We start from the raw sequence: 109340 nt of genomic DNA on the forward strand, positions 1-109340 counted from the left end.
CCTCCAGGGATGGGGCAGTCACCACTGCTCTGGGCAACCTGGGCCAGGGTCTCCCCACTCTCATAGTGAAGAAATTCCTCCTTGTGTCCAGTCTAAATCCACTCCTCTCCAGTTTATACCTATTGCCTCTCATCCTATCACTCCAAGCCTTTGTAAACAGTCCCTCCCCAGCTTTCTTGGAGCCCCTTCAGGTACTGGGAAGCTGCTCTAAGGTCTCCTTGAAGCCTTCTCTTCTCCAGACTGAACAAGCCCAACTCTGTCCTCGGGTGGGAGGTGCTCCAGCCCTCTGATCATCCTTGTCTAAGTTTAGGAAGGGACAATAAGGTAACCTGATGAAGTAAAATTGACTAGATCCAGCTCCCTGCTGCCTCTGTCTCTCTAAACATGAGCAACCCTGTCTCCTATGGTGAGGAGGGGTGGTGGTGTTCATACTGCTAGGAATGGGGGTCAAGGTGACAGATCACCAATGCTCTTTTCCCTGGAGCACCTTCCTCTTCTGTTGTGCTGGCCCCTCCAAACAGTTTCTGCTTCCAGTATTCACAACATCAGGTTGTAAGGTGCTCCAGAGGTTTCCCTGAAGTCAGCAGATTCCACCATTATGTGGACTTGGAGTAAAGGACCATCACAACTGATGCGTTATGTGGTTGTTTGCTCTGGGTTTTGCTCTTGTGAGCTACTCCTTACCCAGCTGCAGACAGAGCTGTGTGATACCAGAGACTTGGGGTGACTCTACAGCAGTGCCACTGGAGTGGCATGCAGTCACACAGCAGTAATTGGACAAACCCAGCCCTGCAACAGCCGATGTGTTACTGAAAGAGTCATAGAATTATAAAATAGTTAGGGTTGGAAGGGACCTTAAAGATCATCTAGTTCCAACCCTAAACTTTTTAACGAAACCAACCCCTTTTGGCTTCACCAGGGGCAAATCCTTTATCATCAACCTAGTGGCTTTCCACGATGGAGTAACCACGGCAGTGGACACAGGAAAACCAGTGGATGTGATCTATCTGGACTTCTGTAAAGTCTTTGACACGGTCCCCCACAACATCCTTCTCTCTAAATTGGAGAGAGATGGATTTGATGGGTGGACTGTTCGGTGGATAAGAAACTGGATGGTTGTATTCAGAGAGTAGTGGTCAATGGCTCAAAGTCCAGATGGAGATCCATGATGAGTGGTGTCCCTTGGGACCGTACTGGGACCGGTGCTGTTTAATATCTTCATCAATGATAGGTTGGCTTCGTTAAAAACCACTGAGTGCCACTTTGGCTGTGTGCTGGGATGCACCCAAGCCCTGTTCTGCCTGGTGGTGCAGAACCGCCAGCACCTCTTTTAGAGCAGGGTTTTCAACTTCGGAGGGGGTTCCTTTCTGTCAAGTTGCCACCTGGGCTTCTTCCCAAACTAGAACAAAAGCTTCTCAGAGCAACCGGCTTCCTCACAAGCACTGACAGTTGCTGCTGTTTTCCCCAAGACAGGAACGCTGTAGCAGCATGTTTTTGCCATTTACTTGTAATTGCCTCAGTAACAAAACGTCTCCGTGTCATCAGCCTGATGTGTGAGTGCCCGTGCATCACAGAGCTCTTCCCAATGCCTGGAAGTGGGAGACCTCTGGCTTCCACCAAGTGTAATGTTCACAGAAACGTGGAATCGCAGAACGGTTTGGGTTGGAAGGGACCTCAAAGCCCATCCAGTTCCACCCCCTGCCACGGGCAGGGACACCTCCCACTGGATCAGGGGCTCCAAGCCCCATCCAACCTGGCCTGGAACCCCTCCAGGGATGGGGCAGCCACCACTGCTCTGGGCAACCTGGGCCAGGGCCTCCCCACCCTCACAGCAGAACATTTCTCCTTAAGATCTCATCTCAATCTCCCCTCTTTCAGCTCAAAACCACTAGACCTCGTCCTCTCCCTGCCCTCCCTGATCCAGAGCCCCTCCCCAGCTTTCCTGGAGCCCCTTTCAGGACTAGAAGTTGCTCTAAGGTCTCCCCACAGACTTCTCTTCCCCAGGCTGAACAACCCCAACTCTTTCAGCCTGTTGTTGTACAGGAGGTGCTCCAGCCCTCGGATCATCTCCGTGGCCTCCTCTGGACTCGCTCCAACAGCTCCATGTCCTTCCTGTGCTGAGGACTCCAGAACTGGAAGCAGGGCTTCAGGTTTGGTCTCAACAGAGCAGAGCCGAGCAGAACAGAGGGGCAGAATCGTCTCCCTTCCTGCTGATCCCACTGCTTGGGATGCAGCCCAGGACACAGTTGGTTTCCGGGCCGGGATTGCATGTTGCTGGTTCACATTGAGCTTCTCACCCCCAGCACCCCAAGTCCTTTTCCTCAGAGCTGCTCCTAATCCATTCTCTGCCCAATATTGGGGGTAGCAAGGAGGGATGTGTGTGGAATAGGTGAGATGTGGGGCTGTGAGGGGGAGGGATAGGTGATGTTTGTGGCTCTGAGGAGGGGCAGGTGAGGTGCTGAGGCTGTAGGAGGTTATGTGAAGTGTGGGACTGTGGCCATGGCAGCAGCAGCTCGGGTGGGTTCAGGGGTGAAGCCCTACAGGTGGTAGCACTGTTCCCACCCTGCGTGTCAGGGGACAGACACGGTAATGACCAACATGTTGGACACACCTGGCTGTCCTGAGGAGTTTCCCTTCATAAATGATTAAAATGCTGTAGGACCTTCTTACAGCGACCTTCTTACCTGCCTTAGAAAAGAATGCAGCAACAACCCCCATGCCACTCAGGAGCTCTGTTGTCTCATTCACTCAAAATGATACCGAAAACACCAGCAAATCAACTCTCTAAGACTCATTTTGGAGTTTTAGAAAGCGAGGACTCTTTTATCAGCCTGAGGAACATGAGGAGCGAGCTCCATCGATCCTGTTCAGCCAGACAAGAGCTGGGACAGAGTGGATTTCCCACTCACATGTATATGGATACGTTTTCCCAGAAATCTTATGCATATTCTGTTACTTTCCAAGGATTAATATTAATATTCCAAGTTTAATATTATTCTGAATTATGCAACAGTTAAATCTGTGCTCATTTGGAGCTTTAGCTCCAGCTCTGCCCGACCTTGCGTTTGAGATGGGGAAAGGCTGCAAACAGAGGGGATTGCAGAAAAAAACTCATTTGTTCAGTGCAGATCACACTGGACACAAGATCCGTGACAAGCAGTGTCTCTCAGGGGTTCATACTGGGACCAGTGCTGTGTCTTCGTCACTGACACAGACTGCAAGATCGAGTGCACCCTCAGCAAGTTTGCAGATGACACCAAGCTGAGTGGTACAGTTGCCACACTGGAAGGATGGGATGTCATCCAGAGTGACCTGGAAAAGTGGGAGAAGTGGGGTTGTGCGAACCTCATGAGGTTCAACAAGGCCAAGCGTAAGGTCCTGCACCTGGGCTGGGGGAATAATCGGTTTCAATAAAGGATGGGGGATAATGCGATGGAGAGCAGCCCCGAAGAGAAGGACTTGGGGTGCTGATAGATGAGAAGCTCGATATGAGCCGGCAATGTGCACTCACAGCCCAGAAACCAAACGTGTTCTGGGCTGCATCGAAAGCAGCGTGGCCAGCAGGGAGAGGGAGGGGATTCTGCCCCTCTATTCCTTTCTTGTGAGACCTCACCTGGAGTGTTGTGTTGAGTCCTCAACATCAGAAGGAGATGGATCTGTTGAAACGGGTCCAGAGGAGGCTATAAAGATGATGTGAGGGCTGGAGCACCTTCCACGGGAGGACAAGCTGAGAGAGTTGGGTTTGTTCAGTCTGGAGAAGAGAAGGCTCTGAGGAGACCTTAGAGCAGCTTCCAGTACGTGAAGGGGCTCCAAGAAAGCTGGAGAGGGACTGTTTGCAAAGGCTTGGAGTGGTAGGATGAGAGGCAATGGGTATAAACTGGAGAGGGATATATTTAGACTGGACATAAGGAGGAATTTCTTCACTGTGAGGGTGGGGAGGCCCTGGCCCAGGTTGCCCAGAGCAGGGGTGGCTGCCCCATCCCTGGAGATGTTCAAGGCCAGGTTGGATGGGGCTTGGAGCCCCTGATCCAGTGGGAGGTGTCCCTGCCCATGGCAGGGGGTGGGACTGGATAGACTTCGAGGTCCGTTCCAACTCGAACTATTATATGATTCTATGAAACAGTGTCTGGAAAAACACTATGAAAGGAAATAAAAAAAAAACTTAAAACCCCCCATGCTGTCAGAGGGACGTTCTGTCTAACTTCAAAAAAATGCAGTTACTTAGAAGAAACCGAGCTCTACTTTAAATTAAATAAATTCCCCTTTTGGTAGCAACAACTCCTGTCTGTATCGGAAGAGCGAGGTGGAAGGCAGGCTGGGCAGAGGCACAGCTCCGGCAGGCTCCTGCCCTCGGGAAATTTGGCAGAATAATGTGTGAAAATACGATCCGAACCCTGAGAAGGTCGAAGCCGGGCAGGAAAAACCAAAACTTCCCATACCGGGAGTCGAACCCGGGCCGCCTGGGTGAAAACCAGGAATCCTAACCGCTAGACCATATGGGAGGCGCCGACGACTGCTCTATCCACAGCCTCCATAGTGCTGTCCAGCGCCCACCACTGGGCGGGGTGAGGCTGCGCGCTGCCCGACCCCGTAAAGCCCATCCTACCCTGATGCGCTGCCCACACTTAAGATGGCGTTCGCCGCTTCGCCTCCGCCCCTTCCCTTGGGGCCCCGCCCACTTCGCCGTTGTCGGCGCGCACCACGTGACCGGAGGGGCGGGCGCTCACGTGACCAGTGGCAGCGGCGGGTGCTGGGAGTCGTGAGGCGGGTCGGGCGGGGGTCCCGGCGGCGGCGGCGCGGCCTTCCCCGGCCCTGCGGGGCGCTGTGGGGCTGCAGGTACCGGGGAGGGCCGGGGGGGCGGCTGTGGGGCTGCAGGTACCGGGGGGAAACGGAGAGCAGGGCAGGGATCGGCCCCTGGACTCGGCGCTGGGGAGGCCGCACCTCGAATCCTGGGTTCAGCTTTGGGCCCCTCAGTACAGGAAAGACATTGAGAGGCTGGAGCGCGTCCAGAGAAGGGAATGGAGCTGGAGAACGAGGGTTCTGGGAGCAAGGAGGGGCCCTGGGGGTGTTTAGCCTGGAGGAGAGGAGGCTGAGGGGAGACCTTGTCGCTCTCTGCAGCTCCTGAAAAGCTCCTGTTGTAGTGAGGTGGGTGCTGGGCTCTTCTCCCAAGTAACAAGCGAGGGGATGAGGGAATATGGCCTCAAGTTGTACCAGGGGAGGGTTACATTGGATGTCAGGGAAAATTTCTTTACCAAAAGGGTTCTCAGGTCCTGAGCAGCTGCCCAGGGCAGTGGTGGCCTCCCTGTCCTGGAGGGGTTTAAAAGCCGGGCAGACAAACGTCCTCAGGGATCTGGATTAGTAGTGGACAGGTACGGTTGGACTCGATGATCTCAAAGGTCTTTTCCAATTTAACGATTCTGTGATTCTGTTTGCGCATCCTGGGGCTCAGAGGCAGCAGCCGGGCAGTGCTCAAGGCTGGAGTTGGGGTTGTGCAAGGAGCCCAGGGCGCCATGGCTGGGGGCAGCAGCCACGCCGTGCTCAGGGCTGCGAGTGGGGTGAGGGGAGGCCGCATTCCTGGGCTGTTGGGTGTGGGCACTGCCGAAGGGGTTGTGGTGCAGGGAAGGCCAGGCCCGGGTGCCAGGGAGCCCCGAGTGGTGTAGCAGCTGGGTGGGTTCTCCCACTGCCTCCCAGTGCTGTCTGCGTTCATCCTGCTCAGGCCTGCTTGGGCCCTGTGACTGTGGGATTGTTACTCATCGTGGGCATGCTGAGGGCATGTTGGCAGTGAGAGGCTTCTGCTCCGGTTCCCCCACGCCATCTGGAGCAGAAGCTGTCAAGCGCCTGGTGTGGTGGAGGCTGGGGTGCTGTGTCAGTTGTGGGAGCACTTCCCCTTTTGCAGGGGTGAGATTGAGATGCAAGTGAGGGAAGCAGAGCAGTGTAAGAAGATGGTCTTCTCTCCCTAGGTGGGTGATGCCAAGCACAGCCATGAAGAAAAAGGTAAGAACTGAAAAGAGAATGCTTTGTGGTTGGGTTTTCCTTCCCCTTCTGCCTTTTCTAATGCCATTCTGCATTTGCATCTGTACCTCAACGTGTTCTTTGCTGTCATGTGCCCAAGACCCTCAGAGACAGCAGATTCATCCTTTGCTAGGGATCACTTTAAAGTGCTAGGAATCAAAATCTTGTTTGAGTTCTTTGGCTGGTGGGAGCACGGGACAGCCTTGCTGCCGAGCTGTCCACACAACTACGGTAGGAGTGTTGCTGACGTGTGTTGCAAAACCTCCACTGGCTGCGTACCTCTCACAGTGTAAAGGAAGAGGATCTGCTCTACTCGGCTTTGGATTCTGGTGGCTGTTGGCATGCCGTTGCAACGTGAGACTGGGAACTGAGTGAGTGCCCTCCCAGCTCGTGTTTGGCCCTGGTGTGGACTGCGCAGGCGGCCTCGGGCCAGTTGCACTCATTAAACCTGTCCTTGATAGAATTCCAGAACTTTTGCCGAAAGCTGCCTTTGACTTTGTAACTGGAACTTGTTTAGCAGCTGGTTTTGTGAGCCAGTCTGTTGTCTGTCACTGCTGGGGGTTTTAACTTTCACTTTTAGATCACAGTGTAGAGCCTTGCTTGTGTGGCTGCCTCCCCTCTGCCCCCCCCCCCAGTCACCCCTGGGTTTTGTCCACAGAAGTGCTCCCTGATGATCTGTGAGCAAGACTCTGGAGTTGAGTATCTGCCCTATGCAGCATCCTGGTGCACTTGAACTGGGCTGTCCTGTTTGCTTCTAGCTTTTTGCTGGTTCTAGCACCTGCAACTTGCAATGTAACTTTGTTTTCACTTCTGATGGGGAAGAGAAAGCGAATCACAAGGAAAAGAGCGTGATTAGCAGAAGGAACGGGTGCAGGATGCCAGTGCTGAGTGGGCAAGGGATTGTTTCCAGCCTGGTTTCAAAGGCTGAAGCTAAAGCTATTCTGTTGTCTTGGCAAAGTCCTTTGCTGTCATCAAAACCATCAAGCCCTCGCCTGGGTGCCAGTGCATGGGCAAGCAGGGAGGTGCGAGGGGTTGGGGGAGGCTGCAGCAGCTTCAGGAGCAGCCCTTGCTGTTCCTTTAGGTTATGAACTCCATGAATCCTCTGCCAACATGTGTTAGGAAGAAGAGGTTTGGGGGACAGTAGCAGCCTAAGAGGGTGGAGTACATGGTTCAAGACTTTGAACAAGATGTACTTTGAACAGGTTTTCAGTCTGACCACAGTTTGGTAACTGTGGATGGCAGGGAGGCGTGCACGTCTAGTTCTTGCCTTCCCAGGCACAGTTCTCTTTTTTTGCCTTCCTTCTCACGCTTTCATATCTGGAATATGTCAGTCCTGTGTTTTGGTGCCTTCAGTAGTGAGACATTAACCCTGAGGGAACCATGGGGGACTTGGTGCTCTGCGGTAGCTCATTCTTCCTTCTTTTTCCTTTCCAGGTGCTGCTGATGGGTAAAAGCGGGTCTGGGAAGACCAGCATGAGGTCCATTATCTTTGCAAACTACATCGCCAGGGACACGCGGCGCCTGGGTGCCACAAGTAAGACTTCTCTTGTTTGAACTGCAAGTTCTCAGGGTGCAAACCCCCTTCATTAAAGGGGTGAGGCAGTTCCTTCCAGCAATCCCTGCCTCTCCGCTGCTCTGGAGCAGGAGGATGGCTGCCGGCCCTCTTGGCTGCCACACCTCACAGGGAGCCTCACTCCCGAGTTCAGCTGAGGGCAGGTAGGAAACTGGAGTGGAAGAGACAGCAGCAGTAGGCTCAGTTTTGCCACTTTGTGATTGGACTCCTATCTTTAACCTTTTTTTATTGCTGTTGATACGGAGCCGCATTTGCTGCTGCTATGACTGTCAGTGTTCAGAGCCTCCTCCCAGTCCTTCTTGCTGGTGAAGCTTTCCCATTGCTAGTCAATCACTTGCTGGCGCAGCTGGAAATGCAGTGATGTGCCTGTGGTGTCAGCGAGATAATGCACTCGGCTTAATTAGCGTCTCCTGCGTTTATTTTCTCTCCAAAGTCACTGATCTGGAAAAAGCAATAAGAGGTTCCTCTGAAACGGGGGTGTGGATTATCAGGATCTAACATGCCTTGCTGGGAATCATCCATGAGGATCTAATGTCACAGATTGGTGTACGTTTACTCTTTGCCATGAGTTTAACTTGTTCATAAAGTTTGTTCCTTGTGTCACTGAATTTTTTTTTTTTTAGGCTTGCTTAAGGGCTTGCGGAGCATGCTAGAATGGATGTCATTCTTAAAATATCCCAAATATTGTAGAATGTTTTTAATGGGAACCACCTGCTGTGCTTCCACAAAGAATAGTGTCCTGAGGAGAGAGCAGAAATACTTGAATTACTCTGAGAACTCTCCCTAGTTCCTTCAGCTGCAGATTTACTTACAACAGCTGTGTTGGTGGTTTTGGCTGCCCGAGGAGGTAGGGCGGGTGTGGGGTGCAATCAGTAAACTTCTGTTGTCTCTTTCCAGTTGATGTGGAGCACTCCCATGTTAGATTCCTAGGAAACCTGGTATTAAACCTGTGGGACTGCGGAGGGTAGGTGCTGTTTGTTCTTTTGCTTTTGAAAGCACTGGGGCTTAGCTCTGGGAATGAGGCTGGGGATGTGACAAAACTGAGGTCCTCCTGTCCTGAGGGGGATGAGGACACTGCTGGTGTCTGATGGGAACAGAACAAGCATTCTGCATGCGCTGTAAGACAGGTGAGATCGCTCTGGCAAGAACAGATGCCACATCTTGGGCTTGTGGGTGGAGGTGGATAGAAGAAGTTGGCATGATTGCGCTGTCTCTTGACTTACCCATACAGAGAAGAAGTGGTGTGTAGGTCCACCCTTCCCTTACTGGCTGCTTGATTCTGTGAGCTCAAAGCCTTGGCCCTTCACCTGGTCTGAGGTGGCAGGAGGGGATGTTGGCTTCAGAGATGCTTCTCGCCAGCTTGATCCAGACAAGGAGCATGCTGAGGAGCAATGCTGAAGCTGACAGTGATCCTGTGGCTCCTGGAAGCAGCTATTCAAAGACTATTCTCCCACTGTCCAGCTTTGCTGAGCTCCATCAGCTCTCATGTCCTCGTGCATTGTTTGAGCCATATTCAGCAGCGCTTCAAGGAGATTTAAGCTCTGTAGTGAGAGGCTACACCGATGGTTTTGGTTATATTTAGCACCAGCTGCTGTGGCTTTTTTATATCCAACTATATAAAAGCCAGTCTGGGTCTAGCAGCAGCGTAGCTCTGTTTGCACAGGACAACAAGCAGCCAGCTGTGATGTGAGGGAACCTTCTGCTTCCTGGGAGACTGGTGAGCAGTTGCTCTTCAGGAGCATCCAGCTTTGCTTGGTGGGAAGTGCCTTTTGTCACAGGGAATACAGCCACCTGGGGGGGCTCCTGCCCAGAGGCTGCGATGGGGTCTCTGCCTTGCCTTTCCAGCAGGAGGTGTTTGACATGTAGCACCTTTCCAACAATGCTAAGCAAGACCTGGCTGCTTTAATGGGAGTCTCCTTGCTTTGTTGCTCTGCTCCTTCTCAGACAGGACACCTTCATGGAGAACTACTTCACCAGTCAGCGGGACAACATCTTCCGCAATGTAGAAGTCCTCATCTATGTCTTTGACGTGGAGAGCCGAGAACTGGAGAAGGATATGCACTACTACCAGTCATGCTTGGAAGCAATTCTTCAGAACTCTCCCGATGCAAAGATCTTTTGTCTGGTGCACAAGATGGACTTGGTGCAGGAGGACCAGCGGGATTTGGTGAGAAGCTGATAGGTGCCTTAGAAATGCTTTCAAACCAAGCATCTGTGCTAACGCTTTGCAACTTCGTACTTCAAGTACAAGTTCCGTCAGCACTGTTCCTAGAAGGGTTCCTTGGATGTTAGGAATTGTCAAAGCCCTCTGAGCTTTTTCTGCCTTTCCTCTGTCGCAGAGTCACAGAATCACAGAATGATTTGTGTTGGAAGATACCTCAAAGCCCATCCAGTTTCACCCTGTGCCTCACCTCCCACTGCGTTAGGTTGCTCAAAGCCCCATCCAACCTGTCCTTGAAGACTTCCAGAGGTGAGGCAGCCACCACTGCTCTGGGCAACCTGAGCCAGGGCCTCCTGACCCTCTTTGTGAAGAATTTCTTCCTAATGTCCAACCTAAACCTTCCCCTTCCAGTTTAAAGCCATTCGCCTTGTCCTGTTGCTCCGTGCCCTTGAAAAAATGCCCCTCCGCAGCTTTCCTGGAGCCCCTTTCAGCACTGGAAGCTGCTTTAAGGTCTCTCTGGAGCCTTCTCTTCTCCAGGCTGAACAATCCCAACTCTCTCAGACTGTCCTTGTATGGGAGGTGCTGCAGCCCTCAGATCATCTTCACAACCTTCTCTGGACCTTTTCCAACAGTCCCGTATCCCTCTTATGTTGGGGATTCCGGAACGGGACACAGGACTCTAGGTGGGGTCTCAAGAGAGAGGAGGAGAATCACCTCCCTTGGCCTGCCAGCCATGCTACTTTTGATGTCATAGCTCTCTTGTTTTATAACCTAGTGGAGAACAGGACTAATGACTTATTACTGACAACTACTCTAAGCCTCTTCATTCATAGTGCTGATTCTAGTCCTTCCACCAGACCTTTGCTCCAGCAGGGAGGTATAAGTGGAGAAATCCAGACACCTTAAGTATGCTGCTCATCACTGCATGGCTTTGCAGATAGTGATGGTGACAGTGGAGGTTGGTTTCTTTTCAGCTGTGGCTTTCAGTCCTAAAGCATAACCAAAAAAAGAGAGTTGACACTTTCTAGGGTAACTGGAAGGTGGTTTCTATCAGTCAATTCTGTTCTCTGTCAGTTTGGCTTTCCTGCCCAGAGTCCACTTCTTAAGCACTTGCCCACCCCAAGAGGCGTCCTGCAAAGGCTAGGATCAGCCCTTCAGAGATGTTTGGTGTTTTCTATTCTTTTCAGAGCTCTTGGAAGCTTGCAGGGAGATCGGAAGTTGTTGAGTTTCTGCCAACATTGATCTTTCAGCTTGAACTGGAAAGCAGCCAACTCCTGATAGCAAAAGCCAGTGAGCTTTGTGGGTTTGACGAGTAGAGCCCTAGCTGTGTGGCCATTCCCTGGCTTGCAGCAAGTTTGGAGGTTCTCGTAGGCCGTCAGCTTTTGACTGAAGTGAGAAGTCTTAAACTTTCTTCTGACTCCTGGCGTGTGTGTGCTTGCGCAGCTGCAAAGGAGCAATGTGGCTGAAAACAAGCCTTGCCCTCTCTGCACAGGCAGACTTCTTCCACGCAGCAGGCTGGCCTCGGGTCACTCTTGCTGCCCGAGAGTGGTGTCCTCCTCATCCAGTTCTAGTTCTGCCCTTCAGCTCAGTGCAGAAGTAGCTCAGAGCTTGTTCGTAGAGTTGATTCAAGTAACTCTTCCTCACTTCCATCTGCCTTCCTTCCAAACTGAAGGATGAGTCTGAAATCCTCTTGATGCTTCCCTGTCTCGGTTTGTTGTGAGGCTGGTGGACAAATGCTGTTTTGGCCCAGTTGTGCAGACTTGTTGAGGTCCTGAAGTGAGTGGCACGCAGATGAGGGGCCGTACATCAGACATGCTTTCAGTGTGTGTCGTTGCACACCCATCCAGATCTGGTTTAAGTTATCTGCTGCTAGGAAGAACATGGAAATACCAGGCCAAATCAATCTGTAAATTGTAAGGAGGCCATTGGTCGCCCAGGACCCGCATGGCGAGTACTGACCTGACAGCATTTCACAGCACAACACAGCATTAATGAGCTGCTGTGTTTCATATAATCATAGAAACATTTGGAAAAGACCTTTGAGACTGAGTCCAGTTGTACCTGTGCACTACTGAAACAGATCCCTGAGCATCTTGTTTTAAATCCCTCCAAGGATGGTGACTCCACCACTGCCCTGGGCCCAAGAACCCTTTCAATGGAGAAATTTTCCCTACTATCCAATCTAGCCCTCCTCTGGTGCTACTTGTGGCAATTTCCTCTCAATCTTGTCCCTTGTCACTTGTGACAAGAGCCCAGCACCTACCTCACCAGAACCTCCTTTCTGTAAGCTGCAGAGAGCCATGAGGTCCCCTCAGCCTCCTCTTTTCCAGGTAAACACCCCCAGGTCCCTCAGCTACTCCTCATAAGATGTGTTCTCCAGCCCCTTCCCCAGCTTTGTTGCCCTCTACATGTGCCTCAGCTCCTTCCTAAACCAGCACACTGAGGTGAATGTACTTATTGAGTCTGCCCTGTGGAGGTGCATTGCTGGCTGTCCAGCTGCTATTTTAGCCATTCTGAGGAACCTGGCACAAGGCTGTCCGGTCCTTGCAGGTCCCCCTCTCCCCTTTTTCTAACTATAACTTCTAAGGGCAGAGAATGGTGCAAAATGAGAAGGCTGTGTATGCACATGCGTAAGAGTTGCTCATAAGAACGCACTAAAGGTTCATCATCACTGAGAAGAGGATGGGATTGGACCCTGTAGCCAGGGTCTTGTCAAAACTTAGGACCCTGGAGACACTCATGTGTGTCCGCTTCCATTCCCAATCCACACTACCAGTAGTTGTGTCAGTCTGAAACCCAGACAGATCTATTGTGAGACAGCTGTGCTTTGCTTGTCCCTGCTGCTCCAGTGGAGGAGGCTTCTGCCAGCCCATCCTGGCCAACATGTTCCACTGTTCTCTCTTCGCCAGCACTGTGGGGGCTTGAGATTTGTTTAAACGCACACTGTAAATGCAATGCAGCAACTGCACCGCAGGCAGAAACATTTACACTCAACTGCCAATCTTTTTCGTTTCCCAGATTTTTAAGGAGCGTGAGGAAGACTTGAAGCGCCTTTCCCGTCCCTTGGAATGTGTTTGTTTTAGGACTTCCATCTGGGATGAAACACTTTACAAGGTTTGTGCAGCTTCCTGTCAGTATCTGGCTTCCCACTTGAAAACAAGACCGTGAGACAGGCAAGTGGGGAGTTGCGGCTGGTTTATCAGTGACTGGTGCTTTTCAGATCTGCAGCAGCTCCTCCTGGAGGGCACCTGTTGGGTAGACGTTTGAGCATCCTGGTCGTGATTAGGAAAAGTAAAACCCCTCCCCGTGCTGGGATCGGAGTGTCAGGATGTTAACGCTGCTTAAATGCTTTGCCTGGCTGCTTCAGAAAGAGCTTCTGCATCTTTTAGTCATTTTTATCCAGTGTGGATTTTTTTCCTGTGTTTCTCTGCAGCTCTGTTAAAACATGAACTTTTTCCATCCTGGAATTTGCTTTGCTTTCAGAAGTGGGTGGGTTTTTTTCTCTGTCAGTCTCAACTGCAGCATCAGAGGCCTTCCAGGCGTGGGAGTGGTGGGTGCTCCTGGGCTGCACAGGTAAAAAACGATGGTCATAATTGCCAGCTCATGCTAATAGGAAGTGGTGGCAGCTGGGTTACTTGTCTGAAGGTGAGGACTGTTTGACCCTTTCTTGGGACTTTGAATGGCAAATTCCATTGCCCTGGCAAACCCATCCAAAGGCATAGCAATTTTGCCTGCTCTCAGCATTTGATGTGTTTAGCTGAGGCTGATATAGGATTGTATGCTAGACATCCCTGCACCAAGCACCAACTCCCTCTAGGAATTGCCCTTGCTGAGCAGCGGCATGCCCTGTCTTCCCATGGGCATTGGTTACGCTGGTTTCTCTTTGGGCAGCTCGTGCAGAGGCAGACCTGAGCTGTTCTGGGCACAGCCCCTGCTGATGCTCCACAGAGCTCCTGAGCTTGGGTTGAGCCTTTAACTTCCCGTTTGGCAAGGGGGAGGGAGGGAGCGTTTAGGAAATACTGGGTACTTGGTGAACAGGACACGCGGATATCCAGCCTCCTGGGGGAAGCGTGGCACTGGGCACTGACACAGACCTGGGTCAGTAGGTGGGCAGTGAGGTGAAGCTGAGGTTAGAGGACTGGATACTGAACGAGGAATGCCTGTTACTGCATCCCCAGTCCCTTCTGGGCTTATTCCTGACTCACTGCATTAGATTAGAGCTTCCTGTTTGCACCAGTGACAAGCTGCCGGATACCCATCTGCAAGTTGACCTGGGTCAAGATTAAAAAGACTGAAAACTTGAGTGGGTTTGTCTGGGAGCAGTAGATATAAGCAACGCCAGCTTAAAATCAGGATGATTTAAGCCTGTTTAATAGAATTCAAGTTCCTCTTTGACTGATGTGGAGAAGAACTTGACATAGCAAAGAGTTTACTTGGATCTGGGGTACCACTGGTAGCCTCCACTGGACATGAGATGGGAGAAGCTTCTTGGTCTTACTTAGGCTGTCAGCACCTGGAACTGAGAATAATCACTTTTTTAAGCACATTACACAGCAGGGCCGGGGCAGAGAAGCACCAATGCAACCTGTGTGTTCTCTTTCTTCACTGACAGGCTTGGTCCAGTATAGTCTATCAGCTGATCCCCAACGTCCAGCAGCTGGAAATGAACCTGAGGAACTTTGCTCAGATCATCGAGGCAGACGAAGTGCTTCTGTTTGAGAGAGCTACTTTCCTGGTGAATACAGCACTTCCAATCTTCACATTCCTCTGCCCAGCCTAGGAGAGAGTTCCCTGCATGGAAAGCGCTGTTGTGCAGTAGCCCCAGGAGAGGCGCCAGCGCCAGAGGGCTGAATGCCTTCATTCAGGCCTTGTGATATTGAAAGTAGCTGATGTGCCTCCACGGCTCACGGGACATTCCCAAAATGCCCACCTCTAGCAGCTGAGCTGAGGGCTCGATCAATTTTTCCCTCTGCCAAGTTATGAGGGGATTTCATATCCCCATCTTGTTGGTGGCTGTGGAACTCTTTCGAGAATTGCTTTCTACCAAGAGCAAGAACCTTCCTTAGCTTGAAAGAAGACTTTTCAGTTCCTCCTGGCCTGGCTCTTTAGCTGGTCTTGATTTCCATGTTTTGTATGATGCGCTGCAAACACCGGAGTATGGATAGAGGATCGCGCGTGATTGGATTGCAGTGGCTTTCAGAGTTACTGGCTGCGTGGTGACTCGTGCTTCCAGTTTGTCTCAGCAAGGTAAAATGTGTTGGTTAAACCCACCCTGGCAGCATCTCTGTCCATACTCTCGGTTTAGGGATTGCTCTCTCCAGCCTTTGCACCAAAAGTGCCCTGGTGGGATGGTGCTGAATTGTTTGAGTGCTTTCCGTGGTGGCCAAATGTCTGATTTTGGAAATGACAGAGGGGAATGTGGGAAAGAAGCCATGGCTTTTCTCACTCCTCAAACTACAAGAAGTAAAACCCTGCATTTCTGGCCAGTTCTGCTTTTTGATCGTCTGTAGATAGCAAATAGTTCCACCTTGATAGTATGGAACGGTGCTTGGTTTTAAGGACATTTTTAATTGAAAAAGAGTAATCTTTGCTACAAAAATTCTGTGGTTTTTTTTTTTTTTTCAATGTAATGATGACCTTTTAAAAGACGCTTTCTTCTCCTTTTTTCCATATATTTAACCGTCCCCCATGACTCCTTTCTCCTGGAGTGAAATCTTAATCTGAAATTGGATTTGAATCTCAGTAACAGAAAAACCCATCTGGAACATTTAGGAATGAACTTGCATACAGTGAAAGCTTTGGAATGAAAGCAGCCCTTGAATCTGGCTGAACCTGTACTGGTGTGAATAACTGGGCAGGTTTAGAAAGCACAGAGTGTGGGATGATCTGTTAAAAGTGCTCGAGGAAAAGCACCCGAAACTTGGTTCTTGTGAGCCTGTGACTCCATAGGCAGAAAAGTAACAGTTCAACATCTGCACCCAAGAGCGTCTGGCACTTCTAGGAGCAGTTGGTTTCATGATTCTTAAGAGCTTAAAGCATGCAGCATAAGGGGTTTAAAATACTCCTGTTTGCTTTACTGTGTGAACAGGGATGATGTAACTGATTGCACACCATTCCCCTTAGGCAGTAAGTGCAGTTCTTGGCCCACTAGCTGCTACAGCTGAAGAATGAAGGTCTGTGGGCCACTGGCCTTGCAAAAGAGTGAGCTGTGGAGCACGCCCCAAGGGATCCTGAAAGCTTCTGATCCTCTGAACCTTTGCAGCCAGGTCTGCATGTCTCTGCTGGACTGTAGTGTGGGAGGGAGAGGAGCGGAACCATGTGAGTGTAGGCAGCTCAGCAGAGACTTGGACTGACTCAGTTCACTAATGGAGAGGGAGCTTCCTAGGAAACCAGCTGCCTTGGTTCCTCATTTCTTAGGGAGGAACAGCTTGCTTTGGCTTTCAGAGCAGCGCATGTGCGTCCTGTGTGTTGCAGAATGCAAAATCTCAGGTTCAGCCCTTGAGAATCTGCAGTGCAATAGACTTGGGAAGCAAAAGCTATCCCAGAACTTGTCAAGGGTATGTTTGCCCTACCTAAGTGGACGGTCTTGCAGTTTTTTTACCTCTCCTTGCACTTCCTTTTTCTTTTGACTCAAGATTTAAATTGCTGCTGAGGTTGGAGTATTCAGACCGCAAGTGGTGTCTCTTGCATCTGTGCTTGTGAAAAGCTCCCTGGTGACTGTGCCACCAGGTCTTGTTTTACCACGAAAGCGCCACAAGCTGTGCTGCAAAGTTTCCAAGATCCCATCAGCAAAAGGCAAAGGAAATCCCTGTCCTGGTCACCACCCATTTCTTATAATTGGTGTTGAGCCTCAGAAACCTGTGACTAACTCTGTGCTCTCTCCACTCCTGCCATCCAGGTCATTTCTCACTATCAATGCAAAGAACAGCGGGACGTCCACAGATTTGAGAAAATCAGCAACATTATTAAACAATTCAAGCTCAGCTGCAGGTGAGCTGGCTTACATGTTGGGTGGGGGAGAGACCTCAGTGGGTGTTTCGGCTTCATCCAGAAGCACGGAGGCACTCCAAATGAATCCCAGTTCTGTGACTCCTCAGCAGGCTGAGATGCTGTAGTTAAATTGCACCATGCTTACACACAGCTGAATTAACTGTTATCTTCTGTAACTTCTTGCTTTGCTGATGGTTGACTTTGGTTTGAAACAAGCATTTTCTTCGAGGCCTCATTCTCATGGGAAAGGTAGGGAAGTTCCAGGACTGAGCCCATACCTTACTTACGGTCAGCAGTGCTACAGAAGGTCAGGTGGAGTTTGCTTCAGCCCCTGAGCTGCAGCGCTGCTGTGGGAGGAGGAGGCTCACACGCACTGTTTATCAGTATTGCTAATGCAAAACTGGAAAGCTGGCTGGGAGTAGCTTGACTTTTAACAGCCTCCAGCTGCCCCGGTCAGGAATATCTACAAGTGTTTGGAGCCTGAAGAGGACAGAGAACTGGCTGCGTGGTTTACAGAGCTGTCTCCAGATATGTCAGTTCTGTACTTGCTTCTGGTTATCCACGTGCGGAAGTATCCCGACTGGCTGAGCATTACCTCCACAGGGCAGAGGACGCCGGCTGCCGGGGCTGGCTCTGACAGCCAGTGAGGTCATGAGCCTTGGGTCACCATTCCAGACACGGATCAGTTTGTATTGTTCTCATTTAGCCTAAAGCTAAGGAGTTTTGTCTTTTAAAAAAATGAAAACGGCCAAACCTGTGGTGGCACCTGGGGTTCCTGGCCGAGCGAGGACCCCGACACTGTTTTGTAACCAACAACTCATGAGTTTGCAGATGACACCAAGCTGAGTGGTGCAGTTGTCCCACCAGGAGGATGGGATGTCATCCAGAGGGACCTGAACAAGCTGGAGAGGTGGGCCTGTGTGAATCTCATGAGGTTCAACAAGGCCAAGTGCAAGGTCCTACACCTGGAGTTGGGTGGTCCACAGTTTCAATACAGGCTGAGGGATAATGTGAGTGAAAGCAGCCCTGAGGAGGAGGTGCTGGGGCATGAGAAGCTCAACATGAGCTGGCAATATGCACTGGTAATCCAGAATGCCAACCACATCCTGTGGACCACATCAAAAGAAATGTGGCCAGCCGGGCGAGGGAGGAAATTTCCTCTCTACTAAACCCCTCCACTCCTGTTTCGTGAGACCCCACCTGGAGTCTTGTGTCCAGTTCTGGAATCCCCAACATAAGAAGGATATGGGACTGTTGGAATGGTTCCAGAGGAGGGCTGGAGAAGAGAAGGCTGCAGGGAGAACTTAGAGCAGCTTCCAGTACTGAAAAAGGCTCCAAGAAAGTTGTGGAGGGACTTTTTACAAGGGCCTGTAGTGACAGGACGAAGTGAAATGGCTTTGAATTGGAAGGGGGAAGGTTTAGATTAGACGTGAGGAAATTCTCATGATCAGACGCTGGTCCAAGTTGCCCAGAGAAGCCGTGGCTGCCCCATCCCTGGAGATGTTCAAGGCCAGGTTGGATGGGGCTTTGAGCAATCTGATCCAGTGGGAGGTGTCTCTGCCCATGGCAGGGGGTAGAACAGGATGGGCTTTAAGGTCTGTCCACTATATGATCTCCACCCATGGGGTGTTGGCTGTGCAGGCGGAAGCAGTTTGAGCAATGTTCTGGTATCACAGGAAAAGTTCAGTTATCTTTTTCTTTTCTTTCTTTTTCTCTCCCCTCTCAGTAAGCTGGCAGCTTCTTTCCAGAGCATGGAGGTCAGGAACTCTAACTTTGCTGCTTTCATTGACATCTTTACATCAAATACCTACGTGATGGTGGTTATGTCAGACCCTTCAATACGTAAGTCAAAGCAAAGAGAAGCCGGTTTCTGTTTACAGGGACAAAAAGCTGAAAGAGGCTAAACTTTGTTCCTCCTGAAAAAGGACAGACACCAGGCAAAGGATCTGCTGTCCTGCTGCTCTGCCCTGCGAGCAGAGGGTGGGGGAAGTGGTTCAGAGGTGGCTTACTTTGCAGAACACGAGGCGCGTGCCTGTGGCCACTGAGCTGCCTGTCACTGTTGAGCGCAGCATCGCAGCAGCAGTGGGGAATCGCCGGAACAGATGTGACCCCATTCCATAGGTCGTATCTCATCACCTATTTTGGGCTCTTCTGATCCGGCATTCCTAGTGATTTTTTTGAGAGGAAGCAGAGGTGGATCGTGTTTGAGTTTTTGCTCTTGCTGCCTGAGCTGTCTGGGTGGGCAAGGACTCTAATTATAGCAGCGTCTATTTGTGTTGAAGGAGCGGTGTAGCCAGCGGTACCCGCCCTTGCAGGCACAGGGTGACAGTTTAACTGTTTATGCGGCTCTGGTGGAGGCTGCGCCTGTTGGGGTTAGTGGTGCTGAAGAGACACTGTCCAGGATAGCTTTGTGGCTCACAGTGTTGGTGCTTCCTTCCAGTACCTGAAGGGGCTCCAGGAAAGCTGGGGAGGGACATTTTACAAGGGCATGGAGTGATAGGACAAGGGGGAATGGCTTTAAATTGGAAGGGGGAAGATATAGATTAGACATTAGGAAGCATTTCTTCATGCTGAGGGTGGGGAGGCCCTGGCCCAGGTTGCCCAGAGCAGTGGTGGCTGCCCCATCCCTGGAGGTGTTCAAAGCCAGGCTGGATGGGGCTTGGAGGGGATGGAACTGGGTGGACTTTGAGGTCCATTCCAACCCAAACCATTCTGTGAGTCTGATTCCTGCCCTCCCATTTTGGAATGGTTTACTGGATTAGGGGAAGACCTGTGTGAACCCCGTGACTCCTTTATGGGCTTTGACATTATTGTTCTTGAGGAGCAGCAGATGAACTGCGGTGGTGACTTGGGCAGCTGTCCCTGTGAGCATACTGTGTGAGTGTAGTTCCCTGGCTCTTCCTCAGTGCCTCACTGGGATCAGCAAACATCCCAGACCTTCCAGTGCCAACTTAGAACCATAGAATGTTGGAAGGGACCCACAGGATCATGAGTCCAACTTCTGTGTAGCTGGGAGTGGTGGGAATGAAGAGCTCACTTATGGGAATGTTACTTTTAGGCAGCACTTAACTTCTAGGGACTTGGTTACTTGCATCCCTTTTAACTTCTTTTATCTCCCTTGTCCCTTTACCGTCCTAGCTTCTGCAGCCACGCTGATCAACATCCGCAATGCCAGGAAACACTTTGAGAAGCTGGAGAGAGTGGATGGACCAAAGCACAGCCTGCTCATGCGCTGAACATTGGCCAAGGCACATGGTCTTTGGGGGGAGAAAAAATGAACTGGGACTACCTATTTTTAGGAGAATCTAACAACGCTGGTGTCTTTGTTGGGCTTTGAAATGAGTGTGCTGCTTTATTTTTTCTCCTTTTAACGTTGGACACTAGTCACTCGGACACTGCGGACCTTCCAAAGAGACTGCCCTGGTGTGTGTGAGGTTGGGAAGGAGCAGGGATGGGTGATGTGTGTGTGGTCTCGCGCTCCTGGTTGTCACAGTGGCGCATGGCAGAGCCAGTGTGGATGTTTTGCTCCCAGGTGATCGTATAAATCACAGGAATGGAATATTTACTGATTTATTGGTTGGTTGCTAGAATACATTTATAAATTTCTCCTTGTCTTCAGTCATGGGAATAAATTTTTGCTACCAGGGATTTTGGATCCTAGAGCTTTGGGAGTGGGTTATCTTTCTTCTGCCACTGACGGCAGCTTTGGCAAGTGGGTGTGCGATAGCTGCATTTCTCCTTTCACCTCATTGAGGGACGTTGACTGAAGGCTGCGATGGAGTTTCATTTAAGATCATAGAATTGTGGGTTGAAAGGGACCTTAAAGATCACCTAATTCCAACCCTGCCATGGACAGGGGCACCTCCCACTGGACCAGGCTGCTCCCAGCCCCATCCAACCTGGGCTTGAACATCTCCAGGGATGGGGCAGCCACCACTGCTCTGGGCAACCTGGGCCAGTGCTCAGGACCATCATTGTTAAGAATGTCTTCCTAATGTGTAATCTAAATCTTCCCCTTTCGAATTGAAAGTTGTTCCCCCTCATCCTATCACTCCATACCCTTTCAAAATGTTCCTCCTCAGCTTTCCTGGAGCCCCTTCAGGTACTGGAAGGCTGCTAAGATAATTTCCCCACGTGAAGTCACAATTCACTCAGCAGCAGGAGCAGCCAGGCTGGTATTGGCTTCTCTACACTTGCCAAAGTGGTGGAAAGACTACGGTGAATAAAAGGGGCCAAAGTCCTTGACTGAGCAAGCAGCAAGATAGTCCTGGTGTGCCTGATCTTCATCCCGGTGAGCCAGGAGGGGCTGGTGCAGGCACGGAGGAGCTGTGGGCCAAGCTGGGGCTGGTATGTCCATGGGGTGTGCGATGAGCCATCTGGGCAGGGTTCGGCCCCAATGGTACCTGACATCGCTGGTTATTATTTAATGACTGTGTGTTTCCATTAAATGCAGGACCCACAGAAGTGCTGCAAGTAGGGGGTTGCCAGGTGGAAGCTGATGTTTACCAATGTCTCTTCTTTCTTTTCGCTGCATCAAATTATGATATAAAAAAGGGGGGCAGTGGCTCTGAGCTTGGCTCTGTGCTTTGTGTTCATTCCCTGCGTGTCTGCTCACACCACGGGGGCAGGAATCGGGCAGGATGAATCAACAGAGGGTGAGGATGGGCAGTCACATCGTGGCTGGAGAGCCGAGGGGCTCTGCACAAACCTTCCATCACTTCTCAGTCTTTATGGCATCAAACTCTACCTGCTCAGCAGGTGCGTTGGTGCTCTGTCAGGCCAGGGGAGTGTTCAGTGACAATCAAATCGGCATCCCGTGGGAGAGGAACTTCCTGTGGTTTCTATTGCCAGTTCAGGTGCCTGAGTTTCTGGAGAACTTGTGGATGGGCTGGAGGTGCAGCAGAAAGTTTCTGTTTGTCTTCAGTGCTTGCAGGTGTGGAATCCTATGCCTGTCCTGGAGAGAGACCAGCAGATCTCAACCTTGGTTGATTTTATCTGACGTGGGGCTGGAGCAAGCTGAACCGTGACCGCAGTTTCCTCTTGCAGATGCTGCCCCATGGCTTGGACAAGGTCAGTCCCTGCCTTTGCTTTGGTCGTTGGAGAAACTTCATGGCTCTCTGCACCCAAAACCTGCCCTCAGTGCAGTTTGGAGCGAGAGGATGAGTTGCTATTGTCGGATTCTTTGGAGCACCACCTCCAAGGGATTATTAGGAAGGGCTCTGCTGGCAGGAGGTGGGCAGCTCTCGTGACTTCAGGAGAGCAGAAGATGCCTCACAGCCATGATTCCACCACAGACTTAAGCACCTTCCTTCTGCTGAGAGCACGTTTTTGTAGCTGGCAGCTGTTCCTGCCGGGGATGAGGGAAGGATGGTGTCTAATATGTAGACTAGACATTAGGAAGAATTTCTTCAGCATGAGAGTGGTGAGACACTGGCACAGGTTGCCCAGAGCAGTGGTGGCTGCCCCATTCCTTGTGGGGTTCAAGGCCAGGTTGGATGGGCCTTGGGCAGCCTGGTCCAGTGGGAGTTGTCCCTGCCTATGGCAGGGGGTTGGAACTGGATGATCTTCAAGGTCCCTTTCATCCCAAACTATTCTATGATTCTATGGTTGGAAACGCTCCCCTATTCCCATGGTTACAAGGAATTGCCATTGAGTTTCTATAAGGGATAAACTGCTTCGCATAGGGAAGTGGGATAATGGTAAGGAGAGGACATGCGGGGTGAGGGAGCAGGTCACCGCTGTGACAGAAGAGCACTGATGGCACATGGGGAGCCAAACCCCACTGCAGGTACCCTGACTGCTGCTGCCTCTCCAGGGCTGGCAACATCCTGATGGCAGCTAAAGCTCTGTTGTTCTCTCTTTTCTGAAAGTACACTTATTTGTGGGGCTCTTTGGAAATGAGCTTTTCTACTCCCTGGCAGAGATGGGGCTAGTGCTGCTTTGTGCGCTCTGCCCAGAGACCATCGCATGGGGGATGAAACCACAGCAGCGCCTTTATTTCAAAACAGCCACCTCACCTTTCTTGACGGTGCCGTGGTGGTTTTTGTGCGTCTCTCCCAAAAGCAAACCTCGCGGCCTTGTGGAGCCTGGGGTGGGTCCCTGCCAGCAAGGTTCTTCCAGGGGCCAGATGTGCTCTCCTGGCATCACTGAGCTGCAGAGGGGGTGGATGAGGCACTGGCATGCTCATCCTCTTCCCCCTTATTCTGGCACATCTTGCTATCAAAAAAAGGTTGCTGCCTGCTCCAGATGTTGCTCTTAAAAACTCACTGGCACATGGGTCTGGCCCCAAAGAGCCGAAATCATAGAATCACCAGGTTGGAGAGGACCCACTGGATCAAATCCAACCATTCCTAATACTCCCTTAAACCATGTCCCTCAGCACTTCATCCACCCATTCCTTAAACACCTCCAGGGAAGGTGACTCGACCACCTCCCTGGGCAGCTGTTCCAGTGCCCAATGACTCTTACTGTGAAGATTTTTTTTCTGATATCCAACCTGACCCTCCCCTGGCGGAGCTTCAGGCCATTCCCCCTTGTCCTGTCCCCTGTCACTCGGGAGAAGAGCCCAGCTCCCTCCTCTCCACAACCTCCTTTCAGGTAGTTGTAGAGAGCAATAAGGTCTCCCCTCAGCCTCCTCTTCTCCAGGCTAAACAACCCCAGCTCTCTCAGCCGCTCCTCGTAAGACTTGTTCTCCAGCCCCTTCACCAGCTTCGTTGCTCTTCTCTGGACACGCTCCAGAGCCTCAACATCCTTCTTGTGGTGAGGGGCCCAGAACTGAACACAGTACTCAGTGTGCGGTCTCACCAGTGCCGAGTACAGAGGGAGAATAACCTCCCTGGACCTGCTGGTCACACTGTTTCTGATCCAAGCCAAGATGCCGTTGGCCTTCTTGGCCACCTGGGCACACTGCTGGCTCATGTTCAGTCGCTGTCAACCATTACCCCCAGGTCCTTCTCTTCCGTGCAGCTCTCCAGCCATTCTTCCCCCAGTCTGTAGCGCTGCATAGGGTTGTTGTGCCCCAAGTGCAGGACCCGGCATTTGGCCTTGTTGAACCTCATGCCATTGGCCTAGGCCCAGTGGTCCAGCCTGTTCAGATCCCTTTGGAGCCTCCCTGCCCTCCAGCAGATCCACACTTCCACCCAGCTTAGTGTCATCTGCAAACTTCCTAAGGGCACACTCAATGCCTTCATCCAGGTCATTGATAAAGAAACGTACAGTCTCTGTGAAATTGCAGAGGTCCATCCTTTTTCTTCAGGATTCAACTTTGAAACCAGTAGAAACTTCATGCCAGCTGTCATCACGGTACAAAATCAATCCCCCTGCTTGGCCCGGTTCCTTTCCACAGGCTGCCTCTCCTGTTAGAGCTGCTGGGGAGGCAGGTGGGTGCCGTATGCTCCCTTTGTCTCTCTTCACAGCAATCTGGTCACATTCTTGCTGTCTACGTCTTGGTCTGTGCCTCTGCTCATGGGCTTTCCAGGCATTTCCTGCCTGTTGCCTGCATTGCACCAGGCATGGATGACTTGAGTAGGGTCGACTTGGGAGTGGACACCCTTGTGACAGGCTGTGTTTGGATCAGCTTAGCTTCTGAGTTCTCCCAGAGTCTGTAGCACTTCATTTTACCTCGTTAGCAGCATGTAGTAGTGGTAGTGGGGTGGGATCAGGCTCCAAAACCATCACCCTTCCTTCTGGAGGACCTTTCCCCCTTACTCTGGCTCCTTTTGCTATGAAAAAACCCAACGTTGACGTCTGCTCCAGATATTGCTCTTATGAACTATACTGGCACATGAGTCTGGCCCGAAAGAGCTGAACTCTGCAGTCTCCATCAGATTGTAGAGGTCTATCCTTGTTCTCAAGGAGATAAGAAGTGGTTGGGTGGGATGGGCACAGGTCTGTGGTGCCCATCAACAGGCAGGGGCTGCTGTATAGCCGGGAGTGAGCTCCTCAAACACAGTGAGCAGGTGGCAAGGGTTCTGCAGGGTGTGTTCATGTTCCCTGACAACAGCCTTGCTCTGCTTAATGGTGGCTATGAGGTGTTTCATGAGTAGCATCTGCACCATCCCCAACCGCCTGGTGTCCGGAAGATCTCAAGTCTGAATCCCATATGGCCTCTAAACCCTTCTGGGGAAGAGCTTATGGCTGGATGAGTGATCCTCCCCTATATAAGGTGGTGGGTTTAGGTGGTTAAGATTGTAAGGTGCTGTGTCTCAAACGGTTGTGGCTTAGCATAGAAGTATGCAGGTAAGGCCCTATCTCCGTGTACTGCTCCGGGCAGGTCTGGATCAGCCTAGAGTCTGATCTACCTGAGACCTGAGCATCTCCAAGGACAGGGTTTCCTATCCAAGAGCCCTGTTCCGATGTCTGATCACCCTCATGGTTTTAAAATTCATGAAAATCCATGTGTCAGAACGCCCCACGCCTCTTGTCCTGTCACCACCCATCTCCATGAAGGGCTTGTCTCTTCCTGGTGTCCTCCTGGTGTGCACTTCCAGGCAGAGGGACTCCACTGCCTTGGTAGAGCGGTGGGAACAGACCTGGACCTGCTCGTGGCAGAGCCAAAGCAATTTGCATGAACTGCTGGATCAGAAGTGTGACGAGCACGACAAGGGAGGCGATTCTGCCCCTCTGCTCTGCTCTGGTGAGACCCCACCTGGAGCCCTGTGTCCAGCTCTGGAGTCCTCAGCACAGGAAGGCCATGGAGCTGTTGGAGCGAGTCCAGAGAAGGCCATGGAGATGATCCGAGAGTTGGGGTTGTTCAGTCTGGAGAAGAGAAAGCTATGGGGAGACCTTAGAGCAGCTTCCAGTGCTGAAAAGGGGTCCAGGAAAGCTGGGGAGGGGCTCTGGATCAGGGAGTGCAGGGACAGGATGGGGGGGCAGTTTTCAGCTGCAAGAGGGGAGACTGAGATGAGATCTTAGGGAGAAATGTTTTGCTGTGAGGGTGGGGAGGCCCTGGCCCAGGCTGCCCAGAGCAGTGGTGGCTGCCCCATCCCTGGAGGGGTTCAAGGCCAGGTTGGATGGGGCTTGGAGCCCCTGATCCAGTGGGAGATGTCCTTGCCCATGGCAGGGGTTGGAGCTGGATGGACTTTGAGGTCCCTTCCAACCCAAACCATTCTGTGATTCCTGCCTTTGTCTCCAGGTGCCTATGGAGACTCGGCAGGAGCTTGAGGGATGAGCCAGCTCAGTATAAATATTGGGGTCCCCCCCAGCCCTTCCAGCCAGGGGACAGAGCTGCCAGAGTGGCACCGGTTCCAGAACCCCCAGGTGCTGCAGAGCCCCCCCAGCACTCTGGGGATCCTTCTCTGGTTTCTCCTCTGCCAGAGGAGCAGAAGGATTTGACGAGGGCAGCCAGGAGCTCTGTGGGTGGAAAGGGAACCCGCTGCCCATTTCCTACCATTTTCACATCTTTTTTGGAGGGTTACTTGGCATTTCAGGGCTTTAGGGTCCTCCTTCAGCTCTGTGCTGTTGGGATGGGGTCTCTCTGGGAACTTTGCTGGCTCTCACTCTCCAGCTCCATCCCCAAAAGATTCTCTGATCCCTAAAAAGCTTCTCTGGTCCCCCAGAGTTTCTCTGGTCCTCAAAAAGCCCATCTGGTTCCCAAAAGCTTCACAGCTCTGCAAAAGGTGGAGGTTGGTCAAGGAGTGCCTACACCTATGGAGGTGGGGAGGGGTCCCCACCTGAGCTCAGCCCGCGATTAGGGGGACAGGTTGGACCCTACTGCCCCGGGGCAGTGTCCCCAGGGCTCCCTGTCCTCGTCTCCTGGCCACTACGTCACAGCTCTGTGCTGGCATTGAGCAGCTGCAGCTTCTCCTCCTTGGCCGAGGTCACCCTGAGGTGGCCCTGATGGGATGAGGGGGCACCTGGCCCTGTGCCTGCTGTCCCCAGCCCAGCAGCAGAAGGGATGACACCCCAAACTGGGGTGATGGGACCTCTGCACCCACAAAAGGGACCCCCCGTGGTGGTGGTGAACCGTGGCCTCAGGAGAAGCAGCAGTGAGAAGGGGGAGATATCTCCTTGGGGGAGATAAACCCCAGCCAAGGGTTGGACACCCAACACCGTGTCCTCGGGCTGAGCCTCAGCACAGGGATGGGGACCTGTGGGGACAGCACGAGGCTGGGGCTACATCGGAGCCGTAGGGACAGTGGAGTAGAGGCCCTGGGAACAAAGATGGTGCTGAGGGCAGCGAGGGCTCTGCTAGGGGTGACACGAGTTGCCCAGTTCTCAGTAGCCAGAAATGGAGGGCGGTGGGGGGGGTGGTGTTCTGCCACCACTGACACGAGTTGCCCAGTTCTCAGACCCTCCGGATTTGTGCCTCCCCCCCGCAGTGTGTGGGGGTGGGTGGGGTCCCCCCCTCCCCATCCCCTCTCTCCGTTGCCCCGGCAACGCGGGATGCAGGGGGAGCCGCCCATTGGCTGCCAGTGATGTCACCGCAGGGCGGGGCTCTTTTTTTTGGGTGGAAAAAAGGGCGGGAGGGGTGTCCAACACCTCCGCCCCCCCCAAACCTAGGTGGGGGAGGGGAGCTCCTCCCCTCGTGGCCCCTCCCCTCCCCGCCCGTGGGGGCCCCACCCGCCCCACCCGGCCCCGCCCCGAGGGCAACGGCGGCGGCGGAGATGGGTTCGGAGGAGGCGAGGGGCAAAGTGAGTTTGGGAGGGGGGGGATTTAAAGGGAGGGGTGTCAAGGATGGCTGGGGGCGGCGGGCAGGGTGGTTTCAAGATGTGTGGGGTCTTCAAGCGGCGGGGTGGGGTATTTTGGCAGCGCGGGGGCCGGCGGGGGGGGGGGAAGGGGGTGGGAAGGGCGGGGGGGGGCGGGGTCCCCCCCCCGCCCTTCCCATCCCCTTTCCCCCTCCCTTCGCCGGCCCCCGCGCTGCAGCCGCTTCCGGGGCGGGGGGGAAAAGGGGGGTCCCCGCCCTCCTCCCTTTCTCCTCCCACGCCCTTTGGTCTTAAAGCGCCAACCCCCCCTCTTTGCACAAGTTCTAACACCCCCTCCCTTCCAACCCTGAATCTATAGGATGCTCAGCACACCCCCCCCCCCCCATCTTTTCCCACTCCCAGCATCCCGAGGAGGAAATTCCAGGGGGAGGTGTGACTCGCAGGGGTGTGACCCCCCCCCCCCCCCCCCCGTCTTCCCCACGCCCAAAGCGGGGGGACACACACGGCGGGGGGGTTGGAGAGCGTTTTCCCACGCTTATCCCCTGTCCCCCCCAAGGTCACCCACAGCCTGCCCTGAGCTCGGTTAGTGTGAAAAGGGGGGCAGAGTAGCCCCCCCGACCCCCCAGATACAGGGGGTTTGGAGGGGTCAGTATGGGCATGGGGGCGTATAACTGCTCCCCCCATATAGGGATTTGGGGAGTATGGGCGTGGGGACGGGGTGCAGAGTAGCCCCCCCCCCAAAATATAGGGGATTGGGGAGGCAATATGGGTTTGGGGTGTATCACAGCCCCCTCATAGAGGAGTTTGAGGGGGGCAATATAGGGGTGGGGAAGGGGTGTATGGCAGACCGCCAATATTTGGGTTTGGGGGCAATATAGGGGTGGGGAAGGGGTGTATGGCAGACCCCCAATATTTGGGTTTGGGGGCAATATAGGGGTGGGGAAGGGGTGTATGGCAGACCCCCAATATTTGGGTTTGTGGCCAATATAGGTGTGGGGAGGGGGCATATAGCAGCTCTGCCCCCCCCGGTAGATGGGTTTAGGGGGGCGATATGAGTGTGGGGGTGTATAACTGCCCCCCCATATAGGGGTTTGGGGGGCCAATATGAGGGTGGGGAAGGGGTGTATAGCTGCGCCCACCGCTGATATTGGGGTTTGGGGGACAATATGGGGTTGGGGAAGGGGTGTACGGCAGACCCCCTCCAAAGTATGGGTTTTCCGGGGGTGATATTGGTGTAGGGGGTGTGTATAGCAACCCCCCCCCCCCCGCCTCTCCCCCACCTCGGGCTGAGGACGGAGGAATTCAGCTCAGTGATGAAAGCTGGAAGGGGGGGGTGTCGGGGAGCAATTTGGGGATCAAAAAATGAGGTTGGGGGGGTCACAGTGTTGTCGTGTTCCTGCCCCTCCATTGCTCCAGTTGGGGTCTGGTTGTGGGGACTCCCCCGGGTGGGGGAATCTTGGGGGGGAGGGAGGTTGGGGGTCCTGGTAGTTCATGAGTGGGGTGAGTGGGTTTTGGGGGGTCCCTGGTTTCATGGGGGAATAGTGGGGGCCCTTCTTGGTTGGGAGTGGGGGTGTTTGGGGGGGGTGTCCCTGGCTCTGAAGGTGTTTTTGGGGTTCGTGATGATTTGTGGAGCGAGGTCTGTGGGTTTAGGGGGTCTCTGGCTTTGGGGGGGGGGTATTGGGGGGCTTCTTGGCTGGGAGTGGGGGTGTTTTTGGGGGTCCCTGGATGAGTGTGTGTGTTTGGGGGGGGGTCCCAGCTGAATATGTGGATGCTGGGGGGGGATCCTTGCTCGGTGGGTGTGTTTGGGGGCATCCCTGGCTGAGTGGGGGGGGCCCCGTGGAGGGGTGTGTGTGCGCGTTTTGGGGTGTCCTAGAGATTGGGGGGGGGTGTCCCTGGCTTTGTGTAGTGGTATTGGGGGGGGTTGGCCGAGTGTGGGGTGGTTTGGGGGGGGTCCCTGGCTGAGTGTGTGTGTTGGGGGGTCTTGTGGCTGGGAGGGGTACTTGGGGGTCCGATGATGCTTGAGGGTGGGGCGGGGGGTGCTTGTGGGGCCCGGTGGCTTTTGGCCCCCCGCCATCAGGGCTGGCTCCGCCCTGGGTGTGTGCAGGGTGTGGGTGAGGGGTGTGCCCGGCCCGGGGGGCTCTGGGGAGCGGGGGGGGGGGGGGCTCTGTGCCTCTTTGAGGGGGCGTCTGGGTGACCGAGAGGGGGCTCTGTGCCTCTGTGGGGGCGGGGGGGCTGTTTGTGACTGGGAAGGGGGTGTGCGACTTGGGGGAGTCTGTGTGCCTTGCGGGGGGGCTACTTGTGACTGGAGGGGGCTCTTTGTGCCCAAGGGGGGGGCTCTTTGTGGTTGTGTGGGGGCTCTTTGTGACTGGAGGGGGGCTCTGTGCAACTTGGGGGGGTCTGTGTGCCTTGAGGGGGGTTCTTTGTGCCCAAGGGGGGCTCTTAGTGACTTGGGGGGGACTCTGTGCCTCTATGGGAGCTCTGTGTGACTGTGAAGAGCTCTGTGTGACTGGGGGGGCGTCTCTTTGTTACTGGTGGGGGGCTCTGTGTGCCTGGGGGGGCTCTTTGTGGCTGGAGGGGGCTCTTGGTGACTGGGACAGGGAGGCTCTGTGCAGCCTAGGGGGGCTTTCTGTGATTGGGGGGGCTCTTTGTGCTCGGGGGGGGCTCTGTGCGACTCGGGGAGCTGTGTGCCCAGGGGAGGCTCTGTGTGACTTGGGGGGGTTCTGCACGTATTTGCGGGGGTCCCAGAGGTGTGCAGAGGTCAGCCCTGGGGTGATCAGTGCTGCTTTAGGGGTCCCCTCAGGATCTGTGTGCCTGAGGGTCACAGCAAGGGGGTGTGGGGGTGCTGGGAGAGTCCCTGTCGCCGTGTCTGTGGTTTTGGGGGTCCCCTCGGTCAGGGGTGCTGGGGGGGTGTCCCTGTTGCTGTGTCTCTGTTTCGGGCTCCCCTTGTTTGGGGGTGCAGAGGGGTCTCTGTTGCGGGGTGCCCCTGTTTGAGGGTGCCGGGGGGGATCCCTGTCGCCGTGCCCGTGTTTTGGGGTCCCCTTCTTCAGGGGTGCTGGGGTTGATCCCTGTCGCTGTGTTTATGTTTCGGGGTCCCTTGTTTGGGGGTGCTAGGGGGTCTGTGTTTCAGGGTGCCCGTGTTTTGGGGATGCCGGGGGGGGTCCCTGTTTCGGGGTCCCCTTTTCAGGGGTTCCTGGCTCGGCGTCCCCTTGTTTAGGGGTGCCAGTGGGTCCCTGTTTTGGGGTCCCTGTTCCGGGGTTCCCGTGTTCAGGTTTGCTGGGGGGTCTATGTTTCGAGGTCCCCTTGTTCGGGGGTGCCGAGGTATCCCCGTTCTGAGGTGCCCGTATTCGGGGGTGCCCGGTGGCGGCCGTTGCCCCGGGGGCGGGGCGGCGCGGGCGGGGCCGTTGCCGGTCCCTTTAAGGAGCCCCACCCGGGCCGAGCCAGGGTGGAGCCGCAGCGCCGTTCACACCTCCCGCCCGGCCCCGGCACGGCGGGAGCGCGGCTGCGGAGCATGATCCTGCCCGCCGAGGGGATGAGCGCCGGGTCGGTGAGTGACACCCCCCCTTCCAATCCCCGCGCCCCCCAAAACCGGTGCAGGGGAAAAGGGGGCGAGGCCCCTTTAAGGCGCGGGGGAGGGGAGCGTGGCGGGGCCGGCACCGCCCGGGGCGCGCGCGGGGCGGGGTCGAGGGGGCGGGGCCGCGCGGTTTGTGGAGCCACGGAGGGGCGTGGCCAAAGTGAGGGGGCGTGGCCAGAGGAAAGGGCGTGTGTGCGCGATTGGTGGAATCGCGGAAGGGGCGTGGCCAAGGGGAAGGGCAGGGCTGCGCTGTTTGGCGTCACCTCGGCGAGGGGCGTGGCTGACAGCTTGGTGGAGTCGCGGAGGGGGCGTGGCTTCGGGGAGGAGTTGCGAGTTTGGCGGACCCTCAGGGAGGGGCGTGGCTGAGGGAGGGCGTCGCCAGGGGAAGGGAGGGGCTGTCCGATTGGTCGCGGCGCGGGGGGTATGTGGCGAAGGGAAGGGCGGGGCTGCCCGATTGGCAGAGCCGCTTAGGGGGCGTGGCCTCAAAAAGGTGTGCTCTGCGCGATTGGTGGGGCCGCGGGGGAGCGTAGCCATGAGAAAAGGCGGGGCTGCGCGATTGGCGTGGCGCTGGGGAAGGGCGGGGCTGTCCGGCTGGCGGGGTGGTGGAGGAGGCGGGGCCTCGGGAAGAGAAGGGCTGTCCGACTGGGGGGGCCGCAATTGCGCGCGGTCTCGAGGAACGGTGGGACTGCCGGACTGGGGGGCAGCGGGGGGGCGTGGCCAGGGGAAGGGCAGGGGCGTTGCCGCGCCGGGAGGGGCGTGGCTCGCGGGGCGTGGCTGTGCAGGTTGCTGTGACCTCGGGGAGGGCCGCGCCCCGCTGGAAGGGGCGGTGCTTGCAGGATTGGCGCGGCCTCGGGGAAGGGCGTGGCTGCGCGGGGGCGTAGCCGAGTGCGTGGTCTCTGGTTGGTGGAGCCGCTCTGGGGGCGGGGCCTGAGGGGCGGGGCCTGAGGGTCGGGCGGGGCATCCGATTGGCAGTGCCCTGCGGGGGGGCGTGGTTTGTGGGGCGTGGTCTCTGGGGCGCTGCACAAGGGGCGTGGTCTGCGATTGCGGAGCTGCCCCATGCCTCAGTTTCCCCATTTTCTTGATGTGGAAAACACCGGCAAATAAAGTCCTTAAGGCTCGTTTTGGAGTGTTAGGAAGCACGCACACTTCCTCAGCCTGGGGAACACAAGGAGTGAGCTCCATCGATCCTGTGCAGCTGGGCAGGAGCTGGGAAGGGGTGGGTTTCCCACTTACATGCACGTGTATAAATTTTCCTGGCGATTTTATGCACATGTTGTTACTTTCCACTCATTTTGATGTGATTCTGAACTTCAGAACAGTAAAATCTCAGCTAATTTGGAGCTTTGGCTCCAGCTCTGCCTGACCTTGCCTTGGAGATGGGGAGAAACCCCAGCCAGAGGGTCACAGGAGCAGAGACGCCGGTTCAGCGCAGATCACACTGAACATGAGACGTTATCATCTCCAAAGAATGAACAATGCCTGGAAACACACTGCCTGAAAGAAAACCTGCCAAAAAAATCACGCTAACAGAAGCACGTTCTGTCTAACTTTCAAAAACCACAATTACTGAGATGAAACTGAGCTCTACTTTGACTTAAATAAAAAACATTCTGCTTTTTATAACAGGAACTCCTTCCTGTACCTCTCAGCTCTTCTCAGTGGGGAGCAACCGCTCTGTCCTCACCTCTATAAGACAAAGGGACTCAAATTCAGCCTGGAGAAGAGAAGGGTCCGAGGAGACCTTAATAGTGACCTTCCAGTACCTGAAGGGGCTACAGGAAAGCTGGAGAGGGGCTATTTGTGAAGGCCTGTGGGGATAGGATGAGGGGGAATGGGTATAAACTGGAGAAGGGCAGATTTAGACTGAACATTAGGAAGAATTTCTTCACCGTGAGAGTGGTGAGACACTGGCCCAGGTTGCCCAGGGAAGTTGTGTCTGCCCCATCCCTGGAGGTGTTGAAGGCCAGGTTGGATGAGGCCTTGGGCAGCCTGATCTAGTGGGATGTCCCTCCCTATGTCAGGGAGGGTGGAACTAGATGATCTCTAAGGTTCCTTCCAACCATAGCGATTCTATGATTCTAAGTTCAAGCAGTCCGTGGCCATTCAGACCCTCACTGATGCGCTGGGTTTGCTCTCTGCCATCTGGGTCAGATAGATGTTTCCTCAGCCTGGTGAGGAACAAAAGCTGTAGGACAGCAGATGCAACTATAAAGTGTCTAAATCAAGAATATTCCACTTCTTGTCATAGTAATTCCTTGTCTCACCCCCTTTGATCTCTCGCAGGGCCAGGGGAAGGCAACGCCTGCCATGAGCTCGTCGGCGCTGCTGGCTGAGGGCCCCCTTGACCCACCCGTGCTGCTTGCCGACATCAAGACCGAGCCCCCCGAGGAGCTCCTGGCCAGTGATTGTGGCCAGCCCCAAGCCGAGCCCGTCGATCTCTCCCTCAACAAGTCCAAGACGGCCGCAGCCCCGGCCCCTCCGCCACCGCCCCCCACCTCGGTCCAGTCCTCTCCATTGCTGGTGGCTCCCCCGCTCCCCACACCTGCTGCCGTCTCCATCGCGCCCTCTGGCCTCAGCTCCACCTCGGCCATCCCGGCTGTCCTCTCGCCCGGCTCCATCCTGGCCTCCACGCAGGGCAGTGGTGGGCAGCAGATCCTCCACGTCATCCACACCATCCCCTCCGTCAACCTGCCCAGCAAGATGGGCAACCTCCAGACCATCCCTGTGGTGGTCCAGTCCCTCCCTGTTGTCTACACCACCATGCCCACCGACGGCGTCACCGCCATCACTGTACCCCTCATCGGCGGGGACGGCAAGAATGCCGGGTCTGGTAAGGGCATGCAGGGGGGGAGCCTTGAAATTTGGGGGGGAATAGTGAGGGTGTCCCACCTCGTGGAGTGGTGTCGCTGAAGGGGATGTGATTTTTCCACCTGGGGTGCCATCTCTGCCACCCACTCACCCACCATCTGCCTCCCCATATCTGCCACCTTCACCCAAAGGATGGGTCCCCAAAAATCCCTCACAGGGGTCTGATTTTCCACTCTGGGTGTCACGTCTACTACCTATCATCTGTCGCCCCATATCTGCCACCTTCAACCAAAGGATGGTCCCAAAACTTCCTAAAGGGGATTTGAATTTTCTACCTTGGGGTGTCATCTCCTCCACCCACCGTTTGCCTCCCTGTGTCTGTCACCTTCACCCAAAGGATGGGTCCCCAAAAACTCCTCTGAGCCCCACCAGGGCCTTCAGCCCCCAGCCTGTGCCGCCGAGGGGACATGGGGAGGGCAGGGAACACATGGGATGTGATGCTACCTCCTCAACCAGCTCTGTCTTAATGCCTATTCCTTTTTCTCAGGACACTTCCCACCTTATTCAGGGTGGGGGCCTGGTTCTCCTCACCTCTGGGCAGGAGCAGGCAGCCCAAAGGGGTGCCCCCCAGGTTATGCCCCCCCTCCTGTATCTCCGCACATTACAGTGCGGGGAGCTTCTCCATCTCCCTGACTTGACATTTTTGGGTGTGGTGGGAGCAAGGGGAAGGTTGTCCCCCTGGCATAAGGGGTAGTATTTCTCTGGGGGTTGTTGGTGTTTTCTGCTCATGAGCCAAACGCCCTTCTTCCTTGTTTCTCGATAGCTTTTCTTTCCCGCCCCCCACCAGTGAAGATTGACCCGGGCTCCATGTACCCCATGGCCATGAGCAGTGACAGTGAGGACAGTGCCTCCGAGAGTGGCCCAGCCCCTTTCCAGGACCTTCAGAGAGAGTGAGTCTCTTCTTATGTCATGGAATCATAGAGTGGTTTGGATTGGAAGGGACCTCAAAGCCCATCCAGTTCCAACTCCTTGCTATGGGCAGGGACACCTCCCACTGGATCAGGGGCTCCAAGCCCCATCCAACCTGGCCTTGAACCCCTCCAGGGATGGGGCAGCCACCACAACTTCCCTGGGCAACCTATTCCAGTGTCTCACTACCTTCATTGTGAAGAATGCCTTCCTAATGTTCACTCTAAATCTTCTCCCCTCCAATTTAAAGCCATTCCCCCTCGTCCTCTCCCTGCCCTCACTGATCAAGAGCCCCTCCCCAGCTTTCCTGGAGCCCCTTTCAGCACTGGAAACTGCTCTAAGGTCTCCCCTCAGCCTTCTCTTCTCCAGGCTGAACAACCCCAACTTTCTCAGCCTGTCCTTATACAGGATGTCCTCCAGCCCTCGGATCATCTCTGTGGCCTCCTTTGGTCTTGTTCCAACAGTTCCATATCCTTATGTTGAGGACTTCAGCACTGAACTCAGGACTCCAGGTGGGGTCTCACCAGAGCGGAGCAGAGGGGCAGGATCTGCTCCCTCCCTGCTGGTCCCACTGCTTGGGATGCAGCCCAGGACACGTTTGGTTTCTGGGCTGTGAGTGCACGTTGCCGGCTCATGTTGAGCTTCTTACCCCCAGCACCCCAAGTCCTTCTCCTCAGAGGCTGCTCCCAGTCAAATCATCCCTCTTTCTGTACTGAAACCACGGATTTCCCTGACCCAGGTGTAAGACCTTGCACTTGGCCTGCCCCCCAACCCTGGTCCCCGGGTGCCCTGCAGTGTTTGTGGGTCCATGTCCTCCATCCCTCCCTCCTCCTAGCAGGCCAGCGGCACGGGGACAGCGAGCCGAATCCCCCGACCTGAAGAAGCGTCGCATCCACCAGTGCGACTTTGAAGGCTGCAATAAGGTCTACACCAAAAGCTCCCACCTCAAAGCTCACCGGCGGATACACACGGGTAGGGGCAAGCGCTGCGCACCCTGTGCGGCAACGAGTCAGGATCAGTGCCTCTGGCTCCTGAGGGCTTGGGGGGGGTCAGAGGGGTCTTTCAGGGTGGTGGCACCCTGTGCAAAAAGTAAGGGGGCCCTTGAGGGGCTGAGGGATGGCTTTAGGAGTTCTGTTACCCTCTGCCAGAGACTGAGGTGTGCCTCTGGGGGCTCGGGATGCTGGCACCCAGTGTCAGGGCTGGGGGTGCCCTGTGGGGGCGCAGGGTGCTGGCATCCAATGTCAGGGCGTGGAAGTGCCCTTTGGGGGTCAGGGTGCTTGGAGGTGGGGGTAAGGGTGGTGGCGTCCAGTGTGAGGGCTTTCAGGTGCCCTTCTAGGGGTCAGGGTGCCAGCACCCAGTGTCAGGGCTGGGGGTGCCCTCGGGAGGCTTGGGGTGTCAGCACCTGGTGTCAGGGCTGGGGTTGCAAATATCTCCTTTTAAAGTCTCAGGAAGCTCTTTGGGGGTGCAGCCACCCTCTGCTGGGTGGCCCCAGTTGAGGAGCACTTGGGCTCTGTGCTGGCCCTTTGTGGGTGCTGGTGACCAAGGCTGTGATGCTGGGACCCTCCTCCCCCCACCTCTAGGTCTGGTTATGGGGTGCTCCCTTGGGTGGCCCTGCTGGGGCACGCCTCTCCTCCCCACCCCTCAGGCATGGCTTCCCCTGCCAGGAATGGCTCCCGGTTCCCCCACTGTGTCCTCTGGGTTGGCACCCTGGGGCCCTGCAGGCACACGGGCTCTGCCATGGGCACTGCTGCCGCACGGGAAGGATGTTTGGGTGCTGCCGCTGGGGTTGCATGCTGCCAGTGGGAGGGCACCCTGCTGCCATCCATGCCCATCGTGCTGCGGTGAGCCCTGTGGCCTGCCCTTTGCTGGTCCTGGGGGGGCGGTGAGTGGGCAGTGCTGGAACGGAGAGGTGTGCTCCCCAAAACACCGTCACCAGTCTCACTCGCAGCGCGGGTGGGGAGCTGTGCTGCACCTCAAAGCAACACTCGTGCACCTGGTGGCGCCAATGGACTGCGCTGGGCGAGTGAGGGCTGGCGTAGAGCTGTGGAAGGGTTTCTGTGCTGTGGTGATCCCACTGCAGCCAAGAAACCTCTGCTCCGTGGGGGTCATTTTTTGCAGTGCTGATCACTCTCTGCTCTCCTTGTGCAGGTGAGAAGCCCTACAAATGCACCTGGGAAGGCTGCACCTGGAAGTTCGCCCGCTCGGATGAGCTGACCCGGCATTTCCGCAAGCACACGGGCATCAAGCCCTTCCGCTGCTCAGACTGCGACCGCAGCTTCTCCCGCTCCGACCACCTGGCCCTTCACCGCCGGCGGCACATCATGATGTGAGGAGCTGAGGTGTCCAGCTGGGATGGGGGGGACAGTGGAAAACAGAGGTGCATCCCTCCCTGCTCCTCCCTGCGTGGTGGAAGGACAGTGGGAGCGGAGAGGCTGAGCTTTGCCTGGCAGCGAGTGACCTGAGCCCCACCGGTGCAAGATGTAAAAAAGATGGTTTCTGGACTGGTCCTCCTTCTCCCTTGCTCCTATTTCTTGTTTTTTTCCTGGGCTTCTCCTCCCCACTCGCAACATCCAGAGGCTTCTCCTTCACTCCTCACCCAGGATCCATCCAGCAGCGGCCTCCAGACCTGCACATCTGCCTCTTCAGCCTCCATCTCCTGTGCTCGCTGTCCCCTGCCCCATCCCAGTTGGCAAAATGTGGGGCTGTGGCAAGGCCAGAGACGGGGGGGGCTCTGCCACCACCCCCTGCAGTAGCTGCCAGCCTCTTCCCTCTCCGGAGAGCCTCTGTGCCTCATCCCCAGCCTGTCCTGTCTCTGCAGGAGAAGGGACCCTGGCACATCACCTGCCTCGGTGTGGGAGGTGCTGGGGGCATGCAGGAAGGCCAAGAAGAGATGAAAAAGACAGGAGGAGGAGGGGGAAAACCCAGCAACCCAACAGCATCCCCCGAACAAGACCACCACCACCCAGAAAAGGGAAACTTTGCGGAACGTGGAACTGTGATTTTATGAAATTTTAAGGGAGAGGGGAGACCTGGGGGGGTTGGGGAGGGCAGGGCCACCAGTTCTTGTGGTTTTTTGAAGACTGGGGGCAGTTGAATCGTTTTTAAGTTAAAAAGGCAACTTTGGCCACATGCTTTTCTTCCTAATTGTAATTATTGTTTTGGTGAGGTGCCCCCTGATGCTTCTCCAGTTGCTGTGAGGGTAGCCCCACACTCGTGGTTGGAAGGTGGCAGGATTTGAGGTTGGAACCTTGGGGCTGTTGGGTGCTGGGAAGGGAGATAGAGGGCTGTGACATCCCCTCTGCCCACACCGAAGCAGTACCTGTGGGGCTGGTTGGGTGGGGGCATCTTCCTGAAAGGTTTCTGAGCTGTGCCTTGTGCTTGGGGGATGTTGGGCTGCCTGGGGAGGGGTCATCCAGTGGTGGGAGGGCCTGGGGTTGAGGTGGCAGAGACCCTCAGCTCCTGAAAATGACTCTGACAGATGGTTGGGAAACTACTGTTCCTCTCAGCTTTCCATCCACTAGCCAAAGTGTTTCATGGGGCAGAGCTTTGTCCTGGTTGCCGACCCTCTTGGGCTGGGCACAGCCAGAAGGCGAGTCTGGTTGGTGGCTGGTCACAAGCGGTGTTCCCACGGCTCTGTGTGGGGACCCATTCTATTTGATATCTTTGTCCGTGATTTGGATGAGGGGATCGAGTGCTCTGTCAGTCATCTTGCAGATGACACCAAATTGGATGTGAGTGTTGATCTGCTTGAGGGTGGGAAGGTTTTGCAGAGGGACCTGGACAGGCTGGATCCACAGGCCAAGGCTCTGCAGAGGGACCTGGACAGGCTGCATCCATGGCCCAGCTCTGCAGAGGGACCTGGACAGGCTGCATCCATGGCCCAGCTCTGCAGAGGGACCTGGACAGGCTGGATCCACGGGCCAAGGCTCTGCAGAGGGACCTGGACAGGCTGGATCCATGGGCCAAGGCTCTGCAGAGGGACCTGGACAGGCTGGATCCATGGGCCAAGGCTCTGCAGAGGGACCTGGACAGGCTGCATCCATGGCCCAGCTCTGCAGAGGGACCTGGACAGGCTTGATCCATAGGCTGTGATGGCCAAGTACTGGGTCCTGCACTTGGGCCACAACAATCCTGTGCAGCTCCAGGCTTGGGGAAGAGTGGCTGGCAAGCTGCTCAGTGGAGAAAGTCCTGAGGGTGTTGGTCAACAGTGACTGAACATGAGCCAGCAGCGGCCCAGGTGGCCAGAAGGCCACCAGCATCCTGGCTTGGCTCAGCCGTGCGGTGGCCAGCAGGAGCAGGGAAGAGATCGTTCCCCTGGACTCAGCGCTGCTGAAGCCGCACCTCGAATCCTGGGTTCGGTTTTGGGCCCCTCAGTGCAGGGAAGACATTGAGGGGCTGGAGTGCATCCAGGGAAGGGAACGGACCTGGGGAAGGGGCTGGAGCTCGGGGTCAGCACTATACGTTGTTCTGCCTTTGGAGCCAGCAGTGACCCATGCGATGAAGGTGGTTCCCCTTGAGGTGAGCCCCTCATCTGCTGCTGTGGCAACCCCCAACCTGCCTCCTCGCACCCCTGAGGCAGAGAAGGGGAATTGAGAAACCCCTCCGAGGTGACAAGGAAGGGGGTTGATGGTGCCCACCGCAGTCTGGGCAGGGAGAGCATCCTCCCCTGCTGCTGTGGCTCCTGCTGCATCCCTTGTTAAAAATGACTTTTTAAAGGCAAGAATGACTTTTTAAAAGCCAAAATTTGACTTTTTAAAGGTAAAAAAATAACTTTTTAAAGGCAAAAATCACTTTTAAAGCAGCTTGGTCAAATACCCCCAAATGCTTTGGAGCAGGCAACACGTTGCTCCAGAGCTGCCATGGAAGCATCTGGAGCAGATGAGCTGTTTTCTGGCTCCTTAAGTTTACCAGTCATGAAGCAAATTGTAAATGGCAACAAGAAGATGCATTTTCTTGGTGAAGAGAAAAACCCAAGATGATGTAGTTGCATGAGGTTTTGCTTTTGGAATTTCAAACCCTGAGATCTGAACCGGACCTCAGGAGGAGGCTGTGCTGGTGCACTGTGGTGCAAGGCTTTGAGGGGAGATGGAGAAACCATTGCACACAGGTGGCAAAGCATTTGGTGGCTCTGAGGTGGTGGTTCTCCACACAAGAAAAGTATCTTGGTGTGCATGAAAACCCTCTGCCATGAAGGCAACCTGGAAGTGCTCAGCTTTGACTCCAGCATCTGGCACGGGGAGCAGCCACCAGGCTGAGAACACACCCAGCCCAGCGGGGCTCAGCCTCACCACCCCAAACCCACAGAATCATAGAATGGTTTGAGTTGGAAGGGACCTTCCAGCCCATTCAGTTCACCTCTGCCATGGGCAGGGACACCTCCCACTGGGTCAGGGGCTCCAAGCCCCATCCAACCTGGCCTTGAACACCTCCAGGAATGGGGCAGCCACCACTGCTCTGGGCAACCTGGGCCAGGGCCTCCCCACCCTCACAGCAAAACATTTCTCCCTAAGATCTCATCTCAATCTCCCCTCTTTCAGCTGAAAACCGTTCCCTGCACTCCCTGACCAAGAACACCTCCTCAGCTTTCCTGGAGTACTGAAAGCATACTGGAAGATGCTGTAAGGTCTCCCCACAGCCTTCTCTTCTCCAGGCTGAACAACCCCAACTCTCTCAGCCTATCCTTGTACGGGAGGTGCTCCAGCCCTCGCATCACCTCCGTGGCCTCCTCTGGACCTGCTCCAAGAGTTCCATGTCCTTCTGATGTTGGGGACTCCAGAACTGGACACAGGGCTCCAGGTGGGGTCAAGTTTTCTCTCCCAAATTAACAAAGAACTCTAGGAGAAAGCCCTGTGTCCTTGTGCAGGGATGCTGGTGCTAGTGGTGGCTGGTGCTGCACCCAGAAGGGTGCTGAGACGTGATGGGGGAGAAACTCGCTGCACTGATGACGGAGACACCTCCAGCAGCACCTAGGTGGTGTGTGGCACCCATGTGTCCCTATGTCACCCCTCCCAGCTGCCGACCATGGCTTTGTTATACCCCAGGACAACTGTTGAGTGCTTTGCTCAGGTGCCAGCAGTGGCTTGAGCCCGTGACGGCAGGAATGTGGTTGTGGGGCAAAGTGCCTTTTTCTCTGTTTTTCCCCTATACAGCTCCGTTCCTCCTCTTTTCTTGGCAGTGGCTGCAAAGCTGGGGGCCCCGTGGGGTGACGGATGCTTGCTGGGGGCTGGGAGGAGGAAGAGGCTGACGAGGGGGGCCCAGACCTGCTACAGCTCTGCTCGAATGTGTTCTGGGTTTTGCAATATCCCTGTGCTGAGAAGCCAGGCCCTGGCAGCCGTAAATATTTGCCCTGGTGATGGGATGAGAGAGGACGGGATGGAGGTGCCTGGTGTGTCTCTGCAGGCAGTGCCCTCTGCTGCTCCCTGGTTCATACGGAGCTGCTTCCCTCAGCCCATTGTGACCTGGAGTCGTCCCATGATAGGTGAGGCAAAGCTCTTGGACCCCACCAAGCCAGCCCTGCTGTACCCTTGCAGCACCACCCAACAAACTGGCTGTCCCTCTCTCCGCATCTATCTGCTCTGCTTTCCCTCTCTCCCACGGGAAGCTGGCTGGAGTGTGATGGCTGAAGTGTCATTGGGGCGAGGCAAACGCTCCAGCCCCTGAGCAAACAGCATAGAATCACAGAACGGGTTGGGTTGGAAGGGACCTCAAAGCCCACCCAGTTCCAACCCCTGCCGTGGGCAGGGACACCTCCCACTGGATCAGGGGCTCCAAGCCCCATCCAACCTGGACTCCAGAACTGGACACAGGGCTCCAGGTGGGGTGTCCCCAGAATGGAGCAGAGGGCAGAATCCCATCACTCAGCCTGCTGGCTACCCTGCTTTGGATGCAGGCCGGGACATTGTTGGCCGCCTGCGCTGCGAGCCCAGTCCTGCTCACCTTGCTGCCACTGATAGATGAGATTTGGAATCCCCCTCGGGGCCTCCACCGACTACTCTGTGGGACCACCACGCTCCGTTTGACTGTGATTTCACCCCCTTTACCCTTTCTCCCGCCTCTAGGAGACCTTTTTATGGTGCTGGGCCTCAGGATCCCTTGGATGAGTTCTTGGAATATGTCGTGGGAAGGTGGGATGAAGCCCCTGCATGTCTTGGGAGGAGGCATAGAGTTGTGAGGTTGTACATGTGTGTGGGGGTGTCATCTCTGTGAACCTGGTCCCTGACCTGGGCCTGCTGGCTGGTTTGTCACCCCAGGGGAGCTGCTGGCCCTCACAAAGCTGGGGAATGGCCTGGAGGATAAGTCTTATGAGGAGCGGCTGAGGGACCCTGGGGCTGTTTAGCCTGCAGAAGAGGAGGCTGAGGGGAGACCTCATCGCTCTCTGCAGCTCCCAGAAAGGAGGTAGGAGCAAGGTGGGTGCTGGGCTCTTCTCCCAGGTAGCAAGGGATAGGACAAGAGGAAATGGCCTCAAGTTGTGCTAGGGGAGGTTTAGATTGGATATTGGGAAAACTTTATTCACCGATAGAGTGGTGAAGTCCTGGCAGAGGCTGCCCAGGGCAGTGGTGGAGTCTCCTTCCCTGCAGGGGTTAAAACCCATGTAGATGTGGCACTTCAGGACATGGTTTAGCAGGCAATGTGGCGTTGGGCTGATGGTTGGACTGTATGAGGTCTTTTCCAGCCCCAATGATTCTATAGTTCTCATTGTGACCCACACATGGGACGATACATCTTGTGACCTCCATAGTGAGGCTGCAGGCAAGAGCTGCAAAGCTTCTTGACCCTGAAGGTGTCCAGGACCTGTTTTGGAGACAGCAGGGCTGAATCTTGACACTCCAAGGTGGCTTGTCCACATGTCCAAGAGCCTCCAGTACCTTCTTGATGTCCAACCAATACCACCGAGAAACCCCTTTCAGCTTCTGTTTGTGCTTGGTCAAGGTGGAACCCAGGAAAGGGTTTGCCTCCCTCTCTCTTGTGCCAAGAGGCGCCTGAGTTTTGGCAAAGCTCCTTTGTGGCTGTGGAGCTATCAAGACCCCATGGCATGAGGGAGGCATGCAGCATCACATCGTCTGGGTGGATTCTCCAGTGGCTGGGTAGGTTGTGCTCATGGCTTGGCATGATGGCTCTTGGAGGGGTTGGGGCAGCCTTGGACTTTGCTACTGCTCTTGCTCATTGCCTTTACAGTTTTGGGTATCGCTCTTCCAGGTATGGCTTGGGGAGGGCAGATGATTAAAACCTTTCTGGCTGTGTCGCATCTCCCTTGTTCTGGGTTTGTCCATGCCTTGTGCTGTGGTGGTGAGATAGACTCTGTTGCAAGACCTCCAGGTCCATCCCTTGCAGCCTGGGGCTGGAGGAGCCAAGATGGGAGCATGGGGAAACCTCCTGGTTGTTTTCCAGGTCTGGAAATGGCCTAAGGCTGGGTTTTCAGAGGAGAAAGGCAATATCTTCCCTTTCCTTCCACCCTGTGTTTGTCCTGGAAACATATCTCGGCTTTAAGCCCTTCTGTTTCCTCACCGCTCTCCTCCTCCTTGCCCAGAAAAGCCTGAATTTCCTTGCCTGGGGCTGCAACATCTCCTTTTGCTCCAGCACTGCCCGATTCCTCAGGGTTCCTTCTCCACCACTCAGCCACCTTTTGCCCTGGCCTCGCCTTTACGTCACATCCAGGCTGAAAACTTAGTCTGCCTAAAAATCCCTTTCCCTCTGTGGATGAAGAACAGCTGGGGGGGGGGGTGGGGTGGGTGGGGGGGTGGGGAGAGAGATTTCAGCCTTCCAAGGGGTCCCTCTTGGCTGAGGATCCCTCTGTTTCCCTTGGCCTGCAGTGGGACAGCGATGTCTTCAGGTGTGATGCTCATCTGTCTCCGTGCTCCAGGGTCACCCAAGGTCTCTCTGGCCAGTTTCTCATTCCTTTCCAGGCAGGGGGTGCTGGGGCCTCCAGATCCCTGCCAGCCCAGCACTGCTCCGACTGGTTTAGCAAGTGGATGGGGTGGCTGCTTCTCCTTTGAAGGGCTCCCAGGAAGGATTTGATGGCTGGAAAACATCCCGAGGAGGAGAAAGGAAAAGACAAAACCAGGTGGTTTTGGGTTTCGGTGGGGGAGGCGAGGTGGTGGGTTGCTCCCGGCAGCTTTGCAAGCCTTTGTCTCCTGGTGGTGGTGAAAGGCAAACTGGGGGGGGTGGGGGTTGTCCTCCTTCCCTTGGCCAGCGTGTCTGAGCACTGAGCTGAACCAGGAGCTCCTGATCCAAATCTGGCGTTGCCTCACTCCGGGGAGGCAGACTCAGGGATGTCCACCGTGGCACAGCAAGAGGTGGGTGCTCCTTCCGGCTCTTTGGGGAAGGATGGATGAGTATGAGGGCTGCAGCAGAATGAGGAAAAGCTGCTGCAGGAGGAAAGCCTGGCTTGGGGATCCCCAGCCAAAGGCTGGTCCCCCTTCCACTCAGCCGCGTGCCTTGCAACAACTCCTTGGGGGGTTGGGGTGTGGGACCCCAGCCAGGGATGTGACCTGGGCTGTCACCTGTGGGAGGTGGCTCCTGGGGCTCCTTGTGGCCCAACCCAGTGGTGGCTGGTCCCCACCAGCTGGGGGGGGTGTGAGGATGGGTGCAAGCCCCTGGGGCTGAGCCAGCACTGCTGGGGAATGGCTGGGGGTGCCTCTAGTTCCAGTAATGCCTGGGATGGCTTGAGAAGTGGGAGCTGAGATATATTTCTCAACCCAATCCAGATTCTTCAAAGTTTAGAGCCTTTCTTGCCTTTTAGCTGAAGTCTCTAACTCAGTCTAGGGCTTCACCTTCTGGCTCCTGCCCTGTGCTCAGTGGTGAGAGGAGGACTTGGATGTCCTTCTCCACCATTCCCACAAAATGAGTGCTTGATCTCCACCCAGTGCTGGAGGGGTGGGATTGGGGTCTGGTTTCCCTGTTCTCCCTCACCAACTACCACCAAGCCCCATCCTCTCCTTCGCTTATGTGTTGCAAAGAGAAGACTTCAGCTACAGCCCTGTCTTTAAAAGCCCCTTCTATCTCCACCAAGGAACTTCCTTCACCCCCTTCACAGGGTCTCCCTTCCCCTGCCCCCCTTACCATCTCACATCAGCTTCCCCCTGCACAAGGGGATTCTGTACCTGAGGAGTGATGGGAGGAAAGTGGGTTGCGTAGCTGGGTCATGGGAAAGTTGCTGTTATCTCTGTGCCTCAGTCATCGAGACATGCTGTTCTTGGTGTGTGGCATGTGAGGACCTTAGACCAACACTGGTCAGGGGACACCTGGCTCCGAGTGCAGCATCTCAGGGCCTCCTTGGAGGCTGTGGTGTGGTTGTATGGAAACAAGTGCTGGGCTGTGTTGATAGACTCAAGGTTGTTTCCCTTCCCATGGGGTCCATCAGCATTCCCCAAACCCATAGAATCATGGAATAGTTTGGGATGGAAGGGACCTCAAAGCCTGTCCAGTCCCACCCCTGCCATGGTCAGGGACATCTCCCACTGGATCAGGTTGCTTCAAGCCCCATCCAGCCTGGCCTTAAACACCTCCAGGAATGTGGTGGTGGGATAGCCCTCACAAGAGGGCAGGGATCAAGATTGCACCACTGAGTACCACACTCACACCCAAAGGTGACCATGGCACAAAGCTAGAGGTGGCTCCAGGAGTGATGGAGTGGCTTAGGGGACTCGGCAATGGGATAGCTCAGAGAATCATAGGATGAATCATAGAATCACACAGTGGTTTGGGTTGGAAGGGACCTTAAACCCATCCAGTTCCACTCCCTGCCATGGGCAGGGACACTTCCCACGGGATCAGGTTGCTCCAAGCCCCGTCCAACCTGGCCTTGAACACCTCCAGGGATGGGGCAGCCACCACTTCTCTGAACAACCTGTTCCTGGTTTGTGGCTGGAAACTCCTTGGAAGTGTTTGTTTTACCTTCACCCATGACGTGTTTGCTCTGTCGATCACTGCTTGTGATTCTTCCAAGAAGAAACAAGAAAGAATCTCCCATTTTTTGCTTCAGTTTCTGGAATGCTGCTGCTGAATCCAGCACCTGTAAAGTATCTTGAGACCCCCAGCCCCCTTAATTCTTCTGCCTGAGCATCCTGGTGGATTTCCACTAGCACATCCACCTTTTTCCCAGGCAATTCCCTGTTGGATGGGGTTCTTGTCCTGGAGGTACTTCTCATTGAGGTGATGCTGGAGGAGATTACTTCTTAAGTAATAACTTCCTAAGGCAGTTAGGACCTTGGCTGCATCTTGTATCTGTTGTGTCCTTGCTCCAGTCAAGTCCAAGTTCATGAGATTTATCAAGTACCCATGATCTGGGAATACTATCTTCTGACTTGTTCCTATTCCTGAGATGGAAGCTTGGCAATAGTTCCTTAGTGTCCTTATTTGAGGAATTTTCCAGTCCTTATTAAGTTTTGATTCAGGATTGTGATGTAGTTCTCCAAAGTCATCAAGGACATGTAAGGCAGGTAGATCGCTTTTTAGGAGACGGAGATCTTCTGTGCAGGGACTTTGAATGACTGCTTCTTCTAGGTAAGACCTAGTTCTTGGTTGTCTTCTCCTTGGTCTGTCGTAGTGCTCAGGTAAAGATGAAAGAATGGGTGCATTTGGTGGTCTACCTGCAGCAGAAGTTCTTACCCAGGTACCATAGGATATTACAAATTCAATAACACAGTTGTTCCCACATTCTAAGCAAGATAAATGGAACTGAAATTGTCTCCTGAGCCTAATACCTGAGTTCACACGTGAATATAAAATGAGTTCAGCAGCCAGACTTCCATCAGGTATTAACTCCACTATTTTCTGCCCAAGGATCTTACATTCATGATAACACACCAGGGTGTTCCTCAAGGCTGATGAGGAGTGTGATGTTGAGCATCGTCTAGGTGCTTTCTGAGATAGACTTTAGTTGTTGTTACTACCTCCTCTGAAAATGGAAAGATGGTGCTACAGAACCAGCCCCACATGTGCCTTCTCGTGGTGCAACCCTGCTGTCCGTGCCCCTCGCACCTCAGAACTCCCAGCTGTGAGCATTGAGCTTTTGTTGCATGGTGGGTTTTGGTTTCCATGCACGGTTCTGCAAGGCTTAGTGATGTCCCCGGCATCACCTAGGAGCCCGTTCTCTCTGTGGCATCTGCTGCAGCAGCTATGTGGCTTCTGTGGAAATCAAAGCCATGCTGGGAAGATGCCCCTGAGCTGTTCCTGCTTGCTGGCTTTCCCAAGAACTCCCTGTTTCTGACTGTCACGTCCCCCCACCTCGAGAGCTGAACTTTCCCTTTCTCAGCTCCTCAGGACCTGGTCCAAAGTCTCGCATTGATTGAAACTGTTTGTATTTGTTGTTCGTTTATGCTGCCGGAAGCCGGGGCTCTTCAGCCTGACTGATCCCGAGCCCACACTGTGTTCCCTGTGTTTACAAAGGGCCTCATCCTGTCCGGCGCAAAGCTTTCTTGCAGCTAGAGGATGATTTATGCCAGCTGTGTAGGTCTGGTGCCCTTGGGGAAGGTGTTGCCCAAGAGGTGTTTTGGAGCTGTTACCCCTTGCCCTGCTCTCTGAGATGCTCCCTGCACCCAAGCTGATGTTTTTCAGACCCTGACTTAGATGTGGCACCAGGAAATTCCAGCTGTGAGGTACCCAAACTCACTAGCTGTGCCTCCTGACATAATTAGGGCAATGATGGGCCTTGACCATGCTGGTTTGAAGTCCCCATGGTCCACCCTGCGCTCACTGGGGTAGCAGCAATCATAGAATGGTTTGGGTTGGAAGGGACCTCAAAGCCCATCCAGTTCCACCCCCTGCCATGGGCAGGGACACCTCCCACTGGATCAGGGGCTCCAAGCCCCATGCAACCTGGCCTTGAATACCACCAGGGATGGGGCAGCCACCACTGCTCTGGGCAACCTGGGCCAGGGCCTCCCCACTCTCATCATGAAAAATTTCCTCCTTATGTCCAGTCTATATCTGCCCCTCTCCAGTTTATACCCATTGCCCTGTGTCCTACCATCTCAAGCCTTCATGAACAGCCCCTCTCCAGCTTTCTTGTAGCCCCTTTGGGTACTGGAAGGTCACTACAAGATCTCCTCAGAGCCTTCTATTCTCCAGGCTGAACAACCCTAGCTCTCTCAGTCTGGCCTCGTATGGGCGGTGCTCATCTTTGTAGCCTCCTCTGGACCCATTCCAACAGTTCCATCTCCTTCTTATGTTGAGGATTCCAGAACTGGACACAATACTCCAGATGAAGTCTCACGAGAGAGGGCAGGATCCCCTCCCTCGCCCTGCTGGCCACGCTGCTTTTGATGTAGCTCAGGACACGGTTGGTTTCTGGGCTGTGAGCGCTCATTGCCGGTTCATGTCGAGCTTCTCATCAACCAGCACCCCAAGTCCTTCTCCTCAGGGCTGCTCTCAATCACATCATCCCCCACCCTTTATTGAAACCGGGCATTGCCCCGACCCTGGTGTAGGACCTTGCACTTGGCCTTGTTGAACCTCGTGAGGTTCTCACCGCCTCACCTGTCCAGCTTATCGCATGGGAATAGGCCTTCCCCTCCCCTGGCAGGAGCCCAGCTCCCTTCCCTTTGGCCAGAGCAGCCTTTGCCTCCACCCTCTGCCCTATTTCTGTGCCTCCTGAGTCCCCTGAAGTTGCTGGGGGTGTCCAGGGAGCAGGAGACAGTGACCCCCCTGTGGGATCCTGCCTTGGAGGCACTGGAAAGTGGGGAAGGGATCTCTTGGGGTGAATTTGGGGTGGATGAGCATGGAGGAGGAGAGAAGACTCTGCAACCGGGCTCTTACTCAGGCTGACATGGTACAATTCCTCCAAAAGGAGCTCAGGGGGCTGGATATGTCCAGAGGAATACTGCCTTGCTTTTTTTCCTTTATTTTTTTTTCCCCCAGAAAGGTGATTTTTATTCCTCTGCTGCTCTGAATTTTAACAACGCTTTCCTCCCACCTCCACAGAACGAGAAACCCAAACACAGTTGCCTGCTTTTTCTGTCAGAGCTGAGCTGGAGGGCTCTGTGCCTTCCTGTCAGTACCTTTTAAACTTTCTCTTTGTTGCAGTGTTTGGGCATTTTTTCTCCCCTCCCTAAGGGGAAAAAGAATAAACCTTTACTGATCCTTCCCTTTTCCTCCCCTGGGAATGAGAAGTGCGAGCAAGCCGGAATCTCCTTGCCCCTAAAAATGAGGTTTTGCACATAATTCAGTGGTGTCTTGTCAAAAGAAAAAAATACATTGTTTTTAAAAACTCAAATAACCCACTTTTTTCAGCCCAGGGGACTTGATTTGGGCAGTAGTGTGAGATATCGGGGGTTGTTTGGGTCTTCCCCAGCCCAGGTGAGCTCTGGCTCCGAGGACAGCGTTGAGGCCCAGTGCCACTGATGGGACCGTGTCTTTCGGTCCCGGCGAGCAGCGATGTGTCCCACGGGAGCTGCCCGGGCAGAGCAGGGTGGATAGCGAGGGCCTTGGCCATCCGCACGCTCCCGCCAGCCTTTTATCCACCGGTGGCCCATGGAGCTGCCGGCGGGGCCGTCGGCGGGAGCCTGATTGGTTCCACACAGCCTCGCTGCTTCCAGGTTGGCGTTCCTCCTCCTGCCGCCCAGGTAGAGCCTTCCTGCAGCCTGGCCTCCCAGGATTAGCAACTCCTCCGGCTCGCCTCTCCCTTCACTTGTTTTGTTTTTTTTAATTCCCCTTTCCCCTCCCCTTCCTTTTATTTCCCCCCCTTTTTTTTCTTTTTCCTTCCCATTTTTGAGCTATTATTCCTAAAGAAGGGGGTGCGGGAGGCATGAGCAGTGGGCTGCTGCTACCCACCCCGCTCCCCGAGGACGCCACGGCGTTCACCCCACTCAAACCCATCATCATGTCGGGACAACCCAACGAAGACACCCCTGTCTTTGAGGACATCAAACCCCCCGTCCGGCCACTGGACAACCCTCCCGACCTGGCACAGGTAAGGCAGAGGCCGGCGATTCGCTGTGGGGCAGTTAGAAGGGGCCAACTTCACTCACTCAGGTGCACAGAGGCTGCTAAAGCTTCCTGTGAACACCATGGATTTGGACTTAATTCTCCGTGATTTTTGCCCCTTTTGGCTATAACTCCTCCGTTGCTTTTTACGCTCAGGTTTCCTCCTCCACTGGATTTTTCTCTTGGGTGTGTTTGGTTTCATTTTTCTCTCTCCTATCACCCATTTCGGAGCAGATCTGGGATTTTGCTCCTTCTCCCCAGCCAGGGCTTGGCCCCTCTCCGCTATGCTGAAGCGCTCCGTGCTGCTGCCCGCTCACTGGGAAAAACATGGGCTATGGGATTGCTGAGTTTGTGTGAGATGGTGGGGAAAGACAGGAGGTTCTTTACTATTTTATTTCCCTATATTTATTTTTATTGACCTTACGATGGGGAAGGAATGCTCCTTGAAATTCCCCAGCAGCGTCGGCGTCCCTGCTGTGTGCGCTGAGATAAAGACTTGTATAAGTGGCTTCGGGGCACTGCTGCACGCCCACCCTTCTTGTTGTGCACCCACCCCTGTCTTGGGCCATGGCAGAAGCAGGTTCAAGCCCTAGTCCTCATTTTAGGCAGGACAGCGAGGCCCCTCACTGGTGTTTTGGGTGATGTCCCTCTTGTCCCACCACACAGAGCCTTCAGATGCTCTTCCTGGTGGGAAACGGGGGAAGCAGTTTTGCCCCCAGCCTGCTGCCCTGGCTCTGGCCTCTTCTCCCCCTGGAGGAATGGGGCAAGCTGGGGTGCAGGATGCCTGGCAGTGCCTGCAGCTAATGATTAACCCTGTGCCCCGTGTCCCCAGCGCCATTTTGATCAGGGTGGGAGGGCGCCTCTAGCCCCTCGCCCCATGGTTGCCCCATGGGCACCTTTTTGTCCCAGCTGCTGCTCCCACACGGACACTTGGGAGAGCATCCCCATGGTGGGCAGCTATGGTTAGGCATGGGGCAGGATGTGGGGAGGTGTCTCTATTCCCCTTGTCCTAGCTGTTGCTCCCATGGGGACCCCCAGGAGAGCATCCCCATGGTGGGCAGCTATGGTTCAGCGTGGGGCAGGGGTTGGGGTGGTGTCCCTTCTCCCCTTGTCCTGACTGCTGCTCTCGTGAGGACCCCCAGGAGAAGCATCTCCATGGTGGGAAGCTGTGGTTTGGCATGGAGCAGGGGCTGAGGTGGTGTCTCTCCTCCCTGTTTCCTCTCGCCTGCTGGTGTTGATGCCCCAAGGGTTAGTTTTGGGGCTCCGACCTTCAAGAGGGAGGTGGTGAGATGAAGGCGGTGTTTCCATGTCTTATTTCCATGTGATGCTCTGGTGATCCAGCACTCACAGTGGCTGTGAGGGGTGGTCATGAATGTGGGGGTTAAGATGGGAGGCAAGGGCCATTCAACACCTTCCTCCTTCCCCTGCAGTGGTCCCAATCGAGTGCCTCTCTCCACAACTCTGGGTCTGTCGGAGCACTGAGTTTGACTGGATCATCTGGAGTCTGAGGGTTGGGTGGTGGATCTTCAGCGCGGTGTGGGTTCTTTCTGGCACCCATCACCGCTGCAAAAGCCTGGCAGCTCTCCATTTGCTCTGGGAAGAGGGCAAGGTTTGCCTTCTCTCTCACTTCGGAACCCCAGCTGCTGGGTGGGATTAGGAAGAGAGGTTAGTCCTTGCCCCACACCTTGGCCATGGCCGTGGGGTGGATGGGAAGTGGTGCCTCCTGGCTTTAGCCAGCTCTGTGCCACCTCTCATCCTCCTTGTTGGGGATGTGGGGGTGCAGAGCCCACCCACCTTCATCTGTGGCTGAAGTGTTGCAGGTGCCAAATGCCTGAAAGCCCAGGATGAGACCCCCATGTTTTTCAGGGAGGAATTTTTGGTGTCTCAGTCCCCCTTCTCTTAATGAACACCAGAGGTGGGGTCATTGGTGATGAGATGCTGAGGAAGCTGCTGTAGATAGGTGGCTGCATGGATGGGAAACCCTTTGCTCTGGCATGATGTTTATCAGAGCAGCTTGAGAGGACTCCACAGGCTGAGAGAGTTGGGGTTGTTCACCCTGGAGAAGAGAAGGCTCCAGGGAGAGAGAAGGCTCCAGGGAGACCTTAGAGCAGCTTCCAGTCCTGAAAGGGGCTCCAGAAAAGCTGGGGAGGGGCTCTGGATCAGGGAGGGCAGGGAGAGGATGAGGGGGAATGGTTTTCAGCCAAAAGAGGGGAGATTGAGATGAGATCTTAGGGAGAAATGTTTTGCTGTGAGGGTGGGGAGGCCCTGGCCCAGGTTGCCCAGAGAAGTGGTGGCTGCCCCATCCCTGGAGGTGTTCAAGGCCAGGTTGGATGGGGCTTGGACCCCTGATACATTGCGAGGTGTCCCTGCCCATGGCAGGAGGTGGAACTGGATGGGCTTTGAGATCTCTTCCAACCCAAACCATGCTATAAGCTACCCCATTGCCAAGTCCCCTAAGCCACTCAATCCCTCCTGAGCCTCCTGGAGCAACATGTACCTTAATACCATGGTCTCCTCTGGGTGTAAGTGTGGTCCTCGGTGGTGCAATCCTGATCCCTGACCTCTTCTGAGGGCTATCCTACCGCACCCAGTTGCAGTGATGGAAAGGGAGATGGTGAGAACAGCCAAGTTTCCAAGATCCTGGAGCTGTTTTGAGAAGGAAGGTTGCCACAAGGGTTGGGAAGGAGATGGCACTCCCCCTGCCCAACACAAGCAGGACAGGTCCTGGAGCCTAAGGGATTTCCTGAAGTTGTGAGGAGCACAAGATTCTGGTGAAGTGGAGGGGCAGCCCATGCTTGCCTCCATGGTTGGGTTTGCTGCAATTAATCAGTAAGGAGAAGGGGGGCTATTGGAGATGTTGGCCCTGGCATTGTCTTCTAGGTGCAGTCACCTGTCTTTGAGGATTTGGGGAAGGCAGTGCCTGTCTCAAGGGGTTGCACCAGCCTTGAGTTCAGAGCTGATGTTGGAAGAGCCACTTGAGTTTGCAGCTGTGTTGAGTGAGGTCAGGACCTGGTGAGGAAGCTGCTTGGAAGAAAGATGGACAAACCCCACAGCCTGTCCCCTGCTTTAACCCCTTGCCTACCAGTATCAGGAGCCCTAGGGACAATTATGTTGAGGCCAGTAAGTACCTAGTAAGTGCCATGGATGAGAATGAAGATCCTTGATGAGTGAGGCTGGGGAAAGCCCCAAGCCAGCTCGGCCTTCATTGCCCTGCTTTCCTTGGGCGGGCTGTGCTGCTGCAAGCTGAGAAACAGTCACAAACATCTCCCCTCACATCCTCTCAGCCCAGTTCCTACCCCATGGCTGTCTGTCACCACTCCGCTCGGCACAGCTCCCACCTGCCCTGCCCAAGGAGAGGGCACAGGGAGGGAACAGCTCCAGCATCTGAACAACTTGGATGGTATCCAGACTGTGCTGTTCCCCGACAGCTTTCTCTGGCACTTTGGATCCTTAGTATGGTGAACAACCTTTCCCAGACCTTTTCAAGGGAGTGGCCCTTCATGCCGTGGTATTCTTCTGACTGTTCTGGCAGGGGTTTTGCTTCTGGGAGCATGGGAAAAGCCAGACCAAATAGTTTATAGGTATGCTCCATCTTTCTAGGCAATGCAGGAGCAGTTTCAATCTTGCCCTGTCCCTGCAAAGCCCTGTGTGCTGTGTCCTACCTCTCATGAGTCTAAGCCACTTTGGCCACATTCTTGTGATGAATGTGGCTGTGCTGGGGTGGTGACTAAATGGTGGCTCTTTCTTGGACCAGAGATGGTCTTTCTGACTCCATGCTGGTCTAGTATCTTGCACGGTCCAGTTGGAACCAGAGTGATGGGTCTTGCTTGTCCAGATGTGGCTTGCATCAGAGCCAGGAAACAGTCCTGCTCCGCTTTATTTATTAGTAGAGATGTGTAAGTCCACGTCACAGCTGTCAGGGAGTGATTCACTTCCTTGGGCTATGGAGAGCTGCATGCAATGAGTGGATTTGGCTTTTCTGCAAGGAAAGGGGAGATGGTAGCTTTGGAGTTTTGCTCTGGGTTGTAATGAAGTGGTGACAACTTGTTGTGGCTGAGGGGTAGCTGAGCCTGGGCACATTTCTGCTGTTTAACATCAGTCCTTGGGTGCTTAGAGGGAACTGAAAGTATCATGTCCTCTACTGGGGTCATAGAATTGTAGAACCATGGAATCATTAAAGTTAGAAAAGACTTCTAAGCTCATCCAGTCCAACAATCAGCCAAAGTCCACCATGCCTACTAAACCATGTCATGAAGTGCCACATCTATCCAGTTTTTTAACACCTACAGAGACTCCACCACTTCCATCCAAGTTGTCACCACACTCTGGAGAGAAAGTGTCAAACAGCTGAATGTGGCCCCAGGTATGGAGACAACACAGACATGAGGTCAGCGGGGCAGTGCTGGTTTTTAGGGCTATGCCCATATTCGAGGACAGGCTTGGAGCTCACGTGTTGCAATGGGAAGGTGTTCTGCCTGCCTCTCCCATATCACGGGCACTGTGCAGGCTTTGCACTGCTGTGTGTTGGACAAGATGTGATTCACAACACTGGCAGGAGCTATGTGCTACCTCTGGTCCTCACCCACCTGTTACCACACCAGCTGAGCAGGGGCTTGAGCTCAGGCCTCTGCCAGGATTCCACAATTACGAGTGTGCAAACAGGCATGGAAATGGAGCAGGCTGGTGTGATCTGCTGAGGATTCAGTAACTCGGGCCTTTCTTCTTTCTGAGCTGCTTGGTGCATGTAATGTGCTTTTGTGGGCACTGTGAAGTGGCAGTTCTTCATTCCCTTTTGGATGGCTGGGATGTTCTGCCTTCTGGGATTCTCTTGGCTAAGCAGAAGGGTTCAAAAATGTCCCTGCATTCCACCCAGTGTGCAAAAAGCTGTCCAAAATTCCTTTTCAAAGGGTGTCAGCAGCCTGGGCGGGCTCGAGGGCTCACAGACTGGTGATACAGAGATGTCGAGTTAAAGGCTGAACAAGGAGGAAAGGGCTCACTTGATCCCAGTTGAAAAAGGGAAGATTTAGACTAGACATCAGGAAGAAATTCTTCATGATGAGGGTGGGGAGGCCCTGGCCCAGGTTGCCCAGAGCAGTGGTGGCTGCCCCATCCCTGGAGGTGTTCAAGGCCAGGTTGGATGGGGCTTGGAGCCCCTGATCCATTGGGAGGTGTCTCTGCCCATGGCAGGGGTGGATCTGGATGGGTTTAAAGTCCCTTCCAACCCAAACCATTCCATGATTCTCTGAGCCCTCTCAGCACAAGTCAAGGTGGTGGTTTGGCAGCTGGTGCCACTGAGCCCTTCGTGGCTTTTGGCTAGAGGGATCTCAGGAAGGAAGGATCTTTTCAGGCTGTTTTGCTTTGGGATCAGTTGGTTTCTGATGCTTTAGGGACCAGCCCCTGATTTTGCAAGTCTGATGGGCTTTCTGTCTGGCAGCTGTCTGCTGGACCATGGGAAATTAAACTGGAATCCTCAGAAAGGATGGGTTTGTCCCTCTGCTCTTGCAGGAAGACCCTCAGGGACAGCACCCTGGCAGGATGCCTGCCGAGCACAGCCCTGGGTCAGAGGGGGTGGTGGTGGGCTCACTGCAGATCACACCCTGTGGTGGGAGCAGGTCCAAAGCCAGCAGGGAGCTTGTTACTGCTTAGCAGGTTTTGAGTGAAACCGATGTTACTGGTGAGTCAAAGACCAGGAAATATGGAGGATTTCAGCCCCTGTGCTTGTTGTTTTAGTTTTCTTAATCCTTCCAACCCCCAGACTTCCCTGTGTGTGCAGGAGCACACGCAAGTGCTGCTGGAAGTGGGCAAGGTGTAGGATGAAACGCCTTGGCTGAACTTTGAGCTTGCTGGAGCACAATGGCTTTGTCCAGGTGGTACAAAGGCTGATTGTTCTACCTGGGGGAAGTTTGGCTCGGGCGAGGTGGGGAGCAAGAGAAAGGGACAGCACCGAGAGAGAAAGAAATTCCAGGTGTGCTGTTCCTTTTTCTCCCTCGCTGGAACCTGTTTTCTACTTGCTGACATGGGAGAGGTTGCAAATTAGCTGGAAAAGCACGTTGTGTGTTTGGTTGGGTTTTGTGAATGCTGAAAAGGGCAGGTATTGAAGGGAGGAAATGAGCAGGGGACTCCGACTCCATAATAAATGCAACAGATTTCCCTTTCTCTCTCTTCCTCAGTGTTCTGTGGGAAGCAAACAGAGTCATCTGAAGTTACTCATGAAGGTCTAGAGTTGTGCATTTCTGACCAGTGCATCATCAGCTGGTGAATTTTCCCCTCTCAAACCTGTTTGGTCAGCTACCCATGCTATTTTGTTCACGTTCCCTGGTCCAGTGAGTTCTTTTATCTAACCCATCCACTGCAAATAATCACACTTACGAGCTTCTTGTTAGCTGAGCCCCTTGATTAGAATATTTGCTTTTCTTGTACTCCATTGGTGAGTTATGTGAGTCACAGGGTACAGTTGGTGCTTGGGGATTGGACAACCCATGTTTACAATTCAGATGTTCTCAGAACTTGAGCTAGCACGAAAACTCTCAAAAAAACCCCATGGGCTGTTTACCACATCAAAGAGGCTCAGCCCCTTCCAAGCTCAGGTTGAAACTCAAACAAAGAATCTTTCATTGAATTCAGAAATGCTTGGAGAAGTCTTTGAAAATGATTATTGTTTAATTTTTTTTTTAATGTGATGAGGACCTTCTAGTTTGCACTCAGAACAGGATTAGCAAGTATTAAAATGCATTTAATGACCTTCCTTCTTGTAGCGTTTCCAGTACGAACAGGAGAAAAGAACAGCAAGGAATGGGTCCCAGTATAGCTAGTAAGAAAACACAGGTACTTATTGCTTGCAGGAGAAAAGACTATTGCCCACCCATTAGGGGGCAACCGGAGAGCTGGGGAGGGGCATTTGATCAGAGAGGGCAGGGAGATGATGAGGCTGAACGTTTTTTTTGCTGCAAGAGGGGAGATTGAGATGAGATCTTAGGGAGGAATGTTTTGCTGTGAGGGTGGGGAGGCCCTGGCCCAGGCTGCCCAGAGCAGTGGTGGCTGCCCCATCCCTGGAGGGGTTCAAGGCCAGGTTGGATGGGGGTTTGAACAACCAGATCCAGTTAAAGATGTCCCTGCTCCTGCGGCAGGGTTGGACTGGATAACCCGCAAAGGTCCCTTCCAAACCAAAGCCTTACAGGATTCTATGATCTGTTATCATGTCTATCGCTATTTGTTTCATGAATCTGAACCCATCCTGGAGAGGGCAGAGCTATGTGGGTTTCACCTCACTAGGAATGCAGCCTATCATTTGATGCTACCTGTACAATGTTATCCTTTTCCATTGTGCTGCTCCTCAAGGATGGTTTAGGGAGCTGAATCCAGGAGTAGCTGAATATATCCAGATGGAAATCCTTCTCGAAATGAACCAAAGGTTTTATAATGTTTTCTAAAATGTAAGAATGACCCAAGTTTGTTAAATTGAATGGAATTTTCCCATCATAGAATGATTAAGGTTGGCAAAGACCTCTAAGCTCATTCAGTCCAACCGTCAGCCCAACCCCACTGTGCCTATTAAACCCTGTCCTGAAGTGACAATTGGTCATTCAAAATGCTGTTGTTTTAGAAAATGATATTTCATCCTAAGCAACTTTGACTATCTGGTGTTTTTGTGGTTCTGCTTTTTGCTTCTGGGAAAACTCCAAATCATCAGTGTGGCTGACTGACATAACCTCTGGGGCATGATAGGTATCACAGCTCTTGAGTTTCCCAGGGACTGGCAAAACCCAGGCTCGAAAATGCTCTGGCTGGAGCTTCTCCTGGGCTCAGTGCCTTCCCTATGGGAACTGTCAATTGTCAAGTACTTTCCTGTGCTATAATCAGTCTCCCTTAATTAACAGCAATTGGTGATTAATTTCTCTGCTGGGAAAATGTGGAAAGGGAAGGCTTAGGCTAAAGGAAATGGATCTTGAGGAAACTCTTCGAGGCTTTTTGCTCCCAGGAAAATAGAAGGATGCTCCTAGAAACACAGATTCTGGGAAAGCCACAGGGTAACACCATGGCAGAAGGGGCTGTAGCAGGTGGACTTCCAGCATTCCCCTTGGACCCTGATTCTGGCAGTACCTTAGAATCACAGAACGGTTTGCGTTGGTAGAGAGCTCAAAGCCCATTCAGTTCCACCCCTGCCATGGGCAGAGACACCTCCCAATGGATCAGGGTGGTCAAAGCCCCATCCAACCTGGCCTTGAACACCTCCAGGGGTGGGGCAGCCACCACTGCTCTGGGCAACCTGGGCCAGGGCCTCCCCACCCTCACAGCAAAACATTTCTCCCTAAGATCTTATCTCAATCTCCTCTCTTTCAGCTGAAAACTGTTACCCCTCTTGTCCTGTCTCTGCCCGTGCTGATCAAGAACCCCTCCCCAGCTTTCCTGGAGACCCTTTCAGCAGCTCTAAGGTCTCCCCGCAGCCTTCTCTTCTCTGAGCTGAAAAACCCCAACTCTCTCAGCCTGTCCTTGTATGGGAGGTGCTCCAGCCCTTGGATCATCTCTGTGGCCTCCTCTGGAACTGCTCCAACAGCTCCATATCCTTCCTGTGCTGAAGACTCCAGAACTGGACACAGGGCTCCAGGGCTGGTCTCACCAGAGTGGAGCAGAGGGGCAGAATCCTCTCCCTCAGCCTGCTGGTCCCACTGCTTGGGATGCAGCCCAGGACAGTGCTAGGTGCTGTGCAAACTCAGAAGGAAGATGTCTGCTCAAATACCTACTCACTCAAACACAATGTTTTCACCTGCCTTAGGGTTTGTTTTGTTTTGTTTTGCGAAGTGGTTTGGTGATGAATTTGAGGGCCACAAGAACAGTGGGATTTGCTCTCGTACATGAAACCTGACCTGCTTTTCCCAGACATGCATGAGGTATTGGGTCTGCCTTGCGTGTTGTTCTGCGAAGAACAGGCTTTTTGGCTTGTTTTATCGCTTGCTGAATGCCAGGAGGACTTCACAAGCCCCAGCAAACAGTGAGTGACTCACTCTGCCTTTGTCAGACCCTGCCCTGGAAATGTGTTGCTTTTCTTTGGATTGGAGGATGAGGTGACGAGTGTGAGCTGTTAGATGATTTGAGGGAGGCAGAATGAATCCCACTTGTAACCCACCTGGGGAAGCTCCTTATGAGCTGTAACAGCCTCTACTGTGTCACACTGTTCAGGACCTGTGGCATGGATGTGTAATTAAAGGGGAGCTGGTAGGCTCAAGGAAAAGCCCAGTGTCCTGTGGCCATGTGATAGCTGGGAACAGGTGGATAAATTTATCCAGGTGACATCTGAGAGCCACCACCTTGTCAGATGGAGAGGAGATATGCTAGAGTAGAGGCTTCAACCGAGAAGGAGAAATGGAGCTGCAGGTGGGCCTCCTTCTGGTTGATGGTACTAGCAGTGGCTGCGTGGCTATCCAAATCCAACTTTTGATTTCATGCTTGCATAAACAAGAGAAATGCTTGAGTTCCTGCATGTTTTGGCTGGGGCTGAAGTAGCTCCAAGCCACCTGATCTTCCAGGATTTTCTTCTTTCCAGACAAACCATCCAAATGGCTTTATGAGCTCACACCAAAAGTCTACCCAGCTTCCAACAGTGGGTGCCCACTTAGCTTGGCAGAAAATCATAGAATCACTAAGGCTGGAAAAGACCTCTAACCTCATCCTGTCCAACCACCAACCCAACCCCACTGTGCCTGCTAAACCATGTCCTGGAGTGCAACAGCTACATATTTTTTGAACCCCTCCAGGGATGGAAACTTCACCACTGCCCTAGGCAGCCTCTGCCAGGACTTTACAACTCTGGTAAAGACTTTTTTCCTAATATCCAACCTAAACCTCCCCTGGCACAACCAGAGGCCATTTCCTCCTGTCCTATCTGTTGTTACTTGTGATAAGAGACCAGCACCCACCTTGCTCCAACCTCCTTTCAGAGCATGATGAAGCCTCCCCTCAGCCTCCTCTCCTTCAGGTTAAACAAAGTCAGATCCCTCAGCTGCACCTCATAACCTCCAGTTGGCTTTGAGGGCTTGACCCCAGCCCTAGAGCAGCTCAGAAATAGAAAGCTGTGTATGAAGGCACGACTCCCTTAAGGACTCATGGTCTTCCCTCCCATGCTTTGAGAGCTGTCCTCCTGCTGGCACAGAGCTGGGAGCAATGGGTGGGGACAGATGGCTGTCCCTGTTCCCTCACTTGCCTTTGGCCTGCATCCAGTGCTAAGTTTGTCTGTGGTAGATCTGCAAAAGGGAAAACCAGCATGGAGCTGCTCTTGTGTCAGTCTGGGACCTCCTACTCTTTTCTGGACCTGTCCAAGACCAGGTGGGCTGCATGGCTGCCATGTTCAGTAAAGCCAAGAGATGGTGCAGTGGGGCTGGAGCTGTGTCCAAGCTCATGGTCTCCAAGGTTGGGTCTCCTGCTCATTATTTTTCAGTCTTTATTATTCTTATGGCTTTATTTTTTTTGAAGGGTTTGTGCTTGCTCTTTTAAAACCTGCTGGAGCCTGGCTGCTCCAAACTGCTGCTCTTCCAGGCACTTGACCTTGGAGTTGTATGAGGGTGATTTTCCTGGTTTCTTTGGCCTTTGGGATTGCTGACTGTAGTGGCATGATTCCTGCGATAAGTAACCAAGGTAGATTGCCTTTGAGTGAGTCTTTATCAGTTGTTGGAGGAAAGGAATAGCAAACAGAGTCAGCAAGTCTGCTGGAAATGTTGCTGACTACTGGCTCAGAAACTGGCTCCTGGCAGGAACCTGGAGACTGGCTGTGTCTTTGTGCTGCTCCAAGAGCTGCTCTTATAGGTGGAAAGGAGTGACAGCTTCGAGGTAGCTGGTAGGATAGATCGCCTGTGGCGGTCTTAGAATCCTAGAATGTCCTGAGTTGGAAGGGACCCACAAGGACCATTGGATCCATCTCCTGTCGCTGCACAGGAGAACCCCAACACTCACACCGTGGGGCTGAGGGTGTTGGCCAAATGCTGCTGGGATATTGTCAGGCTCAGTGCCATGACTGCTTCTCTAAGAGCTGTTCTAGTGCTCCACCACCTTCTGCATGAAGAACCTTTTCCTAATGTCCAACCTAAACCTCCCTTGGCACAGCTTCCTACCATTATCCCGGGTCTTCTCCATGGACTCCAGAGAGAGCTTGCATAGAGATCTCTGCTTAGACGCCTTCTTTCCAGGTAGTCAAAGCTAGAGGAGAAGAATCTTGCCCCATTGTGTGTAATGCAGATATAGCTGAAAGCTTTGAGGGCAACCTGGGAGATGTTCCTAACCTCTTGGAGACAAAGCAAGCAGAGGAGTCCATCCAGGGCCTTCTGCAGCCCAGCACCCCCCTACTCAATCACAGAGTTTGGCTCTGCTGCCAGCAGTGGTGCTTTGTTATTTACAGCAGCTGAACGTTTGGCCCAGGGTGCACTTGAAAGGAAGAGTCCTGGGGGTTTCTTTGCTAATCTCGTTTTGCAGAGAGTTCCAGAAGACTTGAGGAACAAACAGAAAATAACGTCGATCGAGGTCAATATCAAACCCAAATGATCAGAGAAACAAATATTTACTCAGGTCAATATTTAACTATGAGACAATAAATGCTGATATTGAACCAAATCTGTATATAAATACTGTTTATTTATAACATGTGCCTTTAAAGGGGCACTGCCAGGTACTTGCCATGGCTTTTGATTGATGATTATCCTCCCCATTGTTTGCCGATTCCCTTGGAGGCTGGAGTTTCATGCAGGTGCATGTATGAGAAAGAGACTGTACTGCGTAATCCCGGCACCTGGACAACAGACACAACCATCGTGCCATGCGTGCCTGTGCTTGGGGACCCTCCATCCCCCTGAGGATGGGCCCTCACCTTGCATGTAGGTGCTGTTCCCCCATCCCTTGGACCGCCCCCCCATCACAGGGCTGTGCTGCTGGCTGACCTGCACGGGCAGAGCTGGCATTTTTCATAGAATCATGGAATCATTAAGGTTGGAAAAGATCACTGAGATCATCCAGTTCAGCCATCAGTCCAACCCCACCGTGCCTGCTAAACGATGTCCATGTGCCACGGCCACACTGTATTTGAACCCCTCCAGGGATGGAGACGCCCCCACTGCCCTGCGCAGCCTCTGCCAGGGCTTCACCAAACTTTCAGTAAAGCCGTTTTCCCTGATATCCACTCTGAACTTCCTCTGGCACAACTTGCAGCCATTTCCTCTCATCATTTTTGCTTGTTACCTGGGAGAAGAGCCCAGCACCCCCCTGACTCCAACCTCCTTTCCGGGAGCTGCAGAGTGATGAGGTCTCCCCTCAGCCTTCTCTTCTCCAGGCTAAACAGCCCCAGGACCCTCAGCCACTCCTTATAAGACTTGTGGTCCAGACTCCTTTTATGGGTCTCTCTCCCAAAAGCTCTTTGCACCAGTGACCACCGCAGGGTAGTGACCAGGACTGGCTGTGAGCAAGAAATCTGGCTGAGAAGGGGAAAGTGGGCTCTATGCTTACAAGCTTTGCAGAGCAGGATGGGGGTGCTTCAGCCAGGCAGGGCCCAAACCAGGGCTGGAAGCTGCCAAGTTAGGTTGGATATTAGTGAAGATTTCTTTACTGAAAGAGTTGTGAAGCATTGGAACAGGCTGTGAACTAAGAGAAGTGGATGGCAAGGCACAAACAGCACTGGTCCCACCTCTGGGTAGGAGAAACATGGGAGTTATCCTTGTACAGGCTTGAGCTCCTGCCTGTTCTTCTTTGGACCCCTGCCTGACTGCAGAAGAGGAGGCTGAGGGGAGACCTTATTGCTCTCTGCAGCTCCCAGAAAGGAGGTTGGAGCGAAGTAGGGGCTGGGCTCTGCTCCCAGGGAACAAGTGATGGGATGAAAGGAAATGGCCTCAAGTTGCACCAGGGGAGGGTTAGATCAGATATTGGGAAAAGTGTCTTTACTGACAGTGGTGGAGTCTCCATCCCTGGAGGAGTTAAATAAATGTTATGTGCCTCAGGACATGGTTTAGAAGGCACAGTGGGGCTGAGCTGATGGTTAGACTTGATAATCTTAGAGGTCTTTTCCAACCTTAATGATTCAGTGATTCTATAACTAGAAGTACTGAAGAAAGTTCCCCCCTTTTCCTCCCAAGCTCTTTCCCCGCAAACTGCTCCCTCTGCCAACTTCACCAACTGGTTGCCTCTCTAGCAAATGTTGACTTCTTTCCTTGTTCTTCGCTGCAGCCTCTGTGGTGGCAACATCTGATGTTTCTATGGTGGTTTGTTATTCATCAACTTCAGATTAGAAAGCATTTAATCATGAGAAAGGCACATCCTGCCTCCTGCCTTGACAGTCTGTGGTGCCCAGCACTCTTCTAAAGATGCTTGTGGTTAATTGCTGGCAAAATGGCCTGGTTGGCTGAAGTGCTGTTTTTTTTTTTTTCTGTGTCCTCCCAATAAATGTTTGTCTTGGACTCCGTGTGCATTGATTGATGTCCTGATAAAGCCTCACTGTGCCTTTGACGATGTCTGAAAGAGGGATAGAGGTCTCCGAGGCAGGAGGTTGAAGCAGGTCAAGTGGGGTGGTTGTGACTCTCTACTGTGTTCTTGTGAGAACCCACCTGGAGTCCTGTATTGAGTTCTGGAATCCCTGACATAAGAAAGATATGGCACTGTTGGAACAGGTCCAGAGGAGGCCATGGAGATGATCCGAGGGCTGGAGCACCTCCTGTACAAGGACAGAATGAGAGAGTTGGGGTTATTCAGCCTGGAGAAGAGAAGGCTGCAGGGAGACCTTAGAGCAGCTTCCAGGGCTGAAAGGGGCTCCAGGAAAGCTGGAGAGAGACTTTTTACAAGGGCAGGGAGTGTCAGGGTGAGAGGGGGTGGCTTTAAATTGGAAAGGGGAAGATTTAGACTAGACTTCAGGAAGAAATTCTTCACGCTGAGGGTGGGGAGGCCCTGGCCCAGGTTGCCCAGAGCAGCCGTGGCTGCCCCATCCCCAGAGGGGTTCCAGGCCAGGTTGGATGGGGCTTGGAGCCCCTGATTCAGTGGGAGGTGTCCCTGCCCATGGCAGGGGGTGGAGCTGGATAGGCTTTGAGGTGCCTTCCAACCCAAACCATTCTGTGATTCTATGATTTACAAAAATGGGCAGATGGTAGAGGGGGAGACTCATGTCAGTGCCTATAACCACTGGAGAATCCACTCCCGGCAGAGCTGGGGGAACCAGATCTTCATTCAGTGCTTTCTTCATCAAGGAAATGCCTTGCAGGGCTTGGTTTTTACTGATGTTAGTGCCCTGGGTTCTCCATTAGAGGTTGCTGAGGTTATCTTGCCCTCCAGGGGATTGCAGTTGCCAGGTCCCAGGTTTGGATGTGCTGGTGCTGAGTGTAACATACTTCTGGTGGTCCAGCGTCTGGAGCAGACAAAGTGCTTCTTCTAACCTGTTTCCTTTTCCTGCTTGGTTTGTTCAGCTTTCTTTTCCCTGGCAGGTTGAAAAGACCCTGCTCCATGGTCAGAGTTTGTGATTATGACTTTTAGCGGAAAGTACTGCAGTGATTCAGTGTTTTTTTTTTACGAAACCCACTGAAGACCTAGTGGCTCTTCAGTTAGAATGCCCTGGAGGCTTTCTCCATCAAAGCATGGTGGGTATCTCCTGCAATTACAGAATGGTTTGGGTTGGAAGGGACCTCAAAGCCCATCCAGTTCCACCCCCTGCCATGGGCAGGGACACCTCCCACTGGATCAGGTCACTCAAAGCTTCATCTAACCTGGCCTTGCAGTACTGAGGTGAACTGAGCTCCCTGGCTATGTGATAAGTGCAGTCTCTCCCAAAAAGGCAAGAGAATTATGAATTCCCTGCCTGTGGCTGGCAGATGGGGAGGAAGGGATGGGCTGAGCATTCTGGGTCATTGTTGCCTCGTGAGCCAATCACAGTGTCCTCAGCTGCTCTCTCTGGAATCGCCACAGGCAGAGCTGCTGCCAGGACCTGCTTGGGGCTGGCCAAGGAGCCTGCAGAGACCCAGCGCCTAGGAGGCTTCCTCCTGGTGGGACCTACTTTGCCCTCAATTTCTTCCTTTATATTTGGGCTACTTATCATGGCATGTCTTGAATGCAGATGGCTGGCAGAGCAGAGGGTTTTGTTGGTCTCCTAGTGTGGTTCACCCCTAACTGAGGGATCCAGCAGCTGGACCACCACTTTCAGACTCAAGCATTGCCTGTGAAGGAGCTTGGCTGAAGTATGCAGGTGTCTCTGAAACTATTTCTTCCAGTTGATAGGAGTGATGAGATACAGCTTTGAATCCCAATCCACATGTAGCTCTGACCTGGAGATTTCATGTTTAAGCATCTCCTCATGCTTCCAGGCATGAAGACCACATGGAAACCAGTGGCTCTCCAGGTCTGGCAGCTTTCAGCATCCCCAGGCTGTTTGGCACCTGTCCTCTCAAGGCCATGTGGCTCTGTAGTCTATCATGGTCTTGCAAGGAACATCCTTTAGGTGCAACTCCCAAAATACGAATACACCCAAAATGGGAGATCTGAGTCCATTGAGTTGGTTTTGCTGGTTTTCTGAGAGAATGAGAAGCCTGGGCTAGTTTCTAGCCTTTGTTGGTCTGACTGACCAGGCTGGCAATGTGTGCATGACCTCAAACTGGGAGGGTGAGAAAATGCTTTGTCACAATCTTGTTGAACTGGAGAAACGGTAGAGGTTAGGGTGAAACTTAATGGTTGTGGAGGAGAAGGTTGATAGACTGGATGCGAGCAGGCAGCAGCAGCTGCAAGAAAAGGATGTGGAATGAGGATGGGGCACAGGCTGGCACTGAGTTGTGCCATGGGAGGTTTAGATTGGCTATTAGGTAAACTTTCTTTTCCCAAAGAGTGGTGAAGCACTGGCAGAGGCTGCCCAGGGCAGTGGTGGAATTTCCATCCCTGGAGGGGTTCAAATACTGTGTAGATGTGGCATTTCAGGACATGGTCTAGTAGGCATGGTGGGGCTGGACTGGATGAGCCAGTCCAACATCAATGATTTCATGATTCTGTAATTCCTGTGTCCTCTGAACCCCCATCCCTCTTTCTGCATGTGAAGCCTGGATCTGGGAGCCCATGTAAGGTGGGCAGCATTGCCCTTGGGATGGGGGATGCGAGGCTCTCTATGGCCGGGGGTGGTTGGGGATGCCCGTGGGGAGTGGCTGCCCCACTAACCCAGCCCTGTCTGCCCCACAGCTGCACCCTATGAGGATGGAACAGCGGATGCCGCCGCTCATTCTCGAGGTGAAGCGCTCTCCTCCTTCCTCCCTCTGCATGCTCCTGCTCTCGTTGGTGAGAGGTACCGCTAACGCCATTAAGAGTGAGCTGGGGCTCACAGCCTTGACCAGCCCTGGTGCATGCCACCCAGATCCACTGGCAATGATGTGGCAGCACCTCTGCTCCCTCCTCCTGCTCCCGCTGCCAGCTGGGGTGCATTCCTCCCACTCGTGGTGTCTCCATCTGTGCAAGCTACCCAGGTGCCTGGGTAGCTCAGTTTCTCTTCCATGTCTCTTGTGAATTTGTTATCTGGATCCCCACTGACTGTGAATGGTTGGATGAAGCCATGAGCCCCCTGACCCAGTCAGGAGGTGTCCCTGCCCATGGCAGAGGGATTGGAACTGGATGGATTTTAAGTCCTTTCCAACCCAAATCGTTCCACGACTCTATGAACGGAGCCATGAGTGACAGCCAGACAGGAACACTTGCTTTCAGGACCCTCGAGTTGGATCCCACCTGGACATGTTGATACTTGGTCACCCCAGTTGTGATGGCTGCAGGCCAAGGAGTTGAGTTGTATGGAGCATTGGTTGGGAGGTGCTTAGAAAAATGGTTTGATGTTAGATGTCAGCACACAGCATGAGTGGTGCTGGAGTGTTTAGGGTTGTGAGGCATTTCTGGGCCACAAATGAGCAATGTGCCAGTTTCTCCCTCTTGGAAGATTGCTGCAGCCTTCAAGGTTGCGTGGAACCTGTGACATAATCAACAGTGTTATGGTAGTCTGGATGCCAACAAGGTGGGACTCAGTGTCCCAGTCCTGTCCACACCAGTGGGGCTGCAGTTACTGACATGCCTGGTTCCCTTTCCTGCCAGCTGAAAGCCCATCACTTCTAATCTGCTGCCCCTTAATACCTGCTTTCCCTGGGACACTGGAGCTGCTTAGGATCAGAAGTGGATTTGCCAGGCGTTAAGGGAATAACAGGAAGAAGACTTTGTTCTGCAGGCAGAGGTAGTTATGAAAGAAGAGGAGGCTGTGAGACATCAAACAGGCAGGCAGGTAGTGGATGGGGAGACTGGCTAAGAACGTTGTTTTGGAATCCCTCACATCAGAAGGAGATGGAACCATTGGAACGGGTCCAGAGGAGGCCACAAAGATGATCTGAGGGCTGGAGCATCTCTGCTATGAGGACAGGCTGAGAGAGTTGGGATTGTTTAGCCTGCAGAAGAGAAGGCTGTGGGGAGACCTTAGAGCAGCTTCCAGTGCTGAAAGGGGCTCCAGGAAAGCTGAGGAGGGGCTTTTTACAAGGGCATGGAGTGAGAGGATGAGGGGGAATGGCTTTAAATCAGATGGGGGAAGACTGGACATTAGGAAGAAATTCTTCACTACGAGGTGGGGAGGCCCTGGCCCAGGTTGCCCAGAGCAGTGGTGGCTGCCCCATCCCTGTAGGTGTTCAAGGCCAGGTTGGATAGGGCTTTGATCCCCTGATCCAGTGGGAGGTGGCCCTGCCCATGACAGGGGGTGGAACTAGATGGGCTTTGATATCCTTTCCAACGCAAACCATTCTATGATTCTATGATTTTGGTTGTGAAATTAGATCCCTTAGTGCCTTTCTACATTTAATATCCCTGCCTGGTCATCTGCTGTATAGGGACCCACTGGAGCTGGTGGGGGGAGACCTTCCCTTGGGAACTGAAGGTGAGAAAGTTAAATGCCAGAGATAAGAGAAGTGTGGAAGTAAAAGGCCCCCACTCCTGGCAAGTGGGTCAGTCGTTGCTCAGGTATGTGTGACATTCAGAGCCCCTGGTACTGCCTAGAGCCAACTGACTCCCAGGGGTAGGACTGTGGGTTCGCGGGGCTGGAGCACATAGGGCTCAGCTCCAAAGCTTTGGTGCGGTTCTCCCTCAGGCAGGTACCCAAGCTGGGCACTGCAGGGGGGAGCAGAGAAGAAATCAGGGGTTTGGACCAGTCTGTGAGGACTGAGTTAATACAATCACAGATTCATAGAATATCCTGAGTAGGGGACCCACAAGGGTCATCGTGTCTGGCTCATGTCCCTGCACAGGACAACCCCAACATTCACACCATGAGGCTGAGGGCCTCGGCCAAATGATTTTGGAATATTGTCAGGCTCGGTGCTGTGACTGCTTTCCTGGGAGCTGTTCCAGGGATCCACCACCCTCTGGGAAGAACCTTTTCCTAATGTCCACCTAACCCTGCCCTGGTGCATCTCCCTGCCATTCCCTCGGGTCCTGTCCTTGGTGGCCACAGAGAAGAGCTCAGCGCCTGCTCCTCCTCCTCCCCTGGTGAGGAAGCTGCAGAGTGCGATCAGGTGTCCTCTGTCTCCTCTTCTGAACAAGGGGTCTCCTGTTCTCTTCCCTGCCTCCGGCGAATGCCTTAGCTTTAGGAAATGCCTGAGCAAGGGTTTCCTCACTGGAGCAGGGCTGGGGTGGTGTTGGAGACAGTGCTGCCTTCAGCAGAGGTGGTTAGGTGACGATGTGACACTCAGTGAGCTTGCAGTGCCCACACATAGCTTCTTGTAATGAGAGCAAGGGCTTTTCTGGACATACACAGTCCACAAGGATGGATAGGATTTACAGCACTGTGTGTACGAACACCAGCACAGCTAGCACAGCATCGCAAACACCGTCCCAGCACGGCGTGCTCGGTCCCAGCACATGGTAGCACTTCCAAGTCCAGCTGCTCTGAGCTTCCACCCATGTAGAAGAGGGTGTGTTTGTGGCACGTATCTGTATCTGGGTAGTAGCCAGCTTACCCATGCATTGCCTGTATGGCTTGCAGACGTGCAAAAGCTCTTTGAATTCGCTGGAAGCGCAGGTGATATGTTTTGCTGGAAAGGCTGAGGATATCTGTTGGGTCCCAGCCAGCTTTGTTAAGGGCAACAAAGGTGCAGCAGGGATAGGGCTTTGGCCCATTGCACTCCAGTGACATAGTTCAGAGCTGTAAAACCCTCAGCTCGAGCGTGCAGGGTGTGTTTCCCTCTGCCAGGGAAACCTGGTGGTTTTGCCAGCTTCTCTACATATGAATGAGTCTATGAGGGCTTTGCAATGAGCCTGACACATGGATAACCACATAACTAAAGGCTGTAGCTTTATAGAAAAGCATTAGCATCCATATCTTTAACCACAAAGAGCAGAACTTGAGTCATCAAATGCCAGTGAATGAATTTCCTAGCGGATTGTTCCACCAGGTTACTGAGTTAGTGGGCCTGGATCCAGCTAGATGCCATCAGAGATGAACCAGGAGGTTCATCAGAGAAACATGGCAAGAGGTGATTGATCTAGAGTTCCTGTTAGCTGGAAGGACCCAGACTTGTAAAAGCACCTCTACAAGATCTAGAACTAAACTAAAGGTTAGTTGAGGGCTGAGTCATCTTGCCAAGACAAGACAGTAAGTGTATGCCTGGCCGCTTCAATTTCAGGTTCAGAGTTCGATGAATTAGTGGCAACATCACTGAGATTTTTAGGGCTATTGCCCAATCGATTCTCAATTAATTAAAGATATAGTCCTAGAATAATCTCAGTTAATTAAAGATATTCTATGACTGTCCTATAAAAAGGTCTTCATAGCCTTCAAGGAGGGCTATGAAGATGATCTGATGGCTGGAGCACCTCCCGTATGAGGACAGGATGGGAGAATCGGGGCTGCTGGGAGACCTTTGAGCAGCTTCCAGTGCTGGGAGACCTTTGAGCAGCTTCCAGTGCTGAAAGGGTCTCTAGGAAAGCTGGGGAGGGGTCTTGGTCAGGGAGTGGTGGGACAGGATGAAGGGGAATGGTTTTCAGCTGAAAGCGGGTTCATTGAGATGAGATTTTAGGGAGAAATATTTTGCTGTGAGGGTGGGGAGGCCCTGGCCCGGGTTGCCCAGAGCAGTGATGGCTGCCCCACCCCTGGAGGTGTTCAAGGCCAGGCTGGATGGGGCTTGGATCACCCTGATGCAGTGGGAGGTGTCCCTGCCCATGGCAGGGGTGTGGAAATGCTCCTGTCATCTTTAAGGCCCCTTCGAACCCAAACCGTTCTATGAAAATACAATACATCTGAGGCTGTTGCGTTTAAAGGAGGCCAGAGTCAACACGTCCAAGGTGGGCTGCAGATCCAACATGCCTAAGGTGTGAGACTGACTGGAGCAGAGTTTCTGATCTCATCCTATTTCTCTTGTTTGCATGACCAAAACTTTGTACCTAAATCTTGCCGCTTCTTTTTCAGGCTGTATTTCTCGTAACTGCATCCTTTGCCTGCTTACTCTTTGTTATCAGTGCAGATAGGTAGGAGGGAAGTGGGGCAGAGGACAGTGATTCACTGCTGGGGAGTCTGGGGCTGAGTCAGAGACTGAAACTCAATCATTGCAGCCTGTGACTCCTGGGCCTTTCTTGCTGCTCTCTCGATTTCCTGCTAGCTTGGGTTGAACGTTGGACTCCACAACCGGCATGTCAAGGTCAGTCTTGTCTTTATTTTTTTTCCATAGGCACGATCTGAAATGGATAAGTACCTTTCAAACGAGGTGCTACCCATCCCGATGATACCAGACAAGAAGTACCGTCGGGAGAGTGCCTCAGTAGTCGATGAGTTCTTCTCCACGGAGAAGCCAGCCTCCACACCATACAGCGTGAACATCAATGTGATTCTGCAAGATACAACACACCTGCGCACTGGACTTTACCGGCCACCCAAACCCGTGGCGCCATTCCCACAGATCAAAACAGAGCCTGGTACCAGCTTTGCCCAGCCCTGCTCTTCCACCTCTGGCTCCACACAGACCCTGCCTGACTTCACCAGTGTCTTCAGCATGCCCCAGTCAGTGGCAGTGAACAACATCTTCATCAAGCAGGAGATGCCCTCTGAGATCCCCTTGTCCACCAATCCACAGCCATCCCAGCTTTACCAGATGCCACTTGGCAATGCAAGTGGTGACATCACCACTCTGACATTCACCTCCAACAGCACCACAGCCATCAACAGTCTCAGTGGTGTCACCATGTCCACAGGTCACACCATGTCCAGCATGGTCCACAGACCTGTCCATCCAGGAGGGTCAGTCAAGCAGTACCCACATGTCTCCCATGGACAGGGAAACTTCAACATCTCAGGGCAGTTCTACACTGTGCCAGGGGTAAACCTGCCCCCTTCACCCCCCAACTCACAGCCTGGCAGCCCAGAAAATCAACCCGAGCTCATCAACACCATCTCTCCCCCACCATCCTATGAAGCCACCTTTGGACTAAAGTTGGTCCAGTCATCCCAGGTTCCTCCTGTCCCCAATGGCCTTGGCACCCTCTCCCAAGGGCATGTTGTCATGCAGCCCCCCAAATACAACAGGCGCAACAACCCTGAGCTGGAGAAAAGGAGAATCCATCACTGCGATTACCCAGGTGTGCTCATGGTTGATGTGCTGGCGTGGCTTTGTTGGGGGGGGGGTCTCTTCTTGACACGCTGAGGCTGGGGGCTGCCTTGGGCCTCCGCAGGAGTTTAATTCAAAATCAGTTTGTCTGTCTGCATGATGAAAGGAGCTGTGGAGCTGGGTGGAGAGCCCCAGGGAAGTGGGGTTCCTACCATCACCAAGGGAGTAGAAGTGGTCAATCCTGCCTGTGCTAGCTGATTCCACCCTGATTCCACTTTCCAGTGGAAAGTGACCCTGCCCATGGCAGAGAGGTTGGAACTGGGTGGGCTTAAAGTCCCTTCCAACCCAAACTATTCTATGATTCTATACCTTCTTTCTCCCCTTCCCTTTCCTCTTCGCACTCTGACAGAAACAAGGCTGACTGTGAGAGGCAGAGAGCTCCTGCAAAGCACGGGGATGCTCCCAGGAATCTGCTGCCTTAGCTGCCTGTTTTGCTTCTGTCTTGCCTAAGCTTGAGCAGACACATGCTCTCCATAGATGAAGCCATGCTGGCTTTCTTGCTGACCTTTCCTTTCCCACTCTCATAAGGAGCGACAAACTATCAGGCAATGTCCACAAGCAGCTTCTACAGTCTCTGCAGCCCAAATTCTCTTCTTCCAAAGAGGCAATGAACTGAATGTCTTTGTGTTGTGTCCTTCCATGTCTTACTGCATCGGGGTGGTGTGGACAGGTGTTTTGCGGTCACGCTCACCCTGGAGCTGAAGCTGTTCCCTGTGCATCTCTTCACTGTGTAACCAGGTCCCTCTGCAGACCTGTGTTGCCTTGCCCAGAGGAGACCTTGCAGAACTTACGGGACCCACAGCCGCAAACTCTCCTTTGTGCTGCACAAGAGAGAAACAATCAGACACTGGCATGGCTGCCTGGGGCAGTGGTGGAGTCACCACCCCTGGAGGGGTATAAAAGATGGGCTGATGAGGTGCTCAGCGATCTTGTTTAGTAATGGACCGGTACAGTTGGACTTGATGATCTCAAAGGTCTTTTCCAACTGAGTGATTCCATGATTTTATGTCCCTATCTAGAAACCCCATTGTGAGGGCTTGAAAAGCACCAGTCCTTGTGCAGGGATGCACACCTCCCACTTCCCAGGCTGACTTCCAGCCATGGAGCTGTTGGGGATTAGCAAACAGTGTTCCCACAGTGAGGTGTGAGCTGAGGAAAGGTGTTTCCTAACTGCCTCCTGCAAGATTAGTGTGCTCCTTCCATGGCACAAGAGTAGCCGTAGACGGCCAGCCCAGAGGCCTGTTTAGCCCAGATCCTGTCTCCAGCAGTGACCCAAGGAAGTGTGTAAGAGCAGGACACGTTTATAGAGAGTTTTCTGTGCTGACATCTTCCTACCCTCTGGCAACCTGCGGATTAGGGACTTTCTGAGCCAGAAACTGCACCCATGTTCTTGTGGTAACAGCTTGTACTGAATTACTTACCTTCTGCTGGTCATGATGGGAGAGAGATGAAGTCCGTAAGTGGACCACTGCTCCCAAAGAGACCCCCTCCGCTCTTGTCAGAAGTGGCCACAGCAAGGGTCTCATCCTGAAGGACGCATTGCCAAGACAAAACTCACCTGTTTGCACCAGGGTTTTGGCCTGCATGTGAAGGCAGGAATGCAGCTGTGGTGCAAAAAAACCCCAACCTGCACTCAGTAAACCCCGAGTGGCTCGATAGTTGTGTGTGTGCAGAGACTTCTTCTTTCACACTGAGGCTCAGCTAGAGCTGAAGCCAGTCAGGACTGATGGCAGGGGCATCAGGTCTTACTGACGTGGTCTGCATGAGGAAGCGACAGGAGGCATGTCCAGTTCCCACCAGTAACTGGAATGACAAGGGAGACCTGCTTGCAAAGCCCTGATCCAAGTTTCCAGGTGGTGGCCCCCATACTTTTTCCTCTGCGTGCTCGCAGGGAAATGAAGCTCAACCCTACCTGTTTCTGGCTTCTCTGTACTGCTCCCTTGGGGTCTGGACACCACTCTAGGTGCTCAGCGGGCTTCATTTCCCAAGTCAGCCCTTAGTCTCATGTGTGCTTATCTTCCTCCCAATTGTGAGGAACCTTTGAGGCTTCAGAGCATCAGAAGCAAAACTGAACTGGGTCACCAACCCTTATCTCTCTCCTACAGAGAGGGGAAAGGCAGATAGCTGCACCTCTTGAGCAGGACAGGATGGAGAGCTCATCTCCTGCAAGAGGCTTCTTTAGGCTGTGCGGGAACACTGGAATGAAAAATATGACAATGTTAATTATGCAGGTCACAAAAATTCAGATTTAATCTTTTACTATACTTGTCAAAGCGTAGTGAAGCAGGGCCATAAAGGCAGAGAGAGAAGCTTCTCCTCACTGTCTAAATGAAATGAGGAAGTAACAACAATGCATCTTGAGATGCCTGTTGTTGAAACTGTTCCTGAAGACATGGTGTTTCTGTTAAGAGCCTTTCTTTGATTAAACTTGTTATTGCTGATCTTCTGAAAAACCTTCCAACTGTCTTTCTTCTGGATCCTGAAAGCCAAGTGGCTCCACAGTGGACCTGACGTTTCCTGCTTCCTGGAACATTTTCACTGCATCTTCTGGGGATGGGACATGGAGCGTGTCCAGAGAAGGGGAACGAGGCTGTGGAAGGGTCTGGAGCACAGGGGTTATGAGGAGCAGTTGAGGGACTTGGAGTTGTTTAGCCTGGAGAAGAGGAGGTGGAAGGGAGACCTCATAGCTCTGCAGCTCCCTGAAAAGATGTTGGAATGAGGTGGATGCTGGGCTCTTCTCCCAAGTAATAAGCATTAGGATGAGAGGTAGTGGCCTCAAGTTTCACCAGGGGAAGTTTAGATTGGATATTAGGAGGAATATCTTCACTGAAAGGGTTCTCAGGTACTAGAATGGCTGCCCAGGGCAGTGGTGGAGTCCCTGTCCCTGGAGGGGTTTAACAGATGGGCAGATGAGGTGCTCAGGGATCTAGTTTAGTAGTGAATAGGTATGGCTGGATACGATCTCAGAGGTCTTTTCTACCAAACAATTCTATGACTCCGTGAAATACATTTTCCCTCCAGCCTTGCAGGAGTGACAGCAGTTTGGAATCCAGAGAGACAACCACCAGGATGAAACTGGTTATATATTTAACGTTTTCATCCTGCTGGGTTCAGGAAAGGGGAATTTGAAAGTCTCTGCCTGTCTCTTCCCTCTGAGCCTCTAATTCCCAGCATAGTGCCCATGGGTGTCAGGGTTGTGTGGCAGAAGATGGAGTGTTGTAAAGGTGTCTCTGTCTTGGAGGACAAATGTGCTTTAGTCACTGCTGAAACAGAGTGGGTATAGGCAGGCTTGTTTGCATGCAGCTGCCCAGCACGCTCTCCAGGCCCGCTCAGTCCCTAAACTAAAACAGAAATGTTCTGGACTTGTTTGAGCAAGGGCCCTTGTCTCACATGGAAATTGTGTCTTTTCTGGTTTTGCAGGTTGCTCAAAAGTTTACACCAAGAGCTCCCACCTGAAGGCACATCAGAGGACTCACACAGGTAAGAGCACCACATCATCAGGAACTGTCAGCCTACACTTCTTCTCCTGTGCTTGCTAATGGTGGAGATGAGATCTGAGATGATCACCTTTGTCTAGGGGACTTATTACAGAGTAGCTCTCTGGAGAAGGACTTTGGGTGCTGGGCGTGAGAAGATCAACAAGAGCCAGCAATGAGCACTCACAGCCCAGAAACCACTCGTGTCCTGGGCTGCATTGCAAGCCATGGGACCAGCAGGGTGAGGAAGGAGATTCTGCCCCTCTGCTCCTCTATAGTGAGACCAAACCTGGAGCCCTGCATCCAGTTCTGGAGCCTTCAGTACAGGAAGGACATGGAGATGTTGGAGTGAGTCCAGAGGAGGCCACGGAGATGATCCGAGGGCTGGAAGACTTCCTGTCTGAGGACAGGCTGGGAGAGTTGGGGTTGTTCAGCCTGGAGAAGAGAAGGCTGCGGGGAGACCTTAGAGGAGCTTCCAGTGCTGAAAGGGGCTCCAGGAAAGCTGGGGAGGGGCTCTTGATCAGGGAGTGCAGGGACAGGACAAGGGGGAACATTTTTCAGCTGCAAGAGGGGAGATTGAGATGAGATCTTAGGGAGAAATGTTTTGCTGTGAGAGTGGGGAGGCCCTGGCCCAGGTTGCCCAGAGCAGTGGTGGCTGCCCTATCCCTGGAGGGGTTCAAGGCCAGTTTGGATGGGGCTTGGAGCCCCTGATCCAGTGGGAGGTATCCCTGCCCATGGCAGGGGGTTGGAACTGGATGGGCTTTGAGGTCCCTTCCAGCCCAAAACATTCTGTGATTCTGTTATTATTGGGGTTTAGGAGCCCAGTTAAATCTGTTGATGTTAATGTTAAAAAAGGCCCAACGGTTACACTGGTTTATAGCAACTGGACACTGCTGTGTGTACTTGCTTACCTTCTGTTGGGATGGTCTAGAACTTAGGGGAACTCTTGGACTTGATGGGTTGGGAGCAGGAGTTTCACCCAATCCTCTGTCACTGTAAAATCTTCCTTTGAGGTCTCCCAAATCCCACCCAGGTCTGATCTTGCTTAGCCTACAGAAAGGTTGCATAAAGACAGATGCTGGAGATACATGATCCCTGTTGAGCCAAGGTATGTCTCTCTTGGCCCCGTGGTTGCCAAGGAGAGGAAGGAACCCATCCTATCTCCTTGGGTACCTGCCATACAGACCACTTGCGCCCGGCACTTGTCCCCTTAGCCCCTGCCAATGGTGTATCACTGGATGTGTTCTGAATACAGGTACAGAAGGGCTCTGAATGCAGGTTCAGAACAGATGTGCCCTCCTTTCCGAGGGCAAAGGTGCCATGGGCTGCCCTTGCTGGCATAAGCAGGGTCACTGGCACAGAGGAGCTCCCACCACAGCCAGCTTCCCAGATTAAACCGATCTCAGCGGCACTTGTGCACTCAAGCACAGGTCTTCTCATTAAGACATTTATTATACCTGAAACTTTATCAGATCCCCAGATAGTCCAGGAACCATCAGTGCCCTCATAAATCTCTTTTATAGAAGGGCTGATCTTTACTGAAAGCAATTAAGCTGGCCCAGAGTTCACTTTTCTTTTTTATTAACAACGAACAAACCCCATCCTGAGGCTGGGAATCAGCTCTTGCACTTGGCTCTGTTCCGGTTTTGTCTTATCAGTCCTATGAACAAGCCAGCAAAGAATTTCTCTTTGTGCATGAAGTACAGTATTTTTTTGGCAGGGTCTGGGTAGGAGCAGGCTGGAGAACAACAAGTGGGAGAAAGGAAGAGGAAGGACCGTGTCCTGGCTCTAAGACCTGGGTGGTGATAAGAATTTGTCACCACAGCCATCTGCAAGCAGGGCTGCACTAGGGCTTGTGCTTTAGAATTCAATATATCTGTGCCTATTCTGTTTGGAACACAGGGTCTTAGCTCTGTGCCTAGAAGCACGACCCATCTGAGACATGCACCGCCCTTCCAAGTCACAATATCAAGATGGATCCGGGCAAACTTGGGTAGGTTTTGAATCTGATGAAGTGCAGTAGTTTTCCCAGGATTCCCAGTAATTGGGCTGGAAATCATAGGATCACAAAGCACTTTGGGCTGGAAAGTCCCTTCCAGCCCACCCAGTCCCACCCCCTGCCATGGGCAGGGACACCTCCCACTGGATCAGGGGCTCCAAGCCCCATCCAACCTGGCCTTGAACACCTCCAGGGATGGGGCAGCCACCACTGCTCTGGGCAGTCTGGGCCAGAGCCTCTCCACCCTCACAGTAAACCATGTCTTCCTAAAATCTCATCTCAATCAACTCTATTTCAGCTGAAAAACCTTTCCCCTTTGTCCTACCCCTGCCGTCCCTGTTCTAGAGTCCCTCCCCAGCTTTTCTGGAGCCCCTTTCAGGACTGGAAGCTGCTCTAAGGTCTCCTCACAGCCTTCTCTTCTCAAGGCTGAATAAACCCAACTCTCAGCCTGTCCTCGTACAGGACGTGCTCCAGCCCTTAGGTTATCTCTGTGGCCTCCTCTGGACTCACTCCAACAGCTCCATGTCTTTCCTATGCTAATCCAAGTGTGTTTGCCTTCTTCCATGTCACTTGCCTTTATAGAAGGGCAGAGAGGTGAAGGAGGATGTGACCTGAGTAGTCAAGAAAGCTTGTGGTGTTCTAGGGAAGATAAAAGAGGGAATCCAAAACAGAGTGTCATACATAGGCAGGTTCATGGTGTCTGCATTCGATTTTCGAAGCCTCTTGTTTTGCTTTTGAAGCCTTAGCCACGCTGAGCACGGCACTGATGCTTCAACAGCAGGGCCCATCCCAACTCTATGCACACTTGAAACTGCTTCAGCTCCATCACTTGAAGGGTTAATAACACCCTTTCTCTCCATTCCTCGCCTGGTGGGAGCTGGGCTGAGGAGTACATGATCTCTAAGATCTTTTCTTGTGGTTTGCCCGTTGCTATGGGCTGGGCTGCATTCATCTCCTGGAGACACCATTCATTTCCTGGGTGCCATTGTGAGATTAAATATATAACCCGATGGCTGCTCACCCGCCTCCCAGGGGCTGGGAATGCCAGTTCGGGTCCTTTGTTTGAGCTTGCCCTGCCGTGCTGTCCTGGGAGATGGAGCCAGCTCATGGGACAATGGAAAGCATTTTGTTTCTATCCTGGAGATCAACCTATCATTGTTTGAAACTAAAGGGCCTGGGTAGGGTTGACCCAGTCAGGTGACCTGGCTGGGACAATGTCTGTGTCTGCGTGGTGCAAATCCTGCCTTTGTCTTAGCACGCTAATGCCAACCCCGAGATGCTGTAAAAAACCTAGCCTGCTGCTTGTAAAAGAGCTTTAAGCTCTATATTTACCTGAGCCATAAAAGACACACTTCTCTCCTCCCTACCGAGGCTTTTTGGGGAGCAGGATGTGGCCTTGGTGCCCTTTCTCCTCCGGGTTCGCACATCTGTTCTCTCGCATATTATCCGTTGCGTGCATGCCGCTGTAGATGCTGCTGTAGCTGAGTGTTTTTTGTTTCCTGGCCAAATCCACCTCTCGCCTAGCTGCGAGGAGGAATGACTGTTCAGTGGGAAACATGTCAGAGCAGGGCACACATGCCTGTGCATGCACGCTGCATGTGTACGTGCATTTACACCGCGCTGCTGTGCTCAGTAATTGGCTGATGAAACGGTAAATATTTGAGGTCGGGAAAGTCAGCACATTCCCTGAACTCTGCCTGCTTGTTCAGGCTGTTAAGAGCAAGGACTAATATTTGAGAGCACCACACCCAGGTGCAGAGAGGGCTGCCGCCAAGATCCAGCTCTGCAACTTGGGCACGCAGGGAGCTGGAAGGGGACAAGGGCTTTTCCAGCCCAGTTCCCAGCTGGCTGAGAACTTGCACAATCTAATTGATTTCAGTTTGGGAATAGGTGTGTAATGGTTGGGAGTGGGGAGAGGGCAGAGGCATTACATCACCCAAAGGCTCTAAAGAAAACACAACGTTTTGTGTAGAGAGAGCTGCCATAGGACTGAACTTTGAGGAGGAGAGCATTGGATGGCGGCTTCGAAGATGTGAGGCTTTGAGGAAGATTTTTATGGTGTAACCCTCTTCTTCCTGAGAAGCTCCACATGAGCCGGCAATGTGTGCTCACAGCCCAGAAACCAACCATGTCCTGGGCTGCATCCCAAGCAGTGGGACCAGCAGGGAGGGAGGGGATTCTGCCCCTCTGCTCTGCTCTGGTGAGACCCCACCTGGAGCCCTGCATACAGTTCTGGAGTCCTCAGCACAGGAAGGACATGGAGCTGTTGGAGTGAGTCCAGAGGAGGCCATGGAGATGATCCGAGGGCTGGAGCACCTCCCATTCGAGGACAGGCTGAGTTGGGCTTGTTCAGCCTGGGGAAGAGAAGTCTGTGGGGAGACGTTAGAGCAGCTTCCAGTACTGAAAGGGGTCCAGGAAAGCTGGGGAGGGGCTCTTGGTCAGGGTCTGCAGGGAGAGGATGAGGATAAAGGTTTTCAGCTGCAAAAGGGATATGGAGGTGAGATTTTAGGGAGAAATGATTTGCTGTGAGAGTGGGGAGACTCCGGCCCAGACTGCCCAGAGCAGTGGTGGCTGCCCCATCCCTGGAGGTGTTCAAGGCCAGGTTGGATGGGGCTTGGAGCCCCTTCACCCAGTGGAAGGTGTCCCTGCCCATGGCAGGGGGTTGCAACTGAATGGGGTTTGAAGTCCCTTCCAACCCAAACCATTCTGTGATTTTGTGATTCCTCCTGATACCCCTTCTCGTGTAGGAGGAGCAACAGCTTCCAGAGCAATTTTTGGCTTGCTAGTTAAAAAAAAAAAAAAAAGAACTCAGGGAAGTTTTTAGCCAGAAATGCTCCTAAATACAACAGTGCTAGAAACCAAGCCTAGACAGCAAAGCAGGTTGAGCATACGGACAAGACCTGGTTACTGCAGCTCAACATCTTAGAGTCACTTGGTGGGTATGGAGTGTGTTCAGCAGTGAACCCTGGTTATGCAGAGCATTGATGTGGCCATGAGCCCCGTCCTGCAGTGGGGCAGCCCTGGTTGCCTCCAAAGTCCTCCCAAGCGAAGGTGGGCATCTCTGCGGGGATGGTGTGAGCATTTGGGAGGCTGGGCAGATGTGTGGTGTTGGCTCTTGCATGGCCTGTGACCTGTGGCTCTTACCTGCAGGCGAGAAGCCCTATAAATGCACCTGGGAAGGCTGCGACTGGCGTTTTGCCCGCTCCGACGAGCTGACCCGGCACTATCGGAAGCACACTGGTGCCAAGCCCTTCAAGTGCCTCGCCTGTGGCCGGTGCTTCTCCCGCTCCGACCATCTGGCTCTCCACATGAAGCGGCACCAGAACTAGGAGCTGTCTGTGTTTGCCACTTCTCCAAGAGCAGCTGAAACCCATTTCTTTCCCAAGGGGCCTCTCCTCTTCTCGTACCTAGGAACAAACCCATGCTGTGATCAACCAGCACGGTAGGGGTGGCAGGCAAGTCCCCCCTGCAAGCCCTGTCCCCAGCTGTTTTTTGGATTTAAAAGAAATCTCATTTAAAAAGAGTTAGAATTACAGACTGATCTTATGATGAGGCTCCTGGAGGCACTGGACCTTGGATTCCAAAGGGCGTTCATGCAGCAAACCTGCTATTTATTTGTCACTGAGGAGCAACTGTCCTTCATCTCTCAAGCTCTTTGGGATTGTTTTACCCCTTTCAGGTCTCCCGTTTTGTGAGACTGAGGAGGTTTGTGATGGATTTGTAGCCTGGCTGTGCATGAGAAGTCTCACTTCAAACTGTTAGCGTGGGCCTTTTGGACTGCCTCATGGCATGGATGTGAACATAGTACCTCCATGCACGAGGAGAGGAGCACAAGGTCAGGGCTGTTTGGGTTGACAATCCCAGTCTCTGTGGGGCCATAGAAGAAAGGACCTATGACATCCGCACCTGATTTGCCTTCAAGCAAGGGACAGCACAAAAGCAGATGACAAAAGCCATTGTCTGTGTTCTGTTGAGCCCACCTGCAGTTTCCTGGCAGCCAGCTCACTCGGGACTGTGAATATCAGTCTTGTTTGGCTGAGTTTTATGGTTGTGTCCTTAGCATTTCTGCTTCCAAAATGAATTTTGACTTCAGGTGTCTCTGGGAGGGTCAGCATGGGTCTTGATGTCACCCAGGGCACTGAAAAAAATGCCACTGATAAAGCTCTGGTTTCCCAGAATGTGCCTTTCTCTAAAAGCACTGGGCAGGCTCTGGTCATGACTTGGACACGCACACAAGGGATCGGTCATCGCTGATCACATTGGTGTTTTGCTGTTGAAATTTCATCGCATTCAGACAGAGAAGCAAAAAAGCTAAAAAAAGCACCTTTAAAACAAATTCCAATAAATCCTACTGTTCAGATTGTAATCATGTTACCTACCTCACAAGTTCACCACCTTGGGCGCCTTCAGGCACCTTTCCCTCTTCTTCCATGGACTGCTGTGACACATGGGACACATCAGCCATCCTTCAAAGTCTACCGGGGGTTAAACTTCGGCAGAACAAGAGCCAGGCCCTGCCAGTTAAAACAGGAGCTGTGCAGGTAATAAATAAATCAAGAACAAATAATAGGCCAGGTGCACTCAACAGAATGTTGGTTTTCTCCGTGCAGTCCTCCTCTTCTATTTGTCCTCCAACAAATTTAAGTAACGTGGAGACCGATGCGATTCTGCAGTGTGAACTGAAAGGCTATGGAATTCGAAGGCCATCCCTCTCTGCTCTTGCCCAACCACACGTCCATTGAAAGCCATAGCTGGGTCCCTGGTTGTCCTTTGCCTTGGCTAAATAAACCTGGTCCCACATGTGGCACATGTGGCTGGTCTGGGGTGACGAGAGAGGAGGGCAGGAAGGATTTGTGAGGTGTTGCATGGTGAGGTGTAGGCTTTGGAATGGATGATGTCCCTGGGGCTGCTGGTGCAATGCTGCAGTGAGCCCTGCAGCTGGCAAGAAGCCTCCTCCTTTCTCCATGCCATCAGGGAGGGTGGGAATGGAAGGGTAAAGTCAGGCCACCAGATTGTTGGGTGCTGGCTTGGAGGACTTTCCCTGCTGGTGTGTGGGAAGGGCTTTCTAGACTTCAGCACTAGGGCCTTTGCCTGGCTGGAGGGTTTCATGATGTGTTCAAGTGAGGATTAGGGAGTCTGGCTCATAAATCAGCTTTTGCTGACCACAGGTATGTCCTCCACATTCTTTTTCCTGCTCTTTCATTGCTTTTCTTACAGCTCACTGGGGATTGCTGGAGAAAATGGACTCATTTACCATCTTTGTTGGCTGTGGGGGTCTGGGTCCTCTTCAGGACACAGCGCAGGACCTTGTGTGTCACCGCTGTGACCTGGGCTCTTTGTTTTGCCCACCTTGGAGGATGGGTTGAGCCATATGAGTGAGTATGATGTCCAGTGCCATCTCCCCTCCTCCAAAATTGGGGAGTAGGAGTGGTGCATGGCCTGAAGCCTCCATGCTGGAGGCAGCTTTACCTCTTGCTTCTGCTTTGAAATGGATCTGGAGAGGCTCAGCGAAGATCTTCAATTACAGACACCCCCTTGGAGAATGGCAGTGGTGCAGGGTGTAAGACATGTGTGTCTGCTGGTGCGGGCAGGATGATCTCACACCAAAGGAATTTCAGGGTAGTGTGGAGATGCCTCAGCCAGTCCCTGCTGGTGTCTCCAGGAAGCTCAGGTTGGCTTGGTGGGGCTGGTAGGGACCCAATACGGCCATGCTGGGACCTGCTGGGCTCCACCCTGCTCCACTGGCACCCGTTCAGCTCCTCGGTGGGTGAGTCTTGGCACGGTGACCCCCTGCAGCCTCCATGAAGGAGGATGGGGTTTGATGCATCTGTTGTGGTTGAACCTCCTAAGCATGAGCCAAACTACAGGGTGGGCCCAGCCACTGCAGGTGCCATCAGGCTGGTTGTGGAGTAAGACCTCTCAGAGGGACCTCTCAGAGGGGTCTCATTGCCCCCTTTCTTTTCTTTTGGAGGAGGAAACCTCTGCTGCCTGCTGACCCCACCCCGTTTCCATCTCTCCCTCCCCTGCTGTGCTGATGGGGTCCAAACCCTGTTTGCTGAAACCCAGTACAAAGCCAAAACAACTGACAGGCAGCTTGAAATCTTAGGGGAGCTGTAAATAATCTTGTTTTTATTTTGGTTTTTTTTTCACGATGCCTCTGCTCATCCTCCCAGAGACACTACGTGTGTAAATATATTTGTATTTTATTTTGTTTTAAAATTTGATGGGGGGGAACAGAAGAAGAAGTGTCTACAAAAACACCCACCCCAAGCAGCACTGCCGGTCCACCGGCAAAACACTGCTGTGTGCAAATGTATTACCAGTGTGAAGGCAACACACATAAAAACAAGTCCGAAGGAAAAACCACAGCAAGCCTCAGCTTTTGCTTCTCTATTTTCATGTGTGTAGAAGTGGACAGACCCTAGCCTTGCATTTTCTGTGGCCGAGGGCAGCTATTCCCTGGGGGAGACCAGGAGCGATGCTGAGGGAGCAAAGGCTCTCTTTGCTGTGGGATGGACAGCTCGGAGCTGGGCGACGTAGCTGGGGGGGTTGCGAACCCCAGCTGAATGAGGGTCCCTCCATCCCCAATGCCCTGGGACACTTTGGGGATGTTGGAAAAGGTTTGCAAGCTTGGGAGGCTTTGCAAGCCTGTGTTTGGTGCCGAACAAATGCCAGAAAGCAGGTGCCTTGTCTCTGCCGTGCCTGTATCGTGGGGCAGGGGGGAGAAATCGTTGTAAATAGGGCAAGAGGACTGTATTTCTTTGCAGGTCTGCGTGGATTGAAAGTAATAGTTTACTGTCCAAGCTGAATACAATGTGAAACAGAAATTGGGACCTGGAATACTCGGGTGGAAGGTTTATTTTTCCGGTGATGCTTTTGTTTTGTTACACAGCCCCTTTCTCCCCCCTGAAACTCCCCGACAATTATTTTGTAATAAAACTGTATCATGTGGAGACATGGTCTTGTTTCTGTTGTCTCCCATTGCAAATGCTCTTTTCACCTATTTGTGTGTTCATTTTATAAGCATAAAGAAAGGGAAAAAAGCTTTTTTATTAGGATTGGGTAGGAAAATGGATATCCAAGCAGGGGAAAGATCTGTGCAGGAGAAGGAACTGCGTGTGGAATAAGCCTGGAGCACCAGGCAATACTGTCAGTGTTGTTATGTTACCTAAGCTGATGCTTTGGAATAGCCCTTTCTCAAATCAATGTTGCAATGCTCTGCAGAGACAAAGGAGAGGCAGAACACTTGGGTTTCAATCCCCTCCATCAAAGGGCTACAAAGCTGGTGAAGGATTTAGAGCACAAGTCTTACAAGGAGCGGCTGAGGGACCTGGGGCTAATCAGCCTGGAGAAGAGGAGGCTGAGGGGAGACCTCATCACTCTCTGCAGCTCCCGGAAAGGAGGTTGGGGTGAGGTGAGGGTTGGTCTCCTCTTCCTGGTAGCCACTGACAGGACAAGGTGAAATGGCCTCAAGTTGCACCAGGGGAGACTTAGATTGGATACTAGGAGGAATTTCTTTACTGAAAGAATTGTCAAGCATTGGAAGAGGCTGCCCAGGGAGGCGGTTGGGTGCCCATCCCTGGAGGGGTTTAATAGTAGCTGATGTAGTTGGGACATGGTCTCATGGTGGGCTTAGCAGGGCTGGATCAATGGTTAGACTTGACGATCTTAAAGATCTTTTCCAACCAAAATTATTCTGTGTGATTTTGTGAAGGGAGGAGAAGGTCAGAGGGGGCAGGAATGGCGCGGGAGCCTCACCCTCCCCAGGCCAGGCAGAAGGGAAGAGGGAAGAGTCTGAGGGACACATACGGAAGTGCTGGGTGTTCAAAATCCCCATCCGTGACCCTTTGTGTGTATGTGTACACACAGTTGTACATATGCAAACAGGCAGCAGGGTTCAGTGAGGGCTGTTGAGCTCACGCCTTTTGCATGCACGCACCTGCTCGCACATACACAAATCCATCTCTATAGACTGAACTAAACACCTCTTTATAAGCCGTTCCTGGCAGGATCCCAGCACCTTTCCCCAGCGTCTTCTTTGTGACTGCTTCCCGCAGTCACCTCCTGGCCTGGCTCTGCTTGCAGGATCACGAGACTTAATCTATGTTCAAATCAACATTTCCCTATTTCTTCCCAAAGATCTTGCATTTCAACTACATTTTTCATAGGGAAAAATCTTCTTTCTCTACTGATTAGGTTCCCTCAGCTTGAACTTCATTACCATGCTGAGACAAGTTGCTTTACACCCTTTATGGACATTTTGACCCTGTTGACGATCCCCGATCATCGCACTGTTTGACATTCCATATCTCTCTCCTCCCTCGGTTGCTTCCAGATTTGACCATCACTTGGGGACTGAGAGCTGATTAAATTAGGGGCCAGGGAGAAGAGGACATCGAGCCACGCACTTTCTCTTGTTGTCACTTCCCTGCAGTTGCAAAGTTGTGCTGCAGAGCTGAGGGCAGTGCTGGGTGCCTGGGAAGGATCCGGCCACAGCTCTCTATGGCATCCTTGATGCTGGGGGCTGCAGCAAACTTGTGCTTTGCTGAGGCTGGGGAAAGAAACCAACACTGGAATCCACTCCTTTGCTGCATGGCTGGCAAAGGGGAGAAGAAACCTGTAGTTACTTGCTGACTGACTGATTTACTTACTTACTGCTGACTTACTGACTTCGACTTCTGAGCAGCCTCAGTTTTACCTTGCCAATCTCTTTCTCTTGCAAATAAAGTCAGAAGTGGAAAGGATGCTGTCACAGACTCCCATCCTTGCACACAGGGATGTTAGAGCCATCTGCGGTGCAGAGATTTGGGACTTGAGAGGAGATGTGAGTTTATTTGTGGTGAGGTGATGGGAAGACACGGGCTGACGTCTGGAGCCTCTAGGGTGGTCTAGGAGCTGAGAAAAGCCTTGCATATGTTGCCATGGAACCATCATGGACTGAGTGCTGGGTACACCGTGCCACCTTTGAACCTATCTCCTACTCTGCAAGTATTCATGGAAACTCATTTTTGATGGATGGTCTCATGCTGGCCAGTATGGACAGAGCTGGGACGCTGATCATCTGTGCTAATACGTTCCAGTGGAAGAGGCATCACATGCCCAAACACCTGAACCCCTCCTTGAACCCATGCTGGTCACCCAGCATGTCCTTTGGAGCACACCACTGCTCTCTGGATTTTGCTCTGGCTGGGCAGCCAAGCTGTTTCTGGTGAGATCGCCGAGACAGTGAATAATGTGGAAGGTCTGCTGCAATGTCAGGGAAGTCCAGAGAGTTGGTCTTTTATTGCAAGTGAAACTGAAGTGTCCTTCCTCAATGGAGATGCAGTGGGGAAAACCCCAGAGAGGGCACCAGAGGAGAGCATGGATGGGGCTGCCATGGCTTCCTCTCCTGGAAGCACTGCTGTCAGGTGGGGTGGGGACTATCCTGTTCCAGAAAGGCTTCCCATAGCCATGGCTCACAGCTGAGGGCACAGCTCAGGGGGTGGTGAGGGGGGTCTCACCTTTTGGGTCATGCAAGCTAAAAATACCCTTGCAGGAAAGCCCCAGGCAGGTTTCCAAACCATCCCTGCTCTGGAAAACAGCCTGCCATGCCCACCCACGGCTGTCCCCGCTCATCATCTCCAGCCCCACGGCCAAAAGTGATTTGTATCATCTGGCACTAAGGCACCTACAGATGCTCCCCCTTGGAGAACGGGGCTGTGTATCCCCTGCTTTCCCAACTTGGCCCTTTCATTGCACAGGCTACAACTCTGGTCCTTTGCCCTGGAGGTGGTGACTTAAAGGGGGCCTACAGGAAAGCTGGGGAGGGGCTCTTGATCTGGGAGGGCAGGGATAGGACGAGGGGGAAAGAGGGGAGATTGAGATGGGATCTTAGGGAGAAATGTTTTGCTGTGAGGGTGGGGAGGCCCTGGCCCAGGTTGCCCAGAGCAGTGGTGGCTGCCCCATCCCTGGAGGGGTTCCAGGCCAGGTTGGATGGGGCTTGGAGCCCCTGATCCAGTGGGAGGTGTCCCTGCCCATGGCAGGGGGAATTGGAACTGGATGGGCTTTAAAGTCCCTTCCATCCTAAATCATTCTGTGATTTTACGGTATTGCTCTGCTTCATCCAGTCAGAGGGTCATCTGCTGGTGATGAGTCCACCTCGAAGTCAGGCTGGGAGGTGGACATGATCCCTTTGGGTGCTGGGGAGCTGTTTTGTGCTGGGCATCCCTGAGGGAGGGTTGCAAGACCCTGCTCATGCCCTTTTGCGTCAGCTCCATCCCTTAAATGCTGAGGAGAAGGTGAGGATTGAAAAAAAAAAGTAGTCTCTTTCTCCAAACACATCTGGGATGCAGCGCAAAGTGGAGCTAGAGGTTCAGGCTCATCCCCTGAAGGGTCCTCATCCGAGCAGAACCTCATCCTTTCAAAATCTCTTCACCCTGCAGACCCAGCCAGGGATAGGACCCCCTCTTACCCACCCTGTGACTTTCACTGCTTGCAGTGTCCCCCCAGACAGCAGGATTGTCTCTGCCTCAGTTTTGTTGCGGTGATAAAGCAACGCTGCTGTAAATTCCCAGTTCGATCACATTGACGGTTCCTGAGCAGTTATGGCGCTGTTAAAGCTGCAGGAATGCCAAGAGCGTGGCTGGTCAAGGACAGGGAGGGAAGGAGGACGTGGAGGAGGTGACAAAACCCAGAGTTTAAAGCCTGCAGGAGGAGTCAGGGGTGAAGGCACAAAGTGGAGAGCACCCAACGGTGCTCTGGGTTTTATTGCTTGGTGTCCAGAAGGCTGCAACACTGATGCCACCATGCCGTGCCCAGCATCCAGAGAGCAGTGGGAATCACCAGGGCAGGAGGGCTGGCAGGCTTGTTGGAGATGGATGGCTCAGCAGGGGAGGCCCTGGTCTCCCTCTGTCTCCTTGGGGTGATTTTGGAGGGGAAGGCTGGAAGGTCCCACCACTATGGTACAGCGAAACACCCACACAGTGGCACTCTGTGCTGAAGGTGTGGTGGGCTGGGACGGGAGAAGCCCTAACCCAGCTTCCCCTGGGATCTGGAGAAGACACTCTGGGTGCCCACCTTGCATTCCCAGCCTGGCCGAGCAGCACTGGCGTTGCAGAGAGCTCAGCGATGACCCCTGCCCGCAGGCACCTGCTGGACGCAGCAGTGACTTCCAGGATAGTTTTATTTTTGAACTTTACTGTCCCTTCCCCCCAGATGACTAATCCAGCGCGTCTCCCTGCGGCTGATAGCTGTCTCCCCAAGGTTATTTTGTTTGATGTTTTCATGGCCTGGGCTGTAAAGTTATCCATTGACTTGGAGAAACACAATTAAGAGAGAAAGAGCTGCCAGGCGGGTTATTCAGGTATCTCTGCAGCTCAGCAAAGGATTGCAGCATGGGCCAGAGATGTGGCTTCCAGCAGGGGTGGCAAAGTCTCCGATGGCACCCAGGGCTGGGACAATGCCTGGCAGCCAGGACCAGCTCCCTGCTGTCTGCTCATCTGGAAAATACAAGGGTTGGGAAAGGAATGCTAAAAGCTAAATTTTGGGGAAGACAGCAGAGAGGTGTGCATGGTGGTGGCTGCTTGCTGTGACAGCTTGAGTGCTGCCCTTCAAGCCCAGACTTTATCTTCTTTATCCTGAGGACTATCAACCCCTCCAGTCACCCTGCGGTGCTCTATCACACAACTCCAGCCATTAAAGTTAACTATTACCCAAAGTGAGTGTTTATTTGGGGTAATACAGGCCTGGGGGAAAGTGAGAGAGGGGAGGAGGAAGGCTCTTTTTCTCTTTATTTTTTACAAGATATCGCCCGCCCTGCAGCACTGAAGTGGTGCTTAAACAAGATGAATGCTTAAATAAGAGATGGCAAACAGCGCTGCAGGCAGGTGGGATGGCAGAGTCTTGGCCACTGCTGGCTGCCGAGCTGTAGCCAAGTGGTTGGGACACCTTTGGGTCTCCCCAAGTGGTTGGGACACCTTGGGGTCTCCCCGGGCTCACAGGGAGCCTTTTCTTGTACTGGTGAGAGGAAAGGCTCCTACAAGCTTCCCCCTGTCTTTTTATCATTGGGCAACTAGGGGGAGAAAGCCTCCTTTTCCAGACATTTTCTCTTTCCACGCACATCCCCGTGACATATCCTTAACCATGTTGTATCTCCACCTGGATGGCCACTTGTCCCAATCCTTACCCCATCAGCCAGGCAGATATCAGGCAGTAGAAGGACCCAGAGTAGGGAACATCTGCATCCAGATCTTTCCTTGGGTTGTAGAGGGGCACCACACATCTGAAACTGTGCAACAGAACCAATATAGAGGGATCCCCATCTCAACTCTGCTCCTAACAAGTTGCTACTGCAGAATTTAAGTCTTTTTTTCCCACTCCCCAAACCATTTCTTGCTTTCCTCTTTCTCCAGAGGCGACTCTGTGCGAGTTGCTGCTGTAGGGCAGAGGATCCGTCAGCCAAGATGAGAAAGAGGCCCTTCCATCCCCCTGCCATGGGCAGGGACACCTCCCACTGGATCAGGGGCTCCGAGCCCCATCCAGACTGGCCTTGAACGCCTCCAGGGATGGGGCAGCCACCACTGCTCTGGGCAACCTGGGCCAGGGCCTTCCCACCCTCACAGCAAAACATTTCTCCCTAAGATCTCATCTCAATCTCCCCTCTTTCAGATGAAAAGAGGAAAAGAGTCCTGGAAGCTGCTATAAGGTCTCCCTACAGCCTTCTCTTCTGCAGGCTGAACAACCCAAACTCTCTTAGACTGTCCTCATAACAGAGGTGCTCCAACCCTCGGATCATCTCTGTGGCCTTCTCTGGATCCTCTCCAACTGTTCATACCTTACTTATGTTGGGGATCGCAGACCTGGACACAGGACACCAGGTGGGTTCTCTGTGAGTAGACAGTACAGCAGGAAGCGGGCAATTGGGAAGCCTCAGCCTTGCTGGTGGCTTTTGCAGCCCCACGAGTGCATCCTACCGGTCCTTGCTTTCTGTGGGGGCACATGTGAGTGCTTCTGGTTAGGAGAGGTGGGGAAGGGCAGGGACATCCCCACACTTTTCAGTGCCAGGACCCAATGAGCATCACCAGCACCTGTGACCATAACACTGGGCAATGGGATAGGTCCTTTGCCAGCCTGTTCCTCCTCTTGGCCGGCGCTCAGTCTCTCCTGGGCACATGGCAGCAGCAGGGAAGCTTCCCACAGCACACCAAAATGATGCCATTCCCAAGAGTAACCAAATCACATATAAGAGGGCTCACCTGAACCCTCTAATCCTGTAATCCATCACCAAGGAGACCTGAGTATTACCTGACACAGTGGGAAGTAGAGGGGCCCCAGGGTGGGAGAATCAGTTTCCGACACCCCTGCCAAGTCCTGTTGCTTCTTGGATCACCTCAATGCTCCTGCTGGACAGAGCGGGGCTGAGAGAAGGACTGGAGAGAAGCCTGCTCTGTTCCTCCAAGGAGGAGCCGTGCCAGCAAAGAGCTCTAGCTCCCTGCTTGCAACCCATCCCATCCTCCTGCTGTGGAATTTATTCCCATGGCCTGGGCATCAGGAGCATTTACCATCTCCAGTACATCCCAAGCACCAGAAAGATGGTAAAGGGGGAATGAACCCTGCGCTGGAGAGCATCAGAGGGTGCAAAACACACAGGAGCTCATTCACTACCCCAGGCTACCTAGAGGGGCATACTGAGCCCAGGCTCGTCACCAAGGGCCCCTGCAGGGTCAGGAGGTGACATAGAATCACAGAATGGTTTGGGTTGGTAGAGAGCTCAAAGCCCATCCAGTCCCAACCCCTGCCATGGGCAGGGACACCTCCCACTGGATCAGGGGCTCCAAGCCCCATCCAACCTGGCCTTGAACGCCTCCAGGGATGGGGCAGCCACCACTGCTCTGGGCAACCTGGGCCAGGGCCTCCCCACCCTCACAGGAAAACATTTCTTCCTAAGATCTCATCCCAATCTCCCCTCTTGCAGCTGAAAAATGTTCTCCCTTGTCCTCCTTGATCAATGTTCTCCCCTGTCCTCCTCTTCTACCCCTGCCCTCCCTGATCAAGAGCCCCTCCCCAGTTTTCCTGGAGCCTCTTTAAGCACTGGAAGGACTTAAAAAGAAGGGGACAATTCAACTCCCTTGCCACACTATTCACCTTGTGAACACACCAGACTTTCTGCCATGACTGTGAAGGTAGCAATGCGAGGAGAGCAAGTTCATAGATCATTTATATGAGAAGGGGTTAATCCCACCCTGTATGGGAGCCTCCTTTCTGCTTCCACCATCTCCTCTGAGTGTACAGGGCCACCGGGCAGCTCAGCCCCTACAGCCCTCCCTGGGCACCTGCAGAGCTGCCCAGTGAAGCTCCCACCACCTCCCAGTGGAGGTCAGTTCAGTTGAGCATGTGCAGAGACCTTGCAACTCATTGTAGGGATGAACTGAATTGTTCAAGTGGTTACATTAACCTCGGTCTCCATTGGTCCCTCCTTCTGTACTGGCTCCTTCACCTTTCTCAAACTCATTCGCTTCATCATCCAATGCCATTTGTCTGCGCAGCACTTGGAGTAGCAGAGACTTGCTCTTGGTTGGAGCTTCAGCCCTACGTCCGTACGTACCTGAGGATTGGCAACGGCAGAGGCCATACCTGTCGGAGAAGCTCCTTTTCTTCTCCACCTGGCTCGGGGTGAGGGTGCAGAGAGCAGCAGGAAAGCAGGCAGCGGTATTTACTTGGATCCATTCATAATGGAGCAGTGTGGGAGGATGCTGAGCCAAGCACCGGGACAGCAGCATCACAGAAAACAGCATTAGGAGTTGCAGCCTCAGCAGAGAGAAGGAAGATCAGGGACTAGGTCTCACATTTAAAGCTCATTGCTCAGCTTCCCACTGAGCTGGGGTCCCTCCTTCTGTACTGGGGCCATGGATCACCCAGCTGATGTCTGGGGAAGAACCTGAAAAAGAGGCAATGGCTGGTTGCAAGGGCAGGGACACTGAAATGCAGAGCGCCTAGGTGGGAGGGTTGGGAGCTTGCAGAGGGTGGGAGAGCAATCAGAAGTAGAAATTGCATAAATGTGCAAGATTAGAAGAGGAAGAACATGAAGCATGGAGAGATCCTGGCTGTGCCAGGGGCTCAAATCATAGTTGAAGCTGTTGCTTCAAGCATCATCTAGAAGATGGATGGCACCAGCAGTGCGTGTCCACACCAGCGGGTTTGCTCAGGCTCCTGGCGGCTTTACACAAATGTCTTGTGATCTTTGCCCTTGCTCTATCTCAATTAGGAAAGTCAGAGATCGGAGCAGTTAGAGCAGTCTAGAAGCTGCCTGGGCCATGTCCCCAGTTGTCCTGCTGTGCCATCTAGTGGGATGGCCCTGCTCCCCTGGAGTTGGGGAAACTGTCACAGCCCCCTGCAATACCCAAGCAAGGCTCGAACTTTGCATATCCCAGGACAGCAGCCAATTAAGCCCACTTCTCTGTTGGCAATTTCTACCCCACAGCCCTTTCCAGCTGGGGGAAGGGGACACCAGGTCAGGTCTCCTCTGGCAGGACCAGACAGGACATGGTCAGTCCAGCCCTCCCCATCCTATGCTAGAACTAGATGAATCATAGAATCATTAAGGTTGGAAAATCCCTTTCAGCTCATCCAGTCCAACACCAGTCCAACCCCACTGTGCTGAATGAACCCTATCCCAAGCGCCACATCTACAATTTTTTTGAACCTCTCCAGGGATGGAGACTCCCCCACTGCCCTGGGCAGCCTCTGCCAGGGCTTCACCACTCTGACAGTAAGGAGTTTTTTCCTAATATCCAATCTAACCCTCCCCTGGCACAACTTGAGGCCATTTCCTCTCATCCTATCCTTTGTTACTTGGGAGAAGAGCCCAGCACCCACCTCATCACAACCTCCTTTCCGGGAGCTGAGAGAGTGATGGGGTCTCCCCTCAGCCTCCTCTTCTCCAGGCTAAACAATCCCAGGGCCCTCAGCTGCTCCTCATAAGACTTGTGCTCCAGATCCTACATGTATTCACCCAGGAGGGCCAAGGAATCCTCTAACACCATTACTTGGCTGCTTTCAGAAGCTGCCTGGAGAGAAACACTTAATAAGGGAACTTTGTTGCAGTCTCACTAATTGAGTCTGCTTTCAGAGTCCACTCCAATGTGTGTGTGTGCCATATGCACCACTGGAAAACCTGGCCTGCACGCATCCTTCCACCACCAAGGACCAAAGCAGAGCTCGCACCTCCAGCCAGACACCAGCCGCAAGTCCCAGGGCACAGCGTGCATCTCATGCCCTTCTCCCAGGGCAAATACATTTCATCTGTGCAGACAAGCAAACCTGAGGCAAACCACATCAGCATGTGGAGGGGAAAAGTAGCGCAGGAAGACTCTATCTCAGGTGGGAGCTGTGACGCCTTAGAACCCAGTTAGGATTTCAGCTGGAGAGAGGTCTTGCTTCCCTAGAGGCAGCAGCGTTCCTGTGGAAGGGAAAGGATTTGGTTTCTTATCTACGAGTAGAAAGAGTTCGGCTTTGAAGAGATGCTTCAAAAGGAAGATGAAAAAGTCTGTTTTGAGATCTCATCGACATGAGATGCTGCCACTCAAAACACTCCATTGCAGTGAGATGCCTCAAGGATGGATAAACTTTCAGAGACATTAGCAACTGTGTCAAGTAGCAGTAGAAGACAAATCTGGAGCCTCTTCCACCACATTGACTGCAGATGTCCCTGTTTCACATGCAGGAACAAGGCCTATGTCACACTGGAAACCTCAAAGCTCCAGTACAAAACATCCCAACATTGTCCAAAAAGACAATGTCCAAAAGCTTGCCAAAAAGACCACACACAGCTGCTGCAAGGGCAGCTCAATGCTGATGGCTTCAGCATGTTGGGCAAGAAGCATTGCTATGCTCGCTCAGAGACTTGCCAAGGGCCTGGAGGACCCTTACCCCGGGCTGGGCTGTGGCTCCTGCAAGGCATGCTCTAATTAACACTCTCCATCACCAGCAGTGACAGGGCTCTTGGAGAAGGGAGGTTAGCTTTCACGAGCTATTGCATCACTCCTAAGGGGAAGGTGTTGAAAAACAGTCCAGTCATTAGGTCTGGGGCACTAATTGAACACTAAGCCCAGTGGATAATCCTTCCAGAGTTGATTGATCTCTCCAGAGCTTTCACAAATTTGCTGGAAGAGAAAGAGAGATGCATTCTGCTCAGAGAAGAGCTTCCACAGACTTCCCCGGATGACCTGCACCAGCATTATCATCTTCCCACAAGCAGATTCAGAGTCCACCTTGGTATGAAGGAGAGGTCTCAGAAACGAGCCAGCCTGGCCATGCACGCAGTGGGTCCAGCAAAGCTCTGCTCCAAGCCAGCTGGGTGTGCAGCACTCAGAGCCAAACAGAAAAGAGATGAATCAGGCAGACTGACACACTTTGTGATTCCGGTGCTGGTCCTCAACCATTCCCACGGTGATGCTCAATGCAGACTCTGCACGCTGAATCCAGAAAGCTCAGCACGGTGCTTGGGTTGGAGCAAGGGAGCTCTGCGTGGGCACGGGGCTGGCAGATGCCAAGGAGTTCTTGGCAGATCATATTTCTCAGGTGAAGTGATGCATTTTACTTCTCTTTTCAAACAAGCAGCAGTAGCAGTCCTGACAAGAGCAACACTAGCAGCAAGCAACAACAGCTTGCTTGAGCTCTGCTGGTAGCGGAGGCTTAGAAGCTAAGATCACCGTCCACGGCTTGATGGGGAAAAGGACTCCACATACAACCTATCTTTCAGGTGCTTTAAAACGCCTTTGTGCCTGCAAAGCTTGTGGCAGTCTAATCAGTCTAATCCTGCTGATTTAAGGTTGCTCCAAGGCTTATAACAGGCTGTGAAAAACATCCTGAACTTCTCTTTGAAGCTCATTTGGTCTCATGGTCCTCCAGGGCTTTCCCATTCCTCCTCGAAGATTCATGAGCTCTGCCAGGGACTGAAGGGCAGAGCTGGATTCTACCTGAGCAGGCTATGATTAGTAACACTCATCAGCAAGGAACAAAACAGAGTCTGGGGAAGGAATCAATTAGGCTGCTCTTAGCTGGATGGTATTTGAAGGAGGACGTGGACAGCTTTGAAATATGGGCAAGGATCTGCAGGGAGCAGTGGGTTTCTGTTAACACCTGCAGCAGTGAGGGGGGTGGAATTCCCTGCAGAAGCTACAGTCCGAGTTTGGGAAGGTCACTCTTGAAGTTCATGTGCCCACATTCCTCTTGAACAGCTCAGGAGGTGCCAGGTAATGCCTTTAGGGATTGCAGAAGAAATAGTGCAGCTTGGGCATAGAATCACAGAATGGTTTGAGTTGGAAGGGATCTCAAAGCCCATCTAGTTTTACACCCTCCCACAGGCAGAGAAACCTCCCACTGGATCAGGGGCTCCAAGCCCCATCCAACCTGGCCTGGAACCCCTCCAGGGATGGGGCAGCCACCACTGCTCTGGGCAACCTGGGCCAGGGCCTCCCCACCCTCACAGCAAAACATTTCTCCCTAAGATCTCATCTCAATCTCCCCTCTTTCAGCTCAAAACTGTTCCCCCTCACCCTGTCCCTGCCCTCTCTGATCCAGAGCCCCTCCCCAGCTTTCCTGGAGCCCCTTTTAGGACTGGAAACTTCTCTAAGGTCTCCACACAGTCTTCTCTTCTCCAGGCTGAACAACCCCAACTCTCTCAGCCTGTCCTTGTATGGAACGTGCTTCAGCCCTCGGATTATCTCCGTGGCCTCCTCTGGACTTGCTCCAACAGATCCACATCCTTCCTGTCCTGAGGACTCCAGAACTGAAGGTAGGGCTGCAGGTGGGTTCTCACCAGAGCATTGAAGCTGACCCACGGTGGTCTTTTTGCACACAGCATCAAGTTCCCATATAGCAACATGATCTCCAGAGCCGTCAGGTGCTTCAGCAGGAGGCATTTAGCAGGCAACACTGCTGTGCAGGCACAAACCTCCACATGGCCCTGGTTCCATCTCCAGTGGTGTTTACCAGGGGCCAGCTCTTGCCAAGAGCTGTGCACAGCCCAGAGCTATGCATTAAATGAGCCGGTTTACTTGCAGCAGGTGGCTGCCTCCAGCAGAGGAATTAGAGCCACTCAGCAGAGCAGCCCTGCTTTGCTGCTAAAGAGAATCACCCTGGGAATCCGCTGATGACTTAAGGTTCAGAATCACTAGGTACGATTAAATTAGATTAACACATGCTTTGGGGTGGAAATGAAGATCTTCTGTGTCTCCAAAGAAGGAGGAATTTTTGGAGGATGGGTTCATGAACCTGACATCACAGGTGCCCCTGTGGTCTGCCAAGCTCAGTGCTCCCATCGAAGGAGCACTGTGATTTGGCCACGGGTGTGAGCAGCACCTGACTGTGGAGGATGGGAGGACACCGATCTCTCAAGTGCAGGGAGGTAAGGTGCATCAGTGCCTGAGTTCACAGTGCCAAGAAGCCTCTCTTAAGGGGTTTCAATAACAGAGCACTGAAATATTAAAGCAATATGGTCTTTGCTTCAGTGTTTTTATTGCATTTGCCAGGCTCAGAAATACACAGTGAAAACCAAAAAATGACTGGCTGCTAGAATCCTATTAGCCCCATTAATCACCATCAAGTACTAATATCAGTGTGCTGCCTCCCTGTGGATATTAATTACTGCATCCATCAGGGGAGAGAATGATCCAGCCCTGACCCCTGGGTGGTACGGAGCGGCTGCACTGCTCATGCAGCACTCAGCCCTTCCCCAATGTGTGCTGGGACTGCTTTCAGCTCTGCTTGACTGCCAAAAAACTTCAGCCACCAGCCACGGCTGCTCCCATCATCTCCCTGAAGCCACACTTGCAGAGTGACCTCCAGAGTTCCCTCTCCAACATGCAATTTCCTGCACCCACTGCTCCTCTACAGTGGCTCTGCCTGCAGTAACACGCAACGACTGTAGCAAGGGAACAAACAGACCTCGCAAATGGTTTGGAACAGATTGCCCACAGCAGTGGTGACTGCTCCATCCCTGGAGCTGTTCAAGGCCAGGTTGGATGGGTCTTGGAGCCCTTGATCCAGTGGGAGGTGTCCCTGCCCATGGCAGGGGGTGGAACTGGATGGGCTTTGAAGTCCCTTCCAACCCAAACCATTTTGTGATTCTATGAAACAGTGGTCTAAAATATCCACTGCTACACATAGTACCACCAAGACTGGTTAGATGAACTTAGAGGTCTTTTCCAACCTTAACCATTCTTTGACTTTACTACTTTATGCAGAAAAAGTCAAGTGTTTCAGGAGTCACAAACGGATTTATACTTTGGTGTCTCTTTTGGTGCTTTTCTTCTTGTGTAGGACTGCGGCTGGCAACATCCCCAGCCCAGGTAGCTCTTCCCATGGTGTAGCAACAGACCTGTCCAGCTCCTGGGAGCTGGCAGAAGCCTGGGGACTTTTTACAAGCCCCCCCATGGAATGAGGATCCCATGGCCACAGATCCTTTGCACCCCGTCACTGCTGACTTATTGGGGCCCATCATAAAGGGGGGTGCATGTGCTCTCCTCCAGCGTCTAGGAGAGACTTTCCCTACTGAAATCCATGGCTGCAAATGCAGCGTAGCAGCAGCAGCAGCACCGTTTGATGCATTGCCTGTGCTACCGAAACATAAAATACAAGTCCTCTCCTCTCCTCTCCTCTCCTCTCCTCTCCTCTCCTCTCCTCTCCTCTCCTCTCCTCTCCTCTCCTCTCCTCTCCTCTGTCATATTTCTATTTATTAGCTTCATCATTGACGGCTCCTGGGGAATGCTGTGCTGACACTTGGAACAAATCCCAGTGCCAGGGTAGGACAGGGATTGTTACTGGAAGGTTATTAAGGAGAGCAGGTACTCAATGGCTACCAGCAGGCCGGCATGCTGAGCATGGTGGGAAATCCTCCTGCTCCCCATGTTGGGAAGGCAGAGGAATCTCTGTGCTCCATCATCAGCTCAACCTGAGTCTGCTGGCAGTGGAAACCTAGAGGCAGAACTTCCTACTTTGTCCCAGTTTAGTTTTCTCCACCATGCATGAAACCACAATGCTGGGAAATCTCATCAACAGCAAAATTGTGGTGCCTGCAAGAAATGGCACCAAATTTTGGGGTTCAGGCAAGGGTGTGGCTTTGAGAGTCCTGAAGAAACAGCGGGATCCCGTCTCCAAACAGATACTGGTTTTGTTTCCCACAAGGGCTGTAGACCAAGTCCTTGGGCTTTGTGAGACTGCTGGCCATGGACAGGTAGAAGCCGAACTCACTTCTTAACATGGAGACGAGCAATAAGCATCCTTTATTGGCTGTGGTGGGGGAAGCGGGGATACCATGTCTGAATCTGCTGACTGGCTTCTGAGTCTGAAGCTCCTGCCACCCACATCGGTCAAGTGAATGATGGGTTGAAATCTCTCATGTCTTTTTGCAGGTGTTTATTCTGATTTGGAAAGCAAGCTCCTGGCCCACTTCAGTCATCCCTTCAGCATCCCAAAGGGTTCCTGCAGGGAAGCAGTGGTACAGGGCCGAGCAGCTGCCCTGCTGGCACCTCCACACCACCATCTCAGCCCCAAGATCACCTTGTGGGAAGGAGGGTTTTACAGGAGTCTTGTTCACCTACAAAAACCTAATGATATATTTAAGGTATGCAGTGAATTTCATTTTTAAATGTCATGGAGCTTTGGCATAAGGACACTTAGCACAAATCTATCAGAAGATCCCTTGCTATTTATAGAGGTGGCAATGGCCTTCTACAAAGGGAGCACGTCCCTTCCTTTATCAGTGGGAAAGTGGCAGAAGGACTTTAAGCTGTGCTGGCCAGCAGTTCAGCCTCAGATCTGGGACTGAACCCCAAGAGTTTTGGTCTCCAAGAGCCTGTGCTGCCCCAAACACTGTTCTTGACCTTGCTGGAGGAGGCACCACCCAAACAGGGTTTGTTACACAACTACCTGGAGTCAACTGCATGCCAGAGCCCTGACAGGACCCTGAAAGGATCACATCCCTGCATCTCCATTTGGCCAGGGGAAGAGAAGTGACAGCAGAGCCAATGCCCTTTGCAAAGTCCTTTAGGAGCCAAGGGCAGACCTACTAGCAAGAAAACATCGTCCCATTAAAGCCCAGGGAAAAAAAAAATAATTGGAAGTGCAAATTCTTCTCCGAAGTCCTAGAAAAGTTCAGTTTTCAGTGAATGCTGCAAGGAGAAAAGACATTTTCCCTTTCTTTTTTTACCCCCTGGGCTCCAGGTCCATCACAAGCCTTGCTGTAGTGGGTGACTGATGGGTGGCTCATGGGTGACTTTATCTCTAGGGGCTTTCCCTGAGGAGCTGGGGAAGGGGGGGGGGAGCGGTGGGCTGAGGGCCCTCGGAATGCACTGAAGCAGCTCCTGGGGTGGCCGTAGCACCAGGAATGGGTCAAGGCATTGGGGAAAGGGGGAACGGTGTGGGCACCTCCTCCTGGCTGGGGCAGCATTGGGAAGCCTGCAGGGGAGCTGATGGCAGCTTTGGGATGCTGTGATCTCTCCCACAAGGGTGGCTGGGGCAGCTCCTTCCCCTGGCGGAGTTCACATCCCCGAGGAGACCCTTGAGGTTTCAGCTTGCAGTGTTTAAAGATCAAAGCCTGCCTGCAAACCTTCATCCCAGCAGGCAGGGGGAAGAGGGGTTTGCAGACAAAGAGGCAGCAGATGCAGTGACCTTTGCATCCCGGAAAGGAAGTTAGAAGTAAAATGCCAGCACTACCAGGCTACTTTGCATCCAAATCTGTCACCTTCTCCTGCTGCTGCTGCTCTTCAGAGGTGCCAGGAGCCTGTGCTGGCCTTGATCTGCTCCTGCTATTTTCTACATTTGTAACAATAACTAAATAAATACCCTCCCGTCCCCACCCCCAGCATCTCAGGTCTTGGTGAGCTCCTTGTAGAGTGTCAGCTCTGCAGTGATGAAAATCATCTCCACCCCCTGCCTTTCCCCAGCAGCGCCCAACAAATCATCCATCACTCACTGTGCTCAGTCGTGAGAACAGAAGGGCTGTGGCGTTAGCAGCCATCCTTTGGCTTCTTCTTGTCCTGCTGAGCACGGACACCCTTGGGTCTGGCAGCTGTGGGTGGAGAACCCTGTTCCTTGGAGCTGTGCTGCTGTGTGGATAGGACTTCAAAAAGCAGCTAGTGTGGAGAGGAGGCTGAGTTGGGGTTGTTCCGCCTGGAGACGAGAAGGCTGTGGGGAGACCTTAGAGCAGCTTCCCGTCCTGAAAGGGGCTCCAGGAAAGCTGGGGAGGGGCTCTGGATCAGGGAGTGCAGGGATAGGAGAAAAGGAACAGTGTTGAGCTGAGAGAGGGAACAGTTTTGAGCTGAAAGAGGGGAGATTGAGATGAGATCTTAGGGAGAAATGTTTTGCTGTGAGGGTGGGGAGGCCCTGGCCCAGGGTGCCCAGAGCAGTGGTGGCTGCCCCATCCCTGGAGGGGTTCCAGGCCAGGTTGGATGGGGCTTGGAGCCCCTGATCCCGTGGGAGGTGTCCCTGCCCATGGCAGGGGGAGTGGACCTGCTACAAGACTCCAAGGGGTTTAATTGCATGGGAAGACGGAAGAGATGGTCACCTTCCTCAGGTAACAGGAGCAGGACAGTTGTGTGGGTGCTGTTTTTAAAGGAACTTTACCTGGGGGTCATTCACATCTTTTCTTGTGGTCTCTCCAGACACTACAGAATCACAGAATAACAAATTGGAAAAGACTTCTAAGCTCATCCAGTCCAACCGTCAGCCCAACTCCACTGTGCCTGTTAAACCATGTCCTAGAGAACCATGGCCACATGGTTTTTGAACTCCTCCAGGGATGGAGACTCCCCCACTGCCCTGGGCAGCCTCTGCCAGGGCTTCACCACTCTGTCAGTAAAGAAGGTTTCCCTAACATCCAACCTAAACCTCCCCGACACAACGTGAGGCCATTCCCTCTCATTTGTTCCTTGGGATGATGGACCTCAGCCCAACAGGTCCTGCATAGGCAAGAGCCGGTGATTTCTCTTCCCATGTCACTGGGAAAGGGTCACCACTTCTCCGAGTCAAAAGAGACTGCAGCCCTGGGAATAGACTTTGCTTCTTCATTTTAATGTTTCCCCAGCTCCAGCACTCTTGTCCCCTCACCCCTGTTGACACAAGGATGCATCACATCTGCCATGAGAGGTGCCATATTGGGACCTGTGCAGCTCTCTGCAGAGCAGTTGTGTCCTCGCAAGTAGTTAGAAACCTTTCGTCTCTTTGCAAAATCACACTGTCACCTGCTTGGTATTTATCAAGTCCTAACTTCTTGCAGACTGCAGATAAAATAAAAAAAGGACAGAAAGTCCATCTCTGCTTGCTGGCCTGTGGGAAATAAAGGGCAGAGTCCTCTGCACCAGCTCGCAGGCAGTGCACTCTTATCTGTACTGCAGCTTGCTGTTGCATTACTCTCTGCACTCGCTCAGAGGCAGGGCAGTGTTTACAGATCTCAGCCAGCCCATCCAGCAGGGTTACTCAGCAAGAACAGCCCCAAAAGCAAGAAAGACCCCAGGCTGATCTCTATTAAACGGGCAAATTAAATACCCCAGGAGCAGCACCCTTCAATCTCAATGAATAAACATGCCTGAGAAGATTGCTCTATCAAACAGAGCTTTGCGGTGTGACCTTGATTGGCTTTTGGTCGAGAACAGAGCTGCAAGGTGGTGTTGATGCATCTTAGGATGCTACTAGTGTAATAAATAATAAATTCAATACGAGCAGTAAGTAGGATTGGTCCTTGCTCGGGACGAGCCAGGGGGTGGTCAGCTGCACTGGCAGAGCACTTCAGGCTGGGAGATGAGAGGGATCAGTCTGGGTACCCGCTGAAGCAACTCTGCTTAATCCCCGAGGCTGGAGATGCAGCCCAGAGCCAGCCCTGGCAGCAGTGAGGAGCGGGCAGGACACAGCTGAGGGGGTGCTTTGAGTGAGGCTTGAGGTGGTGGGAGTGGTGGCACCCAGGCACTGCCTTCCTGGGTGACTGCTTTAATGAGCAGAAAGGGAAACCGCTTGGAAGAAGGGAGGTGAGGTTCATAAATCAGGGTCACTGCGGATCACACGAGTGGCATTTACAGCTCCCCGAGCACCGGTGTGCTGCCAGGGAATGATGCAGAGCCCTTGCTCAACTCTGCTCTGCTCCTGGAGCACTTCATCACCTCCTGTCCCCTACCTCCTGCTGCTATTCATCCCAAACCACAATTTCTTGACTGGGAATTGTCACCTTGCACCTTCTGCCTGGCACAGGGAGTCGTGCCCAGCACCTTTGCCCTGCTCACCAGCACCTCTACTTCTGGTGGAGCTGATGGAGACGGCTCCTGCAGGTGAGTCTGCACATGGTTGCTTTAAACCGAAGCAGAAGCAGCGCTTGCATTTCTAAGTTTATAAGCACTTCACAGATCCCTGTCTCCCCAAGAGAGCAGAGCTCTAATCGCAACACGCCACCAGACAGGCATTTTTTCCAGATTTAATAACTTCAAGGAATACCAGTTAACCCCAGGCCACACCTGCGGTGGCCGTATCTCTCCTAGATCTTTGACAGCATTGAACATGTCACAAGCCTTTCGCTCAGCCAATATTTCTCTAACTAACCATGTTATCACCTATGTTCTGCTAAAATAACAGCATTCTTCCTGTTGCGCAGACAGAGCCGGGTGAGGGAGGGTGTCAGCTCCTCTGAGAATGTCTGGCCACAAAGAAGAAATTTAGGTCAAGAGATCTGTGCAAACTCCATGTATCTCTGCAGATGTCCTGGAGGCTGAAATGTCCAATCGGGGGGGGTCAGGATCCTCAGGTATAGGAGATCCTTCTCACCCAGTTTGATGCAGTTTGGCTGAGCTGGGAAGTGTGTCATGTTTGCTGAGGACCAAGAGGAACCATGTCCTGAAAAGAGACAGTTTTCTGTGACCTGAATTGTCTAATTGAGGCAGAAGAAAAGAGTTCCCCCTGATCCCGGTCCCTTGGGATCATCCGGGTATATGAAGTACTTCTCCTTTCTAGCACCATGAATAGCATCAGTGCTCAGAATGACTGTGGCAGTTTGTAGGTGCTCTCTCCATCTGGGTATGTGTGGCTGTGGGGTCTTCACAAAAGAAACAGAAGTGGGAGGCATTGGATATATAAAAAGGATTGAAAGCTACTGGAGTGTGTCCCGAGGAGGCCACTGACTTGGTGAAGGGTTTAGAGGGGAAGCCATAGGAGGAACAGCTGAAGTCACTTGGTCAGTTCAGCCTGGAGAAGAGGAGACTGAGGGGAGACGTCATCATGCTTTGCAGCTTCCTCACCATGGGAGGAGGAGGAGGAGCAGGTGCTGAGCTCTTCTCTGTGGCCACCAATGACAGGACCTGAGGGAATGGCAGGAAGATGTGCCAGGGGAGGGTGAGGTTGGACACTGGAGAAAGGTTCTTCCCCCAGAGGTTGGTGGAGCCCTGTACGTACAGCTCACAGGGAAGCAGTCACAGCACCGAGCCTGACAATATTCCAGCAGCATTTGGCCAAGGCCCTCAGCCTCGTGGTGTGAATGTTGGGGTTGTCCTGTGCAGGGACATGATAGTTGGACATGATAGTCCTTGTGGGTCCCTTCCAACTCAGGACATTCTGTGATTCCTTCTTTGGTAGGGGGACCACCTGCCTTCCAGGAACACCCAGCACACTGTGGGAAATCCTGTGTTTGTGTAAGTGCTGGCACTGCTAAGGATGCATGTACCCAATGTGGTCTCACCTGTGAGATGCTGTAGCACACTCTGCACAGCTGTCTGATGGCTGAAGAGCGCACGCATCGAGTGCAGGTTGTCTCAGCCTGGGTGACGTGCCCTGCACTCCTTTTTACAGTGAAGCTTTTTGCACAGTTCCATCCAGGCTGCTTCAAACTCAGTTAAACAATAAACTGGTTCTCACAGCAGTGTCTGCTGCACAATCCCTCATCCATCCATTCTGCAGGAGCAGCAGCGCAGCCACCGTGTGCGTAATTGAGCTCTAAGGAGAGCAACAAAGACAGGGAAAGGTTTTGTTTTCCCCTCTGCTGGAAAGGCTGCCTTGGAAAGTTGATGGGGCTCCTGCTGCAATTAACCCTGTGCCAAAGGCACCCACAAGCAGGAAATCCCAGGAGAGTCTGAGCACGGAGGCTGAGTCTGCTGGGAAGAGTGGGAGCAGCATCATTAATGCCTCTGTGCACAGGAGAGGGGAGTCAGCACGCACCAGGGTGCTAACGAGGGCACCGGGCCCTGGCAATGAGCGGTCGCTGCAGAGGGAAAGGCAGGATGGGGCTGCAGAAGGGAGCAATGAGAGCAAAGTGCTTCCAGCTTCCAAGAAGGATGATTTGGGTCACATCTGGTGGTCTGTTCTCAGTTAAACTGGTAACAGCCGAGAGAGAGCGAGCTGTCTGCAGGGAGCAAGCCAGTGCCCGCAGGTGAGACTGTGTGAGGTCGATGTGTCCTTTGCTGGAGTTTCACCTTTCTTGCTTGCACCTACCCACCCATAATTTCCGTGATGCATCCTGGGGATTAACGTTATCTGGGGCATTTCCCATTCTCCTGTTCTCCTTATTGAGAACACTGAGATAGTTTGTGACTTTTCCGGCTCTTTGCTTTCATCAGGGAGGCTGGGATGACTCTCTAGAGTCCTACAGTTCAGCTGCACCCTTTTCCTTCCCTCCCCACTTTATTCTTCTGGATACACACTTCAAGCAGGCACTGCCTGTGCACTCTCCAAAGGAGAGGAGCTGCCAGTTTAGGGACTCCTGGTCTTCATAGGATCATAGAATAGTTAGGGTTGGAAAGGACCTTAAAGATCATTTAGTTCCAAGCCCCTTGCCATGGGCACGGACATCCCACTGGATCAGACTGCCCAAGGCCCATCCAACCTGGCCTTGAACACAGCAGCCACAACTTCCCTTGGCAACCTGTGTCTCACCACTCTCATGGTGAAGAAATTCTTCCTAATGTCCAGTCTAAATCTGCTCCTCTCCAGTTTATACCCGTTCCTCCGTCCTGTCACCACAAGGTTTTACGAATAGCCCCTCTCCAGCTTTCCTGCAGGCCCCCTTCAGGGACTGGAAGATGGCTATAAGATCTCCTCTGAGCCTTCTCTTCTCCAGGCTGAACAACCGCAACTTGTTCAGCCCCATGGGCCACACAGATGGTGACAAACTGCTGGGACCAAACAAGCCTCCAGCCATGCCTGTAGGCAGCACATGGGTTAATAATAATTAAATTCCCAGGCTTGGCAAAGCAGAGGAAGGGGACGATGCGTGGAAAACCTCTGGCTGCACTGTGAGGAGAAGCAGTGCTTCTGAGAAAGGGTGGTCCAGCATCTCATGGCACTGCCCACCTCCTGGGAAACCTCCCTTTGCAGTACCATGACTTCTCAGCCAAAGTACAAGAAGAAAGACCAGGTTTGAGCTGATCAAGCAGAATTTAAGGGCTGCTGCTGTCTGGAAACAGCAGAAGGAGGAATCCGCTGTTTTATCTCAGAGCCCATGGCCCGAAGCGAAGCATTGTGTTGACGTTTCTGGAGTTCTGCATTTTGTGGGGCTCTTGAAATGAAAAAAAGAGCAGATGCTATTTTAAAGGAAGGAAAACTTTTCCCTGAAGGCAGGAAATCCTGAAGTGTCATAAAGGAAGAGCAAATTGAAACAGTTAAAGGAATGTCAACAGATCTTGTCCTGGCACTTTCAGAAAGGTTCCCCTCATGTTTTGGACGAAACGTATTTGTCAGGTTTGACCTCAGTTTGTAGTTGCTGAGGTCTCTCTTCCATCTTTCCATGGGTCCAGAAGAGACCACAAAGATGATCCAGGGGCTGGAGCACCTTCTGTCTGAGGACAGGCTGAGAGAGTTGGGGTTGTTCAGTCTGGAGAAGGGAAGGCTAAGGGGAAACCTTGAAGCAGCTTCCAGTCCTGAAAGGGGCTCCAGGAAAGCTGGGGAGGGGCTCTGGATCAGGGAATGCAGGGAGAGGATGAGGGGGAATGGTTTTGAGCTGAAAGAGGGGAGATTGAGATGACATCTTTGGAAGAAATGTTTTTCTGTGAGGGTGGGGAGGCCCTGGCCCAGGTTGCCCAGAGCAGTGGTGGCTGCCCCATCCCTGGAGGGGTTCAAGGCCAGGTTGGATGGGGCTGTGGCTTCTTTTAGGTGAGCATCATAGAGTCATTGAGGTTGGAAACCCCCTCTCAGCTCATCCAGTCCAACTGTCAGCCCAACCCCACTGTGCCTGCTAAACCATGTCCCGAAGTGCCACATCTACACAGTTTTTGAACCTCTCCAGGTATGGGGACTCACTCACTGCCCTGGGCAGCCTCTGCCAGTGATTCACCACTCTTTTGGTAAAGACATTTTTCCCAATATCCAATCTAAACTTCCCCTGGCACAAATTGAGGCAATTTCCTCATGTTCTGTCTACTGTCTGGATGGACTGCACACAGAAAGGTTGAAATCGGCTTATGGATTCGCTGACAGTAGAAGAGCTCCTGGTACTTTGGCCAGGGACCACTGGACAGAAGTGCACAGAGGGCTGTGCCATCCTTGCTTCCCATCCTCCCTTTGCCAGACACACGGTAAGTGTTGGGGTCCGGCTACTGCAGACGTCCCATTGACTGTGAGAATCTCTTCAAATCCAATGCATTCCATCGAGGATTGCTGAAATTGCCTTTTTCTATTCCCAGTAAGCACAAATTATGTTTTAATATAACACAAGGAAACAGTGCTGTCAGCGCAGCACGAAAAACCCTGTCAATACAAGCTACCCGGGAAGCATCTTCCACTGATGGAACAGCAGAGTGGAAACGTGCTGCAGTTCCTACGCAATGGGACAAACTTTTCACTTTCCCACTTAAAGCGATCAATGATCCTGATGCATCCTTGTAATTGGATTTTGTTGCCAGTATCTAAGCTCATACTAAATTGGAGTCATCCCTTGCTTTCAGAAGCAAGTGTGAGTTATCTGCCATCAACACATTCCAAGTGCAGAAGTAACCAATGGTTCTCAAAATCATGGCATGATTTGGGTTGGAAAGGACCTTAAAGCCCATCCAGTTCCAACCCCTGCCATGAGCAGGGACACCTCCCACTGGATCAGGGTGATCAAAGCCCCATCCAACCTGGCCTGGAACACCTCCAGGGATGGGGCAGCCACCAGCTCAAAACCATTCCCCCACATCCTCTCCCTGCACTCCCTTATCAAGAGCCCCTCCCCAGCTTTCCTGGAGCCCCTTTCAGCACTGGAAGCTGCTCTAAGGTCTCCCACAGCCTTCTCTTCTCCAGGCTGAACAGCCCCAACTCTCTTGTCCTGTCTTCCCTTCCTGCCCCTGCAGAGAGGTCCAGGGCGAAGGAAAAGGTCTCATCATATGCCCATGGGACAGAGGCCCGCATCCCCATGGCTGCACCCAGGGAGCTGTGGAAGCACCTTGCACCCCAGCACATGAGCCTCATTGGCTCCTGTGGGGTCTTTGCCCAGAGAAGCGTTCAGCCCTTAAGGTCCCCCATCACAGCAGCACCCTTGAGAGACAAACCCCCATACTTTGCCAAAACTCCTGCCTGCTCCCTAGCACGTGATGCTTAAGCATGTCTAAAACCAACTTGCCTTGCTGCAGTCTTGTCATGACAGATCTATAACCAGTGCTTCACCAGCTTCTCAAGTATTTTTATACCTTGTTAACTCTCTCCAGGGCAGGGAACCCCCAACCAAGAGCATCAGGCACCTCTGCAGACATGGGGCAGGTCTGGAAGCCAGTCGGGACCAAGCCATTTCCTATAGACCCTCTTCGGCATATATAAATCTACTCAAAGTTTATATCCTCCAGAAAGAGATCAGACATCCAAAGGGGGATGGGGAGAGGGGAGGGCCTGTCAACATTTACATAGCACAAATTGCTTTTCTGGGGGCTTTTTGTTCCCCCAGGGCAGGGAGGTTTTATTGTTTTGTATAAAGCTTCTGCACAAGGAACAGTCCCCACACGCAAAATGATCATTTTGAAGTTCCCACTGTCTTGCTTGGAGTGCTGTATCTTCCAAGGGACATGTTGTCACCCTGCAAAAATCAGAGAAGCAGACAGGAAAACACTTTAAAAGAAAATAAAGCTTAGTCAGTCAGGAAGCCTCTCGATACTGCATCAAGACATATTTTGGATGAGGAGTTGTTTTATAGATGGGCTATGTCAGTTCAAGACAAGAGTCCTGCAGCATGAGAGAGACAATGAGGACAGAGCAGTTCCGTAATGGGTTTTCATGTACATCACCACAGCTCCCACCATGTCCAGCGAAGCAAATGATTGCATCTGCAGCATCAGTCATTTAGTCTCATTAGACAAGAAGCTCTGCCACAAGATGAGCATCTCCTGCTTGGAAAACAAGGGACTCAGCTTTGCCTTGGTGCTGATGCATCACTGAGGGACCTGTTATCCTGTGACAACGGTATCCACTTGGCATAAGTCTTGCCTGCCTGGAGAAAACCAGAAACGCAAGACCCCTCCTTGCTACCCAGATGTGCTTGCATAATGGGTATTTAATCTTTGAATTTGATGCCACATGGCCCAACAGATTGCCACTAAACTGCAGAAAAAGCCAAACACCTCCTGCACACCTTTGTGAGTTTGCTTGCAAGGCTGAAGCATGAAGTTGGTGGCTGGGCAGTGTGGGTCTGGGCGGAGACAAATCTAAGTCTAAAATGGTCATGAGGGATTGCCCCTTTGCTCTTTCAAGACCTCACCCGGAGTGCTGTGTCCAGTTCTGGAGTTCTCAATACAGGAAGGACATGGAGCTGTTGGAGCGAGTCCAGAAGAGGCCACAAAGATGATCCAAGGGCTGGAGCACCTCCTGTATGAGGTCAGGCTGAGAGAGTTGGTGTTCCGCCTGGAGAAGAGAAGGCTGAGGGGAGACCTTAGAGCAGCTTCCAGTGCTGAAAGGGGCTCCAGGAAAGCTGGGGAGGAGCTCTTGATCAGGGAATGCAGGGACAGCACAAGGGGGAATGATTTTCAGCTGAAAGAGGGGAGATAAAGATAATATCTCAAGAAGAAATGTTTTTCTGTGAGGATGGGGAGGCCCTGGCCCAGGTTGCCCAGAGCAGTGGTGGCTGCCCCATCCCTGGAGGTGTTCAAGGCCAGGTTGGATGGGGCTTGGAGCCCCCTGATCCAGTGGGAGGTGTCCCTGCCCATGGCAGGGGGTGGGACTGGATGGGCTCTAAGTTCTCTTCAAACCTAAACCATTCTGTGATTCTATGACAACAGTAGAACCCCCCCTTATCACACTCGATACCCGCTAGACTTATCTCTGGGCAGGATGATTAAGCCTCTTGTATTTGTGAACAAGTGATAGACGTTCCTTTTCACTTGGTTGAGTCACCAGAAACTTTTCTCGCAACATCAGTTGCCAAATGAGGTCAGTAATTATTCACAGTCCTGAAATACCCCTGCTCAGGCTGTTGCCATCCATAAAGGCACGGTCAAAGGCATGAGCTATGATCTGGATGTTTGTTCTCCTTGAGAAGCTCATTTCCATACAGAACTGCATGTTGTGCAATATATCTCCAGGAGTGATCACTTGATGCCTCAGCTCCAGAGAGCGGGACCAAAAAAGTGAATGAAAACTATTGATCTGGTTTTACGTAGAGCTGTATCTATTAATCTGGGAACACTAATCAGAGGTTTTG

At 53.0% G+C, this 109340-nt stretch overlaps 3 protein-coding genes and 1 non-coding gene across 16 annotated transcripts; 3 read left to right on the top strand and 1 right to left on the bottom strand.

Annotated features, from left to right (window-relative positions):
- Nucleotides 1-4430: 4430 nt before the first annotated feature.
- TRNAE-UUC (transfer RNA glutamic acid (anticodon UUC)) lies at nucleotides 4431-4502 on the bottom strand. The gene has a single exon. It is a non-coding gene; the product is annotated as a tRNA-Glu (tRNA).
- Nucleotides 4503-4719: 217 nt separating this feature from the next.
- LOC104066243 (ras-related GTP-binding protein A) lies at nucleotides 4720-21213 on the top strand. Of its 3 annotated transcripts, XM_054075858.1 has the most exons (11): nucleotides 4805-4836; nucleotides 5259-5369; nucleotides 5961-5994; nucleotides 7447-7546; nucleotides 8483-8549; nucleotides 9530-9752; nucleotides 12765-12860; nucleotides 14359-14481; nucleotides 16645-16736; nucleotides 18463-18578; nucleotides 19875-21213. In XM_054075858.1, the coding sequence occupies exons 3-11, from the start codon at nucleotides 5968-5970 to the stop codon at nucleotides 19970-19972; spliced, it is 942 nt and encodes a 313-aa protein (XP_053931833.1). In that variant the 5' UTR covers nucleotides 4805-4836; nucleotides 5259-5369; nucleotides 5961-5967; the 3' UTR covers nucleotides 19973-21213. The 3 variants fall into 3 exon arrangements, with proteins under 3 accessions (XP_053931832.1, XP_053931835.1, XP_053931833.1); XM_054075857.1 differs by lacking the exon at nucleotides 5259-5369 and having other exon boundaries at nucleotides 4720-4836; nucleotides 19875-21212; XM_054075860.1 differs by lacking the exon at nucleotides 5259-5369 and having other exon boundaries at nucleotides 4755-4832.
- Nucleotides 21214-27301: 6088 nt separating this feature from the next.
- On the top strand, nucleotides 27302-37771 carry KLF8 (KLF transcription factor 8). 6 transcript variants are annotated; one of them, XM_054075485.1, is made up of 5 exons: nucleotides 27302-27367; nucleotides 33234-33780; nucleotides 34582-34708; nucleotides 35563-35699; nucleotides 36876-37770. In XM_054075485.1, exons 1-5 carry the CDS (start codon nucleotides 27341-27343, stop codon nucleotides 37055-37057), a joined length of 1020 nt encoding a protein of 339 aa, XP_053931460.1. In that variant the 5' UTR covers nucleotides 27302-27340; the 3' UTR covers nucleotides 37058-37770. The 6 variants fall into 6 exon arrangements, with proteins under 6 accessions (XP_053931460.1, XP_053931459.1, XP_053931462.1 ...); XM_054075484.1 differs by lacking the exon at nucleotides 27302-27367 and adding an exon at nucleotides 30781-30923; XM_054075487.1 differs by lacking the exon at nucleotides 27302-27367 and adding an exon at nucleotides 31346-31371.
- Nucleotides 37772-43703: 5932 nt separating this feature from the next.
- LOC104066240 (Krueppel-like factor 5) lies at nucleotides 43704-98929 on the top strand. 6 transcript variants are annotated; one of them, XM_054075479.1, is made up of 5 exons: nucleotides 43840-44020; nucleotides 65823-65870; nucleotides 70325-71228; nucleotides 74678-74737; nucleotides 98122-98929. In XM_054075479.1, exons 1-5 carry the CDS (start codon nucleotides 43997-43999, stop codon nucleotides 98355-98357), a joined length of 1272 nt encoding a protein of 423 aa, XP_053931454.1. In that variant the 5' UTR covers nucleotides 43840-43996; the 3' UTR covers nucleotides 98358-98929. The 6 variants fall into 6 exon arrangements, with proteins under 6 accessions (XP_053931455.1, XP_053931454.1, XP_053931451.1 ...); XM_054075476.1 differs by lacking the exon at nucleotides 43840-44020 and adding an exon at nucleotides 44036-49635 and having other exon boundaries at nucleotides 98122-98928; XM_054075478.1 differs by lacking the exons at nucleotides 43840-44020; nucleotides 98122-98929 and adding exons at nucleotides 44045-49635; nucleotides 79883-80813.
- The last annotated feature ends 10411 nt before the right edge of the window (nucleotides 98930-109340 follow it).

Source organism: Cuculus canorus, chromosome 10 (genome assembly GCF_017976375.1).
Source record: "Cuculus canorus isolate bCucCan1 chromosome 10, bCucCan1.pri, whole genome shotgun sequence".
NCBI classification, from domain to species: Eukaryota; Metazoa; Chordata; class Aves; order Cuculiformes; family Cuculidae; genus Cuculus; species Cuculus canorus.

What these genes read in the sequence shown, in the direction of transcription:
- LOC104066243 (XM_054075857.1), top strand. Translation starts at nt 5,968, where the DNA reads ATGCCAAGCACAGCCATGAAGAAAAAG. An exon ending in GCGGCGCCTGGGTGCCACAA is followed by an intron (nt 7,547 to 8,482) that starts GTAAGACTTCTC and finishes GTCTCTTTCCAG; the next exon opens with TTGATGTGGAGCACTCCCAT. An exon ending in AGGAGGACCAGCGGGATTTG is followed by an intron (nt 9,753 to 12,764) that starts GTGAGAAGCTGA and finishes TTCGTTTCCCAG; the next exon opens with ATTTTTAAGGAGCGTGAGGA.
- KLF8 (XM_054075482.1), top strand. Translation starts at nt 32,032, where the DNA reads ATGTGGAAAACACCGGCAAATAAAGTCCTTAAGGCTCGTTTTGGAGTG. An exon ending in TGGGCAGGAGCTGGGAAGGG is followed by an intron (nt 32,167 to 33,233) that starts GTGGGTTTCCCA and finishes GATCTCTCGCAG; the next exon opens with GGCCAGGGGAAGGCAACGCC. An exon ending in TCACCGGCGGATACACACGG is followed by an intron (nt 35,700 to 36,875) that starts GTAGGGGCAAGC and finishes CTCCTTGTGCAG; the next exon opens with GTGAGAAGCCCTACAAATGC.
- LOC104066240 (XM_054075476.1), top strand. Translation starts at nt 49,471, where the DNA reads ATGAGCAGTGGGCTGCTGCTACCCACCCCGCTCCCCGAGGACGCCACG. An exon ending in ACCCTCCCGACCTGGCACAG is followed by an intron (nt 49,636 to 65,822) that starts GTAAGGCAGAGG and finishes TCTGCCCCACAG; the next exon opens with CTGCACCCTATGAGGATGGA. An exon ending in TGCCGCCGCTCATTCTCGAG is followed by an intron (nt 65,871 to 70,324) that starts GTGAAGCGCTCT and finishes TTTTTTCCATAG; the next exon opens with GCACGATCTGAAATGGATAA.